Source organism: Pinus tabuliformis, chromosome 3_2, assembly GCF_031772625.1.
Source record: "Pinus tabuliformis cultivar Carrire ecotype Pingquan chromosome 3_2, CPIR1, whole genome shotgun sequence".
In the NCBI taxonomy this organism is placed as follows: domain Eukaryota; kingdom Viridiplantae; phylum Streptophyta; class Pinopsida; order Pinales; family Pinaceae; genus Pinus; species Pinus tabuliformis.
Window position 1 is genome coordinate 1,056,466,229 of NC_142302.1, and position 144,179 is coordinate 1,056,610,407.

Sequence of the window (144,179 nt, forward strand, 5' to 3'; positions counted from 1 at the left end):
TCTTGAATACCTTATGCACAATTCACAAACATCATTATATGATAGCTGAAAAACATCACCTTTTCCTATCAGATTTAAGAGTTCTAAAAATTCATCTTTGATCCCTTTAAGAAGGAGTGTTTTTAAGGTCTCTTTCTCCAAATGCTTATATTTTGATTTTTGAAGGTTGTATTGAAATAGATCTACATAGTCCTCCAAACTTTCATCTTCCCCTTGTATCATATAGAAAATATCTTCATTGGATTTGCAATAGTCTTGGTACTTCTTCAAGAATATGTTCTTCATGTCCTCCGATGATTGGATGCAATTCCCACCTAGGCTCATGAACCATCGGAGAGCTGCTCCTTTTAGAGTAAGAGGAAACACTTTCAATCTTTGATCATTAGTACAATAATCATATCCTCTACAAAGTATTTCGAGCTCAAATAAAAATGTATCTGGATCTTCATTTGCTAAACCATGAAAATTTGGTAAAGATGGAGGAATTATGTGCATTTGTGTCACTTCTCCTATATCTTTGATAGGAAATTCAAAAGTAAAAACGTGAGCCATTTCTTACCATAATATAAGATGTTCTTCATGTGTTTCTTCGAGGCTCCTTCTTCAAATGTTCCTGTCAATCGGTTAGTGAAATGGGTGGTGCTCACATCATCACTTGCGTGAGATCATGTGATTCATTTTTTAAAAATTTCTATCTTTTTCCTAATCATTCACACAAAAATTCAAACATCTATTTCTACTCTAGGTTCTTTAACAGTCCTGCTGGAAAGCGGATGTGGGAGACGTGGGAGCAGGGCTTTTACATGCTCCGTACACAGGTTCTTACCTTCCGTTTTTAAGATCCAACTCTTCCCTAGCAGGCACTCATCAAATTCACACTACTCTTTAGAAATGGCTACACTCTTCCCCGGCAACGGCGCCAAAATGTGGAGCGATAAAAAGGTGTCTTTTGAACTCCTAATTACCTTCACATTAATTATCAACCCAGGGACGACTTTGTATTTCAAGAGTGTACTCAGTCTGAGGCGGCTATTTACTCAAGAGTAATGTTTTGCAGTATAGTGCTTAAAACCCAAAAGTAAATGAATGCTTGAAAAAGAAATCTAATTGAAACAACAAGAAACTGAAATGTTCTAAACTAAATCATTCATTCAAACAACCATTAATCGAGGATACAGTAGCAATAACTCATTCCTCTAGAAATTGATGGAAAGGAAATTAGAGCATGGACCAAAGATCTGGGAGCTAAGCAGCGACTTGCTGACTCACTACAGCTTTAGACCTTCTCTCACACCAAAGCATCAATTACAAGTAAATGGAATGGCAGAAAGTGAAATGAAATAGCAAAAGGAAATAGAACAGCAGTAAATGAAACAGCAATTAAAAGAACTAAATCTCGCTAGTCAAAACCAGCTTACTCACACGCTGCTATGAAATAACACTCTTCACTCCTCAAGCAAACTGGATGGAATATACTTTATGGAACAACACTCATCGATCATATATGCACACCTCACACTAATATAGTAATCTGACAATTAAGGATAATACGGCTATGTTTCCAAATAGAATAACATTACTTTCGGATTCCCATAACCAGGATTTCAAATGAATCAAATGACAGTAATATTCAATACAGACGCTCTGTAACAGAAATAACTGGTTGAGACTAAAAGCATGCGATCAACTCTGAAAAGATTCAATTATACAATGCAGAGTCATTACACAGATTTCCTGAGAAAAACCATTAGTGCATTGATTATAACAGAGCATAACATAGCATATGAAAGATATATCAGATTACCGAGTAATAAAGATAAGCAAACCACGCATAAATCACAGTATAATGATACAGCAGCAATTGTAAAGATATGATACACAACAGCAGTAGCGTACTCCACCAGAGGCTGGGCCCTTAGCCACCAGCGGACGCTGCTGGGTTACTTCAGAAGGAAAAGAGTGAACAACAACGCCCAATTCATGTATTAATCATTAAATAGTGAAATTATTACAATAGTTGAAGCTTTGAGACTTACAACATAAAACAATCCTTCCTTCCTCCTATCCTATCATGAATCCTTGCTTCTGAATCTCTAATTCAAATCATCAATTCGCCATCATTCGAATCCCCAAAGTCATCCTGAAGTCTCCCCCTCTCTGATATTTGTTTTCATTTAAATAGAGAAAGATCAGAGAGCAGTTATGACATAGATAATTACAACATGATTTCTTTTACAAATTTGGGTTGATTCTAACCAGATGATCAACAAGAAAATATATTTCCTTTAATCTCTCAACAAAAGCAAGACGAATTTGGGTTTGCAGCTGAGATTTGGAGGATGGCCGCAACAGCAAATCTGAGAAAATCGTGCTCAAAGAACCCTACGTTTCTCTCTGTACAAGCCGAATTTGGGCAAACCGTTCTTTGGGAAAGTTAACTGGGCCCGTTTTGGAGAAAACCCATGTTCCGGATTTCTCAAATTCGTCTTCATTTGCTCAGAATCTCAACCGCAAAACTGTCACTCCTTAAACCAGCGAATTTCTGAGTTGGCGCTTTTAAAAATCAAATCTTCAATCTGAAAATTATCTTGGAGGCTAAAAATGGTAAATAATGTTATAACCAACTTATTAAATTATCATTGGTAAAATAATTCATAATCATGAATTTATTAGAAATAAAGGAGAATAGGTAATATTCATTCATAAGAGCATAAATCATTTATAAAATGGATTTAAATGATAAATTATAACAGATGATATAATAGAGAAGAGTAAAAATGGATGAAATAAGTGTTACAAAGTGGTCATATTCATGGCCCAACATCGGTTAAGCTGAATGTGGAGGGATTGCACGGAGTCTTAAAGTTTGTCCATCCTTTCATTGGCCATCGCTTGAGCTCTAGTTTCTACCATGCACCGACCCGATGTTTTTTTAAAATTGGGACCGCCTAAAAAGTTTTTCACTAAGAATTGAATGGTACCACCGTGCTCATCTCGTCGTCCTGATTCTGATGGGCTAGATCACCAATAAGCGCCCCAGGAGATCTTAGACTAATATGGATCAATGTGGCCAAAAGTCCTGCAAAAATTATACCCCGGTATGGGAACCCTTCACAACGACTCAGATCTGGTGGATCTGAGAGATCTGAATGGCAGATCGGATAGTTCTGGGCGGCGGAACAGACTGCTGCTTGTGGATCTGATGGATCTAATAGATCGGAGTGGCTGGTCTGCTAACTCAGAACTGCTGGACTGATGTCTGCTGCTGCTGCACCTCTTTGCGCGCTGATCTGGCAGATATGATGCGTGATCCCCAGATAGAAAAGGGAACTATGGTCTCGAGGAGTGTCAGGTGCTACAGATCACAATATACATAAGGGTCTGACAGTAGTACTCGGCCCAATGTTTCAGGGCTCTAACTAAAGAGGATCAACCATACCCTTAGCCTTACAACCCGACTACCCTATCGTACGGGCGAGTAATCTCTCCAAGTGTTGTTCTCGGTGTACTGTAGCAGCAAGACGGCCGAAGGTTTATCTATGGCAAGGTTGCAGAGGAGCTAAGCGGCTTCCGATATACCTAGAAGGTACTTGGAAGACAGTCCGTACGCGATTCTATCTAATGCGCTACTACTTTAAGGGATACCCACAGGGGTTACAAGGGAGTCCAACAAGCGTGACCACCTCTTGTATTTCCTGCGTGCATGCCTCCCCAAATCCGCAGGTTTATGCGCTCAATGACAGATCCCGTGGTTTAAAGACGCCGGAACACGTCTCTAGCCAAAAAAAAAAATTCTACGAAATGGAGATCCCACCGTCCCTGGAAAGTGCTCTGATACCACTTGTTATGCTCTTAACCTGCAAAAGATACCCAAATACAGAATATGCGAAGAAAGATACCCAGAACATAGAACAGTGAGAGACAACAGCAAATAATTTATTATTGAGAAAGCAATGTTCTCTGGCCTCTTCGAGGGGGCAACCTCTAATAGAGCAGAGCTCAATACAAAAATAAGACACGATGCTCCTCGTAGGGAGTCTCTCTCCTTTATATATGACTCATACATGAAATACCAAGGATCAATACCATGGGTTTTATTATTACCACCTATCTAATACAACGGCCCATTAGCAATTAACTGTGGTCCCGTCATTAATTTCGGGTTAACCACTTACAATTATTAATGTGGGATTTATTGACTCTTGACTATGACTCGATCCCATTACATAAATAAGGGGGTTAGGGTGGGACCCTAACAGTGGGTTTACAATAATTGTGTCGAGCATACGAAGATGGCAGAAGGTTGCACAAAACATCCAGACATATCGCTGCCAAGGTTGAAAATGGTAATCCGCAAGATTTTTGCTGAACTGTTCATTGAAGGCTATTAATAGATAATGGTTATATACTAGCTCCCAAAAAAAAAGTGAGAATGGAAGATGTTTATTTCCCATATGGAATCGGGATAGGTTCGATCATATCCGCGATTTGGGAAACATCTAGGAGAGTTTGACCTCATCAAATGAATCCGTAGGCATTTGATTCCAAAAGCTGATTTGCTGGGTTATGGATATATGGATGTTATCCACTGACATGTTGGGAAAAAAAATATAATTGAAAAAATCAAATGTATTAAGGATATGGACTATCTAAAAGGATAAGCCTTGCCAACGTGGAGTGACGACTTTCAATTGTATTTTTGGAAAAAAGTAAGGCAAGCCGCATGCTTCCTGGTCATGGAAACTAATTGAATTAAGGAAAAGGCTGGTGTAAAAGCTCACTTTTTAGTGTTTAGAAGCAGCTGAGTGTTTCATGTTTCTTTAAAGACATTACCACTCTTAAAAAGATCTAGATGGTTGTTTCTGAAAATTCAACGGTGGTTCCCTTCCACAAAACCACTCTTGTTCAGAACCCATGATCGGTGTATCATTATTTGTGTATGCATGAAGAGGAGTAGATGCGTCAGCGTTGCCTCCATAATTCTCTTGTCCCTAATTTTGCACTCCCGAGTTCATATATACAAATATGTTTCCCGTTGGAAGAGTTTACCGAGATGAGAAAAGGGATCCTAGAAGGTAGAGTGCAGATTGAATCGAACAGTATGGTGAGAATATGGGACTCGTAAGTCTCTCTTTGCCTCCACTTGTCATTTGTATTATGTTTGGTGTGCTCCCAATAAAAATCTAATTTTATTTATTGAAAGGAAAATTGTAGTGTGAAATGCCATAGAACTTTAAGCTTACTAAGCACCCCGAGCACTGTGGGTTTTGTAAAAGAAAAAATTGACTAGAGTAATCCATTTCAGACAAATGTTGCATGGGACCTTATGTGAGAGGTCCATCCATATTCCAAACTCTTAAAGAGCCATTGCGGTAAAAGAAATCCTGGTAATTTTTTGTTTAACTTTCAATTTACAAAATTAGAATCAACAACATGGGGAAAAATATATTGGACATACTGGAGGGAAATCATATGGGCTCTGTTGGTGAAGGATTCAATCCTCCTGTTCATGCCTTATCTATATAGTTAGCAATCTTCTGGGTTGCATTTTTATAGTCTATCTGCAAAATTGTTGAATTGGGATCTTATTCTTTGCAACGTTAAATTATTACATTTTTCCATCATGACAATTTTACTACCTCCAATTCAAACCTGGGTATATGATGTGGCTGGTTACTATATTAGCACTTGACCATGGAAATTGAGATCTCCATATTTGCTTGATTGCTTCACATTGACAACCATGCAATTATCCTAGCTCCGTGCGGGGCTTGCTGATCGTGAATCCTATGAGTCACGACTTCATTACCCATCTGCCCACTCATTTCTCTCTCACGTAAGAAGGAGGAGGTTCGTTGAATCATCCTTGACGAGGCAGAAAAATACATTTGAATAGTTGCGATATTCAACAAAATTTTGTGGATAATGACGATTCATGTTATTATAACTAGTGGAAAGAACCAGAGAAAAACTCTCATGTGGTGCGTTGAGCTCGGCCTTTTCCATGGTGGAGGCATAGTGAAGTTATCGGTGGTTTGACTATTGTCCAAATCTCCAATTTGGGCAGCAAAATTGGACAAATCTCTAAATAATTAAGGTAAGAAAGATAATATGCATTATAGACTCATATACTCTTTTATACTCGAAGTTAAATATATACTATGTTTGAATCATGTATATGATTACTAATAAGGTATATATATACCACTATATTTTCTACGGGACTGTTAATATGGTTAGGAGCATATTTCCTATATATATGATAGTGTGGCCGGTGAAAGAGGACCATTTCAATTATTCTCGCAATTTTAGCACAAACCCAATCTGGGATGTTGGAGAGGAGAAGAACATGAGCACATGTTGTGGGGGGTGTGTCTTTAGTAGCTCACTCATTTCTTAAATAAAAACAGATGATGGATTTGGGTTTCGCAGTGATGGTGAAACTAAAAGTGTTCTATGGTCCATGGAATCATCATATTACTATACTGAGAACGATATAGCTATTGCACGAGGGTGGATGTACTTGTAGGATATTTTTCATTGGCTGAATATGATATTATGGCACCTATTTAGCCAAAGACGGAAAAGGCCCTTGTAGCTGTTTTCATTTCCTCATGATCAACTTTTGACTTCTTTGCCTATTGACATATTTACCAGTATAGGCTAGATGTCGGCTCAATCAAGAAATCATTTTCCGAATTAGTTTACAGAGTTTTACAAAATCAGGTTTATTGCATGAACTATTTTGTAAATATGTTTTAAAATCATATTTTCAATGTTCTTAACTTGAATTTGGCAGTATCTTTTTAGATTATGCCACAGGTTGTAGGATTGTCTATAGTCAACTAGAAATCATGTTCAGTACCATATCTTGTAGTTTTTTGTTTAAGGGAAAGCACCATGTTATTTCTCCCATCTTCAGAAGTTTTAAATAGAGGAAGGTGTTAACCACTAGAGGTAAGAATTGTTGAGGACTCATTTAGATTGGAACCTACACCTGTTGTGAATATCTTCGGTATCTCTTGATAATTCTGATCTTCCCATGCTTTTCAAATTGCAGATTTGTAAATATTTTCAAATTTTTCCATGTCAAAGTTTATTGTGACTTATTACTTTGGGCCCTCAAAATTTTTGGAGGATGTTTTTCTCTAGATGGTGTTTTCCAGTCTCAGATTAATAGTAGCATAATTTTTTACTTCCATTCATTCTTTGAAGTCAATTCATTACTTTAGCCTTGAGGTTTCCAGTGTTCTTTAACACTCTCAGCACCGGGGTCAATTGCATGATGCTTATATACATTTTTTTTTTGTACCTGAATGGATCAAATCAAGCCATTGAATTGGTTATTTTAGAAAAATTAAGAATAAATTGATCAGGCTGACGGTGAAATAGATGGTTTCATCCAAATATTTGATCATTAATTTACAAACATTGAACTATGTTGGATTGGCACTGACCATATAGGCGAGGTCATATGCGGAGTTAAATTGTAACCATTTACATTGGACAGGTAAGAAATATATGGGAGGAGAGAGGTTTGTACCACCATTATGAGCCATTAAAACTAATTGTTTATGTTTAATGTCCCTTTCTTCTCACAATAAGAATAATGCTCAAGTATTAAGTCATGAAACTAGGGTTGACTCACCAGATAGTACAATGTATCACATTCTTTTTCTTATGACTGATATTAGTGATGTGGACTAACATGGGATAAATGGGTATCATATTTCCCGTCATTCTAGTGATATTCCTGATAGGAAATCAATGTGAGTCCTTAGTATGCGTGAATTGCAATCTGAGACTAATATGGTATCTCCGGATCCACTAAAAATGTGTAAAATTAAAATTGGGATTTGTATTAATAACCTTGCTTGCACAAATTGCTATGAAAAAATTAAGTTTTGAGTGGTGACGCTTACAAATATGGATATCATGTAAAGATTGACATTTTCATCCATGTATGGGATTTGAGTTGCTTGAACTATAATTGGGATTATATTCTTAGCATATATGCATGGGTTGTTATGTGCCAATGATAAGCACGAAAAGTATGCATGAACAAATTATGGTTATGTGTTAGAATTAACAGTTGGGATGGATAAGGAAACTGAAGGATATTAATCCTTATTGTCATGAGAAAAATCTTATAACAAGTTGTTATTACAGATGATGCACCATAATGAATAAGTGACTTAAAAATGATGATTACTTGAGTGACACACTTACATATGTTGCCTTCATGAATGAAAGAATCACAATTCTCATAAAACTAGACTATGATAAAACCAGAAAGGAAATTTACCATGCTTATTAGAGAATATGTGGTAATTGATTCCGATCAAAGATTAAACTATGGTCATCATGTTATAAAAACAAATTATAAATGGTATAATTTCTATGAAATGACATGGCTAAATAAAAATCCCACCTAATACTTGAGGGGATGATTATATAAAGAAGGAAATGTTAAACCTTAGTAAGGTAACTGGTTCATAAGTAAAAATCCAAAGGGAAATTATATACCTCATGAGAGGTTGGGGGTTAAATAAGTGGGTTCCACCCTAAGTATTATACCATGGTAAAGGTTTCCATGAAATAGTGTTAAGATTGTGAGAACATGTTATAGTATCAGACTATGTAATTGTACAAATTGTCTTTCAATTTAATCCTTTGATTAATGCATCGATATACAATGCACATGGAATGTGATTTGTTCTTCTATTGGAAGAAAGTGTGATTAAGGGGAACTTAACTTTAACAAATTATGAAATACCATGACATATGCATCTTTCATTGGATATGCATAGTGGGACCTATAAGTATCCTTGAGTACAACAATATAAAAACCATGGTAATTAATAAGAAATAAAAATTGTGTGTTATGAACCAATGGATCAATTAAATGGTACAAACTGATATCATACTAATTGAAATGAATATTTTGTACCAAGCAATTTTGGGAGGTTCTGTTGTTAGATTGCATTGATAATGTATCTAGGTTGAATAATACAAAATCAGAGATGTTACACAACCCATGCAGGAATTCATAAAATTGGTTACAAATGTTATTGGTTACATGTAAGTACCACGAGATCATAAGTACCTACAACAAAGAGGGTGCAGGATTGAAAGTAGTACAACATTCACGTATAACTCATGGAGGGGAAATGAGATTATATATACACTAAATTACACATGGCTAACAAGTTGTTGTGGCATAAAAAGGGTAATAGTAAATCACATGAGATTAATGATTTAAGAATGAAGTATTGATCTGCTGATTATTAAACTTCAAAAATCTACTAGTTAATAGTTTTGTTTAGAACATCTAGAAGAAGGTATTATTAAGATGAAAATATGCATGAATACAATACTATGTTATTGATATTGTGTTACAACCACATGAAATCAGAAAATGATTTGCACTTGACATAAAATTTTCTTTGGTTACAGAAATGAACCATGCTCATGAAAATTCCTTATAAACTAAGCATAGTTGTTCTATTTACCAAAAATAGATAAAGGAATTTTTGGCATGATACTAACATAGTGGAAAAACATGTGGATAAAGCTTATTTCATGCATGTGATTCCATGAGGATGGTATGATGGGCTGTAGCATAGATGGTACTATGTACAAGCAATAGACATGGTACCCGTATGACTACATGTGTTACATGATTAAAACACGATATGTATAATAGTGTGTATAATGCAACTTGTTTGCAGGTATGCATGAAGACATTGGGTAGGTGTATGGAACGGAAACCAATCTGAAGGTTGCATAGAAGAAGGAACTTAAGAAGCAATTCCAGGATAAGGAACATTGGGTTAATTGTAGTATGACATACATATGATTATGATGAGTATATGTGGTTATGGTTATATATAAAGTAACCTAATTATGATATGTTATGCAAATATGCCAGTTGATTTGTTGTATGAAGAGGAGATGTAGAAAGAAAGTGTTCCACAAGACGAGAAAGGCTTGGAAGAATGGAGGGAGAGAACATCCATTCTTTAGATAAAATGAATAATGAGCAATAGATTTTTTTAGTAGTATTGAGTAACAAACCATGATATTGATCGTAGTTAAATTACTGCATCTATAATTTCTCTCAATTGTTTGAAAACAATGTTACAGGAAGCCATGATTGGAGATATGCTGGGAGCACTCCTTGTAGCTGATATATATCGGAAGACATGCATCAGATGGCAAGGCCATGAGAGCTATGGATTCGGAAACCAACTACCTGTGAACAAGGACATGATGCAGTGCTACACAGAGGATGGTGTAAAGTTTAAGTGGGGGAGTATGTAACACCCCTCCCTTGTCTGTTAGAGTATGTAAACCTAAGTTGAGAAAAGCTAGGTGTGATATGTAATATTGGAAAACAAATATTTTATTAAATAAATTAATAAATAAATCACTTGGAAAAGTGAGACACCAAGAGATGAGATTCTTGCCAAATCCCATTGAGGAATGGGATAGAGATAAATATTTCATGATAAATCTTCTAGATGTGATTCTAGATAAGCTTGGATGGATTGGAGATAAATATCCATTAGATGGATTGGAGATAAACATCCATCAAGGAAAAAACATAAAAGCTTTGTGGGAGATAAAGGAAAGCTTTTATGAGGAAAATCCTCGTGGGAGATAAAGGCGAGCTTTTCCAGAAAAAGACCTAGGCAAATGGAAAAATCCATAAAAGCAGGACGCCGCTAATGGAAACTAAATCATTAAAGAGGATACTAAATACCCATTGCATAGATGAATTGGAGGTAGTTGATCCATGGAAAGAACCTCGGCTCGGGGGGAATTAGAGGTGATTCATTGTTGGGTGGCGGTGCTCCACTCTCCAAGTGATGTTTTAGTTGGTTGCATATGTGTGGAATGTGTTGTACGATGTTTTCTTCCCTCTCTGTTCCAAATTCATTTAGCTTATAAAATAAATTGCATGAATTTCTTAGCTATGAGAATGATTGTAGATTTACATGTGACTGATATACATGAGCAAAATTGTTTGTGTTATTGGCTTTTATGATATCTCTTATATGAACGCAGGTGATAGTATGGATCTTTATGGTAGTCTGAGATAAATTAGTAGAGGAACGTAAAATGTGAATGGATGCATTAATGTATATGCTGCCACTTATGTGCTATTTTGATAATGAATCACTATGCATGAGGAAGTATAGATAAATAATTATGTTCTAATGCTTGACACTTTATAGCCTAAGGTTCAGAATATATATATGCTATGTATTTACATTATGAAATGATTGCATGTCGGTATTCCTTTGACTATACTAAAGGAATTGGAAAATGATAACTACAGGGTGTTAGTGTTAAGGATTTCCATAAAGTCATTATTCTAAATTGGACATTTAATAATGATGAGATAGTTATTGAAACTAACATCTGGTGGTAACCTTGGTGCATGTGTAACAATTAGGATATAGTGCTTCTAGTTATGTAGTTATGATTCCAGGTATATACTCACGTGAACGCATCTTAAGAAATGTAACTAATGAGGCTAGTTTAGCCATCTCACCATGTTACATAAGAACTATGTAATTAATATCTTTTGGACTATACCTATAGCCTACCGGTAGCATGATCAGGCTAGTAGGAATGATACAAGATAACAAGTGCATTTAGACCATGAAGAAGTTGTGGGTTAAGCACGAGGACTGATCCAATGAGTTTGTGTAAAGGGTTCATTTCCTTCATGATGACTTTTAAGTTAAGATTGTGAGTATAGTCGTTGGGATGATCACCATGCAAGCAATAATTGGCTTAATGAACTGGAAAACCCTTGAAACTTATCTGAAAATGAAGAAATGTTAAAATTAGGGTGCCTATGGGCTAACATTCTAAAGGTAAGCTGAAGAGGTTTGTTACAATATTATACTATGTATTCCATATTAAATAGATTAACTAACAAAATATGTTATATCGATAAATCCATTAATAGATAGATTAGAATAAAAAATAAAAAGAACAATAGAGAAATTAGAATAATAGAGGGATAGAATAAAAGAAATATTAGATAAATAGAATGAACAAAATTAAATAGATTTAATAATAAAATATAGATTTATTCAATATCTTAAATTGAATAATAAATTCAATAGATTTTATTGAAATTAATTAGTCAAATTGATTTGATTAAAATGAATTAAATCTATTTAAATCAATAGAATATACTTAATTAAATAAAACAGAATACATTAAATAATGGAATAATAGAATGAATATCCTTTTTTCTATTCGACAGGAACCCAACTTACTTCACTAGCCTTTGGGTCTACGGTCTTCTCTCCTATTCTGTTAGTTTGTCACCCAGGGCGATTGATCAACCCGGGGGACATAGTAATAGAATAGATTAATTAGATAGATAAAATACTTTAAATAGGTTTAATAATAAAATAATAGAATAATAGATTAAATAGATTTAATTTAATTTCATTAATTTTATTAAATTGATTTAAATCTAATTAATTTATTTAATGTATTAAAATCAATAGAATAAAATTGATTAATAGAATAAAATAGAATAATAAACATAAAATTAATATAGGCAAGATTAGAACGAACTCTCATGAGCTCCTTAGTGAAATGGGTCGTTGGCCAGTTCCTAAAATTCCATGGATGGAAAGGTTCTATTATCTTTGTGAGAATACAAACATCGAGGATGAAAATCACTTCCTCTTAGAGTGCCCTATGTACAACCACATTAGATCTCAGTTTCAAAATCTTTGTTGTAATACTGGCCTCCCTAGCCTTTTACGTTGTCAAAATTACACTGAGCTCGAGAGACTTCTCTCCAAGCTTTTTGAGCACAGGAATAAAATCTTAAATCAAAGTAAATAATTCATTTCTTTAGATCTGGTAGACTAAAGTTTGGTCTTAGTAGACATTAACCATTATCATCATCATCAATAAATTTATTGAATATAATAAAATCGATTAGATAAATTAAATAATAGAATAAATTCGTGTTGGAAATAATACTGAGAGGGGGGGTGAATCAGTATTATCAGATCAGATAAAACTTTTCAATTTCATACTCAGAAACATATACGCGACTTCAGTTAAGTGAACCCGCGTGTATACGCGACTGTGTCTAATGCAACTAGCGTATATCCAGAGATCTTATGATTCAGTTAATCTTATCTTCAGTAAATGCATTATTAAGCATATTAACAGTAAACAGGTGCAGTATAACAGAACAGATCATCACACAAATGCCACACACATGAACACCATGATATAAGGTGGAAACCCAATGTGGGTGAAAACCACCTGCTGCAATTTGTCTCTTTCTTCTTTAATGAGAACTTCTTTTACAATGTACTGGTGCAGTCCTTTACCAGCACGCAGGCTACAACCTGCAGAGGGCTACAACCCTCTTAGCTCTTGTACTAGCCGATCCATTTACTAGTACGTAGGTGCCTACCTACAGAATGCTTCTTTACTCGTTTTCCAGCTGCTAGTGGAAGGGAGCTACAACCCCCTGGCTCTTGTACTGGCTGATATGTTTACCAGTACGTACGTGCCGGCCTACGATCTACCCGGGACCACGTTTCATACATTTTCATACTGGATACACTGAAGCACAACACATAATCTGTAAGGCCACTTTTCATCCAATTTTCATACTGGACCCATAACTATCATTGAAGCTCAAAACAATCATCAAACTCTGAATCACTGAAACCCTGTTAACAACAGTCACCAGAACACAGAGCAGACACAGAACTCTGTAATAACCATCAGATCCATCTGCAACTTCAAATATCAAGCTTTACAATGTATACGCTACTTCGATGAATCAAACCCGCGTGTATACGCGCTTTTATCAAAGACAACCCGCGTACAGATCTAAAAATAATTTCTCATAACTTGCAGCTGTACCAGACATCAGTCATACTCATAACACTTATAGAATAATACATGCGTCAATATGTAGATCTAGAATAAGCATCATAAAGATAGTTCATTTCAAACCATTTGATCCCGATCTCTCCTTAGATCTAGTTCTCCATCAACCGATGAGATCTCTCCTTAGCTCAGATTAAGCAATGCATCATCAACCCATAACCTGCATACTGGATCTCGTCCTTCTTCAGATATTCAAGACATTTCAGATGCACTTGCCTAATGATTTCCTTCCCTTTATATAGCCTTAGGCCTTGTTCAATACCAAGAGCCAAAACCATAGAAATCCAATACCATCAACTTCAAAACTAGGGATCAACACGTCCGCCGAGACGCCAAGGTCCAAAACCATAGGCACAACTTCCAAGGAATAACCGCCATGGACCAAAGGTACTTTTCCACATACACGCGCTTTTGCTGAAGCCAACCTGCGTGTACACGCGACTTGGGCTTAACGAACCTGCGTGTATGAACTTTCTCTTCTTCTTATAGTCTGATCATCAATTGCTTGCTGCTGACCTTCTGTCTGATCATCAATTCCTTGTTGCTGACCTTCTGTACTATGAGTTGTCATCAGTGAGGTTTGCCATTAAGGACAACACTTATCTCATAATGCCAACAATCTCCCCCTTTGGACTTGATGGCAAAGCTAACTTGTCACACTTAGAACTATCATCTGATTCCTTTGAGCTGTCCTCCATCAGTCACGTCTGATATCTCTTCTGAAGATTCATCATCTGATTCCTTTGAGCTGTCCTCCATCAGTCACATCTGATATCTCTTCTGAAGATTCACCCAGTTATACATAAGTGAGATATTCTTCTATGAGAGGGTTGCCATCAAGTACAACACATGCATCATAATGCCAACAATCTCCCCCTTTGGACTTGATGGCAACAACACCAAATCACTCTCCCCCTTTGACATCAAGGGCAAAGGGTGGACCAAGATATTCTCTTCCTTTGCTGAATCATTCCACTGTCCATACTCCCCCTGAGTACCTGCTGAAATCTCTGAATAATCTCCCCCTTTGTATATGCCAAGGTGTAACAATCTGTCAATGCTCCCCCTGAGTACATGCCAAGTCTCTGTACTGCTGAAGTGTGTTGTTCATGCTCTTCCTGACTGTAGGCAAGATCTGCATAAGATGTTCTTCAAGAAGAACATGACTCTATACATCATAAAAGACCTTCCTATCACCAAAGACTCATACATACATCCATCTCTCAACTAAGTGAGGATATACAAAAATTGACTCATGACAACCAATCATATTGCATCAATCATCCCAGGCATAGTGGGGAAACCAAAATAGGCCGTTACATGACCTTGACACCATAAATGAGATACATGACATAGCGACAATAGATCTAGACCAAGACTTATGAAAGTCACAAATAACTGATATCGCCAGCATCTTGTCAATCAGCATTCAGATCAGCAACCAAGAGATCCTTTTGTTCTTCCTCTGACTTTGATTCACCTGAAATCAACAACAACTTGTGAACTAGAACCAAAGGCTTCTAAGATAATGCCAACAATGCATCATTGGAAGATTATCTGCTCCCCCTGAACCTGTGCCAGATGATCTCTGTCAGACCTATATCAGACTTTCTGCAACCAACATCTGTCCCTGCTGATTTCCTTCAAATCTCCATATACGCGTTTGTATACACATAAACAAGCGTATATACGCAGATATACCTTACGCAACACGCGTACACCATATACGCGACTATCCCCTTGTAAAACTGCGTATGCACGCGGATATCCTTTAAACAATACGCGTACACAAATTTCCATATCATCAACCTGTAAATGTCCTGTAGAGAATAGGTCATCAACCTATAACAAGGTATGTCTGCATCAATTCATATGTAAGGATCAACCCATCATCATATAGATAAGAACTCATCACCATGTCTTCAATAAAGCAACTTTGAGTAGTCATCCATGTATCAGCACTAAGTATCTTGAGCTCAAATTCTTTTGACAAAGATTCTTGATATCATCATCAGCAACAATCCTTATCCGCATGAGTGCCTATATCATAACTGTATGATATTTATGCATATGACAACAGCAGTATATAAAGTGAGGAAGATGTGTATTCAAGCTTTGTACTTCTCCTTGTTCTTATGAAGATCACCATGTAAGCACCATATATGCATCATCAAAGAATCAACCATAAATCTGATCTGAACATCTTCTATGTAACTCCAAGAATCATATGAGAGTTTATCATAGACAACTCACAATAGCAAGATATATCATTTAGCCATATAAGAATCATCACCAAGGATTATTAACCATAATGCCAACATTGAATTGCTAAAGGCATATGCTCCCCCTCAACCTGTGCCATCTGTTAGATCTGATTATGTATATATATCAGCAATAAGCATCAAAACATCATCATCCTCAAGTTAGGATCAAAAACACTTCTAGACATCATACAAGTAACAAATCATTTCCACACATCCTCAGCAGACTGTAACCAATAGAGAAAATAATAGACTGAATCATATCAGATCCTTTTTCTGATCCTGTCCCCACTGCTTTTCCTCAGACTGACATATACGCGATTTTGCAGTGTCTAACTCGCGTATACACGCGACTTCCATTTAAGGAACTTGCGTATGAGATTCAGAACACTGAAGTTTTACACCTTCAGCTCCCCCTGAGTCTGACATGTCTGTGCTGTGCTGTGTCTCAGTACATTGTGCTGACTGTACTTCCTTCTTCCTCCATATCTTCAAGTGTGATGAGGTTTTCTTCTTTTGGTGTGATGTCCATCCTTTGTTCCTGCATTCCTTTGCTATATGTCCAGGCTTGTTACATGTATAACATCTTACATGTTTCATATTCCTCCTGTAGCAATCAGCAGCTTTGTGACCATACATATTGCACGCAAAGCAATATCCATTAAAGTACCTTGATTGAGATGACCTGTCCGCATAATGGTCTTGAACTCTTCTTCTTCTACATCTAGCTGCAACATGTCCAAGATTATGACATACATAACATTCAACATTATTCATAGGAGGAGTAAAAGATTTTCTTTGAGGAGTTTCTTTCCTTGATTGTTGATGGGGTTGACCTTTCATCTCCTTGTTGATCATCTTAGATTTCTCTTTAGAGTTCCTTGCCTCACCTTGTGAACTAGATTCACCTTCAACAGATTCTTGAAAACCAAGACCAGTCTTGATAGCAGGAGACCTTTGACTACTAAGAATATCATCCAAGACTTTAGAACTATCTTGAAATCGTAAAAGCTTATCCTTTTCTTCTATTTTACCTTTCAAGATATTTACCTCAACTTGAAGTTGTTCCTCCTTTTCTAGACATTGCTTCTTCATGTCTTCTTCATCTTTCCTTCCTTCTTCCAACTGATGCCTTAGTTTGAGAATCTCCTTTTCTTGTTCTTCATTCAGATCCTGCTGCATTTGACGAACTCGGAAGGCACATTCTAGTTGAGATTTTAAGCTGGTGACTTCGTTTCCTTGTTTTGCAATAGCTTGGAGTAGATCTGTATTCTGCTTCTTTGATTCTTCAAGATCTCCTTTTAGTGAGGGGATTGTAGCTTCAAGATTTTCATAGTAGCTGGATCTATCTTTGAGTTTCTTGATGGTTGTGCTTCTTTTGTTGACTTCTTTTCTTAATGATGTCACTTCATGCTGCAATTTTTGACATTGGTCTTCCTTGTCCTTGAGTAGCTTTCTTTCCTTGTTTCCTTCTTCTAGTTGGGCCTTTAGTTTGGTAACTTCTTCTTTGAAAGCACATTCCCTTTTGTTCAATAGATCTTGTTGATCTTTAACTTTGTCTGCAAGCCTTCTAAATACTGCCTCTATTTGACATTTTTCTTGCTCACCCATAAAAGCATGTTCAGTAGTTTCACTATCACTTCCATCACTTTCACAAGGAAATATAGCAGGAACATCAGAGGATAATACATTCATACCTGATAATGATTCTGAATCTAATTCTGAATCTGATTCTGAATCTGAAGAACTTCTTATACCTAATCCCCAATCGACTCTCCCACTGTCATAGATCTCTTGAGATGTCTTCTTCTTCTTATGAGCTTTCTTCTTAAGTTTCTTTCCCATTGATCCACGGATCTCCTTCAAGCGATCAAGCTTCTATCAAAGGACCTGCTCCGATACCAATTGTTGGAAATAATACTGAGAGGGGGGGTGAATCAGTATTATCAGATCAGATAAAACTTTTCAATTTCATACTCAGAAACATATACGCGACTTCAGTTAAGTGAACCCGCGTGTATACGCGACTGTGTCTAATGCAACTAGCGTATATCCAGAGATCTTATGATTCAGTTAATCTTATCTTCAGTAAATGCATTATTAAGCATATTAACAGTAAACAGGTGCAGTATAACAGAACATATCATCACACAAATGCCACACACATGAACACCATGATATAAGGTGGAAACCCAATGTGGGTGAAAACCACCTGCTGCAATTTGTCTCTTTCTTCTTTAATGAGAACTTCTTTTACAATGTACTGGTGCAGTCCTTTACCAGCACGCAGGCTACAACCTGCAGAGGGCTACAACCCTCTTAGCTCTTGTACTAGCCGATCCATTTACTAGTACGTAGGTGCCTACCTACAGAATGCTTCTTTACTCGTTTTCCAGCTGCTAGTGGAAGGGAGCTACAACCCCCTGGCTCTTGTACTGGCTGATATGTTTACCAGTACGTAGGTGCCGGCCTACGATCTACCCGGGACCACGTTTCATACATTTTCATACTGGATACACTGAAGCACAACACATAATCTGTAAGGCCACTTTTCATCCAATTTTCATACTGGACCCATAACTATCATTGAAGCTCAAAACAATCATCAAACTCTGAATCACTGAAACCCTGTTAACAACAGTCACAAGAACACAGAGCAGACACAGAACTCTGTAATAACCATCAGATCCATCTGCAACTTCAAATATCAAGCTTTACAATGTATACGCTACTTCGATGAATCAAACCCGCGTGTATACGCGCTTTTATCAAAGACAACCCGCGTACAGATCTAAAAATAATTTCTCATAACTTGCAGTTGTACCAGACATCAGTCATACTCATAACACTTATAGAATAATACATGCGTCAATATGTAGATCTAGAATAAGCATCATAAAGATAGTTCATTTCAAACCATTTGATCCCGATCTCTCCTTAGATCTAGTTCTCCATCAACCGATGAGATCTCTCCTTAGCTCAGATTAAGCAATGCATCATCAACCCATAACCTGCATACTGGATCTCGTCCTTCTTCAGATATTCAAGACATTTCAGATGCACTTGCCTAATGATTTCCTTCCCTTTATATAGCCTTAGGCCTTGTTCAATACCAAGAGCCAAAACCATAGAAATCCAATACCATAAACTTCAAAACTAGGGATCAACACGTCCGCCGAGACGCCAAGGTCCAAAACCATAGGCACAACTTCCAAGGAATAACCGCCATGGACCAAAGGTACTTTTCCACATACACGCGCTTTTGCTGAAGCCAACCTGCGTGTACACGCGACTTGGGCTTAACGAACCTACGTGTATGAACTTTCTCTTCTTCTTATAGTCTGATCATCAATTGCTTGCTGCTGACCTTCTGTCTGATCATCAATTCCTTGCTGCTGACCTTCTGTACTATGAGTTGTCATCAGTGAGGTTTGCCATCAAGGACAACACTTATCTCATAATGCCAACAATTCGATACATAAATAGAATAGTTTGAATAATAAAATAACAGATTTATTCAATAAATTAAATAGAATAGTATATTAAATTAATTAATTAATTGGATTTGATTTAATTTAAATGATTCTATTGTTTTTATTAATTTGAATTCAATTTATTTTATTCAACTAATTAAATAAATTCATTGGATTTTATTTAATTTATATTTAAATTAAATCTATTTAATGTATTAAAATTATTTAAATCAATAAAATACAATTTATAGAACAAAATAGAATAATAGAATAGATTTATTCAATAAAACAATAAAATAGAATTATTCAATAGAAATAGAATAAATTAAATGCAATTTATTCAATCATTTTATTTAATTTAATAATAAATTTAGTAGATTCAATAAAATAAAATAGATTTGTTCAATAAAATAAAATAAATTGAATACAATTTATTCAAAATTGAATAGATTTTAATAAATGGAATAGATTTAATAAATTAAATTGATTCAATGGATTTTATTCAATTTAATTGATTCTATTGATTTTATTAAAATAAATAAAATCTATTTGATGTATTAAATATATTGAATCTTTGTAAATCAAATGAATCTATTAAAGATTGAATTTTATAGATTCAATAGATTTTATTAAATAGATTAAGCAGATTATATTAATATTATTTAATTGATTTATAGATTCAATTGATTTTATTAAATAGATTAAGCAGATTAGATTGATATTATTTAATTGATTTATAGATTCAATTGATTTTATTTATTTGATTTTATTCAATTGATTTTATTCAATTGTATCGATTTAATAAATTAATGGATTTTATACATTTCAATTTGACAAACTTTTTTTCATTTATAAACGGTCTCATTCATTCGTTTTGCTTTGTAGGTTTTCAATTTAATGGATTTATAAATTTAATTGATCTTATTTGATTTAATTGTTTTTATCTCTTTTTGTAATTGATTTTGATTTTTTAATTTGTAGATTTAATATATTCAATAGTAATATTTTGTTTTAAATGAATTAAAACCAATTTTATATAAGTTTTATATAATAATTTTTAAATTGGTTTTATATAAGTTCTATGTAATAATTTTTAATTTGTAGATATGAATCATGATAATCAATGTCAATGATGGCTTATATTTTTTATTTATAAATTGTTTTTCAGTTTTATATATAAATTTTGATTTGTGAATGCAATAGGGAATCAATTCAATTAAAACTCAAATATAATATGGTTTCATTTTGATTTATAAATTGTAATTTTGATTTAAGAAATTTAATAGATTCAATAGATTTAAATTTTTAAATCTATTTTAATGTTAACATAAGAGAAATATACAATTCAAAAGATTTTATTATATTCGGGTTTAACAACGTTGGATTAAATATTAGGGTTTATAATGTTGGGTTTAATATTATGGTATAATATTGGGTTTAATTTTAGGGTTTAAAATATTGATTTTCTATTGCTAGGGTTTATAATATCTACTGTAATATTTGGATTTAAAGTTCTGAAGCTTAAATCATGTAGAAATCTATCCAATGTCACATTGTGACAAACATTGTCGCAATGTGACAACTAATATGACAATCATTATTCGAACCTTACATTGCATTGCAATGTTTTCAATGTCACATTGTGACATTGTAATAGGTATTTATATTATTACTTTGCATGGTGAAAAAAATCAATCCAACGTCGTATTGTGAGAAACATTGTCGAAAGATGAGAATAGATCTAATACTCATTGTCACAATGTTATATTTCATTTCAATTTATTCAATGTTGCCTCTCAACATTACAAAATTAAGGTTTATTAATATCTTGGGTTTATAGTATTAATCCCTTGGATTTATTAATTCCTTGTGTTTATAATATTAATCTATTGGGTTTATTAATCTGTTGCATTTATATTATTAATCGATTGGGTTTATAATATTAATAATATTTTCAGTTCATTAATCACTTGGGTTTATAATATTAATCCATTGTATTTGTTAATCCCTTAGATTTATTATATTAATACCTTTGGTTTATAATATTAATAATTCCTTAACTTTATTAATACCTTTGTAAAAATTCCTTGTAGATTCAAACTGCTAACTATAATTTACTAAAACAATAGACTTGAATCTACTCTACTCATTAGTGGAAAAAATTAAATGATCGCTAAATCAAAAAGCATACAAGAGAGATAATTCAATCAACACATTACACAATAATTCCCTGGGGAAAGCCACAACTAAAACCTATTTCTATTTGTATATTGCATTAGTCAGAAAATATGAGAAGATTGCAATGTTTTGCTCGAGCTTGAACAACCTCCGCACTATCTCTACCTATGTCACTCCTTCCTAGACAAGCCCAGGCCAATATTTAATCAAATTTTGGCTTGACCAAGACCCTATTTCCTTGCATTGTTTCCTTGGGATTATCCCCTATTAATTAGGGAAAGTCCTTGATAGGAATTGCACAATCCTCATAGGCCTTCCTTTGATTGCATGCACCACCTATACAATTTAGATGACTATACAATTGATAGTACACTATCCCTGAACTCCAATCTCAACTGGATAACTCCCATATATGACATGTATGAGTTATTATGAGTGAATCATCAGTTAATTGGTTGAACACATGAGGCAATACCCCATTATGTAACCTCCTACTAGTTCTTGCATTAGTAGGAACTAGTTTAACTAAATTTAACTCAGTTAAACTAAATTAATTAATTGCAACTCAAAATAAACTCAACGAGGCCTCCTATAAGGTAGGAGACACTACATGACTCTAGTTAGACCCTCAACTCAAATTAACTAAGCGAACTAAGTCAATTTAAGTTAGTTAACTTGTACAAGTTGTCTTCTGATGTGGAATTACAATTTTATTCCTAATTTTATTCAAGGACAAAATTAAATTAGGATTTTCTTGTTTCATTTTCAGCACTCCATATCAACAAGAAAGGTATTATTAGATACCCCAATCCTGCCTCTATGGAACTCGAATTTACCTCTTGACGATGGCTTAGTTAAGACATCTACATCCTTTTCCTCTGTAGGAATGTACTCCAGCAACATGATTCTCCTCTGCACACAATCTCTTAGATTGTGATACCATATGTCGATATGCTTGGACCGATCAAGAAAAACTGGATTCTCTGAGAGTTTGACACAACTATTTTTATCACAGTAAATCATTGTTAGATCCATGTGATGAAAAAATAACCCAACAAGGATCTTCCTGATCCATATAGCCTCACAAGCTTCTTGAATAACATCCATGTACTCTTCTTCTATCGAACTGAGTGCAACTAATATCTGCTTCCTGATGTATGAAGAAATTGTTGCTAACCCAATACTGAAGATTCCCCCTGATGTGATCTTCATTTCAGATGGAATCCCTACCTAATCTACATCAGTGATGCCTTGCAACTTCACTCCTTATGTCTATTTGTACCAAATACCAAACTGAGTGGTGCTCCTAAGGTATCTGAACACATGTTTAGCTACCTTCCAATAGATTTTGGTTGGCTTAACCATTGCTTAACTAAGTTGGCTAACCAAAAAATAGATGTCTGGTCATGTGTTCACCAAATACATAGTGAACCCACAAGCTGCCTGTAAATAGTAGCCTCCACTACTTCACCTGAAGTAGCATCTTCCTTCCTCTAATTCCATTTTAGAGGAGTCTCCATGGGTTTACTTATCTGCATGTGGAACTTCTTTAGTATCTCCTTGGAATACTTGCCTTGAGATACAAATAGTTCCTCATCTTCTTTCCATACTTATATACCAAGGAAATAATGCATGAGGCCTAGGTCCTTCATCTCGAATTCTCTTGTAGGATCCTCTTTGCAAGATTTTACCAACTTCTCATCACTTGTTAGAATTAAATTATCAACATATAATACTATAGTAAAAAATTTACCTTCAACCACAATATGGTAAAGGTTTCCATATTCTTCAATTTTGGTGAAGCCCAACCTCGTAAAATAACTGTCAATCCTAGTGTACCAAGCACGGGGTGCTTGTTTCAATCTGTACAATACTCAACTGAGTCTGCACACATGTAACTCTCTATTGAAGGTCTCAAATCATTCTGGATTCTCAATGTAGACCTCTTCCTTAATCACTCCATTGAGGAAGGATGTCTTCACAACCATCTTATGTATCTTCCATCCCATTTGCGCTAAAAGTGATAGAATAGATATTATTGAAGAGTACCTTGATACTAGAGAAAATGTCTCCTTGTAATCAATTTCCTCCACCTAAGAGAAACCTTTTACCACAAATATGGCCTTATGTTTCTCAACACTCCCATCTACCACTTTCTTTACCTTGTAAAGCCATTTGGAACTCACCACCAACTTGTCTACTAGTCATGGGACCACTTCCCAAACACTATTTATGATAATGGAGTCAAACTCCTTTACCATGGCGTCAACCCATACTAGTTGTTGCACTTCTTCCTCAAATGAGTATGGCTCAATATCTACACTCTCGCTCATCAGAGCCATGTAGCCATTCTACCGATTTGGTGACATCCTCTTCCTATTTTATGATGTGCATGCTCCCACATTCTCTCAAATATCATGCGTCAATCTGTCAGCCTCTCTGGTGCACTTCCTTCCATCTTTGGGAGTCTATGCATCAGAGGGTACTTCCACTTTCTTCTCCTATGCATGTGGTTACTCCACATCATCCCGAGGTTCTTACTTTGGAGTTAAAAACTCCTCATTTGCATGTAACTGAAGCTCCCTCTCAAGGGAATATCTCATGGCCTTCTGTTCATCGAACTTCACATCTCTACGAATCATTGCCATCCTATGAGATGGTAGGTACAGTTGATAGCTGTGAGGTGTATTAGTCTACCCCACAAATATTCCCAACTTAGCCATTGGCTCTAGATTTTTCCTTGCATCCTTGGTAACATGACAGTAAACTGTTGAACCAAAGATCCTGAAGTGTGCCACAGATGGTTTCTTACCTAAAAAATCTTTTTCTGGTGTACTCATCCCGCAAATTTGATGAGAACTCTTGTTATGCACATATACAACTTTGTTGCATGCTTCAACACACAAGTACATTGGTAGGCCCTGATCATGTAACATTTCCATTGAAGCTCCCAAAATACTTATGTTCTTCCTTTTAGCCACCCCATTCTGTTTTGGGTTATGGGGTTCTAATAATTCCTGTTGAACGCCTTATGATGCACATAATTTCATGAATTCATTAGACACATATTCTCCACCATTATCACTCCTGAGAGCCTTTAATTTCATGCCAGTTTCTTTCACAACAAGTTCTTTAAATTACAAAAATTTATAGAATGACTTACTATAACAGCCTTGGTGAAAATTCCATGTAATAAAAGCTAATAAAGGCAAAATAATATCCACGGTTGATGGGACACTTATTCCAAGATGAATGTTGAGTAAGACGTCCTAGTGTGGGTGTCCATTTGGTTATTAATGGTGAAGGAAATTGGCAAAGGCAATGACTAAGGCTTTGGAAAGGTAAAATGACATTTTTGGTAGATTTATTTATGAAAATAATGAAAATTAGGAGAAAAGGGAGGTGAAAGGTCACATGTTGCATGTGAGGAGGAAAATGAAGAAAATAGAGACCTCATTCATAAAAAGGCTTATGAGGATTAGTTGATAACCTTTTGTCAGTTCAGGGTTGGAGCTCTCTCATTATACTCTCTCTCACTCTCATACTCTTATATACCTAGATTTTTTCTTGAAGCACTCTTGGCAGGTGTGGCATACTTCAATTTTGGAGCAAGAAGGAAAAGGAAGAGTAGGAAAGTGCAAGAGGACACCAGGATCAACAACTACAACAAGATTTTCTTGCAGGTACTGAGTTGTATATATATTTTTTCCTCTCTAGTTTTGGCATGCATGGTATATGCATGTGGTTTATCAGTCATGATCTATCACTGGCATGGAGGATTGCCTATATTGATAGTGGATTTCCTAGCCTTTCCATTTCCTCGATAGCCATGGAGATTGTGTGTTTATTTCCTTGTTTTATTTTGGTTGGTTCTCATGTTTCCTTAGATTGAGTTGAGTTATTAGTTCCTAGAAGCCCTAGTTGGACAAACGCTTTAGAAGCCTATAAAAACTTGAGTTGAGTTACTAGTCCTCGAAGCCTTGGTTGGAAAAACACTCTGGAAACCCTTTATGGGTTGAGTTACTAGTCCTGGAAACATCAGTTAGACAAACGCTCTCGAAGCCCAAAATAGTTGTGAGTTGAATTTTTATTCCTGGAGTCCTTGATTGGAACAAATGATTTAGAAGCGTTGGAAGGCTTGGATGGAGACAAATCTTAAGATGGTTTTAGGATGTCCAACTGTGAGGTGGAATCACCATTTTATGGGTTGAGGTGGATGGCCTTTCGAAGCCCTAGATGGTTTTGGATTGATGTGTTCTATGATATCCCACATTCATGCTTGGAATATGGCATTGAAGTGAATGGTTGAAGAGAGATTTGGCTCACCCATTCTACCGACAGGTGGAGCATGGAAGTCCCATCCTGGGTTTGGATTTTGCATCATCAATATGAGGTTATTTCTCCTTATATTCATATTATTATTATAGTAGTTTATATGTGGATCATATGGTTGTGATTTTGTTGGTATTTTTGTTGCTATTATGTTGGTTATATATGTGTTTTATGATAGTAGCTATGTATGGATCTTAACATGTTTTTACTGGTAAATGAATGAAAAATGTATCTATGATCTAATGGATGAAATGGCAGTGGATGTGTTGAGGCATCAATGTTTTTTATCATTTTCAGCTAAGTATGAGACCCTATGCTCAGATATGTTATTTATAGTTATAGGTTACATATTCGTGATATGTTTGACGAAATTCCTGTCAGGGCTAGTAGGGGTCGAGTTGAGGTCTCATTCAAGTGATTGCATTTATACTGTCATTTTCTTGTTATTTTACTATTCTAAATATTCGATTCAATTCTTGGCAGTGACTTGGGCTCTGGGCTTGAAAAGGTGGCTCAAATCCTGGGGACGTTGGCACAACATTATGTGAAAACGTCCCTGGACATGAGCTTGCAGTCCTATGAGAGCATCCAGAGGTCTCTAGATACTGGCATGCCCATATCATGAGAGGGTCAAGAGGTCAAGTGGTCTAAAAGCTCAGTGGGACCTAAGGGTTGGTTAGTTGAAAGCTTCGATTGGTTCCTAAGGGTCCTAATGCTAATGTTGAATGTTTGTGTCGTGTGTTCCCACCGATTCCACTTCCTTAATGTGACTTGGAAGGTGAAATCATATCATAGTGGCCTCTCGTCGCATGTCTACCCAGACTAGTTGGTTTCTTCGGTAGATGTGGGAGGAGGGTGTTACAGAGCTGTGGTATCCGAGCATGGTTCACCCCTCGGACTAGATGGGTTGTGTGTTGGTCATGAATGTATGTCAGTTGTAGGTGTGTCTCTTACACTTGCATTCCACATGCTTGTTCCATTTGCATGATGTTAATCATGGTTGTCATGATGTCATTATTTGGAACTTGATGTTGTTATTGTGGAATGTAATGGCAGAAGTGTCCTCAGACACGTAATTTTATTAATCAAAAAAATAATAATTACATAATTTGATTTTGCAAGAGTTTACACCCGAACATTCAAACACTCTTGCAATGAGCTATCTATAAGCTCCATGTCCTAACTACCTCTAATTATGGACCACTTATTAAATAACAAGTGTCCATTTACAATAAATGCTATTCAAACCAACTAGCTAACAAATCTCCTAAAATAGAGCCTAAGATACGACACATTTGGAGAGTCATATCTAGTTACAAGAATATACTAATTCTAAATAATTAAACATTATAGAATAATAATTATTAGTTTAATATCTTAAATTAATAATTATTTTATTTTAATTTTATAACCTATGATAAAATTGTATTTTTGGATCATTTAACATTCCCCCCTATGATCCAAAGATACATTACAACAAATACCAAGTTCATCTCTGATCTTAGTAAACTTTATTATGCCAAGCGGTTTCGTGAAAATGTCGAAGATCTGATCTTCGAAAGGACAATAAACTGGCTTGAGGACATCTTTGGCAATGAGAGATCTGATATGATGATACTTGGTGTCCACATGGTTTGTCTTTGAATGAAAAATTGGGTTCTTGGTAAGTTTGATGGCTGACTGGCTGTCAATGAATAATGATGTAGCTTCTGCTTGAGAAATGCCCAAGTCTTGCAAAATTCGGCGCAACCAAACAATTTCACACGCTGCTTCCCATGCTGAAAGGTACTCTGCTTCTACGGAAGAAGTGGCCACTGTAGCTTGTTTCTTACAACTCCAAGATATTGCTGCTGACCCCATGTTCATTAAATAACCTGATGTTGATGCTCGACCATCAATACTCCCAGCAAACTTGGCATCGAAATATCCACCAAGTACAAAATTTTTAGTCTTTTTATAAAGAAGGCCAAAATATTTTGTTCCTTGGATATATCGAAGAACTCTTTTGGCTGCATTCCAGTGGCTGTCTTGTGGTTCCTGCATAAAATGTGAAATAATATTGATTGCATAAGATAGATCAGGACGAGTGTTTGTCAAATAAATCAAGCTGCCAATCAATTGTGTGTAAGTTGTACTGTCCACCTTCCCCCCCTTCAAATTTTGAAAGTTTCAAGTTTTTCTCCATGGGGGTGAGAACGGGCTTGCAATTCTGCATGCCAAATCGCTGAAGAACCTCTACTGCATACTTACTCTGAGAAATGAAAATATAATGTGGATGTTGGAAGACTTCAACTCTGCGATAGTAGTGAAGTAATCCCAAATCTGTCATCTTAAAACCGACATGTAACTAACAATGTAAACTTTGAAACGGGAACTATAAACTCAAAACGGGAACTCTGGCCAAAAAACCCCGAAAAAACATCAAAAACAGTGCTAAAAGTGAAAAGTGTTGATGCTGGAATAACACCTTTTCTTTTCTTGGGTAAATTTTCAACATGTTTTAAAAATGGCGGTGAAAACCAATTTTTTGCGCAAAAATTATCCAAAAAACACCCTCAAAATGAAAAGGGTTATTCTGGAAGAAGACTTTTTTTTTTCAAAAGTTAAATTTCAACATCTCGAAATAATGGCATGAAATATTTTATCATGGCCCCGAAAAAACATTAAATTTTAAAAAATAATGAAAACATAAAATTAAAAAAAAATAAAAATAAAAATTAAAACAATGAAAAAACACAAAAAAATAAAAAAATAAAAAAAACAAAAAAACAAAACATAGATTAAAATATCTATTAAAAGAAAAATATAAAAAAAAAAAAAAAAAAATGAAAAAAAAAAAATCAATCATAAAATGTAAAAAGAACGAAATTAATGATAAGAACTAAAAAACTAAAAAAAAAAAATTAAAATAAAATAAAATTATAAACAATTAAATAGTAAAAAAAAGTATTTTAAAAAAATGGGGAAAAAATGAGTAATCTTGTAAACCAAAAAAAATTGGCAAAATAAAATATATATGGGAAAAAAAAAATATTTAAAAGAAACAAAAAATTAAGTGGATGAAAATAGTAAAATTAAAAAAAATAAAAACAAAAAAACAAGAAAACAAAAAAATTAAAAATTAAAATTAAAAACAAACTAAATTAAAAAAAATAAAAAAAATAAAAAAATAAAATTAAAAGCTACTAAAATTAAGATTAAAATGTTGATTACTTAAAAAACAAATATAAAAATATATATAAAAGACAAAAATAAAAAAACAAAAAATGTTAAAAAAATTATCTCACAAACCATAAAAGAATTTGGAAGACAAAAAAAACAAAATTAAAGTATATATAGATATTAAGTAAAGATAGAGAAATTAAAAAAAAACATTATAAAAAACTGCGGAAAAAAATAAATAAAATTAAAAACAGACTAGTTTAAAAAAAAAAGATAGAAATTAATGAAAAAAATTTAAAAACTAATAAAATTAATATTAAAAAAAAAAAAAAACAATCAAATTATAAAAAAAAAAAACAAAAAAAAAGTGTATTTTTTATTAAAAAAAAATGTAATTAATTTTTATTAAACATAGATATTCTGTTTAAAAAAAAAACAATTTTTTTTTTTTTTTTTTAAAACGCTTTTTATTATTAAAAACAAATTTTACTTTTATTTCTATTTTTTATTTAAAAATAAAATTATTCAACAGATCCTTTATACTTAAAAAAAATAAACCTATATTTTATATTTAAAAGAAAAAATTACATTAATTTTTTTTTTAAAACAATGTTTAAAAAAAAAAATGAAAAATAATTTTTTTTTTAAACAATTTCTTTTTTTTTTTTTTTGTTATAATTAAGAATATTTTTTTTAAACCATTTTAATTTTTTTTTATTTAAAATTTTAAAAATTATGAAAAAAAAAATAAAAATTTTAAAAATGAAATCGGTTTTTTTTTTTTTTTTAAATTAAAAATTTAAAAAATTTAAAATTCTAAAAATTAAATAAAATTTTAAAAAATTAATATCGTTTTTTTTATTTTTTAAATTAAAAATTTTAAAATTAAAAATTTTAAAAATTAAATGTTTTTTTATTAATTAAAAAAAAAAAAATATTGGCGCCCCCCGGCCTCCCGTGGTGGCACCAATTTTTTTTTTTTTTTTTAATTAATAAAAAAAAACATTTAATTTTTAAAATTTTAAATTTTAAAACTTTAATTTAAAAAATAAAAAAAACGATATGAATTTTTTTAAATTTTAAATTTTTTAAATTTTAAATTTTTTAAATTTTATTTAATTTTTTAAATTTTTAATTTAAAAAAAAAAAAACGATTTCATTTTTTAAATTTTTTATTTTTTTTAATAATTTTTAAAATTTTAGATTAAAAAAAAATTAAAATGGTTTAAAAAAAAAAACTATTCTTAATTATAACAAAAAAAAATGGTTTAAAAAAAATAATTGTTAAAAAAAAAAATTAATTTTCATTTTTTTTTTTTTAAACATGTTTTAAAAAAAAAAGTTTAATGTAATTTTTTTTTTAAATATAAAATATAGGTTTATTTTTTTTTAAAATATAAAAGATCGGTTGGATAATTTTATTTTTAAATAAAAAATAGAAATAAAAATAAAATTTGTTTTCAATAATAAAAGAGATTATTTAAAAAAAAAAAAAAAAAATTTGATTTTTTTTTTAAACAAAATATCTATGTTTAATAAAAAATAATTACATTTTATTTTTTATTTTAATAAAAAATACACATTTTTTTTTGGTTTTTTTTTTATAATTTGAATTTTTTTTTTTTTGTTTTTAATATTAATTTTATTAGTTTTTAAATTTTTTTCATTAATTTCTATTTTTTTTTTAAACTAGTTTGTTTTTAATCTTTTTTTTTTTTCTCGTTTTTTTTTAATGGTTTTTTTTTTTTTCTCTATTTTTACTTACTATATATATATATATATATATATATATATATATATATTTTAATTTTGTGTTTTTTTTTAACATTTTTTTTTTAAATATTAATTTTACTATTTTTTCATTAATTTTTTTTTTTTTTTAATTAGTTTGTTTTTAATTTTTTTTCCCTAGTTTGTGCTCATGTTTTTTTTCCCTCAATTTTTACTAACTTATATATATCTATATTAATTTTGTTTTTTATTTATGAAAAATATCTACCTTCTTCTTTAAATATGTAAATCAATAAAAACCTCACTAAAAAAAAATAAAAATAAAAATAAAAACAAAAAACTATGAAGAGGAAGACCACTTCCAAAATTATTAAATTTACAAAATAATTATTTATATTTCATACATTAGAAAAGTTAAAGTCAAGAAAGCAGGCTTTTTAAAAAAAGGGTCTGATGCAGAATAACCACTTTTTTAAATCGGCATGAAAATCACTACCATTCTAAAACGCAATGTACATAACAAGAATTTAAAAAAATTAAAGTGCCAAAAACTATGCTCTAAAAAAAACATGTGTGTTCTGCATCACCCCTTTTCAAAAAATCGGGTCACTTTTTTGCTATCTCTACAAAACGGGTAACAGTATCAATTCCCGTTTCAAAGTTTACATTGTTAACTCCTTTTTCACATGTGCAATATGATCATCATGGTTGCCAGTAATGATTAAATCATCTACATACATAACAAGAATTACCAGATATTTTCCCTGTTGTTTCACATACAAAGTATCATCAGATTTACTTCGTTGAAAACCAATTCTCATAAGGTATTCATCCATCTTTGCATACCAAGCTCGAGGAGATTGTTTTAATCCATATAAAGCCTTGATCAATTTGCAGACTTTATGTTCTTGTCCTTCAATTTCAAAACTTGGTGGTTGGGTCATATACACTTCCTCCTGTAAATCTCCGTTGAGAAAAGCACTTTTCACATCCATTTTATGAACTTTCCATCCTTTCTGAGCAGCCAATGCAAGTGTTAATCGGATGGTGTTCCATTTAGCTATTGGAGAAAAAGTTTCTTCATAATCAATGCCTTCCTGCTGTGCAAAACCTTTTGTGACAAGTCGTGCTTTATACTTTTCAAGTTCTTCCTTTTGATTATACTTAATTCTGTAAACCCATTTGCATCCTATAGGTTTAACATTTCATGGACAATCAACAAGTTTCCAAGTGTTGTTATCAATGACTGCTTGATATTCTTCAACCATAGCCTATTGCCATTCTTTATGTTTTACTGCTTCTTTGTATGTGGAAGGTTCAGTAAAATCATTTGCTAACAAGGCAAAATTGCCTTCGCTTCTACGTGCCCTTCTGGTGCTTGTTTTATTCTTCTCATCAGGCTTTACATCTTTCAAAAGTTGAACTGCCCATTTAGGTAGTTGGTGCTCACTTGTTTGCGCTTCTGTAAAATCTCCATCAATATAAAGAGGATTAATATAAACTGATGTTCTTCGTTCAGGTGAAGAATATGGAGAATCACTGTTAGAAGAACTGTTGCTTCTTGGAGATGCGGATGAACTGTTAGAAGACCCAAATGATGTCGTTGATGTAGATGGACTGGATGACTCATCTTCAGAGGAAGGAAAATCAAGTTCATACCAATTTGGTGAAGTTGGTTGACTTTGCATTTTTCCATTTCTTTTACTTCCCTTAGTTTCTAACTTGTGAAGAAGATTTTCGATTTCTTCAGCACTTTTACTCACGGTTTCATAAAAAATGACATCCTTGCTCACAATGAATTTTCCATTCGTCAAAAGACAATACCCTTTCTTCTCATTAGAATAGCCAATCATTGTGCATTTTAAACTTCTTGAGTCAAGCTTAGTTCATTTTTCCTTCAGAACTAAGGCATAACATATTGATCCAAATACTCTAAGATGTTTAACTCGAGGTTTGAAACCAAACCAAGCTTCATAAGGTGTGATTCGATCTAAAGAAGCAGTTGGAGATCCGTTTCTTAAGTAGACAGGTGTATGTATTGCTTCTGCCCAATATGTTGGACTTAACCTCTTGAAAGTTAACATGGATCTTGCCATTCCGAACAAGGTGTGGTTCATTCTTTCAACTACTCCATTTTGTTGTGGAGTGTAAACATTAGTAAGATGTCATCTTATCCCATTTTCAATGCAATAAGTTTTGAATTCATTTGAAGTGAATTCTCCCCCATTATCTATCCTACGAGTACCTATCCTTTCTTTGACTTCATTTTCAACAAGTTGGCAAAAAATTTTAAACTTATCAAATGCTTCTGACTTGTTCTTCAAGAAGTAAACCCACGTCATTCTGCTAAAGCCATTAATGAATAGTAAGAAATATTTGCAACCACCAAATGAAGTTTGTAGTGGTCCACAAACATCACTGTGAACTAGTTGTCGCTGCCTATTTGCACGCCATGAACTTGTTGGAAAACTTTCTCGACTTTGTTTGCCATAAATGCAAGCTTCACATTTTGCATTTTCCCTTTTAAAAGTGGGAAGTCCTTTAACCTTTCCTTGTTTCTGTAATTGAGAAAGACTCTCAAAATTTAAATGACCATATCTTACATGCCATAGTCCTACAGGTGAAATACCTGTAGTCACTACCCCTGCAAAATCAGAATGCCTTGGAATAACTGTTCCTTTCATCCGTAATAGTTTTCCATCTTCATAACCTTTCATGACAGTTTTCAAGTTCTGTTTGACTGAATTAATCTTGACTAAACCATCTTCCATAATCACTTGATGTCCTGCTTGTTGAATCATGACTAAAGAGAGCAATTTTTTCTTAAAAGTTGGTACATACCATACATTGGAAATCATTTTTCTCCAATGCCAGGGAGAAAAACTTTAATTGCTCCTTTCCCATAAGGAGTATGTTTTGTATCATCAGCAAGAAAAATGGAACTAAGTTGGCAATCTTGAAAATTCCAGAAAAAATCACGTCGACAAGTCATGTGCTGAGTTTCCCCTGAATCCAAGATCCAGGCATCTTCATAATCACTTCTAAGATGGGATGAAAGCTGTGATACTAGTGAGGAAGTAAAAACATATTCCGAGTTATCATCATGTTGATCATTTGCAAATTGCGCTGAATGCTGCTAAAACTTGGGAATTTTATTAAGAGATGTTCGACAATCTTCAGCATAATGGCCAACTTTGTTACATCTTCGACACACAATTTTACTTAAGTCTCTCCCTCTTCTTGAAGATTGTCCTTTGCCTCTGCTTTTACTTCTATTTTGAGATTGTCCTCTGCCTTCATTATTATTTCCTTGAAAATTTCCTCTTCCTTGGTTGTTTCTTGTACCTTGAAAATTACTCCTTCCTGAACTGTTGCCTCTGTTAAAGTTGTTTCCTTTGCTTTGGCTTCGACCTCAACTTTGTGCTGCTTGATTCTGATTGCCTCTGCCTCTGCCTCGAGAACTATCTGTTGATGATTTACTAGTGCTAGCCTCTATGAGAAAAACATCTTCTCCAGCTTTCTTCTTCTTCCCAAAGGTTTTATCATGTTGAGTCAACATTTCACAAAGTTCATCAAACTTTAGTTTCTCTAATTTCCCAGTTAATTGTAGAGACTCCAAAAAATGCATGTAGTAAGAAGGAAGTCCAGTAATTACAATTGTGACCGTAAAGCTATCATCAATTGCTAGAAAACCAACATTGATGATTTCCTGCCTAATATTCTTAAGTCTTGAGATATACTCAAGTACATCACCTCCTTTAGTCAATTTTTGTTGTAACAATTTTAACTGTAGATCAACTTTCTTTGATTCAGGCTGAGTATCAAAGAGGTCTTTAAAAGTTTTCAAAGCATACCATGCATCTGTAGCATTTTCTATATGAACATACATTTCATCATTCACAGAAGATTTACTAAGAGCTAAGGCTTTGGCATTATTAACTTCCCATTTTTCTAGTGTAGCTGCATCTGTGGGTTTATTCAGCTTAATATCTCCATCACATATACCCTACCATAATTCACTATAAATGAGAGTGCTTTCAATGAGACGGTGCCATGTTTTATAAGATTTTGTGCCTTCAAGTTTGTCGGAATCAGAAAACAAATCAATCAACTTAGACATTGAGCATTGAATCTTCGCACCAGGAATCCGAATAGAAATGACAAGATGGAGAACACAACACACCACGCAAAAAAACATGATCTATCGGGGCCTGGACTTGACCCTCATATAGTCATTGAAGCAGGAGAAAAATGACTGAGCTTTGCACTTGGCTCTAGTCAATTTCTCAATTACAAGGTAACTTTCAAAATTTGACTTTTACAATGATGCTCTTGCAAAACTTGGTAAAAAAAAGTTACCCCCCCTCAAAGTAAAATTACTTTGAGTTACAATGCCACACTTATCTCTCTAGAAACAAATTACAAAGAAAAAAAAACTGCTTATTACTCCAAAAATTACAAACTTTAATTGCACCTTATTTCTCCACTAAAATACAAAATTTCAAAATATAATTACACCTTATCAGTCCATTAAAAAAACTCCACCTTATCACTTCATTAACTTTAATTTCTTTTAAATCCCATTTAAAAGAATTTCATCAAATCCCTATTTAACAAAGTGAATTTCAATCTACTTTTTGAAAGGCACACTTTAAACCATTCATAGAGCGCACATCATGTCAATGGACTGAGAAATATAATTCAATGAACTTTTTGCACCATTTACAAAATCGCTTGCGTATGGCTACCCGTGTGAAAACTGAAAGTGGCCATATCTTGGTCCCACGCGAAAATAAATAAAATGAAGAATGTTTATATTCTACTGGAAATTTGCAAACCGTCAAAGAACGTAGGCTGGCAACATTGGCTGGTTGGCAACGCTGGCTTTGCTGGCTGGCAGGCTGAAAATTGCACTGAACAAGCCTACGCATTCTAAAGTTGAACAGGTTTGCGGATCCTGAAGCTGTACAAGCCTGCAAACATAATTTAATTTAAGATGACAGTTATTGTACACACCAAACAGTGTTGCATTCAGAAATTTGGAAAATGTTCAGACTTGGAGGCCGCTTCAATACTGTTCAGACTTGGAGACATATTAGAGTCGCTGATAGATAAGATTGAAACGATACAAGGGAATGCTTTCAAATTTAAGGAAGCAGGCCCAGATCCTCCCAAATTTCTCCACGCTGGTCAGTCAAACAACACTAGGCTTACAGATCCACACTTTCCTTTGTTTAATTTGCGTTGTAACTATGTCCATGTACATTCATAATTTGATGGCAAACCTCCAATTTAGCTATAATTTCATGAAATTGTTTCCTTCTTCATAGACAACAACAACATTTTAACTATGTTTCTTCATACACGGAAACATCATTTTAACTATGTTTTAGTCTCAATGTTCTACGCATCAATACCCACCAACCATTTTCTAATCGTTCCAGAGCTCTCACCTACAGCTGGAATTCTATTGACAATGAGCTCTATGTAGCTTCAACGCAGTTTTCAGCACAAATAATTCAATGGAATTTGGCGATTAGGAATTGATATTAAGGTGTCTAGATTACTAATGCTTACAAAACATTGATTTGACACATCACAATTGAATGGAAGCTCCACAATAATACAAATTCAAGACACAACAATTTTGATAATAATTCACAAAATTTATTTTCAGATTTAAAAATCTAAAATCAATAAAATAATAAAATTTCTTCTCTTTTGAGCAAAAAATTTGACAAATTTCATACCAATCATTCGCTGAACAATTCAATGGAGTTTTCCAAAAACTTGTAGAGCTTGAATCTCCTCCTCAAATCAACTGCAGCATTACTGGAGCTCTGATACCACAATAATGGCAGAAGTGTCCTCAGACACATAATTTTATTAATCAGAGAAAAAAATAAAAATAAAAAATAAAATAAAATAAATAAATAAATAAATAAAATTACATAATTTGATTTTGCAAGAGTTTACACCCGAACATCCAAACACTCTTGCAATGAGCTATTTATAAGCTCCATGTCCTAACTACCTCTAATTATGGATCACTTATTAAATAACAAGTGTCCATTTACAATAAATGTTATTCAAACCAACTAGCTAACAAATCTCCTAAAATAGAGCCTAAGATACGACACATTTGGAGAGCCATATCTAGTTACAACAATATACTAACTCTAAATAATTAAACATTCTAGAATAATAATTATTAATTTAATATCTTAAATTAATAATTATTTTATTTTAATTTTATAACCTATGATAAACTTGTATTTTTGGATCGTCTAATAGAATGCATCGTCGTGAGTGTGTGACTAGTTACATGCCAATTATGTCGCTTACATGTATCATTATTATATGCTTGGTTACATCTTTTTATTTTTGGTTGTATTATTGTATGCTTGGTTGCATGTATCATTCTTGTAGGTTCAATTACAAGTGTTGTTCATTTATGCTTGATCATATGTGTTTATGCATGTGTGTGGTTGGTTATGCATTATTATTAAGGTCATGCATGGATGACTCGATCCTATCTAGAATGTTGGGTGCATGGTTATATGCTTATATGTTATGTTTCCATATGTTGTCATGATTATGTTATACATGTATCCCACTGATTTGTTGATATTGCAGAAAAGGTATCCTCCATGAGCTATACTAAGGTATGTTGGTTTATTGTGATTTGGTTTAGCTGGCATGATATACCTTGCAGGAATAAATATCAAATGGCTAGCAAGATGGTAGACTACAAAGACTCTCCTTGTGAATCAAATGGGAAATATGGTGTTGGGAATTCTTGCAATTGCGTAGATACATTTTGAAGATTAAATGAAGAAATAAGGAGTTGTAAGGAAGATAATCACAGAGTCATGTAGGCACAGGAGAAACAAGCAGAATTAAATGCGGTGACACTTTAGACTTTGTCATACTTGCAGCGACATGGACCACGTTGAATTAGTTATGAGCATGAGGACAAAACTAATGGTGCATATGGTAGTAGGTCGCATGGTGGTCACAGGTCAGATAGAGATGGCACAGTAGAGATGGAAGATTGTTGGACACTCTAGATAAGAGAAGGGATAGACATAAGTATTATTCCAGTTCTGATTCAGATAGGCACTATGATCATCATCATTGTCATCCTTACAGGAGGAGTGATAAGGAATACTTTCTAGATGAGTTTAAGAAAGAAAAGCCACCTAATTTTGATGGATAGATGAAGAAACTACAAGATGAAGAGGCATGGTTTCTTGGCATGAGGAAGTTCTTTAGCTTGCATGACTATTCAAAGAACATGAAAGCTAGAGTAACGACATTCAGTCTCAAAGGTAAAGCATAAATTTGGTGGGAAGATGTGAAGAATTCCATATGTATCCATTAGGAAGACTTGACATGGAGTGAGTTTGAGTGGTTATTCAAGAAGAAGCATCTATCGGAGAGATACTTTAACAACAAAGAAAAATAATTCTATGAGCTAAACATGGGATTGATTACAAATGAGGAGTACACTAGTAGTTTCTTGGAGCTACTAAGGTATGTGCCTTACCTCACGGAGGATAAGGCCAAGATTCAGAGGTTCATTAGTGGATTACCGGTTGCATTCAAATATTTAATTGAGTTCAATGAGCCTAGATCATTGGAGGAGGCCATCCAAAAGTTAAGGCATTGCTATGAAAAGTTAACGCACATATATGAGGCTAAGCTAGACTAGAAAGGTAACGCAAAGAAAAAAGGAAAATGGGACAGAAAGTGAGCAAGACCTTAGGTTACATGTAATAAATAGAATGAGACACCATCTAAGAAGTTCAATGCATCATACAAAGGATATGGAAATCGATATGAGGAGCATAATAAGGATGTAGGATGGAATCCTATAGAGTGTTGTACCTGTGGCAAAGATAATCGGAGGAGAGATTGTCCCCACAATCATAGTGGTATGCCTCAGATATATAGTGCACATGACGCACAAACTATTGGGGATGTTGGTTAGAGTGTTCCTTGTATATATGCAACATTACATAACAAACAGGAAGACCACCATGCATCTATAATTAAGATGGACGGTAAGATTTGTGATCAAGTTATTTTTATTTTGATGGACCTTGGATCTAAGTATATTTATGTTAATCCTGACTTGGTGGATAAGTGTGGTTTGAGTAAGGAATTACATGGAGAATCTTGGTCATTTTAATTGGCTACGGGTACAAAGAAGCAAGTTCACCATTGGGTAAGAGCTTGTGCATTTGATTTGAATGATATGCCTACCGCAACACATTTTAATGTATTACCATTGTGTTAGGAAATTATATATTACAATGCAATCGAACACATAAAATATTGCAAAAACACAAACACAGAAAATGCATAAAACAAGAGAGGCACAAATATACATGGTTCACCCAATTTGGGCTACGTCCACAGAAAAACAACCAGACCTTCCTTTTATATTATTCAACAAAATCAAGAGATACAACCTACAACAAATCCGTTGTAATTTCTTGTTCGCTATCACACAATCTCCTCTCTCTTTCTCACTAAGAATACACATATACTCAACCACAATACAATTGCCTCATATATAGTGAGGGTTTTCCTTCTAGGAAAAAGAAAACCCTAAATTGAACATAAATTCAATCGTTAGATCAACCGCATAATGAACAACTCATATTGACTACGAAATTAAAACATTTTACAAGGAAATTTTATATCTATTTTTTATCTTCCAGGGCACTTCCCCTGAATCCCCGTCGGGGGTTCGCTGGCTCCTCGACCTCCATGGCGGGGACAAGTCCCCCCCACCTGGAGGGGTCTACAGTCTTCCTAGGGTATACATCTGGATGAAGCAAATATCTCTGAATAAAGAAGAGAATCAGGCTCCACACCCAACATGTTGGGATGATACAATATGTTGTTGGGCATGGATTGGTTTTATCTTCATAGAACAAAGGTAGATTGTTATGACAAAGCTATTAATTTCTTGGATGACAATGGGGAGCCAAGAGTCTTGCAGGGTAAGAAGAAACCCACATTAGTTAGGATGGTGAAAACTATGCAAGAAAAACGTAGTCACAAAAAAGGGTGTTTTTTATTTGTAGTGCACATTTCTAGTGACAAGGGTAAGAAAATTGAGGATAAATATGTCTTGAGAGGGTACCCAGTTTTACAATAGTTCAAGGATGTATTTCCTGAGGACATTACAAAGTTTACACCTCATAGGGAGGTATACTTTCCTATTGAGTTAGTGCCAAGGGAAGCTCCATCATCAAAATCACCTTACACGATGAGCACACCTGAGTTGGTTGAGTTGAACCTACAGTTGAAGGAAATGTTGGAAAAGAGATACATTAGGCCAAGTGTATCGCCATGGGAACACTGTTATTGTTTGTTAAGAAGAAATATGGTACTGTTAGATTATGCATTGTCTACAGGTAGTTGTGTTATCGCTCTATGATTTTGACGATTGGCAACACAAACTCATAAAGGATACATCAACCCACTTAGGAGTCTAGGATCTAGCCCTCCTAGACTCAAAGAGGGCTCTCTCTATATATTTAAGATTTTAACTTTAGTTCTAGTGCTTCGAAGTGTTAGGATAGATATATTGGTGAAAGGGTTTTATCACTTGATTTCTTGGTTGATTGTTTGCTTGGTTGGGGCAGGTCAGATTTCAATATTTTCCATTGGTCTATGGAGTCAAAGGCTCGGTAGTAACATCAATTTTTCCATAGCATTTGCAAGGCAAGCTAACTATCTTTACTGGATCTAAAAGAAGAATGAATGAGATGACAGAGCAATGAAATCAATAATGATTAGAAAACAAATAAGTATTTCTTAACCATATATCAGAGGAAAACATTTAGATTGTAGACAAAGATAGAAGTAAGGTGCTTCGGTAACATATCTTAATCTAGAATTTATGTTTTACAATAAGATTTAATGATGCATAATGAATAAAACAAGAATATATTTGACACAGAAAGAAGACATTACTAGGTTAAAAACAACTCAAGTATCTTGCAAATAGTCTTTTATTATTGATGCTCCAACTCAAAAATTACAGTGTTCCAAAAGAAACATCGTTCAAATAACTCAGGTCCAATCCCTAATACTTCCAATGCATGAAGTATTTAACAAAAACCTACAACGATTTCCTTGTACACTTGGCAATTTTTTATTAATTACAATGAAACAAAATTTGACTAGTGTAACCACGAAGTGGCCACAATGAGATAACTTAGACATCTAGTCCCCATTTTTTGGGATGTTGTTGTTGAGTAATTAAATTTGTTATAGTGGCTCTGCTGGATTGGCTAGGTGGAGACTCAGCTTTGTGTTGTTCCTTCAATCATCTTTGTCATGTTCCTCTTGGTAATCGCACAAGTCACTCCATGCTTCTTCATCTAGAATCTTGACCTTGATTAACCTATGGTATATTTCATCAGCTTTAGTGTACCGTGCAAAAGTGGGTTTGATTGTAAAAAAGTGCTTCAGTTCATGCTCAATATAGATTAGATTGTTGATAGCTTCCAGCAATGTTTTTCTCATAGTTTTGCCTTTAATGTTGGGGAGATTCACAACATCCCAGGCTATGCCTTAGAGCCTCTTGACATAATATTCTCTGGCCATGAGTTTTTAATTAATGACAAATAGAGAAGGGATACCTTTTTGTGTTAAGGGCTCAATTTTGTTGAAAAACTTGTTCACTGTAAGCTCCAAATTTTGGAATTTTTCCTCAAGTTGTACGTTTAGGTTCTTCTTAGCCAATACCCTTTTCACCTGTAAAATAGTTTTTGTCCTGTCTACTACTCTCATCTCTTCTAGCTCATACCTATTCCTTGAATTGAGAAATTTAATAATTATGTTGGTTGTTGTTGGCATGTCTCCCAGCTCTAGATTAATAGATGAAATAGCTTCTTTATCTTTTCCACTAACTCCTTCTATTCAAATATAATTTGGATGTTGGGCCATATTTCATTCATGGCATTGATGATGTTGTGCTAGATGATCTCTTTCACCCTTCCGAGAGTGTTACTAATGGATGATTCCTTTTTAGATTTATGCAGCTTTTCGATTAAGTTCCATGCCCTTTGCATCTCCACTGAGTGTGTACTTTCAGCTCTTTTGATTTGGTCCTACAGAACACTGACTTGGGTTTCTAATCTCTTGATCTCCTAAATATGAAGATTCATGCTTTCCATGGACTTGGCTAGATGTTATGTATTGCTTCATGCCCTTGTAGAAGCTGTTGCTGGAGTGGCTCTAGGAATAGTTGCAAGAGGAAGATCCTGCATTGTGGTGCTAGCCTACTTTACTACCTTTTCCTTCTCGTGTACCATCTTCTCCATCTATGCCTCCATTTGTTTTATTTGGAGTGACTGCTCCATTATTAATGTCATCACTTCATACTTCTAATTTTTTGTTTCCTCTATCTCTTTGGTCAAGGGATCATGTGTTACAGGTATTTTGAGTTGCTTCTTCAAAGTTGTTATATCCATCTCCTTTTTCTTAATTATTCCTTTTCCTGCTTTTACATTTGAGGGATCATATCCAATTATCACTACTAAGTATTCCAAATACTTAATTCTGTTGTCCTTTGATTGGGATGAAATATTTTCCATCTTTAGCTGAGATTGGGCATTTGACAAGGCCACCTGCATTTTAAACAAATTCATGGAGGTAATGGTTAGAGTAGAGGAGATCATTTCACGTGTTTTCTTGTGCATTTCCAACTGATAAATAGGATGAACGTTCTTGGAATCAAACTCAAAAGAGGTATATTTATAATTAGGTGTAGTTTTAGGCTCTGCTATCTGTGCTTCAAAGAATGCCATATGCATTTTGCCTTTTTCTAAATCAAACACTGAGAGGATTCTACCTTGAGAAGTTGCACTTGTTTCTAGAATTGAGGAGAAGAACTCTTTTTCAACATCTCATTTTTTATCTTAATTTCCCTAAAAGTGTCAAATATGGTCTCCTCCTTTTCTCCAGTAACATTGGTAGATGTGGAAACTTGAAAAGATTGTTGCCTTTATGAGATTGGTGTGGCAAGAAGAGATTGACCTCCAGTTGGGGATGAATCAAGAATATCACTAAGATTAATGATTGTTTGCTGTGGTGATTCCTTTCCTATGTCCATGTGCATCCTGGCTCTTTTTCTAAATTTCAATTTGAATTCTTTCATAGAAGTATCAGTCCCTGGTGACTGATCTTCTCTTGGCATTTTCCCAGTTTCTCCCATTTTCTTGTTCCTTGCCCTTGTCTGATGTGTCTTATGTACTTTATCTTTCCTGCTGCCTAGGAGTCTATGCACTTGAAGAAGAAATTACTTGTTCCTCAGCCTCTTGTAGTGTGTCAGGCATCCACTCAATCTGGTTCATAAATTTCTCTATTTCAGGCCTTTGAGTGTGAATGTAGGGTATTGATTTGTTCTCTACCCTTTTCTTGGAGATGATGCCCATGGGTCATAGAACCATGTAAAACTCTGAGTGAACTTCATTTCCTTCAATTTCTTGTCTTCCTCTACACTTGCTGCCCTGTTGTTGCAAATGGAATGACCAATCTCGGATTTGATCCTAAATTGTGACTTTTTTTTTTTGCTGCTACAAAATGTATTTCATCTGCATTGATCATTTTCCTAATATATTCAAGTGCAAATATCCTCATGGGGAGGAACTTTGGTAGCTTTTAAGCAGACAACTCACATCCATATTCTATTAATTTTCTGTGTGTAATTTTGGTACAAGTACTAATCTCCTTTTCATGCTTAGTCTGTCAACTGCATGATCCTTTTAATTTCTTCATTGATTCTAGGTTTTGTAGTCATACTAAGGAGGCTCATAGTTGGGTGAACAAACATTTCTACAATTTTTTTGTAGATGAAGTCCTTTTGATCCTTCATCACTAAGGTTGTCCAGAAACTAACACATTGGGGTTCACCTTCTTCATTTTACTTGCTCATTGTAAACTGGAATCTATCTGCCTAAAAATAAACAAACATATATACAAGTCTTGAAGAGTACTGAAAAACTTCCTCTGTGAGGAAATTTACAAATTGCTCATGGATGGAATCTACTAGAAATTGATTGAAATTGAATAGGACAAAGGACTTTGATTCTACTGATAATATGGACAGGAAACCTGTAATAGCGTCATTAAGCCACTGATCTGAATAATAGCCTAGCAAATTTGAAAGTACGGTGATTAGATGTCTGGTCCTATTAGGGAAAGCAAAGGAGGAACAAGGAGGATTCTTGCGAGGAAGAGGGGTTTGCTCAGTCATGAAGAGTTTTAAGGTTTTAGCTCTTCTAATGAAGTATAGCCTATGATACATTTCACTGAGGATCTCATGGGAAAAGGGAGTGGTTCATTCAATGATAGGAGGCTACATCATCTGCATTATGGATTTGGCATCAATGGTAAATAGTATGTCTCGTGCTGGGGCTATCACTTCCCTTTGATGTGGGTTATAGCATGAGTGGCATTTTCTGATTAGTTCTGAGTAGCAATGGGTTTTTGGAAAGATATAGAAAGGAAAATTGGTGTCTGACAACCCTATGTCATCCACTTCGTCAACAAATTTGTCCTCCTACCAATAGTAGATGTCAAATAGATCAAATTCTGATAGTGTCTCATGTATTTTGAAGTCTCTATCTGATAGTGGTATGTGGTCGAAGTCGACTGGTGGGTGCACCATTGGATTCAATATCTCATTTTCTTTCCTCTTTGGTGGCATGGTTGTCTTCTACAAATTTTAAACCTGAATTATGTTGAACTTGTAGCTGAACTGCAACAAGAAGGGATTAGAATAAATGGGAACTCAAAGAGAGAAAAAGAAAGGCAATGAACAGTAAGTGGGATTCAAGATGTGGAATGTTTGGTCATTGTAGAAAAATGGAGCCTTATGCAATTGTGTTGTTTTTCAGTGTGCTCGTTCATTTCTCTGTGTATGCCTGAATGAGTCTTGACTTGCATATGTAAGTAGAGAGAGAATGCTAAAATTTGTAAATGGGTGGGAAATGATGCATTTGTAGCTTTAGGAGCATTTTCATTGGATTGGATTGAAGTGGAGTGGGTCCGTTGGCTAACGGTCTAGCCAATTGAATGCGCAATGACATAGTGCGGGAATGGAGGTGATAGGCGGATGGGACAGAGTGGCATCATGGGGTGGAGAGCTTGGTGAACAATCATAACAGAGGAAGGTGGTTTGATGAAATATGGAAATCACATTTTGGGTGGCCCTTGGACTAGATATCAAAATGAGAAGGGGGACCGAATTCCTGAGAGTGTGACACATAAGTGGTCTGAAACCACTGATTTTGGACCCCCCTCGCCCCCTTGGCTTTAACATTCGGAGGGTGGGGGGACTGGAAAATCATATGGCCCGTTGGATCGTATGAGAGGTGCGGAGATTACATGAGAGGTGAGGGGTGGGTAACATGTGATTTAACAGGTAGGTGAGTGGTGGGGTAGGAAAATTAATAGGGAAGCGAGGTATAGGAGTATAGGATAAAGTTAGGAATAATGATATGAGATCCACTTCCCTTTTTAATTTCTTTTTCCAATATTAGGAAAAAACATGAGCTATGTTAAAACACTTTAAAGACCTTTTCATGTATTTTTCCTTTGTAATTCTTTTCAACCTACCTACCCTTTATTTTCCTAATCTAACATTTATATTTTCCTTTTTGCATTGACAAGGTGCATTTGGATTCACAGACCCTTTTTCATTTTCTCTTTTTATTTCTAACCTAATCTATCACTTATCTCTTCCATTGGTCCAGATTGAACAATTGAACCAATTTCATTTTTACCTAGCTACTGATTTGCCAAGCTAAAACTATTTGGCATATCTTGATTTTCTACCCTATCAACAGAAATTGAAATTTGTTCAATCATGCTTAGACTATATGAATTGAACAACATTTGGGGTTTTCTTTTCTTCTCATTTTTTTTCTTTTTCTTTTATACCCTCTTTTCATTTCTTTTCTTTTGTCTTTTTTTTGTGAAATCAATTGAATATTGAAATCTGTGATCAATTTGAAATATGCAAACTGTGAAATACTCAATCACCTTGAGATCCTATAAATTATAGGACCCTAACAGTGGCTCCAGTTGGGGATGGCACTTCTCAGTTTGAAGTGTCAAGAACACATGACCAATAGCCTTGAGTCCTCCATATCTACATTATCTTCAATCTGATTTATTTTTGTCAAATGAATTATTCAACTAAAAACATAAAATACTATGATATTTACAATGGAGTGAGGAAATTTGTGTGCTCATGAAAAGTAATGCTTCAGCATCCTGCCATTGACAGGACCTCCTAGCAATTTTGTTCCATCCAATTCTTTGAGGAAAAATGCATTATTCCCTCTGAGAGCAGAAATAATATATGGACCCTTCCAAAGATTTTCAAATTTTCCATGCTTTCCTTTATCTTCTCTTCTTGAGTCCCATTTTAGCACTTTGTCTCCCAGGTTGAAATCATCAGCTTTGGTTCTTTTGTCAAAAATTTTCTTTATGTTTTCCTGGACAACCTGAGTTCTATTGTATACCTCTTCTCTGGACTGCTGCAATTGAATTTTCTGATTTATCCTTCTTTGTATATCATTTGGTTCAGTTTGTATCTCTTGAATGATCTTCATGACTGGCACTCCCATGGAAGAAGGGAAAATTGCATCTATTCCATAAACTAGTTGAAATGGGGACATGCCAATGGATTTCTTTGTAGTCAATCTGTCAGCCCATAATGCATAGATCAATTTGTTATGCCATGACTTCTTATTGTCCTCTAGTATCTTCTTAATGATGTTTACCAAACTTTTGTTTGAGGATTCAGCCAACCCATTACCTTGAGCGTAATAAGTTGATCAATGACCCAAAGAGATATGGTATTTGTGGAAAAAATCCACCATCTTATTTGATTTCAAAGTTGCAGCATTATCAGTGATCAATTTCCCAGGACAACCAAATCTGGAAAGGATATTGGTTTCAAGGAATTTTGTGATGACATAATTAGTGGCAGATCTTGAAGGGATGGCTTCTATCCATTTTGTAAAGTATTCTGTGGTAGTTAGGATCCATTTGCGTTGGGTAGAGGATGGAGGACGAATTTCACCAATGAAATCCAAGCCCCACTGTTGGAAAGGACTTTCAATAGAGATGGGTTTCAAGGGCAAGTGTAATAATTTTCTCTTTCCTTCAAAGATCTAGCATTTATGGCAAGTTACCATTTTATGGATGTCTAATAAAAGTGTAGGCTAATAGAAACCATCCCTAAGGATTTTGTTAGCAGTTTTTTTCCAATAAAGATGGCCTCCACAGTCACCTTCATGGAATTCTTGCATAACTTTGTCAGCATCATCCTTTAACAAACATCTAAGTAAGACACCTCCAACATCTTTCCAATATAATGTACTATCAATAATGCAAAAATTGGCTACTTTTACTTTTAGAAATATGGCCTTTGTTTTGGATAATCTAGGAGGAGTATTCAAATTGAACAGAATGTACAAAAGGTCTGCATATAAGGGGGAGTTTAGATATGCTTCGTCTATTGGTGGAGTTGCCAGTTCCTCAAGATCATCCAAAGCAAATACCATGTTGATGTCTAATGCATTGAAATTTGATTCAGTCATCAATTTGGCTAATCCATGTCCTTTGATAAACTTGGTGGGCTTGATTTCTATATCATATTCTAGGACCATAGCTATCCATTTGCCTCTCTTCCCATCAGGTCCATTTTGTGTGAGAATATCTTTGACAACTATATTAGGCACATAAGCAATAATATGAGAATGTAAAATGGAAACTCTGAAATCTTTTATTGTTTTGACTAGAGAAAATTCCTGCTTCTCCATGATATTGTACTTCAAAGAAGCATCTCTTAGAGATTTGCTAAAGAATGCTATTGGTTGTTCATATCCTTCTTTATTTTTTAGTAATAGCACAACAACAATATTACGTTCAAATGTAAAAGAAAAGATAATAATTTTTTTTGTGAAATCTGGGATGATCAAAATTGGAGCTTGTGTTAATGCATGTTTGAATCAATCAAAATATTGTTTGGCTTCAACATTCCATTTAATTTATGTGTCTTTTTTGAGCATATTTGTTATATTTCTGAGTAGTTCAGCAAGATTTGGTATAAATCTTCTCAAAAAATTGATTTTTCCAATAAAATATTGAAGTTCTTTCATGTTTGCTGGATGAATGATTTTAAGTATACCTTCAATCCTACTGGGGTCAATTCTAATTCCATCTTTGGAGATGATGTGGCCTAAATTTTTTCCTTCTTCAAGACCAAACAATGTTTTCTTGGGATTTAGTGAGATACCAAACTTTCTGCATTTTTCAAATACTCTTCTTATATGTGTTAGGTATTCTTCATGAGTCTTTGAAAAAATAGTGATGTCATCGAGATAAATCACAATGAAATGCCAAATTTCATGTAAAAAGGAAATGTTCATTACTCTCTAGAAAGTAGCACCAGCATTCATTAATCCAAAGGGCATTTTCACATACATGAAAGTTTCCCAAGGAGTAGTAAAAGAAGTTTTATCTTGATCATTAGGATGCACCAAAACTTGATTATACGCTAAAAACCCATCTAACAAGGAAATCATACTAGAACCCACTACCCTTTGCAGTATATGATCCACCTTTGGTAAGGGATAGTTGTCCTTAAGGGAAACCTTGTTTAAATTCCTAAAGTCAATGCACAATCTTATTTCACCAGTTTTCTTCCTTGTAGGCACAATATTTGATACCCATTTAGAATATCTAATTAGAACTATGATGTTCGCCTCATACATTTTCTTGATTTCCTTTTCAACCAAGGGCATTAGGACATGGTTTATCCTACACAGTTTTTGCTTAAATTGTTTTTGGTCTTATCTGATTGGAATTTTATGCTATATAATTCTAGTATCATAATCTTTTAAATCCTCATCGCTCCAAGAGAATACATCTATGAATTCTTTGAATAGAGCTATATACCTTTGTTTAGCTATGAGAGGCAGTGACTTTGACAATTTTATAATTTTTGGGTTTTTCCACTGCCTATGTTGCATTCCTCAATGTTTGTTTCTATTGGTTCCATTTTTGGCTTTTTAGCAACGTCATTAAAGTAAAACAACTCTTCCAAAGGGGCAAGCCCTCTAGGTAAAAAATTATCTTTGAGTTGAAGTACTTTGCATTATTCCTTTTTTGGATATTTATGTATTTATGTTTTATGTACAATTTTATTTACGCAAATGTTCCCATTAGAAACAACAGGTTGTTCTATACTGATATGTACATCAGTTTGACTGTCTAGTTCATCTTCCAGATCTATTTTTCTATCCTCAATTTCATCCTTTGATTTTAGAAATCTCTCAATTTGTTTATCATTTCCAAAAACTTGCCAGTATCTCAGGTTATTAGGCATTACAGGGCAGTGATTCACTTCAATTGTGTATTGTTTATTTGGATGAGGTGATTTGCAGGTATTGGCTGAAAAAGCTAATCCATTGGCCAGGGCATTCTGTAGCCTAGAGATAATAGCAAGGTCATACTCTTCAAATGTTTTGAGAAAATCAATCACAACATTTCGATATTCTCTCAATCTAGGATGTTTTGCAGAGTATTTTCCTTTAATTTGTTTTATGATCAGTTCCGAATCTCCTTCAACATAAATTCTTTTGGAACCTACTTTTCTAAGTAGTTTTAAGCCTAATAATAATGCCTCATATTTTTCAATGTTGTTTGTACACAAAAAGTTTAATTTGTAAGAATGACCTTTAGCCTGATTAGTTTTTGAATTGTACAACCAGGCTCTTGCTCCTGATCCTGCTTTACCACATGAGCCATCAAAAGTCATATTCCAGAGAGGTTTTGTTTCAGGGTCCTGTTGGATAATGGGTATTTGGGTGTTATGTCCTTTTTTAAGAGAACTTTCTTCTTGAGTGACCTGCGTATCTATGTCTCCATCATTGTACAATATGAAGGAATCAAGATCAGTATGGACATAGTAGAGGGGGTAGTTGTGTGAGTTTTCTTGGCTACTCACCATATATTTCATTAATGTTTCTCTATACAGTCTCCTTGGTTTGCCAAATATTGGTATTGTAGTATATGTCATATCCATTTGAAGTGTTCCTTGTAACTTAGCCTCCTAAGAGCATGAAAATAGCATACCATAATTAGGAGGAATGTCTTCTACTAAAAACTTTTTGCTAGTATCTAGGCTAATGTGACACGAAGGTCCTTGATAAGACCTAGACACCTAACCTTGCTGGAATCAAATGAGTATAGATCTTTGTATGGTCTAGTGATTTCAAGTCCAAGTTTTCCATAATAGTCTTTGGCATGAGATTATGTGATGCACCTGAATCCAACATGGCATTATGGAGGATCTTGTCATGAATATTCAGGCTTACATAAAATGGAGGAACATATCCTTCTTGAGGTTTGCCATCAACTTTTGTTCCAAACAAAAGTTCAGGCTAGTCATAATTCAAGTTCACTACATCAGTGTTTTATCCTATTTTGAGTACCTTTAAGACTTGAGACCTATGCACATCCTTATTTATCAATTCGGTGAGAGGGATAGAAATTTTGAGTTTAGTAAGTTCATTCTCATACTGAATGGTGTTTGAGTTTTAAGCAGATTTGAGAAATCAGCTCTTTTAGCCACTGCCTTGGTGACAGGTTCAATTTGTTGACTTGTACTTGGGATATTAGTTTGGAGAGTTTTAGTAGAAACATCACTGGTTTTCCTGGTGACATTCTCTATGTTCTTCTTTTCTGAACTGTTTAGATTCTTCTTAGAGCTTTCAACTATTTTCTTGAGATCAAGATCAACAATATTCTTTTTATTTGAGTTATCATTCTTTTTCTTACTTCTGAGATTATACTGTCTGTGGACTTCTAATATGGCATTCTCAAAACCATGTTTATAGTCATCAGACTCTTCAGATTCCAACTCTGTTTGAGCTAACAAGAATAGTTCCTATTCTTCTTGAGTAAGAAAAACAGAACTATCCTCATTTGTCCCCATTAAATTAATTTGATTTTCCTCTACTTCTTCAACCACACTTACATCTTCATCAACATAATTTTCTTGAAATGGAGGCCTAATTTGTTGATCTGGGCCTCTTTGATCTCTTTGTCTGATTTGTGGAGTGTTTCTTCTGGGATTTGGATTTCGGTTCTGTGGAACAGGTTGGTTTTCCCTAGGGACACTTCTCTCATTCAAACTTATCCTCTCCATCATTCTTTCCATGGTCCTTACTAAAGAATCAATCTTAGCATCTACTACAAAAGTTGAAGCTTCTTCTCTTATTGTCACCCTTCTTTCAATTTTCATCCTAGCTCTTTTTTCTTGTAAATTTGCTTCTACACTCACGACATCTCTTTGCATCACTTCTAATGTTGGAGAATTCCTTTCCCTAAGCTGGTAGGAAATATCTGTATCAAAGCCATCTGGGAACTTTATCAAGGCTAAATCCTGAGGTGGTTTAAGATTTACAAGTATTGCATTATAGGTATTGTTAAATCTGGCACAATAGTCCTGAACACTTTCACCTACTTCCCTTTTAATATTTTCATATTCTGATAGAATCTGTAGAGGGTTCTTTTTGACTTCCCATCTATTAAGAAAGGTTTGGTGGAATGCAGGGAGATCATTTATACTATTTGTAGGAAAATATTTAAACCATTTTCGAACTTCTCCTCCTAAACTTTGAGCAAACATTCTGAGCTTAACACTTTCTTCGTCTACCTCTTGCAGGTCAAAACAATCATTCATTTTATCCACATGTTGTTGGGCAGTTAAAGGACCTGTCCCATCAAATAGTGTGATTTTAGACTAATAGTCTTGTGGCATATTGGCCAATGGTGCTGGAAACACCAAAGGAGCATACCTGGCTGCCATGATTGGTGGTGGTGGAGGGCCACTTGAAGGAAGTTGAATAGTGGATGTGGTTGGACTAGTACTAGGTGGAAATGAGAGTGGAGGAATTTGACTAACCTTAGGTTGAAGGATAAAAGAATGGGTGTGAATTATGGAGGCAATAACACTCGGTGACTGAATATGTGCAAGTTGAGATGTGAGGGAAGAAGCTGCTATGTTTAAAGTGGTTAATTCTACTAAATGTTGAAGGTAAACATCATCAATTTTGGAGGTGAGATCTATCACTAGATCTATTAGAGTGTTAAAATGTTGTAAGAGCTGAAGATCTGATTCAGCTTGTGAAGAAAGTTGTCTCACTTGGCTCTTTGGTAAGATTGATGGATCAAAGATAATATGATCTTTCCAATTATCTAATTTAGTCTCGAATAAGCATTGTTAAAAGTGTAAATCAAATTGGATAGCGTGAAAGGTAACAACTTTTTTAGGGAGTGAGTTAGCTCTGTGAATAAATCTGTTGCTTTTCTGACTCTCAGTTCTAGGGCATTTCCTTAAGATCTTTTCAGGATTGTCCACTATGGTAGGAGGATTTGGATCTGGGTGAGATCTAGTAGAGATTTTTTCGGGAGCCAATGTTCATATCTAAAACACATGAAAACTGAATATACACAAGAGTAGAAAGGAAACCAATCTTAGGAATAATCTTATCATACAAAGCTTTTAACTGGGTACTCTAAATTCGAATGAAATGAAAAAATTTCAATAGGTTCCCTAGTATGGTCGCCACTATGTTATCACACTATTATTTTGAAGATTGGCAAGACAAACTCATAAAGGATACATCAAACCACGTAGGAGTCTAGGATCTAGCGCTCCTAGACTCAGAGAGGGCTCTCTCAGTATATTTAATATTTTAACTTTATTTCTAGTGTTTCAAAGTGTTAGGCTAGCTATAATGGTGAAAGGATTTTATCACTTGATTGCTTGGTTGTTTGTTTGTTTGGTTGGGGAAGGTTAGATTTCAATCTTTTCCATTGGGTTATGGAGTCAAAAGCTAGGTAGTAACATCAATTTTTCCAAAGAATTTGCAAGGAAAGCTAACTATCTTTACTCGATCTAAAAGCAGAATGAATGAGATGAAAAAACAATAAATCAATAATTATTAAAAAACAATTAAGTATTTCTTAACCATACATCAGAGGAAAAAATTTAAATTGTAAACACAAATAGAAGTAAGGTGCTCCAACAACATATCTTAATCTAGAATTTTTGTTTTACAATAAGATTTAATGATGCGTATTGAATAAAAACGGGAATATATTTGACACAGAAAGAAGACATCACCTGGTTAAAAACACCTCAAGTATCTTGCAAATAGTCTTTTATTATTGATGCTTCAACTCAAAAATTACAGTGCTCCAAAAGAAAGATCGTTCTAATAACTCGGGTCCAACCTTTAATACTTCCAATGCATGAAGTATTTAAAAAAACCTATAACGTTTGCCTTATACATTTGGTAATTTGTTATTAATTACGATGAAAGAAAATTTGACTAGTGTAACCATGAAGTGGCCATGAAGAGATAACTTGGACATTTGGTCCCCTTTTTTCTGGATGTTGTTGTTGAGTAATTAATTTTGTTGTAGTGGCTCTGCTGATTTGGTTGGGTGCTGACTCAGTTCTGCGTTGTTCCTTCGATCGTCTTTGTCATGTTCCTCTTGGTAATCACACAAGTCACTACATGCTTCTTCATCTGGAATCTTGACCTTGATTAACCTATAGTATATTTCATCAGCTTCAATGTACCGTGCAAAAGTGGGTTTGATTGTAAAAACGTTCTTCAGTTCATGCTTGATATAGATTAGATTGCTCATAGCTTCCAACAATGCTTTTCCTGTAATGTTACCTTTAATGTTGGAGAGATTCACAACATCCTGGCTATGCCTTGTAGCCTCTTGACATAATATTCTCTGGCCATGAGTTTGTCATTAATGACAAAAAAAGAAGGGAGAAATTTCTGTGTTAAAGGGTCAATTCTATTGAAAAACTTGTTCACTATAAGATCCAAATTTTGGCATTTTTCCTAAGGTTGTACATTCAAGTTCTTCTCAGTGAATACCTTTTTCACCTGTAGAATAGTTTCTATCCTGTCTACTACTCCTAGATCTTCTAGCTCATACCTATTCCTTGAATTGAGATCTTAGTACAGCATGCCAAGAAAGTTCATACACACAGGTTCGTTAAGCCCAAGTCGCGTGTACACGCAGGTTGGCTTCAGTAAAAGAGCGTGTATGTGGAAAACTTATCTTTGGTCCGTGGCGGTTATTCCTTGGAAGTTGTGCCTATGGTTTTGGACCATGGTGTCTCGACGGACGTGTTGATCCCTAGTTTTGAGGTTGATGGTTTTGGATTTCTATGGTTTTGGCCCTTGGTATTGAGCAAGGCCTAAGGCTATATAAGGAGAAAGATCATTAGGCCAATGGTAGAGTAAAGGTGTGTGAGTGATGAAGATCTGAGGAAGTGTGAGATCCAAGTGCTGATTATGGGTTGGTGATCTGAACCAAGGTTTCACTCATGTAGAGGATGATGAATGATGGAACGAGATCTCAAGGCTCGAATGATTATCTTCATATGGTTTTACCGTGGATAGACTAGATCTACTGACACATGTTTATTATTATGATCTGGGTATGTTTTGATGTCTGATATAGCTGTGGAGTTTTAAGCTTGAATTTGCAGATCTGTACGCAGGTTGGTTTTGGTAAAAGTGCGTATACACGCAGGTTGGGTTCATCCAAGTAGCGTATACAATGTGAACTATGATATTTGAAGATGGAATTGGATCTGGTTGTTGTTATGATGTTCTTGACAGGGTTTCAGTGATTCAGTATTAGGTGATTCAGAGATTGATGATGCAGGTTGTTCTACAATGGTGATCGTTTCATGGATCCAGTATGAAAATGTATGAAACGTGGTCCCGGGAAGATCGTAGGCCAGAACCTACGTATTGGTAAACATATCAGCCAGTAAAAGAGCCAAGGGGGTTGTAGCTCCCTTCCAGGAGCAGCTGGAAAATGAGTGAAGGTTGTAGCCTTCTGTAGGGTTGGCACCTACGTACTAGTAAATGGATTGGCTAGTACAAGAGCTATGAGGGTTGTAGCCCTCTGCAGGTTGCAGCCTGCGTGCTGGTAAAGGACTGCACCAGTACATTGTAAAAGAAGTTTCTTATTAAATATAGAAACAAATTGCAGCAGGTGGTTTTCACCCACATTGGGTTTCCACCTTATATCATGGTGTTCATGTGTGTGCCTTATGTGTGATGATCTGTTCTGTTATACTGCACCTGTTTACTGTTAATATGCTTAATAATGTTCTGATGCATTTACTGAAGATTAAGCTAACTGAATTATAAGATCTTTGGATATACGCTAGTTGCATTAGACACAGTAGTGTGTACACGCGGGTTCACTTAATTGAAGTATCGCATATGTTTCTGAGTATGAAATTGGAAAGGTTTATACTGATCTGATAATACTGATTCACCCCCCCCCCCCTCTCAGTATTATTTCCAACAATTGGTATCAGAGCAGGTCCTTCAGAGAAGCTTGATCGCTTGAAGGAGATTCGTAGAACAATGGGGAAGAAAGCACGTCAGAAGAAGAAGACAACTCAAAGGAACAATGACAACCTGCCATTGAGTGGAAGCAAGGATTCAAATCCTGAATCACCTCAGAATGAAGATGGACAAGCAAATGAAGCATCAGATCAAACCATAGATCAACAAGATCTACCTATCAAAAAGGAGAATGCCCTCAAAGAAGAAATCATCAGATTAGAAGATCAGTTGGAAGGTGCCTCCAGAATTCGACAAATGCTGCTAGCACTGAATAAAGAGCAAGAAAACGAGATCCTAAAACTAAGGCATCTGCTGGATAAAGAAAGGAAAACTGAAGAGACCTTGAAGAAGCAATGTCTTGAAAAAGAAGAACAACATCAAGTTGAGGTAAATATCTTGAAAAGTAAATTAGAAGAAAAAGATAAACTATTATGATTTCAAGATAGTACTAAGATCTTGGATGATATTCTTAGTAGTCAAAGGTCCCATGCTATCAAAACTGGTCTTGGTTTTCATGAGTCTATTGAAGGTGAATCTGGTTCACCAAGTAAGACGAAAATCTCTAATGCAAAATCTGAAAGGATCAACAAGGAGATGAAAGGACAACTCCATCAACAATCAAGGAAAGAGACTCCTCAAAGGAAATCTTTTACTCCTCCTATGAATAATGTTGAATGTTATGTATGTCATAATCTTGGACATGTTGCAGCCTTATGTAGAAGAAGAAGGTTTCAAGACCATCATGCAGAAAGATCATCACATTCAAGGTACTTTAATGGATATTGCTTTTCTTGCAATATGTTTGGCCACAAAGCTGCTGATTGCTATAGGAGGAATATGAAACATGTAAGATGCTATGCATGTAACAAGTTTGGACATAGAGCAAAGGATTGCAGGAACAAAGCTCATGATAAGAAGAAATCATCAACATGCCTGAAGATATGGAAGAAGAAGGAAGTTCAGTCAGAAAGATGTGGCACAACACAGGATACTCAGCACAACACAGACATAACAGACTCAGGGGGAGCTGAAGGCATAGAACTTCAGTGTTCTAATTCTCATAAGCAAGTTTAACGAAGAGAAGTCGCGTATATACGCGAGTTTCACACTACAAAATCGCGTATATGTTAGTCTGAAGAAATGCAGTGGGGATAGGCTCAGAAAAGGGGTCTGATATGATTCAGTCCAATATCTGCTCTCTTGGTTAATGATTACAGTCTGCTGAGGATGTTTGAAAAGGTTTTGATACTTGTTAGAAGTGTTTAATCCTAACTTGATGATGATGAGATCTTGATGCTTATTACTGATGTATGCATGATCAGATCCAACTACAGATGGCACAGGCTCAGGGGGAGCATATACTTCAAATAATGCATTGTTGGCATTATGGTTAGAAGTTGTTGATAAAGTATATGAAGCTAAATGATACATCTTGTTGTTTGATCAAAGGAATGGTATTGCAGGCTGATGGTACAATGATAGTCATGGTCTTGAATGAATTGCTGGGCTTAGAACTAGCATGTACTCAGGGGAAGCATGAATAGATCGGTACACTTTGGCATATACAAAGGGGGAGCATATTTGGAGATTTCAGCAAGTACTCAAGGGGAGTATGGACAGCAGAAGGTATACCAAAGAAGAGAATATCTTGGTCCGCCCTTTGCCCTTGATGTCAAAGGGGGAGTGTGACTTGGTGTGGTGGTTGCCATCAAGTCCAAAGGGGGAGATTGTTGGCATTATGATTCAAGTATTGTCCTTGATGGCAACTCACTCAGAGGTTGGTACAGGTGCTCAGAGGTTGGTACAGGTGATGGAAACTTAATCAGAGGACAGATCTTAGTACAGCATGCCAAGAAATTTCATACACGCAGGTTCGTTAAACCCAAGTCGCGTATACAAGCAGGTTCACTATATACCAAGTCGCGTATACGCAGGTTCACTATATACCAAGTCGCGTGTACACGCACGTTGGCTTCAGTAAAAGAGCGTGTATGTGGAAAACCTATCTTTGGTCTGTGGCGGTTATTCCTTGGAAGTTGTGCCTATGGTTTTGGACCATGGTGTCTCGACGGACGTGTTGATCCCTAGTTTTGAGGTTGATGGTTTTGGATTTCTATGGTTTTGGCCCTTGGTATTGAGCAAGGCCTAAGGCTATATAAGGAGAAAGATCATTAGGCCAATGGTAGAGTAAAGGTGTGTGAGTGATGAAGATCTGAGGAAGTGTGAGATCCAAGTGCTGATTATGGGTTGGTGATCTGAACCAAGGTTTCACTCATGTGGAGGATGATGAATGATGGAACGAGATCTCAAGGCTTGGAATGATTATCTTCATATGGTTTTACTGTGGATAGACTAGATCTACTGACGCATGTCTATTATTATGATCTGGGTATGTTTTGATGTCTGATATAGCTGCGGAGTTTTAAGCTTGAATTTGCAGATCTGTACGCAGGTTGGTTTTGGTAAAAGTGCGTATACACGCAGGTTGGGTTCATCCAAGTAGCGTATACAATGTGAACTATGATATTTGAAGATGGAATTGGATCTGGTTGTTGTTATGATGTTCTTGACAGGGTTTCAGTGATTCAGTATTGGGTGATTCAGAGATTGATGATGCAGGTTGTTCTACAATGGTGATTGTTTCATGGATCCAGTATGAAAATGTATGAAACGTGGTCCCGGGAAGATCGTAGGCCGGCACCTACGTACTGGTAAACATATCAGCCAGTACAAGAGCCAAGGGGGTTGTAGCTCCCTTCCAGGAGCAGCTGGAAAACGAGTGAAGGTTGTAGCCTTCTGTAGGGTTGGCACCTACGTACTAGTAAATGGATCGGCTAGTACAAGAGCTATGAGGGTTATAGCCCTCTGCAGGTTGCAGCCTGCGTGCTGGTAAAGGACTGCACCAGTGCATTGTAAAAGAATTTTCTTATTAAAGATAGAAACAAATTGCAGCAGGTGGTTTTCACCCACATTGGGTTTCCACCTTATATCATGGTGTTCATGTGTGTGCCTTATGTGTGATGATCTGTTTTGTTATACTGCACCTGTTTACTGTTAATATGCTTAATAATGTTCTGATGCATTTAATGAAGATTAAGCTAACTGAATTATAAGATCTTTGGATATACGCTAGTTGCATTAGACACAGTAGCGTGTACACGCGGGTTCACTTAATTGAAGTAGCGTATATGTTTCTGAGTATGAAATTGGAAAGGTTTTTACTGATTTGATAATATTGATTCACCCCCCCCCCCCCCCCCCCTCTCAGTATTATTTCCAACATTCTTCCATTTGTTTTATTTAGAGCTACTGCTCCATTATTAATTTCATCATTTCGGTCTTTTGACTTTCTTTTTCCTCTATCTCTTTGGTCAAGGGATCATGTGTTATAGGTATTTTGAGCTGCTTCTTCAAAGCTTCTATAACCATCTCCTTTTTCTTAATTATTTTTTCTACTGATTTCACATCTGAGGGATCATATCCAATTCTCACTACTATGTCTTCCAAATACTTAATTTTGTTGTCCTTTGATTGGGATGAAATGCTTTCCATCTTTAGCTAAGATTAGGCATTTAACAAGGCCACCTGCATTTTAAACAAATTCATGGAGGTACTAGCTAGAGTAGAGGAGATCATTTCACTTGTTTTCTTATGCATTTCCAACTGATCAATAGGATGAACATTTTTGAATAATGAGTCCATATCGGTGGAGTATATTGAAAGAGTGTGGAACGACATGTGAAGGAGTTTTTTACCCAACGTTTCGGACTTCAAAGTGAGTCCTTCATCATGGGGAACGCTTAATATCAATATTAAGCGTTCCCCATGATGAAGGACTCACTTTGCAGTCTGAAACGTTGGGTAAAAAACTCCTTCACGAGATGAACGTTCTTGGCATCAAACTCAAAGGAGGTATGTTTGTAATCAGCTAGAGTTTTAGGCTCTGCGATCTATGCTTCCAAGAATGACATATGCATTTTTCCTTTTTCTGAATCAAACGATGAGAGGAGTTTGCCTTGAGAAGTTGCACTTTGCTTCCAAAATTGAGCATAAGTACTCTTTTTCAACATCTCATTTCTGATCTTAATTTCCATGAATGTGTCAAAGATGGTCTCCTCCTTTTCTCTAGTTACATTGCTAGATGTGGAAGCTTGAAGAGACTATTTCCTTTCTAAGATTGGAGTGGAAAGAAGAGATTTACCTCTAGTTTGGGATGAATAAGGAATATCATGGAGATTAATGATTGTTTACTATGGTGATTCCTTGTCTATGTCCATGTGCATCCTGGCTCCTTTTCTAAATTTCAATTTGAATTATTTGATAGGAGTATTAGTCCCCGGTGACTGATCTTCTCTTGAAATTTTCCCAATTGATCCCTTTTCTTGGTCCTTGCCATTGTCTTATGTGTCTTATGCACTCTGTCTTTCCTGCTGCTTAGGAGTCTATGCACTTGAAGAAGAAATTACTTGTTCCTCAGCCTCTTGAAGTGTGTCAGGCATCCACTCAATCTGGTTCATAAATTTCTCTATATCAGGCCATTGAGTGTGAATGTAGGGTGTTGATTTGTCCTCTACCCTTTTCTTGGAGATGATTCCACGTGGGTCATAGGACCATGTAAAACTGTGAGTGAACTTCATTTCCTTCAATTTATTGTCTGCCTCTTCACCTACTGCCTTGCTGTTGTAAACGAAAGGACCAATTTGGGATTTTTTCCTAAATTGTGACTTTTTCTTTGCTTCTACAAAATGTATTTCATCTGTGTCAATCACCTGCCTCATATATTCAAGTGCAAATATCCTGATGGGGAGGAACTTTGGTAGCTTGTAAGGAGCCAACTCACATCCATATACTCTTAATTTTCTGTAATTTTGGTACAAGTACCAATCTCCTGTTCTTGCTTGGTCTGTCAACTGCATGATCCTTTTAATTTCTTCAATGATTTTGGGTTCTACAGTCCCACTAAGGAGGATCATAGCTGGGTGAACACACATTTCTACAAATGTTTTGTAGGTGAAGTCCTTTTGATCCTTCATCACTAAGGTTGTCGAGGAAATACCAGATCGGGGTCCACCTTCTTCATTTAACTTGCTCATTGTAGGCTAAAATCTATTTGCCTGAAAATAAACGAACATATATACAAGTATTGAAGAGTACTGAAAAACTTCCTCTTTGAGGAAATTTACAAATTTCTCATGGATGGCATCTGTGCGAAATTGGGTGAAATTGAATAGGACACAAGGCTTTGATTCTGCTGATAAGATGGGCAGGAAACCTATAATAGCCTCATCAAGCTACTGATTTGAATAATAAACTAGCAAATATGAAAGTACAATGATTATATGTCCGGTCCTATCAGGGAAAACATAGGAGGAATAAGGAGGATTCTTGCTATGCAGTGGGGTTTGCTCAGTCATGAAGAGTTCTAAGGTTTTAGATCTTTTGGTGAATTCCAGCCTCTGATACATTTCACTGAGGATCTCATGGGAAAATGGAGTGGTTCCTTCAATGGTAGGAGCATGCATCATCTGCATTATATATTTAGCATCAATGGTCAACATTATGTATCTTGTTGGGGCTATCACTGCCCTTTGCTATGGGTTATAGCATGGGTGGCATTTTATGATTAGTTTTGGGAAGCTATGGGTTTTTGGAAAGATATAGAAAGGAAAAATAGTGTCCTAGAGCCCTATGTCATCCACTTATCAACAAATTTGTCCTCCCACCAGTAGTAGATGTAAAATAGATCAAATTATGAGAGTGTGTCATGTATTTTTAAGTCTCTGTCTACTAGTGGTATGTGGTCCAAGTCCACTGGTGGGTGCACCATTGGATTAAACACCTCCTATTCTTTCCTCTTTAGTGGCATGGTTGTCTTCTACAAATTTTAAAGTTGAATTGTGTTGAATTTGCAGTCGAACTGCAACAGAAAGGGATGAGAAGAAACGAGAACTTAGAGAGGGAAAAAGAAAGGGAATGAACAGGAAGTGGGATTCAAGAAGGGGAATGTTTGATCAATGCAGAAAAATGGAGCCTTCTGCAATTGTGCTATTTTTCAATGTACTCATTTCTTTCTCTGTGTATGCCTGAATGAGTCTTGATTTACATCTGTAAGTAGAGAGAGCACATTAAAATTTGTAAATGGGTGGGAAATGGTGCATTTGTAGCTTTAGAAGCATTTCTATTGGATTGGATTGAAGTGGCGCGAGCTCATTGGTTAATGGTCTAGCCAATTGAATACGCAATGACATAGCTCGGGAATCGAGGTGATAGGTGGATGGGATAGAGTGGCGTTGGCGAGCTTGGTGAATGGTCATAATGGAGGAAGGTGGTTTGATGAAATGTGGAAACCACCTTTCGTGGGGCCCTTGGATTGGTAAGTGGAATTAGCAGGGCATGGGGAGGGGTGTGAAATCCCGAGACTGTGACACGTAAGTGGTCCGAAACCATTGATTTCAAACCCCCCAAGCTTTAACCTTCGGAGGGTGGGGGGGCCAGAAAATCATATGGTCTGTTGGATCATATGATGAGTGCGGAGATTAGATGAGAGGTGAGGGGTGGGTAACATTTGATGTGACGGGTAGGTGAGTGGTGGGGTAGGAAAATTAATAGGGGAGCGAGGTATAGGAGTATAGGATAAAGTTAGGAATAATGATATGAGACCCCTTTCCCTTTTTAATTTATTTTTCCAATATTAGGAAAAAACATGAGCTATGTCATAAAACTTTAAAAAGATTTTCATGTATTTTTCCTTTGTAATTCTTTCCAGCCTACATACCCTTTATTTTTCTAATCTAACATTTATTTTTTCCTTTTTCCAGTGGCAGGGTGAGTTTGGACTTGCAGACCCTTTTTCATTTTCTCTTTTTATTTCTAACCTACTCTATCACTTATCTCTTCCATTGGTCTAGATTGAACAGTTGAACCAATTTCATTTGTACCTAGCTACTGATTTGCCAAGATTAAACTGTTTGGAAAATCTTTATTTTCTACCCTATCAATAGAGATTGAAATTTGTTCAATCATGCTTAGACTGTATGATTTTTTTTTTATACCCTCTTTTCCTTTCTTTTCTTTTCTCTTTCATTTTTGTGAAATCAATTGAATATTGAAATATATGATCAATTTAAAATTTGCAAACTGTGAAATACTCAATCACCTTGAGATCCTATGAATTATAGGACCCTAACAAGTTGAACAAAGTGAGCATCGAGAACAAGTATCATTTATCAAAGATTGATGACTTGTTCGATCAGTTTAAGGGAGCAACAATGTTCTCAAAGATTGATTTGAGATCCAGTTCTCATCAGGTACACATCAAAGAGGAGGAAATTTACAAGACAACCTTCTAGACTAGGTATGGCCATTATGAGTTTTTTATAGTTCCATTCGGTTTGACTAATGCTCTAGCTACATTTATGCCCTTGATGAATAATGTGTTGTGTCTATATTTGGATAAGTTTTTTATTGTGTTCACATATGACATATGGGTATATTCTAAAAATGAGGAAGATCATGCCGAGAATTTAGCATCAGCGTTAAGGTTGTTGAGAGAGCATCAATTGTATGCTAAGCTCAGCAAGTGTAGTTTCTTTCATGCTGAGGTACATTACTTGGCGTATGTTGTCTCCAAGGAAGGCATTGCACTAGATCTAGAAAGGATAAGAGCCATCATGGAGTGGGTAGCTTCTATGAATGTAGATGAGGTGAGATATTTCATGGGGTTGGTAGGCTATTATAGGTGGTTCATCAGGAAATTCTCACAGATTTCTTATCCTATGCAATCACTAGAGAGGAAAGGTAAGATGTTTGAATGGACAGAAGAGTGTGAGGATAGTTTTGAGCAACTTAAGCAGTTGTTGACACATGCACTAGTGTTGAAGATTGTGGTTCTGGACAAAGAGTTTGTATTATGCACAAATGATTGGAAGAAAGGAATTGGTGGAGTCCTTACGCAAGATGGAAAAGTGGTATGCTATGAGTCTTGAAAACTAAATGAGAATAGGTAGAACTACCCCACACATGATATTTGTTGAAATTTCTAAGTATCACCCGTTAGAAATTTAATCTGTATTCTTCTGGTTTATTTCTTCTACTTGTTAATTTTGAACAAGTTATTTAAAACATATAAATAACAAAATAAACATAATACAGTCTCAACTTCTATAGATCATCAGATGAAAGAAAACAAACACATAAGTGACACCATTATTTTTTGGATAATTGTCCCTGGAAAAAACCAATGCAAGAAAACTGGTTGTAGCTATTCAGGGGGTTTATTACTATGTAGTATTTCCTTGAGTAAAATTGGGTGCCAAACTAGCTCACCGGATAGAGAAAAATAACTAATAGTAATAGCTATATATTTGGAAACAAGTATTCAGAAAACTTGTCCCACGAAACCCTCTCCAACAACTCTGAAGCACTGCGTCAGCCTCTTGCTACTCTGTATCAGCCTCAAAACCCTCTGCATCAGCCTCCAAGGCACTGCGCAGCCTCTAGGACCCTCTACATCATTGTTGTTGTCCTATGCATGGATGACACATGCCCTCTCGCCTCTACGCTGCCTCTGCTAGGCTCTGCGTGGCCTGCTCTGGCTGTTGCGTCTCGCTCTCTACCACTGTGCTAGTCTCTCGGCAATATCTCTACCTCTCTATCCAGTACTCATTGCCCCTCATTGCTCATCACTGATTCAAATTTTCTTAGCAACCCCACTCTAGCAAATTGAATGACTGATTACTCTGGTGTGTCTTCCAATTGACCCTCAAGCCTCCTCTTATACTTTTCCTGTTGATCCTTCAACGGCCAAGATTAAATCTCTAATCAACACCTAAGATTATATTTTTCTTGATCCATTACCTTTGGAATCTTCTAACCCAGTTTTATATTAATACCCATTAATATTTTATTTTTCCTAAGTTTAGACTTAAGAACTCCATAAATTATTTTAATATCTCCCAAACTGGGTACAATCTATCCAAACCATTTCGAGGTCTTGGAGATCTCATGTGCTTTAGCCTCTCCACAATTTTTCATGGCTAGAGCACATCTGATGCTACCCCAAATCAGAACTCCCTCTTAGCAAGGGTTGTGCTCTAGTAATACTCCTCACTGAGCATCACTCTTATTTTTTGGCACTGGTACCTGGGCTGATGCTAGGCCTCCCCACCTGACATCCTCTACATTGTTGCATCATATACTACTGCCCATGACCCTGCCACCACCACTGCTACATATGTATGACAGCTCCCTCTAAATCCATATTGTTGGTGGTCCTTTCTCCCAACACTACGTCTACACTGCAAGCCCCTCTCATCATGCTACTACTAACTGCTACTTCAATGCAACTCAGTTACTAAGAAGTAAGTAACTGATCCACCCAAATACTAACATCCCTATCAAGCTAGAAACACTCCCAATGTTGAAGCTTCGTCTGCCACTAACAAGTGCTCCCTCTACTGACCTCTACGCTGGTTCAACAACTCCCTGCATCTCGCACCATTGCACACCTCTCAGTTCCATCTTGTACTCGTGCAACACTCTTCATGCCTCTCGTACTATTGCAACCTGCTAGCCTTGCGCTGCCTGGGGACTTTTGCATTGTGGCACTCTCTATCACTTCATCCACATCTATCTCTACCGACATCCACCAGTCCTACTACTCTCTCTTCGGGGCTCCTGTAGCAAGGTATAATTCAAGAGGTTGGGTACCTTGAGGATCTTGCCCCTCATTTCCTGTAGTCCTCCTAAATACAGCTCGATGCATCCCCATCTCTTCTCTAGAGGTACATGAGCACTCATGGTACAATTGTCATCCTCCTCGACCTCCGCCTTTGCCTTCATTGGTGCTTCCTTAGAGTCAGACACTGCTTCCTTAGACTTCTTCTTTGGAAAATTGTTCGCATAATGACCCAGTTCCCCACAGTTGAAGCACTTGACCTTGGAGAGTTCTTTTTTCTTGCTCTCCTCCTGCTTTCCTGCATATGCCAGAGCTGCGTCCTCTTCCTCTTCCTTCCTGATCTGGACTCCTTTGCTGCTACTTTTCGTCTTTCTCAACCGCCTGATATCCTCTTCATGAAGAGCCACCCAAATTTCTTCTCAATCTAGAAGAACTGCCATGCGCATTATGATCTGGAAAAATGTCTCCCTCTCCTCGAAGACTGCATTAAGTGAAGTCCTCACCAACATCTCCTCTTCTGGCATGGCCCCTATGGAAGTTAGTTGATCTCGAATCTCCTTCAATCGACCGAGGAAGTGATTTATCTGCTCCCCCTTCTACATCTGGGATGACCATAAATAATTCTTAAGTAACACCTTCCTCTGCACAAAAGTATGCTAGTACAATTTCTTCAGGGCATCCCACATTTCCTTTGCCATCTCCTTCTCATAAATATGTTGGATCACATGATCCTTGACCCCATCAAGAATGATGCATTTCACCTTGGCCATTGCCTCCTCATACTTCTCATTATTAGTTGGGTCAACTGGGATCACCATTTTTCTCAAGGCGAAGGCCTTAATGCAATGTCTATCTAGAATGGACAGGATCCTCTCCCTCCAGACCAAAAAGTTGGACGCCTCGTCAAGCTTGTCCTGATCCTTTAGCCCATTCGTGGCCATCTCTCTACTCTTATGTCGACTCCTCCAAGTCTCTCTACTTCCCTCTGGAAGTTCTCCTTTTGATTCCTGTTGAATCTCTCTACTTCCCGCCTAGAATTTCTCTACTAGACTCCCTATGAGTCATGATTTCCCTTATAGATATCCTCTTGCCAATCATCAAGTTGCACCTCTACAATATTTTGTGCACCTGCAACACTGATCCATATTCCTTGGCTAGAAATCCACCTCGGTAGCAACTCACTCTACCTTGGTTTTTCCTTGTTACGTACTATTCTACCCATAGTACCCCACCAACTTCGCTCCTGCAAACTGCCCACAACTTCCTATGCCCTAGCAACTGAAGGAATGGGCCTCTAGGCTCTATGCAATCCTGAAACTGGAAAAAAATCTCCCTCAGCCAACTGAGTCAACCCTCCTGGTCTCTACATGAGCCTCTTTCTGCCCTCCTTAGCCTCTGCGCTCGCCTCTCTCTCGCCCAGAATGATGACGGAGTCCCTCTACATCAACCCTTCTTCTATCACTTTCTACAAGGATCAACTTCTGTCACTCGTGACAACTGATTCTACTGCAAATGCTCTGCTTAGATGATGCCTTCAGCTCTCCTATGATTTGCAACCACCCTCTGATACCATGTTGAAATTTCTAAGTATCACTAGTTAGAAATTTAATCTGTATTCTTCTCGTTTATTTCTTCTACTTGTTAATTATCAACAAGTTATTTAAAACATATAAATAACGAAATAAACACAGTACAATATCAACATCTATAGATCATGAGCTAAAAGAAAAGAAACACACAAGTGGCATCGTTATTTTTGGACAATTGTCCCTAGGAAAAACCAAAGTGGGAAAACCAATGCAACTATTTTGAGGGTTTATTATTATGAAATATTTCCTTGAGTAAAAATGGGTGCCAAACTGGCTCACCTGACAAAGAGAAACAACTGACAGTGATACCTCTCTATTCAAAAACAAGTATTCAGAAAAATTGCCCCACGAAACCCTCTCCAACAACTATGAAGCACTGCATCGGCCTCCTATTGCTCTGCATCAGCCTTAGAACACTCTACGTTAGCCCTCTGAGGCACTGCGTAGCCTCTGGGACCTTCTGTGTCACTCCGACTTCCCTCTATGTGGATGACACAGGCCCTCTGGCCTCTGCGCCGTCTCTTCGTGGCTTGCTCTAGCTGTTGCGTTTCACTCTCTACCTTTGTGCTGGTCTCTCAACATTATATCCGCCTCTCTATCTAGTACTCACTGCCCCTAACTGTTGATCGCTGATTCAAATTTTCTTACCAACCCTACTCTAGAAAATCGAATGGCTGATCACTCTGGTGTGTCTTCCAACTCACCCTCAAGCCTCATCTTATACTTTTCATGTTGGTCCTTCAATGGACAAGATTAAATCTCTAATCAATGGATAAGATTAGGTTTCGCTTGATCCATGTGTTTTGGAACCTTCTAACGTAGTTTTATATTAATACCCATTAATATTTTATTTTTCCTAAGTTTAGACTTAGGAACTCCATTAATCATTTTAATATCTCCCAAACCAGGTACAATGTGTCCAAACCATTTATGGGTCTTGGAGATCTGATGTTCTCTAGCTTCTCCACCATTTTTCTTGGCTATATCACATTAGATGCTACACCAAATCAACAATATTGTGTTGGTAATGATCATACATGCATTGAATATGTGGAGGCACTATCATCTGGGCATCAGATTTACATTGGTGAGTGATCACAGTGGTTTTCGGTATCTATTTTTGCAAGCGAATCCAAATGGTAGGAAGGATCATTGGTTGGCTGCGATTAATGAGTTTTATTTTGAGATTAGGTACATCAAAGGCAAAGAGAACAAAGTGGCATATGCTCTTAGCAGACAGATACAGGTAAATCACTTAGCAGCTATGAGCTCTTATGGGATAGACTTACATGATAGGATCTTGCAGGCAGGACAACAGGATGTCAAATATATGGAGATTATGCATAGGTTGCAGCAAAGTATTGGTATAGGTACATATGGTAGTAGAGGTATAGGTAAAGGTACATGTGATAGTGCAGGTACAGGTGCAAGTGCACAAGATGTGGATTATTGCCTTACAACAAACAGATTTGTCTGATTTAGATATAAGATATATGTGCCAGAAAATAGTGAGATTAAAAAGGTGACCTCGAGGGAGTTTCATGCAAAGACCGTTGGAAATAATACTCAGAGGGGAGGTGAATCAGTTTTATTAGTTCAGTAAAACCTTTCAAATTTCATACTTAGAAACATATACGCTACTTCAGTTAAGTGAACCCGCGTGTACACACTACTGTGTCTAAAGCAACTAGTGTATATCCACAAATCTTATGATTCAGTTATCTTATCTTCAGTAAATGCATCAGAACATTATTAACCATGTTAACAGTAAACAGGTGCAGTATAGCAGAAAAGATCATCACACAAAAGCCACACACATGAACACCATGATATAAGGTGGAAACCCAATGTGGGTGAAAACCACCTGCTGCAATTTGTTTCTATCTTCCTTTAATAAGAAACTTCTTCTACAATGTACTGGCGCAGTCCTTTACTAGCACGCAGGATACAACCTACAGAGGGCTACAACCCTCATAGCTCTTGTACTAGCCGATCCATTTACTAGTACGTAGGTGCCAACCCTACAGAAGGCTACAACCTTCACTCGTTTTCCAGCTGCTTCTGGAAGGGAGCTATAACCCCCTGGCTCTTGTACTGGCTGATATGTTTACCAGTACGTAGGTGCCGGCCTACGATCTTCCCGGGACCACGTTTCATACATTTTCATACTGGATCCATGAAACAATCACCATTGTAGAACAACCTGCATCATCAATCTCTGAATCACCTAATACTGAATCACTGAAACCCTGTCAAGAACACAGACAACATAACAACAACCAGATCCAACTCCATCTTCATACTTCAAATTGTATCTGCTACTTTGACAAACCCAACCTGCGTGTATACGCTCTTTTACCAAAGGCAACCCGCGTACAGATCTGTAAATTCAAACTTAAAACTCCGCAGCTATATCAGACATCAAAACACACCCAAATCATAACAATAAACATGCGTCAATAGATCTAGTCTATTCACAGTCAAACCATATGAAGATAATCATTCCAAGCCTTGAGATCTCGTTCCATCGTTCATCATCCTCTACATGAGTGAAACCTTGGTTCAGATCACCAACCCATAACCAACATTTGGATCTCACACTTCCTCAGATCTTCATCACTCACACACTACATATATCTTTGCCTAATGATCTTCTCCTTATATAGCCTTAGGCCCTTCACAATACCACGGGCCAAAACCATAGCAGCACAATACCATCAACCTCGAAACTAGGGATCAACACGTCCGTCGAGACACCAAGGTCCAAAACCATAGGCACAACTTCCAAGGAATAACCACCACGGACCAAAGATAAGTTTTCCACATACACGCTCTTTTACTGAAGCCAACCTGCGTGTACACGCGACTTGGGCTTAACGAACCTGTGTGTATGAACTTTCTTGGCATGCTGTACTAAGATCTATCCTCTGATTAAGTTGCCATCACCTGTACCAACCTCTGAGCACCTGTACCAACCTCTGAGTGAGTTGCCATCAAGGACAACACTTGAATCATAATGCCAACAATCTCCCCCTTTGGACTTGATGGCAACCACCACACCAAGTCACTCTCCCCCTTTGACATCAAGGGCAAAGGGCGGACCAAGATATTCTCTTCTTTGGTATACCTTCTGCTGTCCATACTCCCCCTGAGCACTTGCTGAGATCTCCAAATATGTACCGATCTGTCCATGCTTCCCCTGAGTACATGCTGAAGTTTCTGATTTGGCTCCTAGTTGTATCAATCCATCCATGCTCCCCCTGAGTAGATGCAAGTTCTAAGACCAGCAATTCATTGAAGACCATGACTATCATTGTACCATCAGCCTGCAATACCATTCCTTTGATCAAACAACAAGATGTATCATTTAGCTTCATAGAATTTATCAACAACTTCTAACCATAATGCCAACAATGCATTATTTGAAGTATATGCTCCCCCTGAGCCTGTGCCATCTGTAGATAGATCTGATCATGCATACATCAGTAATAAGCATCAAGATCTCATCATCATCAAGTTAGGATTAAACACTTCCAACAAGTATCAAAACATTTCCAAACATCCTCAGTAGACTGTAATCATTAACCAAGAGAGCAGATATTGGACTGAATCATATCAGACCCCTTTTCTGAGCCTATCCCCACTGCATTTCGTCAGACTGACATATACGCGATTTTTCAGTGTGAAACTCGCGTATATATGCGACTTATCTTCATTAAACTTGCGTATGAGAATTAGAACACTGAAGTTCTATGCCTTCAGCTCCCCCTGAGTCTGTTATGTCTGTGTTGTGCTGAGTACCCTGTCTTGTGCCACATCTTTCTGACTGAACTTCCTTCTTCTTCCATATCTTCAGGCATGTTGATGATTTCTTCTTATCATGAGCTTTGTTCCTGCAATCCTTTGCTCTATGTCCAAACTTGTTACATGCATAGCATCTTACATGTTTCATATTCCTCCTATAGCAATCAGCAGCTTTGTGGCCAAACATATTGCAAGAAAAGAAATATCCATTAAAGTACCTTGATTGTGATGATCTTTCTGCATGATGGTCTTGAAACCTTCTTCTTCTACATATGGCTGCAACATGTCCAAGGTTATGACATACATAACATTCAACATTATTCATGGGAGGAGTCCCTTTCCTTGATTGTTGATGGAGTTGTCCTTTCATCTCCTTGTTGAGCCTTTCAGATTTTGCATTAGAGATTCTTGTCTTACTTTGTGAACCAGATTCATCTTCAATAGACTCATGAAAACCAAGACCAGTTTTGATAGCAGGGGACCTTTGACTACTAAGAATATCATCCAAGATCTTAGTACTATCTTGAAATCGTAATAGTTTATCTTTTTCTTCTAATTTACTTTTCAAGATATTTACCTCAACTTGATGTTGTTCTTCTTTTTCAAGACATTGCTTCTTCAAGGTCTCTTCAGCTTTCCTTCCTTCATCCAGCAGATGCCTTAGTTTGAGGATCTCGTTTTCTTGCTCTTTATTCAGCGCTAGCAGCATTTGTCGAATTCTGGAGGCACCTTCCAACTGATCTTCTAATCTGATGATTTCTTCTTTGAGGGCACTCTCCTTTTTGCTAGGTAGATCTTGCTGATCTATGGTTTGATCTGATGCTTCATTTGCTTTTCTATCTTCATTCTGAGGTGATTCAGGATCTGAATTCTTGCTTCCACTCAACCGCAGGTTTTTATTATTCCTTTGAGTTGTCTTCTTTTTCTGACGCGCTTTCTTCCCCATTGTTCTACGAATCTCCTTCAAGCGATCAAGCTTCTCTGAAGGACCTGCTCTGATACCAATTGTTGGAAATAATACTGAGAGGGGGGGTGAATCAGTTTTATCAGTTTAGTAAAACCTTTCAAATTTCATACTTAGAAACATATACGCTACTTCGGTTAAGTGAACCCGCATGTACACGCTACTGTGTCTAAAGCAACTAGCGTATATCCACAAATCTTATGATTCAGTTATCTTATCTTCAGTAAATGCATCAGAACATTATTAACCATGTTAACAGTAAACAGGTGCAGTATAGCAGAAAAGACCATCACACAAAAGCCACACACATGAACACCATGATATAAGGTGGAAACCCAATGTAGGTGAAAACCACCTGCTGCAATTTGTTTCTATCTTCCTTTAATAAGAAACTTCTTTTACAATGTGCTGGTGCAGAGGGCTACAACCCTCATAGCTCTTGTACTAGCCGATCCATTTACTAGTACGTAGGTGCCAACCCTACAGAAGGCTACAACCTTCACTCGTTTTCCAGCTGCTCCTGGAAGGGAGTTATAACCCCCTGGCTCTTGTACTGGCTGATATGTTTACCAGTACATAGGTGCCGGCCTACGATCTTCCCGGGACCACGTTTCATACATTTTCATACTGGATCCATGAAACAATCACCATTGTAGAACAAACTGCATCATCAATCTCTGAATCACCCAATACCGAATCACTGAAACCCTGTCAAGAACATAGACAACATAACAACAACCAGATCCAACTCCATCTTCATACTTCACATTGTATACGCTACTTTGACAAACCCAACCTGCGTGTATACGCTCTTTTACCAAAGACAACCCGCGTACAGATCTGTAAATTCAAACTTAAAACTCCGCAGCTATATCAGACATCAAAACACACCCAGATCATAACAATAAACACGCGTCAATAGATCTAGTCTATTCACAGTCAAACCATATGAAGATAATCATTCCAAGCCTTGAGATCTCGTTCCATCGTTCATCATCCTCCACATGAGTGAAACCTTGGTTCAGATCACCAACCCATAACCAGCATTTGGATCTCACACTTCCTCAGATCTTCATCACTCACACACTACATATATCTTTGCCTAATGATCTTCTCCTTATATAGCCTTAGGCCCTTCACAATACCACGGGCCAAAACCATAGCAACACAATACCATCAACCTCGAAACTAGGGATCAACACGTCCGTCGAGACACCAAGGTCCAAAACCATAGGCACAACTTCCAAGGAATAACTGCCACGGACCAAAGATAAGTTTTCCACATACACGCTCTTTTACTGAAGTCAACCTGCGTGTACACGCGACTTGGGCTTAACGAACCTGCGTGTATGAACTTTCTTGGCATGCTGTACTAAGATCTGTCCTCTGATTAAGTTGCCATCACCTGTACCAACCTCTGAGCACCTGTACCAACCTCTGAGTGAGTTGCCATCAAGGACAACACTTGAATCATAATGCCAACAAAGACATATTTGGGTCACCCAAGTTATCAGAAGACATTGACTGTAGTGAAGATATTTTATTATTGGCTAAATCTAAGGAAGGATGTAACATAGTTTGTGGCTAGGTGTTTCGATTGTCAGTGTGTGAATGCATAGTGTAAGAATCTAGGTGGACTGCTATAGATGATTACGATTCCAAAATGGAAATGGGAGGTCATTTCCATGGAATTCATCATTGTTTTTTCGAGGATAGTGATACAACATGATTCCATCATGGTTATTATGGATAGGTTGACAAAGGTTGTGGACATGATTCTAGTGAAGTCTACATTGAGGTAGTGATGTAGTATAGGTATTCATTAGAGATGTGGTCAGATTGCATGATGTTTCAAAGAATATTGTGTCAAACATAGATCCGAAGTTCACTTCCAAGTTTTGTAAGGGATTATTTGCAGGTTTGGGCATAAAGTTTGCCTTCAGTAAATCTTATCATTCGTAGACATATGGATAGATAGAGAAGGTCAACAAGATATTGGAGGACATGTTGAGGATGCATGTGATGCATCAACAACGAAAGTGGGAATAATATCTTTCGATGGTATAGTTTGCTTACAATAATGCGTATACGGAATCTCTGAAGATGAGTCCATTTGAGGCATTGTATGAGCGGGGATGCAATACTCCCATCAGTTGGAGTGATCCAATTAATAGGGTTTTGATTGGACCAGACATGTTGGCAGACATGGAACAGGAAATAAAGGTAACTAAGAAGAATATATAGGAAGAACAAGATAGGAAGATTAGAACATTTTGTTCAAGGGGTTCTAGGTCAGGGAACATGTATACTTACACATCAAACCGAAGAAGAGATCCTTATGGATTGGATCATGTGCCAAGCTGGCACCACGATTTTGTGGACCCTTCAGTATTATCGAGAAGATTGGACCAGTAGCCTATCAACTTACACTACCTCCGACAGTGAAATTCCATGATGTTTTCTATGTGTCATTGTCAGGCGGAAAGAGTCGATAGTGCGGACACAACCAACCTCCCTAGGAGCCTAAGACTCTCTAGTGACAAACAAGACAAACAAGAGCAATCCTTCTCTAAACATGCATTTACTATATAAGAAATCAAGTGTTTAGATCCTACCTGTAATCCAACGCTGTTGTAGTAGTCCAGCCTCACTGATCCGGATGAGCTCCTCCTTCACTTTGAAACCTGCATCCACTAACAACGAAACGATTAAATAGCACTTGATAATCTCATAAAATAAAACATATTTAACACATAGACCAAGGAGTACATGAAACAACTCATAAATAACAAGTTATTGAGAAGAATGGACTCATTTGCATTAATAGAAAACAAAAGGAACAATTACAACCTGAGCCTTGGTGTTGTGCAAGTCCCTCCCAGGGTCCATCAAGAGTTCTCCTTTACTTTGACAAAGCTCACCCACTTCCAAATAGAACAAGCAAAGATGGCAATCTCTCCTCACAAGCTTCTAAATGGGAGTCCTAATTCTAGCAGCATCTACCCTTAGAAATGTTTAGCTTTCAACCTCTCCTCCTTCTAGCCCAATGCCTGTATTTATAGTGTTCTAGAGGAAGTTATTCAGGTCCACCATCAATGGGATAATCCCCTCTTTGGATGGGATAGCTCCCTTATTGATGGGATAAGTTCCTCTTTGGTAGGGGTACATGAACCATCTGGAGGCGCTCAATACACGTCGAACAACCTTCTAGAATGCTCTAGAAATGACCACAAGTAACTTTTTAAAGATGAAACTTGCGCATTTTGACCTTTACAAGGGGACGCACCTGCCCCTTTACATACAGAGCGTACAAGTACGCAGCTTTTGTGAACATTGGATGCGTACCCGCAGGTAAGGTTGAGAGAACCTGCGTACCCAGAGATAAATACATTTACAAAGATTTTCTCTCTTCTTGGAGTTTGTCATGGAGAGCAGAGGCATAAGACTTGCCTAAGAGGATAGCATGACTGTAGATAGAGCCATACTAACTGTAAATAGTCATGGTGACATTTTTTAATGTAACAGATTGCCCCCTAAAGTGCAAAGCCTGTAATAGATTAGGGTTTGTATTATCTAGGAAGGGTCAAGCGCTTTATCATTTCAAGGATTATCTCGTGGAGAGCCTGGTCAGAACCTGCAATTTTCAACACAAAATACATGTATAAGATTATATCATCACTGAGGTAGGCATTCCCATACTCAGATCAAAACTTTAACTAACAGACTAACAACTCTGATACAGGAATGATCTTGCAATACATCATAATCATAGACTTTTGTAGACACAGTATGGGCGCAGCCATCTGTTTATGATTAGTCTACTTAGATAATGAATACAAAACTCCTCGCAGCCTGGATGGTGGAAACTAGATCCAGGGTCTTCATTTCTACTTCCCGAATTGGTACGATTCTAACCATGCGAATAAATGAGTTGATGTCGAACATGGTAGAAACCACTTGATTACCAGTCGATGATGTAAACTGTTAACAAGTGTGAGAGAGACCACCAGTAATGTCAATGGTTCTCAAAGTACCTAGTACAATCCATGAGATGTGAATGAATGAGTTGATGTCGAACATTTCACGGAATCCTTTGATCAAAAGTCAATGATGTAAACTGACGTCAAAGGCGAGAAACCTGCCATTGATGCATGCAGACTTCAAGGTAATGACGATTTCTAAGTCATCTCTCTAGATAATGTGCTGATGTCGATAGAAAGCGACCCGTTGCAGGCAAGCCCACAACACGAAATCATTTGTTCAAGTTGAAGAAATGTTGCTGTGAGGACTGACTCAGGGATGGTCAAATGGATGACAATTATTTTGCAGATGAAAGTTTTGCTTGCAGACCTCTTGAACACATAATGACACGACAAATGGCTTGGTGATAAACGACTCAAAGTTAATCCCCGGAACCCGGCTGAAGACTTTCAATGTGGTTTGATCAATTGTGAGGTAAAGGATTTCCCAACCCAGGTGAATGAAAAGTGTCGTGTCCAAGAGTGGTAATAAAGTTTCTTCTGAGACAAAAGATAACAAATAGGCTCATTCTTCTCTCTTTTCCCCCACCATTTCTGGCAAGTACCTCTTTATTTTTAACAAGCTTGAGGAGGATAACATATGCTTGATTATAAGCTCATCCTTCAGATGAGTCCAACCTAGTTTTGATTCGAACCCTAGGAAGGAGTGGTTCGTTCCTGTTTGTAATTGAACAGGTCCTTTACTGTGAAATATTTAACGAGCCCAGTATAGGAGAAACTCGGTGTTTTTCAATTTTAGAGAGTCTGAAAAACTTAAGAAGACTCCAGGTTGAACTTTTTCGTAGATTTGTGTCCCTCAAGCCCGAAAAAGTATAAAATAATACCTGGGGGAACCGCTTGATCTTGCGACCAAGGAGTACTTTCATAATTAGTGTCACTGACCTGAAAAGTAAAAAGAGATCAAGGACACGTCGTTTTATTTCCAGTATCGAGTTTGAAACGACAAAAACCCGACAATCTTTTCCTGATTTTACGGTCAGAAAAGGGCTATAAGGGGACCGTCTTTTAATTCCGTTTTAACGAGTGTAAAAGAAACGCTCGACAATCTTTTCATATTTTAGGAGTCAGAAAAGGGCTTAAAAGATGACTCTGATATTTTGGTTCGTGAAAAATGACAATTTTCCCTCTAAATCCCTTTGTCCTGCACAAAAACGACACATTACTCATACCTGTTTAAGATAGGCAAAAATACATTGAAAAATATCCTTCCATGGTGAAAAATAAAAAAACCTAGCATTCATTCATCCAAAAAACCTATAAAAAGACTTTTTACCATGTCATTTTTACCATTTTACTGTTGAGGTTGAGAAAAGGGCTTTTGGCAAGAAACTTCCCGTGGTCATTGCGGAGAATCCAACCGTCAGAATCGAACGCCGTCTCTTCCAGGTATTTCACAACATCCTCCTCTTCAATTTCATCCGATTAAAATTTTGTTTTAGGTTTTAGTTTTGGTTTTTGGGGGGTTTTAGGTTTTAAAAACCGCTCTGCGGGGTACGCAGGTGCCCTAAGGGTGACCTGCGTCCCCCGACCTTTTCCTACACAGAAAAAAGGTCGGGGTACGCAGCCCACCTTTAGGCCAGCTGCGTACCGGCGCTCTGTGTCCTAAACGCAGGGTGCGTCCCCCGCGAAGGCGGAATTTGAAAACCTAAACCCCAAAAACAACCACTTAAATTTTCCCAAACTAATTCTAATCTTTATTTCTTGGTGTGTAGGGCACTCACCATGTTGGATTGGAGAGAAAGAGAGCACGAGGACATTGATTTAGCCGCAATTGGTCACCAACCTTCCGTTGATGCTCTAAAAGCATGCAGACTATATAAATACTGGGCCATACCTGGCATGAGGGCTCAGGTGAGATTCTTGGAGTGGCTGGTTGAGAGATGGAACATTCATGAGCAATGCTTTTACATCGGAGGGCACCAGCTCGAGATAGAGCCCTCTGACATATACTTTCTCACTGGCTTGCCGAATAGGGGCGAGCAACTCAATCTAGCCGGGACTAGGCCGGGTGGCCAATCCCTTGCTAGTCTCCGGGCAGATTGGTGCATACCCAATCAACACCATGCGAAATGCATAGAAATCAAATACATCTCTCGAGTGAACTCATGGTTATAGCTTTCACGGTTACCAGAATTTGTGGCGCAGCCGCTTTACATATTGCCACCGGGTCCCAAATGCGGATGGCGATTGACTGTTTCCAAGGCACCATCTTCAACTGGTGCGATGCTGTGTCGGCCAACCTGAAGGGCCAACTGACTAGGGCAAAGAACGGACAACTGAAGACCTTTGGATATGGGCCTCTAGTTGTGAGCTTTGCCTTAGAGAGAGTTTCGATGCTGATCCCTCAGCATCTCACTGTTGACATCTTGGGTCCTCGGGAGCCAAAGATGATACGATGGGTTACGGTGATGGCCCGGCATCCTGACGAGGGCGCGGCAGTTGTTCGATTCCCTGCTAGTTATTTTCACTGGTTAGAGGACCAGGTTTTTGCGATCCAGGACTTTCCGTATGCCGGAGTAGATTTTCGAGGTGATCCGGACATGGTTCTTCCACAGGGAGAACAATGGGACGACAGAGGTACTTCATTTTCCATGAGTTTTTAAATTATGTATATTTTTTTGTTTTTTATATCGCCTCAAAACTGACAGCACAAATTTTTAAAATGCAGATGTAGGTCCACGGCGTCCAGCCAACCTCCGGGCTTTTGAGAGGAGAGTACCAGCTGTACCAGCACCAGCCCCACAGGATGTGGCCGCAGAGACCTTAGCCGAGCTGGAACAGGATCTAGAGCGTCTGACGGCGGATATACCAGAGACTGCCATAGATGACATTCCCATTCGACTTCAGCGCTATGTGGTCGCAATCCCAGGACCTTTTAGGAGGTTCTTGTGTAGGGTAGCGCGGGCAGTGGTCTCGTATAGAGAGCACCACCAGTGATTGGCTAGTCACTTTTGTAGACACATATGACATTTTTGGCTTTTTGTACTTATCATTTTGCCGATCATAAGGTGTTTTTCAACCTATGATCGAAGACGATGTATATTTTTTGACACACTCCTATCTATATATATATCATTATTACCGGCTTATCTTGTTTAACATATGTGATGAAATGTTTTTTAAATTTACTTGTATGATTATCGCAAATGTCTGTCCAACATTCGAGAAGCAATTGCATCTGCTAATGTATTTAAAGACCTTGGAATATGTTGATATTCAATGTAATCAAATTCACGTTCCAAGAGACGCACTCTCAAAAACAACCTTAATAACACAGGATTTCTAATGGCATATACTCTATTAAGCTGTAATACAATGAGTTCAGAATCTAACCTCACTATCAAACGTCGAATTCCAAATGAAATAGATTCAGATAATAATTCAACCACTGCACTGTATTCTGCAATGTTGTTCGTTGTTTGACCGAGGCTTACCCCATGCATAGAAACTAACTCGTCAGAGGGCGAATAGATAACCCAAGCTGCGGAAGAGATATTCCGTGTACTACGACAAGCACCATCAGCAAATCCAATGTACGTTTGGAGAGGCGTCGACATCTGCAATATCAAGAGTAAAACCAAGATAAGCCAGAATAATGACGAAAAACACACTTTCTAAGCTAAGCACACTAACTAAACTAACAAACATACTAGCTAGAAAGAAAACCTAACCTAACTAAAAATTCTCCATACCCACCATTTAAGCATAATACCTCTTTAGGTAAAGTCCATTTCTGGGTTTACCCAAAGATTTCCCATCAAAATCTACCAGCTCATAGGCCCCTTTTGCTAGCTTTCGCTTTACAATGTAGGGTCCATGCCACATAGGAACGAATTTTCCAGCACCTAGCTTATCGTTAGCTTGATCATATAATAGCACTAGGTCTCCCTCTGAAAAACTTCGAGGGGTCACATTTCTATCATACTGAGCTTTCATTCGCTTCGCGTGAGTCTCGATTGCCAATGCAGCGTCACGTCGAGTCTCATCTAATTTAGCTAAGTATAATAAATGCTTCTCCTCTTCGGAAGTAGCTGGGAGTAATTCGACAGCCATTTGAAGTGATGGGATTTCGCATTCAATGGGTAACACAGCTTCCAAGCCATAAACTAGCTGGAAAGGAGTGAACCCTGTTGAAGTTTTCACTGAGGTTCGGTATGCCCATAGCGCTGAAAATAACATGTTGTGCCAATTCGACCGATGAATACCAATGGTTCGTCGGATCATGATAACCAGAACTTTGTTGATAGACTCAACCAAACCGTTGGCTTGCGGATAATAAGGAGTAGAGCTATCGTGGCGCAAACCAAGCTGGCTTGTAAGCTCAGTCATCATGATGTTTCGAAAATGGCTCCCATGGTCAGTAATGATTGCTTGTGGGACACCAAACCTAGTTATAATGTGATTGAATACGAAAACTGCAGCTGTTTTGCCGCTTGCGTCGAATGTAGGCATCGCCTCGGCCCATTTAGTAAAATAATCAACCGCGAGGATGATATACGCATGCCCCCCGGCCGAGTGAGGGTTACAAGTAATAAAATCGATACCCCATTTGGCGAATGGACCAACGGCAATTATTGGGTGGAGAGGAGCAGGTGGTGCGCGCATCTTGCGATCAAACACTTGACAGTTGTGGCATTTCCGGACTGCAATGATACAATCTTTAAACATGGACGGCCAGAAATAGCCAGCGCGCAACACCTTCTGAGCTGTGGCATACCCAGACATATGACCGCCACATGCTCCAGAGTGACAATCATTCAAAACCCTCTCAGCCTCTTCGTGAGTTAAACAACGTCGAAAAACTAAGTCTGCCCCCCGGCGATAAAGTGTATCTCCAATAATCTTGTATTGCTGGGATTGAAACCGAATTTTTCGACGTTCCGACTTTGAAGCTTCAGGCCGAAAGGTTTGGGTTTGGAGATAGATGATTATATCCCCATACCACGGATCTAAAGTACTGATAAGAAACAAAGATTCGTCCGCAATGGACTCCTCTGCCACAGTTTCTGTGTCAGCACACGGGAAATCACACATCAATTCCGCAAAAACTAAGGATTTCTTAGACTTGGACTTCTCAAACTCCAAGTCGAACTCTTGCAGGATAACGATCCATTTAGAGTACTTTCCCCCTAGCAGTTGTTTTGTCAAAATATAAATCATAGGGTTGCAATCCGAAATAACTGTAGTTTTACGGAGAAGAATGTAGTGACGAAAACGCTGGACAGCTTGAACGGCTGCCAGGGCCAATTTCTCCACATGCGAATATTTTAGCTCAGTGGGGTTTAATGTCCTACTAAGATAATATATCACATGTTCTGCTCCGAATTCATCTAACTAACACCATTCCAATGGTGGAATGGGAAGCTGCGAGGTATAAGAAGTAGTCCTGGTTGTAGTTGGGAGGATGCAACAACGGTGCATGGGTCAACGCGTGTTTAAGTGCATCAAAAGATTGTTGGGCAATCTCATCCCAAAAGAATTGAGCGTTCTGTTTCAACAACCGTGTAAAACCTTTAGTGACCTCGGCGTAGTTTGGAATGAATCGGCGTAAAAAGTTCGCTTTCCCTTGCAAACTTTGGAGTTGGCGCAAACTCGAAGGAGGAGGCAATTTGATGATAGCTTCGACCTTCGAGGGATCGACGCGAATGCCGGCTTTTGAAACAACAAATCCCAGCAATCGACCCGTCTCTATACAAAATACACACTTGTGGGGATTCAACCGAATTCGATAATGCCTACACCTCATAAAGATTGCTCGTAAGTGGACAAGGTGATCAGCTCGATGTAAAGAATGAGCAGGCAAATCATCGAGGTACGGTTGCACAATGTGCTTGATGTCATGAAATGCGTAAGACATCGCCCGTTGAAAAGTGGCTTCGGCATTCTTAAGCCCAAAAGGTAATTTGCAATAAGCAAATGTCCCCCATGGACAAATGAATGCCGTTTTTGGTTGGTCGGCAGGTAGAATATTGATTTGATTATAGCCCGAAAAACCATCCATAAAGGAAAACATTTCACTTCCGGCACAATCATCAATAATTTGATCGATATAAGGCGTTGGATAGTTGTCTTTTGGACAAGCTCGATTTATATCCCTATAGTCGATACAGATTCTTATTGTTCCTTGTTTCTTGTTAACCGGAACAATATTCGATACCCAATCCGTTAACGGGATTGGATAAATGAAACCTGCTTTCAACAGCTTTTCGACTTCTGCTTTAATCGCAGCCGCTTTCCGAGGGTGAATCTGACGCAACCGTTGCCGGACGGGTTTAGCGTCCGGGTAGGTCTTTATTTCATGAACAACAATGGCAGGGTCGATTCCTGGCATTTCCTCGTAAGACCAGGCAAACACATCGCGGAATTCTTGGAATAGGGCCTTGTAAGTTTGAATTTCATCTTCTGTACATGAGGCACCTATATGAATGTTTTCCTCAATTCCGGGCTTCACTGAAATATCAATGGGAATAGTGCGAGAAATATTCCCTAAATTCAACTCTGAATCAGAATGTTTCGTTGGATTCTGAGCGTCTTTGACATATTCAGCGGTAAAGATAGATGAAAAATCATTTTCAAAAGCATCATCCTTAGGTAAAAACGAAGATCTGTGATGGAGATCTTCCCATGGTAGATCGTCTACACTTAGGATTTCGCGAAGTTGTTCGTCAGATGACACGACTTCGGGAAACGCTATCCGTTCTAAGGTTGATGTGAAAAGTGATTCTTCACTGACCACATTCATTTGGTCGATTTGGGTTGAACGCGAGTCGGTAAAAGACATGACGGCTTCATAAGCAATTTCATATGGACTCAAAGGCATAGCATCACCGAATGAGTCTATCTCAGATTCAGATGGGACAATCCAAGGATCATCATAAATAATGTTTTCTGATGTAATCATATGAATTGATGCAAATGAAGGGTCTGCATTGATTGGAGGGAAAGGAAAAGTTCCCAGTAAACCGGAATCTTTAACTAAACCTACGCCAACGTCCCTATAAGGGATTGTCGTTTTACCGACATGCTGGATACTCTCTGAAGAGGCTGGGTCGGATGAAAAGTATGACAACTGATCAACGGTCACGATCTTACCATTATATGGAAACTTAATTACTCTGAAGACCGATGAAACGACCGCTGTCATAGCATATGACCAACTTCGACCCAAAAGAAGGTTGTAGTCTAGAGGGGCATCAACCACTTCCACATCCAGACTAACGGTTTTACCTTCTACCCCTATAGGCAATTCCTGTAGAATACCAAACGGACGGAACCCACGGCCATCAAAGGCCTTAAGGATGGTCGGGGATTGGTTCAATGAAGGAGAACCAAGTGATCTCCAACATTGAATCGACATAATACACGTAGAAGCTCCCTCATCAATCACAGTCCGATGAATAGGCCTGTTTTTGACTATCACTGGAATTTGGAAAGCCATTTGATGGGGTAGACGCGGTGTACTATTTTCTAGATCGAAGATTATCAGATTCGGGTCCTGAACATCAACAGCTCCGATAGCCGACAAAAGTAATTTTCGTTGTGCTGGGCATGATTGCAGCACTTCTAAAGCCGACATTGCTGAGGGTGAAACAGCTAAGTCCTCAACAATGTTGTAATTCTGGGCCGCTCTCGCATGTGGATTGAAAGCAGACCTTCGAAGTACACCCTTGGCGGGCGGTTTGATTACTAAGTCCGGGTTAGGTTTTTCGATCTGTAGTGGATCGGAACCAGGAGCTGAGGTTGATGGATTAGAATGAGAAGATTCTGCTTCTTTACCATCAACAGGATTCTTACTACCATAATCTTGCGATCGAGTCGCAATCCTCACATGAGACATCATCAAAATGGGTTCTTCACTGGCAGTCGAGGAAGAACCTATCATCTTACTCTCCTGCTTTGGAAATGGATCTTTTAACACAGCAGGAGTGGGAGAACCTTTGACTATTTTCACAACCTCGGCCCGATGAGGGCAATCTCTTGTAAAATGATCCTCTTCACAAATAAGACAAGGATATCGAGGTTTGCGCTTTTCGTCATTGGTTTCCGACTTTTCTGTTTTCTCCTTTGGAGCCTTGTCTGCTTTAGCCTTCTTCTTTCCTTTCTTCTTTCCACCGTTTTTTGATTTGGCCGTAGATGACTCTACAGCATGAATATCGGCGGAAAGTTCAGGAGAAGACTCTCCTGTCGGGGAATCAGGAAAAGTGATTATAGGAGTAGTAGAAGTCTTGGAAGATTTCTTCTTACTCTTTGTGTTCACGATGCCAATCATACCATCAGCGGCATGAGATCCCGAAGGAGCAGCAGCGATTTGATTCGATTTTGGAAGATCTGGAATCTTCTCGTGTAACGTACCCGACTGAGTATAAACTAAGTCAAGGTATTGCGCCTGAGCAATGACTTGCTCCTCAGTAACTACTCCGGCCTTAGCTACATCTTCAGTAATCTTCGGTAATAATGATTTAACAAACCATTCAGCTAAGATTTGGTCTGGAATAAAAACTTTCACTAGCCTTCTTCGACGTCTCCACTCATGAATGTGATCAGAAATATACGTGGACGTTGATTGTTTTAGTGAAGTTAATAATTCCGTGTCGTTATCGTATCTGACCGGCAACTGAAAGTGAGTTAAGAACGAGGTAGCTAACTGGCTAAAATTGTAAAAAGAGGCCCGTGGTAACTCAATGTACCACTTGGCCGCGAGACCAATGAGTGTACGCTGGAAAAGACGTAAGCGGATCGAATCATCCGAGATAGAATTTGAAGCACACCAGAGGTGGTAAGTCATCACATGATTGGACGGATCCTCTCCAGACTTACCTTCGAACTTGGGTATATCACTGGGCAACTTATTTGGCATTGGCGGCCAGAACTGAAGATATTGAATTGGATCATTCGTTAGGCGCGTCAAGTCTGGTAAATCCAAAGTTGCGATAAACGGTAATTGCCGGTTAGGATCTCTAAAACTCTGGGTCACAAGACCAGTCCCAGGAGGAGGATATCCAGGATAACTAGGAACAGGAATCGCATTAGGGATATTATATCCTCCTGGAAAACCAGGATTAACCGGACCGTACTGGGGTTGTTGAGGTTGTTGATAAGTGTACCCAGGATACGGTTGATACTGGTAAACCAGTTGTTGGACAGCTTGCCCACGTTGGTACTGTCCCTGGTACGGTTGTTGAACAAATTGAGGTTGAGTAGTGACAACCGTACTTATACCAGGCTGACCTGTAGGCATCTGGACCGTGGTTTGAATCGTAGATCCAGACAACGGTAAAGATGTCTGAGGAGTGGTTGCAGAGACAGTAGAAACCGGAGCTGTCGATACTCCAGAAGTAAGTGCGGCAGATGTGGCGGTAGTTGCAGCAGCCGTTTGAGATGGAGTACTAGGTGCAATTGGCGGCTGAGTAACTACCGAAGTTACAGAAGTTTGAACATTTGACTGGACAGGTTGCGGTTGCTGGGGTGGACCAGAAACTACGGGTTGTCCAGCTTGAGGTACCAACTGTAAACTTGGCTGCAACACCTGTTGACCCTGTGATGGATCCCACACTAACATTCCGGGGTATTGACCCGTAACAGGTTGAGGATACTGAGATCCATAACCGGATTGAGGATAGGATTGATAACTGAAAGGTACAGTTCCCATACCTTGAACATATGACTGACCTTGAGGTGGTTGATAACCTTGACTCGAGTATTGACCTTGAGGTTGATAACCTTGAGGTAAATACTGATACTGGGGTTGACCTTGACCTTGAGGTTGATACCCTTGGGGTTGATACCCTTGAGGTAAATATTGATACTGAGGTTGACCCTGGGGTACATATTGAGGCTGGGGTTGACCTTGAGGCATGTATTGCACCATAGGTACATACTGACCTTGAGGTTGCCCCCTAGACACGATTTGTGTACCTTGAGGTTGCCCCCCAGGCGTTAACTGAGGCTGCCCCCCAGGCGGTAATTGGCCACCTTGAGGTTGGGAAACGGGAACTGAACCTGACATCATGTAAATGTCTCCTACACCCAATGGTATATTACCATTGTTTCCAGCTAATAACCCATGATCAATGGGTTGAGGAGATGCCCCCGCAAAGGTACCAGAAAGTGATTGATACCTGGTGGGAACAGAAGGACCGCCGTGTAAGAAAGATTCAGGAGTTTGAGTAAACACGGACGACTGACCAGACATATTTACAGGAGTATAAATACCTCCAGGTGGAAAAGGAGTACGAGGTGTAGAAAAACCTAGCCCTGAGTTGTCTAAATAATTAGTTAACGAAAGGTACCAAGTAGTACTTCTAGGAGGACTGTAAAAGATAGATTCACGCTCCCTGAGTTCGATAGTAAGTTGATCTTCAAGGTTAGAGACGCCTATTTCTTCCTCTGGAGCAAGTTCTTCAATAGCAATCAAACCAGTAGGAAGATTTTCGGTGATAACTCGTTCTACTCTTGGTGAATCTGGAACACTAGAAGTTGGAGTAACAGGTTCAGATATTTCAGGTTCTTCGCCTATATCACTAGTAGACGAAAAACTACCAGCAAGCTCAGAAACTGTAACAGCTTCGGGATTATAACCTGTCTCTAGACTTTGGTAATCTGGATGGACTACCAAGGAAGATTCTCCTTCCTCAGGTGAACCTACTCTACTGCCACTAGGAGGAGTTACAAGGACCTTCAATCCTTCGTAATGACCCGGATTGTCTTCAGGAGGTCCACCCGCGTTCTACGGAGTTTCCTCAACAAATCAGTTCCGGTAACAATCTCAGGTGACTTGCCCCGAAGTCTACGGGACTGTCTCGGTAATTCCGCCACAGCTAAAAAAATTTTAACTACTACACACGAAAACAAAGTAAAATCTCAAATCAAACCACCTAAAGTCTCTAAAGAACCAAACAAATTTGAAGCACACGCCTAAAGAATCTAGGGCGTCAAACCAAGCACAAACAGTAGCCTTCCGGACCGAAAGCGTTAGTTGGTGATGAATTCCAACATCGTCGGATTCAGTACAGAAGTTTTGGGTGGAACAGTTACCCCGGCAACCTGCTTAATGAATAGACCGGCACAAGTTCCTCCACTTTAACCGTCTCGAGTGAAGTGAACCCCCCGGAAAATCCAAGTGAGTCTAGCCGACGTCTGCTCCAGGTACAGTGGGATCTTCCCTCCACCGTCACCTCGGTAGAATCCTAAAGATAATGGTCACTAAGGTTACCAATCGCAACAAATGCACCTGGGGGAACAGTCTACACTCCGACAGCACGCAAGGGCAGAGTATCAAGCTCAATCCCCTTGCCGGTTCCTTGACAATAATCCAAGGTTTACCGACAAGTGACCCTTGGCTCCTCGACAATGGTTAATCCGAGGTTTACCGTTTGTAATACGTGCGTGTCTGGCGTCGTTCCCAACGAGGGAGGATTGATCCCCTCACTGGTTCGGACACGAGCTCGTGCTTCTCCTTTAAGAGGAGCTTTCCCAGAGTACAAATGAGACAATTGGATTTATTCTATCACAAGATAAGCTACTTGTTTGGTTTTGTTGTCTTGGAGAGTTAATTACTCTCCTACTCCAAGACACTAGCCTGATCTAAATTGGTGTTTCAGAGCCCTAGTAAATAAAAGTTACTACGTTGATTTTACTTTAAGCGTTAATTTTATGGTTTTTCTTAAAGACAAAAGGTAGCGGAAGTGAAACCAATGGTGTGTAGACTCGACTCAAACCACTACAAAGATGCACCTAAGATGATTTATGCTACTTTTCTCTTTCAATGAAATTCCTAACTAAGAGAGTTGAGAAATGCAAATTTTATAGAAAACAACTTTCTTAGTAAAGACAATCAAAGAAACAATTCTCTTTATCTTTCCAAGCATACAAACATGACCACTCCTTACGTGCACGAAAAATTCTTTTGCTTTCAAAACTCTTCAAAGCTACTTTAAACAAAACTTTTCAAAGGAGATGTTTTTGTATTTTCTCTTATTTAATAAAGCATATAAATCTATTTTAACGAAAATCAATCTCAAAAGTTATAAAATCTATGAAAACTTGACTCACAAGAAAATCAAAAAGAAATTTACTCTAAGCAAACCTAACGAGGCAAAAGCCTACAAAGATGATTCTAGGTTGTTTTACTTGACCACAATCAAGTCAAGGACCAGCTAATGCAGAATCAAAAGACCAGTCAAAACAAAACTCAAATCTTTTTGTTCTTTTTGTAAAATGGAATTCAATACTTAATCAACAAGCACTTCGAAATTTGCCAAAGAGACCACTCAAAGGTAAGTTGCTCTCACAGGTAGACTTTATGACAGGTCTGACTTCTAAGAATGCTGACAAAACCAGAGAGATCTAAGGCTTGACAACTTCTACCGCCAAAGTCACTACAAGACCTACTCAAAAATCAAACCCTAGGGCTTAAACTTCTATGAAATCCACTAAAACACTCAATGCTATCGAAACAAGTTCAGGTGAAGATCTTTGACAAGAGACTAATGGATCTGGGCAGTAAAAACTAAGAAAAAACAAAATCTAAGAGAAAAAATGCAAAAAATGGAATTTTCTTAAATTTTAGCAGGGGACGCAAGCAACCCATTAAGACAGGTGCGGGCCCGCTCTGTGCACACAGCAACAGTGCGTACAGGTACGCACTGTGCAATACTCAGAGGGTGCATCCTACTGGAAAATTCAAGAAAAACTAAATCTAATTTAATCCTAAGCTAATCCACCCAAATACAAGTTCACACAGTCAAAAACCAGAAAAATAAACCAATTTTCTCAGAGCAAAGTTCATACAAAGGAAAAGACTTTTACATCAATGGATTCCCCAGCGGAGTCGCCATTTTGTTAGGCGGAAAGAGTCGATAGTGCGGACACAACCAACCTCCCTAGGAGCCTAAGACTCTCTAGTGACAAACAAGACAAACAAGAGCAATCCTTCTCTAAACATGCATTTACTATATAAGAAATCAAGTGTTTAGATCCTACCTGTAATCCAACACTGTTGTAGTAGTCCAGCCTCACTGATCCGGATGAGCTCCTCCTTCACTTTGAAACCTGCATCCACTAACAATCAAACGATTAAATAGCACTTGATAATCTCATAAAATAAAACATATTTAACACATAGACCAAGGAGTACATGAAACAACTCATAAATAACAAGTTATTGAGAAGAATGGACTCATTTGCATTAATAGAAAACAAAAGGAACAATTACAACCTGAGCCTTGTTGTTGTGCAAGTCCCTCCTAGGGTCCATCAAGAGTTCTCCTTTACTTTGACAAAGCTCACCCACTTCCAAATAGAACAAGCAAAGATGGCAATCTCTCCTCACAAGCTTCTAAATGGGAGTCCTAATTCCAGCAGCATCTACCCTTAGAAATGTTTAGCTTTCAACCTCTCCTCCTTCTGGCCCAATGCCTGTATTTATAGTATTCTAGAGGAAGTTATTCAGGTCCACCATCAATGGGATAATCCCCTCTTTGGATGGGATAGCTCCCTTATTGATGGGATAAGTTCCTCTTTGGTAGGGGTACATGAACCATCTGGAGGCGCTCAATACACGTCGAACAACCTTCTAGAATGCTCTAGAAATGACCACAAGTAACTTTTTAAAGATGAAACTTGTGCATTTTGACCTTTACAGGGGGACGCACCTACCCCTTTACATACAGAGCGTACAAGTACGCAGCTTTTGTGAACATTGGATGCGTACCCGCAGGTAAGGTTGAGAGAACCTGCGTACCCAGAGATAAATACATTTACAAATATTTTCTCTCTTCTTGGAGTTTGACATGGAGAGCAGAGGCATAAGACTTGCCTAAGAGGATAGCATGACTGTTGATAGAGCCATACTAACTGTAAATAGTCATGGTGACATTTTTTAGTGTAACAGTCATTTCTTAAGAAGTATGTTAAAGATGCTGATCATGTGAGTGACTAGTCTATATTGCAGGTGGAATGATATGGAGAATTCCAGCTGAAGCCTCAATGTATATTGCAGAAAAAAGATGCTCATGCTCCGGAACCAAGAAATCGAGCAAATTAAGGTGCAATGGAAGCACTTTGGGACCAATTAAGCTACATGGGAGATGGCAGATCATATGCGGGCTATGTATCCTTCCTTGTTTTCCTGTTGAGGCAAATCATTTTTTTTTCGTGTTTTGGTATATGTCTTGGTATATGTTTGGTATATGTTTTGGGTGATGTTTCTATATCTAGAGATGTATATGGATGTAAATATCACCATGAGCTATGTTATAAAGCTCCAATAACAGGTATGGGTGTCATGTCATTATGATGTTATTTTTGTTATGTTTTCACGTTGGTTTTCTTTCCAGCAGGTTGACCATTGTGAATACTGCATCAAGCTACGTTAAAAAGCTCCATCAAAAACATATTTTGATTAGATCAGTTTTGTGGTTATAGGTGTTTTTGAACATAGAGGACATTGTTCCCCCATGGGCCGGGGGGGGTTCTATAATAGCCCTAGTTAAAATTCCATGTAATAAAAGTTAATAAAGAGAAAATAATAACCATGGTTGATGGGACACTTATTCGAAGCTAAATGTTTGGAAAGAAATCCTAGTGTGGATGTTTATTTGGTTATTAATGGACAAGGAAAATGGAAAAGGAAATGGCTTAGGCTTTGGAGAGTCAAAATGGAATTTTTGGCACATTTATTCATGAAAATAATGGAAATTAGGAGAAACAGGAGGTGAAAGGTGATAGGTTGCATGTGAGGAGGAAAATGAAGGAAAATAATGGAAAATGAATAAAATAGAGGCCTCATTCATAAAAAAGATTTTGAGGATTAGGTGGTAATGTTTTGTCAGTTCAGGGTTGGAGCTTTCTCATTATTCTCTCTCTCTTTCATACTCTTGGATGCTTAGAGTTTTTCTAGGAGCACTCTTAGAGGGTGTGGCATAATTTGATTTTGGAGCAAGAATGAAAAGGAAGAGAAGGAAAGCACAAGAGGACATCGAGATCAACAACTACAGTGGGATTTGTTTGCAAGTACAGAGTTGAATGCATGATTTCATCACTAGTTTTGGAATGCATGGAATATGCATGTAGTTTATTGGTCATGATCTGTCACTGGCATGGAGGATTGTCTGGATTGATAGAGGATTTCCTAGCCCTGCCATTTTCTGGATAACCATGGATATTGTGGTTTTATTTCCTTGTTTTTTTTTGGTTGGTTCTCATGTTCCTTAGCTTGGGTTGAGTTATTAGTTCCTGGAAGCCCTGGTTAGACAAACACTCCGGAAGCCCTGTAACAATTTGGGTTGAGTTACTAGTCCTAGAAGCCTTGATTGGAACAAATGCTTTGGAAGCCATGGAAGGCTTGCATGGAGACCAATCTGATGATGGTTTTGTGATGTCAGACCACGAGGTGCAATCATTGTTTGATGGGTTGAGGTGGATGGCCTCTAGAAGCCTGGATGGTTTTGGATTGATTTTTTCTATGAGATCGCACATTCATGCTTGGAATATGGTGCATGGGTGAATGGATGAAGAGATATTCGTCTCAGCCATTCTACAGTCAATTGGAACATGGAAGTCCCATCCGGGGTTTGGATTTTGCATCATTAATGAGAGGTTATTGATGGTTATATATGTGTTTTATGATAGTATCTATGTATGGTTCCCATCATGTTTTTACTGGTAAATGGATGAACAATGTATATATGCCTAATGGATAAAATCTCAGTGGATGTGTTGAGGCATCAATGTTTCTTAGTATTTCTCAGCTAAGTATGACACCCCTATGCTCAGATATGTTATTTACACCTATAGATTGCATATTCGTGATATGTTTGATGAAATTCCTGTCATGGCTGGTAGGGGTCCAGTCAAGGTCTCATTTAAATGACTGCATTTACACTATCATTTCCTTGTTATTTTATTGCTCTAAATATGTGATTCAATTCTGGCAGTGACGTGGGCTTTGGGCCTGAAAAAGTGGCTTAAATCCCAGGGACGCTGGCACAAGACTATGAAAAAAGTCCCTAGATGCTGACTCACATGACTGTGAGAATGTATAGAGGTCCCTAAACATTGGAAAGCTCATAGCATGAGAGCATCCAGAGGTCAAGTGGTCCAAAATATTACTGGGACCTAGGGGCTAGTTGGAATAAAGGTTGGATTGGTTCCTAAGGGTCCTAATGCTGATGTTGAATGTTTGTATGGTGTGTTTCCGTTGGGTCCACTTCCTTAACGTGACTTAGGAGTTAAAATAATATCATAGTAGCCTCTCGACGCATGTTTACCGTGGCTAGTCGGTTTCTTCGGTATATGTGGGAGGAGGGTGTACACTGCTCATTCTTATGCATGAAGAAAATCAAAGACTTACATGATAAATCATCTACAAATGTTACATAACACATGTGCTTGGATATGGAGGCTATTGAGAATGATCCACACACATCTGAGTGAACTCTTTCAAGGATCACTTGCACTCGACTATCCTTATCATGAAAGGTGGATTTGGTGTACTTCCCCAATGTACACCCTTTTCATGTATCTCTCTGCTCTAGCGCACACTTGGGAAGTCCTCTAGAAATTTGGTGCATGATCTTCAAGGATCCATGGTACAAGTGGCCCAATCTCCTATGCCATAATTCACCAATGTCTCAGCTCTACATCTTCTCTTCTTTTGTGCTAAAAAAATACAATATTCTACATCCAAATTGTAGAGGCTCTTCACCCGAACCCTGATTCACTTCACTTTTCCTGAGGCTATGTGATGAAACAAACCCTTTCCTTTTCTAAATATCACATCATAGACATGGTCCTCCAACATAGCGACTAAAACCAAATTATTCTTCAAACATGGAACATACATGACATATTTTAATGTGAGAGGAGAACGAGACTCCTTTTGAAAAGTAATAGTACCTGCCATTATCTCCCATTTTGATATGCATCTAGAGTTCCTTATCCTCCAAGTCACTAAATAATTCTTTGGTATCGATCATATGGAATGAGGCTCCACTATCCATATACCACATACTACCCATCACTAATGTCATCATGCAAGTGATGAGGGAAAAATCCAACTCGAAATGTAAAGCAAGAGCTTCACCTGCTGCTCCTCCCGAGGGCCTCTTTCCAACCTTCTTGTGTGGCCACTTCGTGGCATAATATCCTAGCTCATGATAGTGAACAAATTTAATCTTTGACAAGTCATTCTTCTTTCTTGCGTGACTAGAATCTGATTTGGAATGGGATTACTTCCCTTTACATTTCTTTGCATGTATAGCCAAGGCGCAATTCTCCTCATCATCCTGGGGTGAGGATCCATCTCTAGTGTTCCACAGATTCTCTTCTTGCACCAAGCCAAACCACAGACGCTCTCACTATGGTAGATTCTCCCTCCCATTTACAAAATCGTGGTAGTTGTGCCGTCTCTTAGGAAGTCCTAGAAGCATTATGATGACTAGATCATCCTTAGAAACTGTAACACAAACACTTCCAAGCTCATCCTGACATTGGGTGAACTTTGTCAAGTAATTTGGTCTTATGCCGCCTTTCTCCATCTTGATTTTCCTTATCTTTTCCTTCAGTGCCAACTTCCTTTGGTCATTCCTATTCTCAAATATGTCTGTCAAGGCCTTCCACATTACATATGGAGTGTACTTCCTATGGAGGTTCAAGACAATATGATCTCGAACTCCTCCTAGTATGATCCTTCTCGCTTTTGCAATACATTTCCTTCACTCAACTAGATCTTGAGCATCAGTTGATGTAGGCTTAGGAATATCTTTGTCTATGAATTCCTTCAATCGCCGTCTTCCAACAATGACTCCATCTTTTCCTTCCAAGAAATATATTTCTAACTACCCTCAACGGCATATTCGAGTCTAAATCTGTAGAACAACATCCTGCTCACCTTGAAGAATGATACTGAAAATTCAATTTCACCTGGAAAATATAAACTCGTATTCTCCTCTTATAGAGTGATTTCTTCTCTGATACCATGTAGAAATTCCTTGTAGATTCAAATTGCTAATTGTAATTTAGTAAAAGAATAGACTTGAATCTACTCTACTCATGAGCGCAAAGAATTAAATGATAGCGAAATCAAAAAACATACATGAGAAAGAATCCAATTAACACATTACACAATGATTTCCTGCAGAAATCCATAACTAAAAACCACTGCTACCTATATATTTTATTAGTAAAAAAATATGAGAAGATTGCAATGCTTTTCTGAAGCATGAAAAACCTCTGCATTATCTGTATCTGTATCACTCCTTCCTAGACAAGGTGATGCGCACCAGTATTACAACAAGAATGTTACAACCCCTGGGGCTACCAACTTTACTTCATCAACCTGGGGTTCGTACAAACTAGGAGGTGACAGTGTTGTATACACAGTAGATACAATAGTCTACTCTTATCACTTTTCAACTAGGGCGATAGACCACTAGGGTTTTTCAAACCAATCTTCTATTGACTAGAAGGAGTTTGACTACCAGATGAAAAAGGGAAAATTATCCTTAATGAAAGAAAAGGAATCCTACCTACTCCAAGGAATGAAATATTGAAGTGGAAGATGCTATAAAGTGACATGAAATCATCTAGCTACACATTCACACATTTTTCTTGCAAAAGAAACCTAGCTTAACCTTGTTAATAACAAGTGATGATCTAGGCTAACTGAGCATGGAATCTAATCTAAGAAGTATCATGACTTCTGCATGCGTCAACTAATTCAGAAATTGCAGAAAGAGCCTTTTTTGATGTTTAGTTTTATGAATGCAAATGCTAATTTTCACTTGTTCTTTGGTAGGGGAGACAGGAATGGATGGAAAGGTATGGACTAGTCTCAAGGGTATTGAAGCCAAGTGCAAGCCTAATCTAAGCTTAGATGACAATTTTTGCTAATTTCAAGCTTAAAACAGGTTGCTATAGGGTTTCCTATAGTACTATAGGATGTCCTAGTTCTACTACAGGATGTCCTAGTTCTACTACACGATGCCCTGGTTTACTATAGGAAACAGGCTGAAAGCTTAGAATATGGTAGAAAAGGTATAGTGGAGTGTGGAAAAGGTGTCTGATGGGGAAATAAGGCATGGAGGACGTGAACACTATCTAAGGATCAATCATATGCTTCAATATGGTTGTATTTTCTCAAGGGAAATGACAAATTTTCCTACAAAACAAGAATTCATATTTAGGATTTAGTGTACTTTGGCAGCATGGGTGGATAGGACTTGGATGGGGCAATTGAGATGAGGTCTCCTTGCAAATTAGAAGCTCCTACAACAACATAAACTCTTGTCTTCATTTATGTACAAATTCATCTATACATGGAAAACATTTATTGAATGGAGGAAAATAGAGTTATTATTAGATAATAACTAATTTCATTAATGGAAATTCTTTGAAACCATAGAAAAACTCAAGAGATCAAATTGACAATTGAAAATAATCCTAATAAAGTTTAAATAAAATGATCTATTCACCAAGAAACCCTAGATTATGAAATAATCAAACAAGAAATATGTTTTTGGCTATGTGAATGGAACCCTCAAGTCATGATCCTATAAGGAAGATGAGGTGAAAGCCACTCTCACAAGATTTTCTGAGGTGTTTACTATCACTATGACACCACTGATCTAACTATCCACAAATGCAAGAAAACTAATTAATCACCCTAATACTTGCAAATTAACAAAACGAAAATCACTTCATTAGCTAACTATGAATGTAATCTAAGCATACATGTACAAAAATAGGAACGTCTACTGCTAGGGTCGAGCCCTAACCCAAGAGCTTCAGCCCTCTAAGTCAACTCAGTGATGGATCAAGTGAATTCTTCTCATTTTTAATAAAAAAATACATATGAGTCATCAGTCACAATGTCTTGGCTCAAAAGTGCCTCTTGGATACAACAAGAAAAGTCAAACCCTAATGAGTATCTATGCCTTCTTGTTTATACAACTAAAGCTACCAAAAACCTCCTTAAATTTAGGGAGGCTTGGCTCCCAACTCGAGATCAACTAGTCTTCAATAATCACTGGGTTGGCTTCTAATGACATTAATGGCTTAGCTACTTGTAACTCCGAGTTGGAGAGATATGGTGGAGGAATCTCTGAGTGACCGAGGAGTTAATGAGGGAGATCCAATCTCCTAAAATCCCTCTTGCTTGTATACTTTGAGTTCCTGCACTTTAATTAGCAAAAATTTGCTCCAAAACCTACAATCAATGCACATTAGACCACAAGACATGACATCTCGTATTTATCTTCTCAGTAAGAAAAATATAACAAAACATGTAAAGAAATGTGAGAAAAGTTGATTTTAATAAGCTGGAGAGTGGAATTATGGTCCATATCATTTACCCATTGATGAGTCTCATCATAACCCCCCTACTTAAAATGTTGCTTATCCTATGAGCAACTCAATCTATGTCCATGTCTCTCATTGCTCTGTTGGCCTCCCTGACATTCCAGGCTTCTGTTGTTGTATCCTCCTCTTGTGGATAAAATCATGCATGCTTCTCTATTTCGTCCCAATGCTTTCTTTATTCTTCTTCCTTTCTCCCTTCTAACATACTTGAGAGCAATGGTGGACTTAGTTTCAAGGCAATCCAATTGACTTTGAGTCTCTCGAGTGCCTTCTTATACGGTGGGGTCCTTTCTAGTGCATCCCTCATTCTTTCAGGGGAACAATACTAACTGATCTTTAGGATATAAGGTAAGGTGCTCCATATCATTTGGCATGCTTGCTAGATTTCATCCCCTAGAAATCTCAAAGCATCCTCAAAATGAATGACTACTTGCTCTTGTGTAGCTAGGTATCTTGGTGAAGTTGGGGATCACTGGCAATGAGGTTGCGGGTGCTAATGACATCCATAGAATTTCTCTTTTTTGATTTAATGTAAAGGGGTTTTGTTTCTTCTCTTTCCAATACCCTTTTTACTTCCTTAGCCCTTGCCTCCTCATGACTCATCTAAGATGCCAAGGCCATCAATTGTAAGTCCCATAGCTTTGGATTGGGGTCCCACACATTCAAGTCTATTAAGGCAAAGTTATGTAGGTAGAATTCAAATATCTTGGCCCTGTCCTCTAGGGTGCTTTGCTAAAAGAGCTCAATGAACTACCTATAGTCTTGGAAAGGCATAGTTCCTCGTTGTGCTAGGGTTTTTATCTAAACCTACAACCATTATTCTTTTCGGTATAAGGCATATGATTTTGATAGCATCATACACTAGAGTGTCTCCATGGAGAGACTTTCCATAGTTTCCAATTGGCTCTCTTTTTCCCGTACTTGCCTCCTCAACCATGTGTTCTCAACCTCTAGCTGAGATTTCATCACTCTTTCCATGTATCTTATCTCACTCAACTCTCTGCTCGTCTCTAGCAGCTTCTCTTCCATATGGCCCACATCCTCTACACTTTTGGATTTAGCAATTTGCATCTACAAATGTGACCTTGCTCTCTCCTTTTCAAGCTCAAAGAATAGAGGGATGGAATTTTTTTGTGGTATTACTCTACCTCCCTCAATGAATCTGTAATAAGAGCTGAGATTTGGCTATGGGCTAGGTTCCTACATCTCTTGGGGCTCTTCCTTTATTGTCTTTGAAGAAATTGTCTCCCCCTGTACTTGTGTTTCTACTTCCTTTCCTTCCCTTTGTCCCTATTGTCCTTCCTACTCCTGTTTCTTCATTTCTTGTAGTTTTGACATATTTTCTTGTAGGGTTGTTTGTGTTTCTTATAGAAGGCCTTTCCCTTTTGAAAGTGGGTGAAATGTTCTTTAATTTTCTTTGCTGAGGTTAACCTAGTGGCAGGTCTCCTAACATAGGTGATTGGTGACCTTAGGGAAGCCTGTTTTGATGTGCCCTCTTCACCTCTCATTCCTTGGGATACTAGATTTTCTTGTTCTCTTGGAGAGTCTTCAATTATTATAGGAGTCTTTGTTAAACACACATGGGAGCAAGAAAAATATGAATGATAAATCATGAGAGTAAAATTTTTATTAACAAGAGATATACATTTATAGTACATTATGTGACAGTTGGGTTTCACATCCCAAGGTCTCTTGGACTACTTAGTCTATTCAGCTTCCACACTAACCCATTTAGGATTAGGTGTCCAACATTCCCCCCCTTAATCCGAAGGGTTATGTATGAGTCCAAGAAGAGAGCTGTAATACAAAATGTGCAAAAATGCATGGCAACACAAGGCTGAATGTGCTCTCTGAAATGTTGGTATAAAGGGCGGTGGTTTAAGGATGACCACCAACACTGGAACGCTTAGTGAAGTTCCCGGAACTCTTCTAAAACTGGCAAGAAATTGAAGTTTTCTACTAGAGGAAGTGCTCTTATTGTTTTGAAGAGGGAAACCTTCAACCAATAAAGGGAGGTCTCACCCCGAATAAAAGGGAGAACTTCAACCTGAAAAGGGAAGTCTCAACCTGTGATGGTTTAAGGATGACCAACAACTCTGGAATGCTTAATGCAATTCCTGGAACTCTTCCAAAACTAGCAAGAAGCTGGAGTCCTCTGCTAGAGGAAGTGTTCTCAATTTTGTTCCTGGAATTCTTCCGACACTAGCAAGAAGTTGAAGTCTTCTGCTAGAGGAAGTGTCCCAGATTGCCAACTGAAGGCATGTTCAGGGGCATCTTTGCTTCTATCTACAACTTTGAATTTGGTATAGCAGGTTGTGGCTCAGGTTCACTTGATGTGACTTTGAAGCTTGTAGATGACCATCATTTCCCCCCCTGTCAAATACAAGGTGAGATGATGGAGAAAACTCAACTGCAAGACTGTTTAATACTCTGGAACAAGTTCTGACATGTGTTTGGATTATCTTCTTGGCTGTTGATGCCCATTGCCAAGAAGCGATCCATCCAAGATGAATCTTTGTTCTTGCAGGACGTTTATTTCTGAAGCATTTGTGTGAAGAATGACTGGTTTTATGGCAGTGCTTACATGGATGAAGATCAAAACAGTGATCTTTAAAATGGCCAACTCGGTCATAGTGTTGGCATTTTACAATCTGTTGTTGTTGTTGTTGTTGTTGTTGTTGTGGAAGAGGGGCAGCACCTGGAACAGCTGAAGCTGAACTGTCATGAGGAGCAGGTGAACTGTCATGAATGAATCCAGCACTTTGAAACTGAATGGGCTTTGAGTAGTCTGGAATATGAAAGGACAAGTCCTTTTCATATCCAAGACCAGTTCTATCCTTGTTGTGGACAAGCTCTTCCCAAGGTCTGATGATGGGCTTAGGAAGTGAAAGCTGAACCTCTGCATCTGCATGTAACCTTGCTGCTTTATCTGAATGAACTGTAACATTATTGACTTGCTGTTTATGGGAGTTTGTTTCATTGTTCTGAACAGAAACAGGTTCAGAATGATGATTCCTCTATTTTAATTCTTCTTGTTGTAGCTGAGATTCAAGCTGCAAAAAATCAATCTTTTCCTGTGCATTTTGTAGACATGTCTGAATTTTTGAGAGAGATCCTTTGCTAATTTGTAATGTGTCATCAATAGTAGATTGTATAAGAGTTTTCATGAACTCTAATATTTCACTGATTTTGGTCATTTTTCTTCAATGTCAGATTTACACCTTAAAAAACTAATCACAATTATTACTTAATGCAGAAAAGTAATATCCACTCACAGTACACAGCAATATCTTGTATAAATGTGCAACAAATGAGTTAGGGAATCAATGCATATATATGTAGACAAAAACTATAATGGGTTTTAAATACAATGCCACAATTGGGGCAGCAGCAATTGCAAACTTGCTTAGATCCTTCAAGTACTCCTTCACTTTCAAATCAAAAATGATGGCTATCAAAACTTCAATAATTATAACACCATGTCATGGGCATTGGAATGAATCTCTAGCACGCTGAAACAACAGTGATAGACCTCCTTACATGTCCAAATACTTAGCAAACTGTATAGTGCTGGTCCTCTGGCTTATATTAGTCAACAGTACAGTGTTTCATGGCGCCCACAATGTCAGAATAAACTCCACGCTGAAGGGTATCACAACTACGTTCAACAGAGGTGGTGCATTCCTTCTTGTTGGTTCATGTAAATATATAATATGCTGGACAAATACTTGTGGAGGAACTTCAAAATTTTAATTTATATCAACTTTAGAACCAGCGAGCATACATCATATTAATAATACCAACATATGTATGAAAGCAATAGTGTATTAAAACCATCCAAAAATGGAGCAGGAATAAAATTCAGCTACGCCATTCATATACCATAACTATGCTACCACTGTCATAAGAACTTCGTCATATATAACATTGTGTGTGGCGTGCATGCTTTATATTATAAGCCCATCATATATGTGAAACATTACCAACCATTCAAAAATATATCCTCCTTTTAAATCAATGATTGATAAAGTTCATTCAATATATAATAAGATCAACGCACATGCAAAATATATGCCTCCAACAATGCACTAAACAACATTCAATTCACCATATGAATGCATCATTCAAAGACTAGCATAAGACATCAAAGATAATATACTGAAAACAAGAGTGTATCAACTTCACTGTATGTCATTTAATCATCAACCAACTCACGGATTTCAAAATAGAGCAGCCCTTCAAATCTATTCAGCGACCTCCACGCAGAATTTCAGAAGTGCTTATCGGATCTTCAACACATTTTTTTTCAAAACTGCAAATTCTACACCAGGCTTTCTCTCCCTGTGCAATGGACACTGACGAACTTGTTCACATATCAATGTCTGGTCCAAACAAGTTTCCTTCAGTGGTCAAATTGATTTCATCTTGTCGAATAGAGTTTAGAAGCATTTGCACAGATTCTGGAGATGTTTCTTCTGCCTACGGAAGCTTGAACCACAATGATCCTTGCAGTGGCCACTTTCACCAAGTAGAATGTGTGCTTCATCAAGACCATCAAACCTCAACTGCACTTCCAAGTTTTCCTCTATAACAAATTTTGTGAGTCCTGCTTGCTGGACCTCTGTATCTGAGTGGAAGTTGCCCTTGTTGACTTCATGAACATCATCATTCATATATTTAAGATCGGCATAATCTATGAATGCATTCCAGTGCTTGACATTAGCCCTTGGAACAAGTCACTAACAAGCGATGCGAGACGAGAATACTTTCCTTCGCCAGCGAGAGTTCTCTACTTCTGAACAAGTGTGAATACAGAAACAGGCCACAACAGTAACATATGGTAAACCAACTGCATTCTGAAAGCTTCCAATTTTTTTCCGTTGAAGAGAAGAATGAACATGAATACAGGGAGGAGAAGGAAAGGTCCCCCGAAGAAAACAAGAATTGGGAAGACTTACGAGGAACTATCGATGTATGGGAGGCTTCGCAACATTTTTCGTTGTGGTCCCGTGTCAATGTTTCAACACGTTTGTCATAGATGGTGTGGCCAGAATTACTAGCAATCGGTGTGAAACAAGAAAATAACTGGAGAAGGTGTCAGTTCTGCCATGTCACAACAGCGAACGTTTATGGATAGAGAGCGTAGATAATGGCAGAGAATGAGAGCGCAGGATGATAACAGATATTGTGAAAGAGAAACGTGGCGGTTTATCTAACCGGTGGACAAAAACGGTGAAAGAACTCTGGCCGTTGTCCCTGTAATCGACGAGTTTACTAAAGGGCTTATGGATGATGTGAACGTAGGACTGGATTGTGTCTATGTTCACAAAAGCGTGGGAGATGAATCGTATGAAGAGGCCAGGCCAGGAAGAGAGAAGCCGAGCTATTTAGGTCACATTCTGCGCTAAATAAAATTGATAAATCGATGGTGGGTATTCCTGTTTTGGCTGCCAGACGCGTAATACGATGTCAGAGGTGTAATACCATGTTAGGCTGGGTGGACTGGTCTATGCGTAAAGTTTAGAGAGTGGACAGAGGGACAGAGAGCCCGGTAGTGAGCATATTGCATGAAACCATGTCATACCACCACAGCAGAGGCAGCGCTGGTGCACTCTGATACCACAATGCAAGTTTTAGACAAATTTTCCTCATCCATAGCTAATCATGGAAACTTAAGTAAAATCCTCCATATCAGATCCATTAACATAACAACGCATATCGTTCCTTTTCTGAGAGTGCAGGTAAGGAATATGGCAGACAGGGGTCAGAGATGTCAGTCAGCAGCGGATTTCAGGCAGAAAATTCTCAGGAGGTAGCGCATGCAGTGTCAGGAGAAGCTAATCATATGGAGGAGCAGAGACCAGCAGCAGTATTAACAGGTTGCAGCTAAAATTAAGCTGAATAAATATTCATGAGAAAATATTCATGAAGTTTATGGCAGAAATAAACTGCACAGAGAGGCCACAAAACAAATGGCTCAAATTAATTATGCAGGGCAGGAATACGCCTGCTCTGGTACCATGTTAAACAAAAATGGGAGCAAGAACAATATGAATGATAAATCATGAGAGTACAATTTTTATTATCAAGAGATATACATTTATAGTACATTATGTGACTGTTGGGTTTCACATCCCAAGGTCTCTTGGACTACTTAGTCTATTCAGCTTCCACACTAACCCATTTAGGATTAGGTGTCCAACAGTCTTGGTAGGTATTTGAGGTCTCCCTTGTTTTGTCTTGGTGCTCCTCCTTGTTCTGAAGTATAGGGGAGTCTGTCTCTATCTCTTTCCTATTGATTTTGTAGGTGTACATAGAGAAGTCAAGGTAGCAACTGCCTCCTTCTATGTGGTCTCAGGAGACACTCTTGGGGATTCCTCTCCTTCCTTTCTATGTATTTCAGGACTTGATTCATTCTTTTGTTCTTATTACAGATTGTCCTTTTCTTCCTCTGTTTGAATTATCTTTTCCTTCTTTTCTTCCTCTGGTTCTTCTTATTCTTCTTGATTCTCCTCTTCTTGAAGCTCCTGTTCCTCTTCTTCTTCTAGTTCTTCTTGCGCTTATTTTCTAGTTCTTCTTTCTATTCTTATTCTGGTTCTTCTTCCTCTTCCTCACCACTATAATTTGGGTCTATTTCATACTCAATGGCTTGAATTACATCTTCTTTGTTCATGTCTGTAGATGTTGGCCACATAGTATGGATTCTTAATTGGATTAGGGAATCTTCTAGTATGAGATTGATCAGTCAATGATGTGCCAACTGTTGATGCTTCCCTTCTTGTACCTTGATTCTCATGTATATCATTGATTGCAACAAAACGTAGGGCACACTAAGTCTTCTATGATGAGTTAACTCTTCTCCAAATCTCAACTCATGGAGGAGTCTAAATTGGTAACCATAAACTATACCGAGCCTTCCCTCACAAGAGATACATTTGATAATGTGATAGCTTACTTCATCCCAAGGATATTGAATGCCATCCCTTATAATCCCATTTTTTCCTTAATTGGTTCCTCATATTCTAAGAAAATGTTCATCTTGGTAAGAGTGCTGCTAGATTTATCCTCTTTTCTCCATTGTAAACCTAGAGGAAGTGTAGTAATTCTAGTAATGCTTTCATGGGTAATTGTTACTAATAATCCTCTCACTACAATAGTGGCATTGACTCTAGCTTGACATATTAGTGAAATTACAAATTCACTAGCTACATCATCATCATATCCCTTAAGTAGCCCAAAGAATCCCAACCATTGATGCCTTGTAAATATTTCTACCACAGGAGTATGTTGATGTATTCTAGTTGTTCTGGTGGTCTCCCTCCTATTGAATTCCCCTGTCATCTTCTCTCTCTGTCAATATGACTGTATGAATTTTTGTGGCTATTGATGAAGAGATTTCTGAGGTGGCTGCGGGTTCAGAGTTTAGGAGGGTGATGACTATAATTCTCCCTTTACTCTACACAATCCTCCACACAATTCTGTCGATCTATATACACACTGTAATTACTAAAAGAAATGAAAATTTATTTTCTTTTTCTCTCTACAAATGAAAGCACAGAGGATATGGCACCTACCTTTCACTGTAATTCCTTGGTTGAGGAGAATCCTTGAATAGTTGGGCCCTAGGCACCCCCTCGTAGCATTTTTGACAATTCTCATTGTTTCCTGTAGGTGCTCACTATAAGATGGGTGAGACTAGATTTATCCTTCTATGGCTCCTTCAGGTGGTCTCAACTCTTCAAAATATCAAAATGAATGATGTCTTGCGTGAAATTTAGGGAATATTTCTATTTATGGTTGATTCCATTCAGTGATGTGGTGGTTGTCTGAGTACATAATTTCTCCTTTTGGACTGTTGGCCCACTTAATTAGTTATAATGCAACCCTTTCTCATAATCATCACCCACTCCTGTACGACAAAACTTGACCATAGTTCCAATTTATTTCCTTTGATGTTACCTTGCTCCATGTTTAGTTGACTAGCACTTTAACTTTTTGTTATCGGGTTGAGGGTGGCCAAGTTAACTAGCCACATTCAGCTTATAAAACCAAAACATTCATATTCCTATAGTTCTAATCATATGCATACTTAGGAGAGAGTGTGGATGAGGTGAGATACCTATGGCTTCCATTTCTTTGTTGATGCATGCTAGAGGGTGGCTCTGCTATGCTCCTTATGGTTTGGGTACATCTTCTGTTCTACTCTCTTTTTGTTTATTTTATTATGTTGATAGGTTTTCTTCTTGTTGTGATGTGCAGGACTTGTTGGCTTCTTCTATTGCTGCTGAGCTTTGGAGAGGTTCCATAGTGCCTGTAGGTGTGATGCTACTCTTCCAATGCATGGGTGCTGAAGGATGAGCCTAGAGACTGTCGTTGTTTCAAAATAGGTGCTACAGGGTTTCCTATAGTACTACAACAAATACTGTAGCTACCTCTTTTTGAATTTATTTGGTATTTCTTTTGCTTAGAGGGTGAATAGATGTTGAAGCAGGAGTGGAAGGTGTTGCCATTGAGTGGTAGGTGAGGTAGGTTACTGGTGGTGTGGTCTTTTGATTTTTCCTTGTTTCCTCTCTTTTTTCTTTTCTTTTTTTTCTATTTTTTTATTCTTCTAAGTGGATTTATTGATGGACAGAAAGGTGACATCATCATGAAATGGTGTTGGTTGAGATGTAGTGAACTCAATGGCATTCGTTTTCAACCCAAAACATGTCTGCATCATGATTTTTCAATCGGAATTTCTTTTATGCAGATTTTTAGGACTTCCTTTAGTACTATAGGAAACTCCTGTATTAACTACAAAAAATCCTGTAGAAGTCACAGAATTTCCTGAAATTGGATTTTTGATGGTTGGAGATGACTATGGATGAATGAAATGTGGGGGTCATGGAGGAGATGAAATGAATGAAGGAAAAATGGGGTTTTGCATGGCTTTTTTCCCTCTGATATTTCTGTCCATTATTTTCTTGAAAACCTGCAAATAACCAGAATTGTTATGAGTGGCCAGGTTTGATGTCCCTGCCATTATTTTTGTGTTTTTTTTCTCCTTTTTTTTTTTTGAAAGACAAATAGGTTGCCTCAAAGGAGGTTGTCATCCTGGTTTCCTATCCTAGGCACCTCAAAGGAGGTTTTCACCTAGGGGTCTTTTATTTTTCTCCTTTTCCTATTTTTTATTTTTTTAACTCTTGGGCTACCTCAAGGAGGTTTTCAATCCAAAAGTGGGCCTCTTTTGCCTCATGCAGGTTTTCACCTAGGTCTCTTATTGCTTTTTCCTCTTTTTTTATTTTTTTCAAAGATTCAACAGTCTTCAAGAATTTGGTTAGGTGGAAGTCGAGACTCCTTTAATCACCACTACTGCTTTACTGATACTGCTATTGGTCTCCTCTTTGACAGAGGCTTTTTGTAGGATTTCAATCTATACCCATTGAAAAGCAATGGGATAACCTATTCACCAACGATTCTTATCTGAAAAACCCCATTGTCATGGCACGTTTCTATCACATATGGGCCCATTCATCTAGTCATCAACTTGCCTTTCAAATCCTTGAACCTAGAGTCATACAACAGAGCCCAATGACCTTCTTGAAATAGTTTGTCTCTCATATTTTTTTCATGCCAGACCTTTCTTTATACTTGAGTGACCTCTGTGTGTAGGAGGGCCTGCATCCTAAATTCATCTAACCCATTGAGCTAGAGCAATCTCTCTTGTTATGCACTTATAACATCTAGATCGAACTGTGCTGCCATCCTTAAAGTGTTGTACTAAAATTCAATGGATAACTGAGCCTTCTTCCCATAGACCAAATCATAAGGTGTGAAGCTAGTGGTTGTCTTCCAATTTGTATTGTAGTCCCAAGTGGCCTCCACTAGTCTGTCAACCCAGTCCTTCCTACTGCTACTCACCACCTTTATCAGAATGCTTTCAAATGATTTGTTGGTAACTTATACTCTTCCATTGGCCTGAGTGTGGTAAGGAGTGGACTTCCTATGCTTGATCATATGCTGGATTAACATATTATCAATCATGTGTGAGGTGAATTGAGTGCCATGATCAGTGACTAGCTCTCTAGGGTATCCAAACTTGTAAAACGCATTCTCCCTCAAGAAATGAACCACTTTCTCTTCTGTGGCTACCTTGACAGCTTTGGTTTTAGTCCACTTTGTTAAGTAGTCAATGTGCCATACAATGATGTAATGTTTTTGTCCTGATGGAGGATCAATGGGCCCAATGAAATCCATGCCCCACTTGTCAAATGACTAAAAATTCACTTGAGGTTGCAAAGGCATTTCATCCCCAGGAGTAGGTTTCCCCATCCTTTGGCACCGATCACATTGGCCAATATAGCTTCTTACATCTTGGTGGAGAGTGGGCTAATAATAACCAACTTGTAGTACTTTGAAGGCTCTCCTTTTGGCTCCAAACTGACCTCCACAAGGCCCATCATGACAGGCCAGAAGGATGACAAAAAATTCCTCCTCCCTGACACATCTTCGCATAATTTGATTTGGGCATAGATTGAAGAGATTTCCCCTAATCTAAGTGAATGGGGTGCTTTTCCTTATAATTCTTCTCTTTTCCTTGGAGGTTAGACTTGGAGGGAACTGTGCAGCTAATAAGTAGTTGGCTATGCTAGTAAACCACAAAGAGAGAACTAAAATGGTGAATAAATTCTCATCTGGTAGCTGGTCATCAACCATTCCTTCCTCACCTCCAGGAAAAGCCAGTCTGGACAAAAAATCAGCAACTTCTGCCAGGCTTATAAATGATAGTTAAATCAAACTGTTGTAACAAAATAAATCATGTAATAATTCAAGCGTTCACATAAGGTTTGTTCATCAAATATTTAACAACAACATGGTCAGTATGTACAGAGTTCTGGTAACCAGTAATGTAATGTATAAATTTATTCAAGGAATGGATGACAACTAGGAGCTCCTTTGCAGTCATAGTGTAGTTCAACTCAGATTTGGACCGATTTTTGTTGATGAAGTAAATGGTATAAGTTAGCTTGTTAATTATCTGGCCTAGAGCTGCTACTATATCTTTATCCAAGGCATCAAAATGGATGTAGAAAGGAAGAGCCCAATTTGGGACTCGGAGTATAGATTCAGTAATCAACTTGTCTTTTAGGGTTTCTAGGGCCTCTTTCCAGCTTTCTGACCATAAAAATTAGGAGTCATTGGCCAATAGTCCAAACAAAGGGGAGGCTACCTTGCTAAAGTATTGTATGAATATCCTATAGTATCCATCTAAGCGTAAGAAACTTAAGACATCCTCTTCTTCTGAGGAGTATGGACCCTCTTTATGATAACTATCTTATTTGGGTCTACTTGCAGTCCTTCCTGGGATATTAAGTGACCTAGAACAGTCACTGTAGTAATCAAGAACTCACACTTCTCAGGGCTAAGGGATACAATCATTTCAATGCATTTGGTTAATAATTTTACCACGTTAGAGAGAGTGTCCAAGAAATCAAACCCATAAGGGGTGAAATCATCCGTATAAATCTCCAAAGAGTCATGGACTAGCTTTGCAAAGATTCTCAGGACTACCCTTTGGAAAGTGGTAGGGGTATTGCATAACCCAAAAGGGAGAACCCTATAAGCAAAGGTACCCTAGGGATAGGTGAAGGTGGTTTTAACTTGGACCTTTGGGCTGATCTAGATCTAATTGTAACCACTGAATCCATCGAGAAAAGAGAAGAGCTTCTTTCTTGTCATACCATCTAATACTTGGTCAATCTAAGGTAGATGGAAATGGTCATTTTTTGTGGATTTCATTAGCTATCTGTAATCCACACAGATCCTCCACTTCCCATATTTATTTGGAACTAGAACCAAGGAGATACCCACTCACTATGAGAGATGGGGTCAATGAACCCTGCATCCAACAAATTTTGCAGTTCTTCTTTGACTATATCCTTGAGGTCTAGCTTCATTCTCCTCTGAGGTTGGTGCACTGGCTTGCAACGTTCCTTGATGTAAATGTGGTGAGTACACACTGAAGGGTGCACTCCCTTCATTTCCTTGTAACTCCAGGCAAAAGCATCCAAATGCTTTCTTATCATGTCAAATAATTCCTCTTCCTGATGTACAAAGAGAGAGGGGTTGATTTTTAATGCTTTTTTGGGTGAAATTCTATCATCTTGATATGAGTGGGGCTTGATTCAACTAGGCAGATATCAGTCTAAGGATTATCTTAAGCTTTCTTCACTAACTCCTCAAGAGACATGGTGTTGGGGGGTTGATTCTCGAGGATTTAATCAATCAGGTCATGTTCATCAAGTCCCCCCTTCCTATAGTAGCATCTAGAGTATAGATTGGGGAAGAGTATACTTCATCTTCTTCTTCCCCCTCTAACCATAAAGGTAAGACATGCTGAAGGGATGGTTGTGCAGGAGGGTACAAAACCAATTTTTTGGACAAATGCCCATTTTTAATGGTCATATTCCTAGCCCTGCAACTTATGTAAGCATCAGCAGTGGCTAACCATGGCCTCCCAAGGATGAGAGGATAGCCATTGAACTTGGTCTTAGGTTGGAGAACTAGGAAGTCAACTGGGTATTCCCAAAAATCAATGGAGACCATCACATCCTCAACAACTCCATCAGGAGTTATTATGGACCTGTCCACAAGTTGCAAGATTGTTGTGGTCTTTCTTAATGATCCATGGAGACTTCATTTAAGCATATTCTCCTTATTCATCACATTTATGGAAACCCCAAGATCGATCAAGGTATGGGGCGAAATATTCCATCGATTTGAACATCTACCAAAGGACTTCCAATATCTAGATACTTCCAACAAATCACCCATCCCAACATTAAGTCAGACAATTGTCCAATGACATTAATGGTAGCGGTGTACTTATTTCACCTCCCAAGATGTTTGAAACATTTCTCCTTAATTAACTTGTTGTAGATTGGAACATCCTTGATAGCTTGGAGAAGGGGGATTTTAACACACAGGTTTTTCAATTCACCTAGTAGTTCAGTCTCTTCTTGGGTGTGCTAGACAATATGGATTAATCTCTCAAGAAAAGGAGGTGGATTTGCTTGAGGGACACTCTCCTCCCTTTCCTCTTCATGCTCCTTAGGTGGATATGGAGGCTAATTATCCAGAAGCACTCTTCCATACCTGAGGTTAATTTATTGAATTTCCAGAGCATAGGAAGGGTAGGATGCTTCTCCACTATAGACCTCTTGTGTTTGTCGGTTGTTTGGGTTCATATTTTGTTGAGTAGGCATATGAGGTTGCTTAGGTGGAGCAGGGTGTAGGAGCTATGGATGAGATGGAGGTGGAGGCAGTAAAGTTGGATCTTGGTTGTATGGGGGACACCACCCCTAGGATGGTGCATTCCACTGAGGTTGTGGAGGAGCATATGGATGAAATGGTTGGTTGGCAGGTTGGGAATGATAATGAGGTGCAAAAAGACCAAGGAGAAGGTGTGGACCATAAAGGATGAGCAGGAAGGAACCAAAGGGTGATGTATGTATTCTGGTTAGGGTTGTAATATGAATAGGATGCTTATGGTGAAGTAAAATTATGAGTGCGGACACTAACAATTCCTCTAGCCTGATAATGGGTCTAGCCACAAATGATACATTCTTTGAAAGATTTCCTTAGGTTAGAACCAATTAAGAGGACCTACCTCTTAGCACACTTATCCCGTTTGATGATGTCCTTGCTTGGTCGCTCCAACTATCTCTTGCTTCCTTCTTAAAAAACCTGAAACAAGTAAACAATAGCAAAAAAAAATTGTGATAATAGATAAATTGTAGTTCAACCTACTTAACAAGTCAAGAAACATTAATCCATGAACATGTAAGATGAAACATCATGTAGGAAATCATTCAATAGTTGCATATATATTGAATCAAGAAGAGATTACAACCATTATCTTGATGTTGTCGTTCTCCTCCTACAAAACCAGGTTCCCACACACTTCTGCTAGCATTTCATGATGGCCTCAACAATAGGAGGTTTAAGGCTCTTCTCTTTAGGCTTCACACTAAAACAAATTCACACTTGTCCCTCACACAACTAGAGAGCTACAACTATGAATAGCTTGTTGTTTACTCCAAACTTAATTAGCACTAGCACACCAACATTAACACTAGCTTGTGCTTGGGAAAAGGGAGGTTTATATATGATGAATGGATGGGAGATGGATCCTCTTCTCATCGGATAAGGTCTTGTCTCTTGAGGTAGTTCCATCACTATAGGGGAAAGGAACCCAAGCTGACATCCTTGACCCCATCCGGCCAAACCATTTATGACACTTCCGATAGAAATCTTCTAGAGCTGGAAGCTTTGGCTCTTTATTTAAAAAACTTTCCATAAGAGGATTGGCGTGACTAGAACAAAGCTCAGTTGCTCTAGTCAGCGCTAGAGATATTTTTAATCACTACATATTGGCACAAGGAGGACAAGTTCCATTAGTGCCGGTCTTGTAAACTAGGAAAAACAGAAGATCTTGGGGAAATGGTGCGAAAGGGAATTGTTTTGCTCATGAAGAGGGACACAATGGGAGTTTCTTCATGAAGGGTAAGCATGTAGTGTTCACTATAGAGGTCCTCCAGGATCAAGGAATGGGGAGTACAGGGATAGTGACAAAATTCTATGTAATAGATGCCCCCTAAAGCGTGAAGGCCGAACTAGAGTGAGGGATGAAATGATTTATGAATCAGTGCGGGGAACTATAGTCTGCTGTCGGGAAACCTACAAGAAAGTAAAAATACATATACATAACTAAGAACTCTATCAAATAATACATGAATCATGGTATGAACATAGCCATCCAGAGAATGATCATGTGAATGGATCCAGGCATGGGTGTAGCCATCCATCAAATAGGATCATAATGAAACCAAGGTATGGTCGTAGCCATCCATCTAAGAGAGACATTTATATCAATATAATCATGTCACATCACTTTGCAACCTGGAATTTTTTTCTCTAAGCCCAGGGTCTTGCGCTCCAACATGACCCAATCAAAGTACAAATTCTAACATGTGAATAGGTGTGTTGACATCGAACATGCTAGAAAGTCGCTTGATTACTAGTTAATGATGTAAACTATTAACAAGTGCGAGAGAAACCACCAATGATGACAATGGTCCTCAAGGTACTATCAGCACAATCCATGGAATGTGAATAAAGGAACTAAATTTGAACACTCGTGAAATCACTCGATCGAAAGCCAATGATGTGAACTTGTCATCAAGTGCGAAGAAATTTCCTTTAGGGCATGCAAGCTCTAAGTTACTAGAAGGGAGTCTCTCGATTGACTTCCTGGATAATGAGTTGAAGATGACAGGAAGCGACCATGTTGAAGGAGGGCCATAATGTATCCCACATCATCGATGCGAGACAAAAGGATGCAAAATGATTTTGTATGATACAGAGAATCAGGGTAAATGTAACTGTGTCAACACTCATAATTTTACTTCACCACAAATTGGAGATCATATTGGGGAAGGTTTCATTAGGTTAGAACCAATTAAGAGGGACTACCTCTTAGTACATTTATCATGTTTGATGATGTCCTTGCTTGCTCACTCCAGCTATCTCTCGCTTCCTTCTTAAAACACCTGAAACAAGTAAACAACAACAAACAAAAACCATGATAATAGACAAATTGTAATTCAACCTACTTAACAAGTCACGAAACATTAAGCCATGGAAATGTAAGATGACACATCATGTAGGAAATCAATTGATAGTTTCATATACATTGAATCAAGAAGAGATTACAGCCATTGTCTTGACATTGTCATTCTCCTCTGACAAAACCAGGTTCCCATACACTTCTGCTAGCATTACATGATAGCCTCAACAATAGTAGTTTTAAGGCTCTTCCCTTTTGGCTTCAAACTAAACCAAATTCACATTTCTCACTCACACAACTAGAGAGCTACAACTATGAATATCTAGTTGTTTACTCAGAACTTAATTAGCACTAGCAGACCAACATTAACACTAGCTTGTGCTTGGGAAAAAGAGAGGTTTATATAGGATGAATGGATGGGAGATGGATCCTCTTCTCATGAGAGAAGGTCTTATCTCTTGAGGTAGTTCCATCATTATAGGGGAAAGGAGTGCAAACTATCATCCTTGACTGTTATGAAACCAGCTCAAGAAAAGATAGAAAAGATAGATCAACGCCTTAGAATTCAGCCTCTTCGAGGGGGCAACCTCCTTTACATTACATAAATGAAAAATTCTTGGATGATTCAAATGAAAAAACCTCCTCTCTATATATAGGAGTCTAAGGAGTCATAATATAATCCAACCGACCTAACAATAATAATATAAAGCCACAAAAATAAAAATACAGGGATTCTATGGGGCACAGTAATAACAATATGGGGGAAATAGCGGCACAACAATATTAATAAGGGGTATAACTACAATAGTAATGGGGTAATCACTAGTATTATGGGGACCCAACATGCCCCTCTCCTTCAAAAAAGTGTTGTCCTCAACTCTCGAGTAGTTCTGGATACTTCTGCATAAAATTCTCATCCTCCCATGTGGAATCTTCAGCGGATAAGTTCTTCCACTTGATAAGATACTCTGAAATTGATCGATTTCGTAGCTGTCGAGTTCTTGTTTCAGTGACTGCTTACGGTTCCAATATAATTTTTCCTTCCTCGTCAAGTTCTCTCAATATTGTTTGAACTGGGAGCTTGTTGCCTATAACCTTCTTTAAACATGAAACATGGAAAACTGGGTGCAATTGAGAAGTTGCAGGAAGCTCCAATTTGTATGCCATAGTACCAATCTTTTGCAACACCTTATACGGACCATAATACGTTGCTGATAATTTATTATGCTTCTTAGCTTGCTTGAGGGACATTTTCTTATATGGTTGTAGCTGTAGGAATACCCAATCACCTACATCAAAACTTCTTTCACTGCGATGTTGATCTGCCTGTTGTTTCATTCTATTCTATGCCAACACAAGGTTATCCTTTAAGAGTTGGAGGACTTGTTGTTGATGTTCAATGTGATGTTCCACTACCTGAACCTTAGAATTTTCTCTTAAATATGATGTGATGGATGGTGGTTGATACCCATAAAGTGCCATAAATGGGGTCATTTTTGTTGTTGTATGGAAGGAAGTGTTATACCACCATTCAGCCAGAGGCAACCATTTGACCCATTGTGTCTGTTTATCAGATACAAAGCAACGAAGACATCCTTCCAAACATTTTTTTACTATCTCAGTTTGCCCATCAGATTGAGGATGATAAGATGAGCTATGAGATAATTGAGTACGAAGACAAGAAAATAATTCTGTCCAAAAATTTCCAGTGAAAATGGGATCTCTGTCACTTACAATAATCTTTGGGTTTCCATGTAGCTTTTGAATTGTTTCCATAAATGCAGTAGAAACTGTACTGGCTTTAGATGGATGTGATAATGCACAAAATTGTGCATGCTTGGTAAGTCTATCAACTACCACTGTGATGACACTCTTTCCCTCAGACTTCGGTAAACCTGTGATAAAATCCATTGAAACCTCCTCCCAATGTTGGCTTGGAATGGATAAAGGTTGTAATAGACCCGGTCTCTTAATTGTTTCAACTTTATTTTGTTGGCAAACAAAACATTCCGCCACAAACTTTTGAATATTTGATTTAAGGCCATCCCTAAAAATTCCTTCTTAACCCTGTGGTAAGTTTTTAAAAATCCTGAGTGCCCTCCTAAGGGAGAAGTGTGCAATTCCATAAGAATCATGTGTTTTAGCTAGGAATTCTTACAGAGGTATAGGCGATCTTTGTACCATAATGAATCATTTTTCCAGCAAAATGTATCAGACGTACTGGAATCTTGTTGTAACTTTCGAATAAGTGCCCACACTTCTTCGTCATTCTTCCATTCCTCCCTTGCTTCATTTATCCAATCTAATTGGATAATAGAAATGGCGCACAACAATGCTTCCACATCCTCATCCTTTCTTGAGAGTGCATCTGCCACCACATTTTACTTCCCTTTTTTGTAGATGATTTCAAAGTCATAACCCAACATCTTTGTGACCAACTTTTTTTGCTCTTCAGAGCATAATCTTTGTTCTAAAAAGTATTTAAGGCTATCATGATCGGTTTTTACTTTGAAGTGTCTTCCCATTAGGTAGGGTCGCCATTTCTTAAGTGCATGGAGTATTGCCAACATTTCCTTCTCATAAATAGCTTTGCTTAAAAACTTTCCCTTGATTGGACGACTTTCAAAAGCAATGGGTCTTTCATCTTGCATTAGAACAACACCAATTCCATTTCCTGAAGCATCACATTCCACAATAAAGGTTTTTGTGAAGTCCGGTGTAGCTAAGACCGGTGCTTGGCACATTGCCTCTTTAATATGTTCAAAGACCTTTTTTGCTTCCGGAGTCCATGAAAATGCATCTTTCTTCAATAATGTTGTTAGAGGTGCTGCTATTCTCCCATAATTCTTAACAAACTTGCAATAATACCCTGTCAACCTGAGAAATCCTCGCAGATGCTTTATGGATGTGGGGATTTTCCATTCCTTAATGGCTTTAATTTTTCTAGGGTCTACCTTAACTCCTTCATGAGATACAATATGACCTGGATATTCCACCTCCTGGACTCCAAAGAAACATTTGGATCTTTTTGCATATAATTGTTTCTCCTCCAATAGTTGTAGCACCTTGTCAACATGTTCAACATGATCCTTCCAAGACTTGCTGTAGATTAGTATATCATCAAAAAATACTAACACAAATTTTCTAAGGAATGGTTTGAAAATTGAATTCATCAAACCTTGAAATGTTGAAGGTGCATTGGTAAGGCCAAAAGGCATGACCAAAATTCATAATGACCCTCATGAGTTCTAAATGTTGTTTTCAGAATGTCTTCAGTCTTCATTCTGATTTGATGATATCCTGAATGAAGATCCAACTTGGTGAAGTAAATTGATCCATGCAATTCATCCAGTAATTCATCAATGACAGGAATTGGGAACTTATCTTTAATAGTGAGCTTGTTGAGCTCCCTATAATCCGGACACATTTGCCATGATCCATCCTTCTTGTGCACCAATACTACTGGAGCAGAGAAAGAACTTTGACTCGGTTGAATTATACCAGCCTCTAGCATTTCTGCAACCATACGTTCAATTTCACTCTTTTGGACATAGGGATATCTGTACGGCCTGATGTTTGGAGGAACACTTCCTGGAATCAGATGAATAGCATGATCATGATCACGCATAGGTGGGAGACCTTTGGGAGTCTCAAATACCTTGGAATGATTGTCCAGGACTTTTTGGAGATCTGGAGAAATAGATGATTCTGATGTGGAAACATCTAGCGAACATAATTGTGCAATTACACCTCTTTGCTCCTTTTTTAGAAGCTTTGTCATACCATTAGAGCTGATTATCTTTCCTGGTTTCCCTGCAATACCCCTTAATTCAACTTCCTTTCCTTCTGTAGAAAATTTGATGAAAAGTTCTTGAAAATTAAAAGCTATTGTACCCAAGGATTGTAGCCATTGGACTCCTAGTACAACATCAGCACCTCCCATTGGAATGGAAAGCATTGGGCTAGTCAATACATATTCTCCCATGGATAGCTTGATATTATGGCACTTTCCAGAGAAATTTATTGTTCCTCCATTTGCAATCATCACTTGACACTCTGGTGCTGGATATAGAAAGCAATTCAATTCTTTTGCTACCTTACAATGAATAAAATTGTGGGTGCTTCCTGAATCAATCAACACTATTACCTTTTTCTTCTTGATTTGTCCTTCTATCTTGATGGTTTGAGGAGTGGTAATTCCCACCAATGCATTACAAGATATGGTCGAATTTATTTTTCTTCATCTAGGCTTTGTTCCTGGAGTATATCCTCTTCTTTTGACCTTTCTTGCTCCTTTTCTTCTTCCTCTTCACAATCTATGTAGAATAATTTCTTCTCAGCACACTTATGACCTTTAGTGTATTTGCTATCACAATTGTAACAAAGCCCTTTTGCTCTTTTTTCTTCCAATTGTTGTGGTGTCAACCTTATAGGTTGTGGAAGACTAGGGGCAACAACACTTCCATCTTTATAGTTGTGAGTGGTATGCTTCCTGGTTGCCATAATTTTTCTTTCCATTTTTCTTGCTAACCTGAATGCCTTCTCTAATGAATCAGGTTCCCAAAGGCGAACATCATGTGGGATATTATCCTTTAAAGACCCTATGAACACATCAATTCTATGCTCCTCTAGAATATCTTTTACTCTTATGTTCAATTTTTGGAACTCCTCAATGTGCTCCATTATTGAACCCTTTGTTTGAGACTTATCAATTGGCTAAAAAAAGTGTTGCTTTTTGTATCCTCATAATGTGCTATCAATTCTTCCGTAAAAATTTCCCAAGTGATAAATTTTTTACGAGAGCAAAGCCATTGATACCATACAAACTGATTTGGTTCCAAATATAAAGTTGCCATATGTACCTTTTGTGTGTTTTGCACATTATCGAGATCAGAGAATTGCTCCATCTGTAATATCCATGTTGCGGGATCCTTGCCATCAAACTTCCTCATATCAATTTTTGGAATATGGTGGGTCTTCAATCCAACATTACAGTCTATGGAATCATGATTAACATTTCTTTTTTTCTCATCATGAGTTTCCTTTACTACCCTTTCACCATTAGTGACCCTTTCTTGTAGCAACTTCTTCAATTCTTCCATGTCTGTCTTCAAATCTATCTTCAAATCATCCATCTTAGCTTCTACGCCTTTATTTAAACAATCCATATTAGCTTCTATGCCTTTCTTTAAACCATCCATCTTAGCTTCTACATCTTTATTTAAACCATCCATCTTAGATTCTGTTCCTTTTTGTGCAAGTGACACTTGTTGCACTTGGTCTTGTAATTTTGCTATATCATGTTGCATTTCTTCCTCTTCTTCATAAGTCATGCTAGAGCTTTAAGGTTTCTTACTAGGTGTTTGCATTTTCTTTCCTCGGGGCATCAATTACCGATAATAATGCTTTACTATGCCCTTTGAATTCCTTCAAACCAAGCTTACGCAAAAATTTAAAAAAAAACTACACACCTTTTTTCACTTTGTAAAAGCCTGATATTGAATCTGATGTATCTCTGTAATTTCGAAACATCCAGTTCTGAAACTATGACCTGTAGTAGCCTTCTGTGTCCTGTTTAAAATGCCACTAGTCTGATCCAAATTGGATTCTCCAAGGAAGAGTTATGCACAATCTCCCGCAGTGACCTGACTGTAGACTAGTTCAGTAGAGCGAACTTGTATGAAGTGCAACGTGTCACCATTTCGACCTTTGACTCTGAAAAATATATAAAAGAAAACTACAGTCCATCCTCTTTCTATACCTTCTTATGAAATTTCAATCCGATGCTCAGAAAGAAAGTTATGACGATTTTCGCTAGGTCACCTGTTTGGAATGTAATTCAAGAGTCTGCAAAAAGACCAACTTCCTCAGATCATATCTCCGCAAATATAGCGTGAAAAACTCTGAAATTCGGACCCGAGGTTCAGTGAGATTTCTTATCAAATGTGTTTTTTTTGCAACTTCTGAAACGTCACAAAAAAAAGGTTATAGCGAAAATTCCACGATGACCTGTTTGGAGCAGCGAAACCCTAGAATCCAAAGCTTTGATACCAAATGTTATGAAACCAGCTCAAGAAAAGATAGAAAAGATATATCAACACCTTAGAATTCAGCCTCTTTGAGGGGGTAACCTCCTTTACATTACATAAATGAACAATTATTGGATGATTCAAATGACAAAACCTCCTTTTTATATATAGGAGTCTAAGGAGTCACAATATAATCCAGCCGACTTAACAATAATAATATAAAGCCACAAAAATAACAATACAGGGATTCTATGGGGCATAGTAATAACAATATAGGGGCAATAGGGGCACAAAAATATTAATAAGGGGTATAACTACAATAGTAATGGGGTAATCACTAGTATTATGGGGACCCAACATTGACACCTTCCGGCCAAACCATTTACCAGACTTTCGTTACAAAGCTTCTAGAGCTAGAAGATTCGGTGCTTTATTTAAAAAAATTTCCATAGGAGGACCGACGCAACTAGAACAAAGCTCAGTCACTCCAGTCGGTGTTAGGCACAATGTTAATCCCCGCATATCAGCACGAGGAGGACAAGGGCCATTAGTGCCTGTCTTGTAAACTGGGAAAAATAGAGGATTTTGGGGAAATGGTGCAAAAGCGAATTGTTCTGCTCATGAAGAGGGACACAATGGGAGTTTCTTCATGAAGGGTAAGCATGTAGGGTTCACTCTAGAGATCCTCCAGGATCAAGGAATGGGAGTACAAGGATAGTGAAAAAAATTTGTGTAACAATTCCCCTTGCATGCCTTGCTGGTATGGTTGAGGTTCTTGAGGTCTACTTTGGGTTATATAGTAGAGCTATTCAGTCACCCCTTCAGTTCCCTGAAACACATCTTTTAGCCTAGGCATAGAAGGGCATTATCTATGGAGTGGTTTTCCTCATAGACCGAGAAGATTTCTATAATATTTAATGGACATTCATTCCTAGGGTGCCTCCTGGTGCATCTAGGGAAGAAGACAAATAAGGCTCTCTCTACTTCCTCCTCCTTCCTCTTGATCTGCATGGTGTCCATTTGCAGAGCAAGGGTATGCATCATTTCACTCTTAAAGTCCTGCAACATGTTCCCAATTTCACATTTTATGGATGTGTTGGAAGAGAATATGGATGAAATGGTTGGTTGGTAGGTTGGGAATGGTATTGAGGTGCAAAAGACCACGGAGAATGTGTGGACCATGAAGGATGAGCAGGACGGAACCAAGGGGTGATGGATGTATTCTAGTTAGTGTTGTAATATGAATGTGATGCCCATTGCATGCCTTTCTGGTATGGTTGAGGTCCTTGAGGCCTTCTTTGGATGATATAGAAGAGCTATTCAGTCACCCCTTCAGTTCCCTAATGCACATATTTTAGTCCAGACAGAGAAGGGCATTGTTTGTGGAGTGGTTTTCCTCACAGACCGAGCATATTTCTATAAGATTTAATGGACATTCGTTCCTAGGGTGCCTCTTGGTGCATCTAGGGAAGAAGAAAACTAAGGATCTCTCTACTTCCTCTTGATCTACATGGTGTCCATTTTTAGAGCAAGGGTATGCATCATTTCACTCTTAAAGTCTTGCAACATGTTCCCAATTTCACATTTTATGGATGTGTTGGAGGAGAATGAACTGGCCAAAGCTTGACTAGCCCTACCCTTCTTTCTAACTGCACTAGAATGATTTTTGAAAATTGTCCTGATATCATCATAGGGTAACTGATAGATGTCACCTTCTGACAACATGTTTATGGCTTCTAGGAGATCTTCCTTGATCCCTCTAAGAAGGAATCATTTAAGCAATTTAGGATCATGGGTGCACCTGGCCCTTTTGTAGATAAGTTGGAATCGTTCCTCATAATCTTCTAAAGATTCATCATGTCCCAAGGTCATTCTAAAACTTTCCTCTTTGCTATATTTGGACCTACAGTAGTCCCTATACTTATTGTTGAAGGCTTGTTGCATCTGAGCCTAGGTGGTGATGCTATCCCCAGGTAAACCCATGAACTAACACAAGGCTGCATCTTTGAGAGTGGATGGGAAAAATTTCAACCTCTTGTCATCAGAGGTGTAATCATAAGTTCTGCATATCACAACAAATTGAAACAAAAAGGTATCCAATTCCTCTGAGGTCATGCCATGAAAGTGAGGAAGGACAGAGGGGCTTATGTTTTTCATCCTAGCATCCCCATTAGTTTCTTTGATGGGAAAAGCACCCTCAACTCTATTCTCAACTCCTTATCTATCTTCAATCCCATTTCTATTTTCAGCAATGCTATAGGTTGGTGGAATGGTCTCTTCTTCTTCCCCAATAGGCTCTTCAAAAATATCTGGTTGTTTGCCTAATGGGTCCTCTAGCTCACAGCCATAGAAGAAGAGGGAAGGTTAGTTATTTTATGTGGTGGGGGTATTTCGAAAAACATTCCCTAAGTTTTCTCTACTCCTACGAGGTGTGAAAGGAGTTATTTATTTCTTGTTTAGGGTTTTTTTCAAAAGTACTTGCATAATGTAAAGAAAGAAAAACAAAATTGCAACTACTTGCTTAATGGAACTACTTACAGAATTGGAAATAAAGAAAAAAATTGCAACTATTTGTTGAATGGAACTATTTGTAGAATTAGAAGGAAAGAAAGAAAGCAGAAATCACATCTACTTAGACACCTACCTGAAAATGGCACCAAAAAGTGATGAGTACCAGTATTGTAGCAAGAATGCTACAACTCCTAGGGCTACCAAATTTATTTCATCAACACGGGGTCTGTACAAACTTGGAGGTGATAATGTTGTATACACAGTAGATACAATGGTCTACTCTTGTCACTTTTCAACTCAAGTGATAGACCACTAGGGTTTTTCAAACCAGTCTTTTGTTGACTAGAAGGAGTCTGACTACCAAATGGAAGAGGGAAAATTATCCTTAATGAAAGAAAAGGAATGTTGCCTACTCTAAGGAATGAAAGGCTAAATTGGAAGATGTTAAAAACTGACATGAAATCATCTAGCTACACATTTACACATTTTTCTTGCAAAATAAACCTAGGTTAACCGTGTTTATAACATGTGATGATCTAGACTAATTGAGCATGAAATATGATCTAAGATGTATTATGACTGCTGCATGCATGTGCTAATTTAGAAATTGCAGATTTTTTTTTTTTTTTTTGTTAATGAATGCAAATTCTAATTTTCAATTGCTCTTTAGCAGGGGAGACATGTATGGAGGAAAGGGATGGACTAGTCTCAAGGGTATGAAAGCCAAGTGGAGGCCTAATCTAATGTTAGATAACAATTTTTGCTAATTTTGGACTTACAACAAGATGCTACAGGATTTCCTATAGTACTACAGGATGTCCTAGCTCTATTATAGGATGCCCTATTTTACTACAGGAACAAGCTAGAAGCTTAGAGGATGGTAGGAAACGTAGAATGGAGTGTTGGAAAGGTTTCTAATGGAGAAATAAGGCATGGAGGAGGTGAACACTATCCAAGGCTCAGTCAAATGCTTCAAGATGGTTGGATTTGCTCGATCGAAATGAAAACTTTACTTACAAAACAAGAATTCAGATTTACGGTTTATTGGACTTTGGTAGCATGGGTGGATAGGACTTGGATGAGGCAAATGAGATGAGGTATCCCTGCAAATTAGAAGCTCCTGCAACAACATACACTCTTGTCTTCATTTATGTACAAATTTATCTATACATGGAAAAGATTTATTGAATGTAGGAAAACATAGTTATTGTTACATAATAACTAAGTTCATGAATGGAAATTCTTTGAAACCATAGAAAAACTCAAGAGATCAAAATGAAAATTGCAAATAATCTTAGTAAACTTCAAAGGAAATGATCTATTCGCCAAGAAACCCTATATTATGCAGTAATCAAACAAGAAATATGTTTTTGGGCTGTGTGAATGGAACCCTCAAGTCATGATCCTATAAGGAAAATGAGGTGAAAGCCACTCTCACAAGCTTTTTTGAGGTGTTTATTGTCACTATGACACCACTTATCTAACTATCCACAAATGGAAGCAAACTAATAAATCAACCAAATACTTGAAGATTAACAAAACAAAAATCACTTTAGTAGGTAACTATGAATGTAATTTAAGCATACATTTACAAAAAGAGTAACCATTGTTGGTATGGTTAGGCCCTAACCCAAGAGCTTCAACCCTTTGAGTCAACTCAGTGGTGGATCAAGGGAATGCTTCTCATTTTCATTAAAATATCAAAAATACATGAGGTCATCAATCAAAATGCCTTGGATCGAAAGTGCTTCCTGGCTACAAAAAAAAATTGAATCCTAATGAGGCTCTAGGACATCTCATTTTTACAACTGAACCTACCAACATTTTCCTTAAATTTAGGGATGCTTGGCTCCCAACTCAAAATCGACTGGCCTTCAAATATAACTAGCTTGGCTACCAATGACCTTAATAGTTCGACTGTTTGTAACTCTGAGCTAATGAGATATGGTGGAGGAATGTTTGAGTGAGTGACGACTTAAGCAGGGAGATCCAATCTCCTAAAATCCCTCTTGCTTGTCTACCTTGAATTCCTACACTTTAATTAGCCAAACATTTCTCCAAAACCTACAATCAATTCACATTAGACCACAAGGCATGACATCTTATCTTTACCCTTCTCAGTAAGAAAAATATAACAAAACATGTAAAGAAATGTGATAAAATTTAATTTTAATAAGTTGGAGAGTGGCACTAAGGTCCATATAATTTACCCATTGATCAGCCTCACTACAAGCCCAAGCCAATATTTAACCAAATTTTGGCTTGACTAAGTCTCTATTTCCTTGCATTGCTTCCTTTGAAATTAGTCTCGTATTAATTAGGGAAATTCCTTAATAGGAATTGTGCAATCCTCATAGGCCTTCCTCTTACTACATGCACCACTTGTACAATTCATATGATTATACAACTTATAGTACACTATCTGCGAACTCCAATGCCAACTGGGTAACTCTCATATCTAATATGCATGAGTTATTTATGAGTGAATCATTAGTTAACTCATTGAAAACATGAATCAACATCCCCTTTTCTGACCTCCTACTAGTTACTCTGTCATTTGGAATTAGTTTAACAAAGTTTAACTCATTTAAATTGAATTAATTAATTACAACTCAAAATAAACTCAACCATGGCTCCTATAATGTAGGAGTCACTCTATATGACTCTAGTTAGACCCTAAACTTGAATTAAATGATCCAACTAAGTAAATTTAACTTAGTTAACTCGTACACGTTGCCTTGTGATGTGGAATTGCAATTTTATTCGTAATTTAATTCAAGGAAAAAATTAAATTAAGATTTTCTTGTTGCATTTTCAACAACCTTTGGTTTGTAATATCGATACCTTGGGTTTATTAATCTTGTGGGTTTCTAATATTAATATTTTAGGGTTCTAATCCCTTGATTTTTTATTATGGATAATCCCTTGGGTTTATTGATCCATTTGGTTTATAATATAAATCCATTGGGTTCTCAATATTGACTCCTTTATGAAAAATATAAACATTTCTATTTATAATCTATTTGGTTTAATCCTTATGATTTATAATATTGATGTCTTAGGTTTATTAATCCCATGGGTTTAAAATATTAATCTCTTGTGTTATTAATCCTCAGGGTTTATAATATTGATCTCTTTAGTTTATAATGTCAATCCTCTAGGTTTACTAATTCCTCTAGCTTTTAATCTATAAGTTTTATAATATTGATGCCTTAGGTTTATATTATTAATCACTTCGGTTTATAAATCCATTGGGTTTATAATAATAATCCCTTGAGTTTATAATAATAATACTTCGATGGGTTTATAATATTAATGCGTTGGGTTTATTAATTCCTTGGGTTTACAATATGAATCCCTTTGGTTTATAATCCTTGGGGTTTAAAATATTAATCCATTTCGTATAATAATGCTTGTAGTTTATAATATTAACCTATGATTAACCCCTTGGGTTTTTGATACCAACGATTTATAATATTAACCCGCTGGGTTTATAATATTAATTATTGGTTGGGTACATTAACCTGTTGGGTTTATAATAATAACCACTTGGCTTTATGATAATATTACTTTGAGTTTTTAATCTGTGTGTTTATAAATTTAATCCGTTACGTTTATTAATCCATTGGGTTTGTTAATTTCTTGTGTTTTTAATCCTCGGGGTTATAATATTAATCCCTTTGCTTTATTTATTTCTTGGGTTTAAAATATTAATCCCCTAGCTTTTTAATCCCTAGGGCTTATAATATTGATCCCTTAGGTATATTAATCCTTTGGGATTAGAATAATAATCTCCTGTGTTTATTAATTCCTTGGTTTTATAATGTTAATCCCTTAGGGTTGTAACCCCTATAGTTTATAATATTAATCACTTGGGTTTATTAATTCCTTGGATTTATAATATTAATCCCTCGAGGTTATAATATTAATACCTTGGGTTTATAATATTAATGTTTTGGGTTTATTAATCACTTGGGTTTAAAATATTAATCCCTTGGGGTTTTAATCCCTATGGTTTATAATAGTAATCCCTTGAGTTTATTAATCAATTAGGGTTATAATATAAATCCCTTAGGTTTTTATTCCCTATGGTTTATAATATTAATGCCTCAGGTTTATTGATCTCTTCGGTTTATAATATAAATCCATTGATTTTATAATATTTATCCATTTATGAACAATATAATCGCTTGGGTTTATAATCCCTTGATTTTATATATCCATTGGATTTATAATATTGATCCATTTATGAACAATATAATTAGTTCAATTTATAATCCCTTAGGTTTATACATACCTTGGGTTTATAATATTGATAATCTATTTGGTTTATTAATCCATTTAGTTTATAATATTCAACTCCTAGGCTTATTAATAGTATTAATAAATTATGTGGATTTAGCAGACCATTCCAATTCTCCATATTAAGGTGTGGTGTAACTTATAGATGGATAACCATTTTCATCAGAATCCAACAATACAATTTTAAGCAAGAATGTGATTTTTTGTTACTTAAAACACATTTTTGAATGCATAAATGGATTCAACACCCTGAAAAGCCTTGAGGCACTCAAATTCTATAGATTAAACAACTTAAACTCAAATTTTAAAAATATCTGCTTGATTTTGATTAAAATTAACCAGAACAAATGACGTGAAAAATGTCATTTTGTCTATAAGTTAAACTACGTCATTTCTAATATTAATCCCTTACGTTTTTAATACTTGTGGTTTATAATAATGATGTATTGGTTTCAATAGTTCCTTAGGTTTAGAATATTAATCCCCTATGCTTTTAATCCTTAAGGTTTATAATGTTGATCCCTTGTTTATTAATCCCTTGGGTTTATAATATTAATCTCTTCACTTAAAATATCAATCCCTTGGATTTTCATTCGTTCGGTTTAAAATGTTAATCCCTAGGGTTTATAATCATTAGGGTTTCTAATATTGATCCCTTTAGTTTATAATATTATTCACTTGGGTTTATAAATCCCTTCGGTTTATAATAATAAACCCTTGGGTTTATAATATTGATAATTCCTTGGGTTTATTAATACCTTTGGTTTAATAATGTATTTGGCTTCTAATATTAATTCCTTTAGTTTCTAATACTAAGGGATTATATTATTAAATCCTTAGGTTTATGGGGCACAATAATAACAATATGGGGACAATACGGGCACAACAATATTAATAAGGGATACAACTACAATAGTAATGGGGTAATCACTAGTATTGTAGGGACCTAACATGCCCCTCTCCTTCAAAAAAGTGTTGTTCTCAATGTTTGAGTAGTTCTGGATGCTTCTGTATAAGATTCTCATCCTCCCATGTGGAATTTTCAGCAGATAAGTTCTTCCACATGATGAGATACTCCGAAATTGATCGATTTCGTAGTTGTCGAGTTCTTGTTTCTGTGACTGCTTCTGGTACCAATATAATTTTTCCTTCCTCGTCAAGTTCTGGCAATATTGTTGGAACTGGGAGCTTGTTGCCTATGACCGACTTTAAACACGAAACATGGAAAACTAGGTGCACTCGAGAAGCTGCAGGAAGCTCAAATTTGTATGCCATAGTACCAATCTTTTGCAACACCTTGTACAGACCATAATACTTTAGTGATAATTTATTATCCTTCTTAGCTTGCTTGAGGGACATTTGTTTATATGGTTGCAGTCATAGGAATACCCAATCACCTACATCAAAACTTCTTTCACTACGATGTTGATCTGCCTGTTGTTTCATTCTATTATGAGCCAACACGAAGTTATCCTTTAAGAGTTGGAGGAATTGTTGTTGATGCTCGATGTGATGTTCCACTGCTTTAACCTTAAAATTTTCTCTTAAATATGATGTGATGGATGGTGGCTGATATCCATAAAATGCCATAAATGGGGTCATTTTTGTTGCTATTTGGATGGAAGTGTTGTACCACCATTCAGCCAAAGGCAACCATTTGACCCATTGTGTCTGTTTATCATATACAACACAACAAAGATATCCTTCCAAAAATTTGTTTACTATCTCAGTTTTCCCATCAGATTGAGGATGATAAGATGAGCTATGAGCTAACTGAGTACCGAGACAAGAAAATAATTCTGTCCAAAAATTTCCAGTGAAAATGGGGTCTCTATCACTTACAATAATCTTTTGATTCCCATGTAGCTTTTGAATTGTTTCCATAAATGTAGTAGAAACTGTATTGGATTTAAATGGATTTGATAATGCACAAAAGTGTGCATACTTGGTAAGTCTATCAACTACCACCATGATGACACTCTTTCCCTCAGACTTGGGTAAACATGTGATAAAATCCATTGAAACCTCCTCTCAACGTTGGCTTGTAATGGATAAAGGTTTTAATAGACCTAGGGTCTTAATTGTTTCAACTTTATTTTGTTGGCAAACCAAACATTCTGCCACAAACTTTTGAATATCTGATTTAAGGCCATCCCAAAAAAATTCCTTCTTAACCCTGTGGTAATTTTTTAAAAATCCTGAGTTCCCTCCTAAGGGAGAAGTTTGCAATTCCATAAGAATCTTTTGTTTGAGTTGGGAATTCTTACAGAGGTATAAGCGATCTTTGTACCATAACAAATAATTTTGCCAGCTAAATGTATCAGATGTACTGGAATCTTGTTGTAACTTTCAAATAAGTGCCCACACTTCTTCATTATTCTTCCATTCCTCCCTTGCTTCATTTATCCAATTTGGTTGAATAATAGAAATGGCACACAACAATGCTTCCACATCCTCATCCTTTCTTGAGAGTGCATCTACCACCACATTTTGCTTCCCTTTTTTGTAGATGATTTCAAAGTCATAACCCAACATCTTTGTGACCCACTTTTGTTGCTCTTCAGAGGATAATCTTTGTTCTAAAAAGTATTTAAGGCTATCATGATCCGTGTTTACCTTGAAATGTCTTCCCATTAGGTAGGGTCGCCATTTCTTAAGTGCATGTAGTATTGCCAACATTTCCTTCTCATAAATAGCTTTGTGTAAAAACTTTCCCTTGATTGGATGACTTTCAAAAGCAATGGGTCTTTCATATTGCATTAAAACAGCACCAATTCCATTTCCTAAAGCATCAAACTTGACAATAAAGGTTTTTGTGAAGTCCGGTGTAGCTAAGACCGGTGCTTGGCACATTGCCTCTTTAAGATGTTCGAAGGCCTTTGTTGCTTCTAGAGTCCATGAAAATGCATCTTTCTTAAATAATGTTGTTAGAGGTGCTCCTATTCTCCCATAATTCTTAAAAAACTTGCGATAATGCCCTTTCAACCTAAGAAATCCTCGCAAGATTATTTATGGATGTGGGGATTTTCCATTCCTTAATGGCTTTAATTTTTCTAGGGTCTACCTTAACTCCTTCATGAGATACAATATGACCCAAATATTCCACCTCTTGTACTCCAAAGAAACATTTGGATCTTTTTGCATATAATTGTTTCTCCTCCAATAGTTGTAGCACCTTGTCAACATGTTCAACATGATCCTTCCAAGACTTGTTGTAGATTAGTATATCATCAAAAAATACTAACACAAATTTTCTAAGGAAGGGTTTGAAAATGGAATTCATCGAACCTTGAAATTTAGAAGGTGAACTGGTAAGGCCAAAAGGCATGACCAAAAATTCATAATGACCCTCATGAGTTCTAAATGCTGTTTTCAGAATGTCTTCAGTCTTCATTCTGATTTGATGATATCCCGAATGAAGATCGAAATTAGTGAAGTAAATTGATCCATTCAATTCATCTAGTAATTCATCAATGACAGGAATGGGAAACTTATCTTTAATAGTGAGCTTGTTGAGCTCCCTATAATTCAGACACATGCGCCATGATCCATCATTCTTGTGTACCGATACTATTGGAGCAGAGAAAGAACTTTGACTAGGTTGAATTATACCAGCCTCTAGCATTTCTGCAACCATATGTTCAATTTCACTCTTTTGGGCATAGGGATATCTGTATGACCTGATGTTTGGAGGAACACTTCCTGGAATCAGATGAATAGCATGATCATGATCACGAATAGGTGGGAGACCTTTGGGAGTTTCAAATACCTTGGAATGATTGTCTAAGACTTTTGGGAGATCTAGAGAAATAGATGATTTCAATGTGGAAACATCTAGTGAACATAATTGTGCCAATTACACCTCTTTGTTCCTTTCTTAGAATCTTTGTCATACCATTATAGTTGATTATCTTTCCCGGTTTCCCTGTAATACCCCTTATTCAACTTGATTTTTCCTTCTACATAAAATTTCATGAAAAGTTCTTGAAAATTAAAAGCTATTGTACCCAAGGATTGTAGCCATTGGACTCCTAGTACAACATCAGCACCTCCCATTGGAATGGAAAGCATTGGGCTAGTCAATACATATTCTCCCATGGATAGCTTGATATTATGGCACTTTCCAGAGCAATTTATTATTCCTCCATTTGCAACCATCACTTGACACTCTGGTGCTGGATATAGGAAGCAATTCAATTCTTTTGCTAGCTTATGATGAATAAAATTGTGGGTACTTCCTGAATCAATCAACACTATTACCTTTTTCTTCTTGATTTGTCCTTCTATCTTGATGTTTTGAAGAGTGGTAATTCCGGCCAATGCATTACAAGATATGGTCAGATTCATTTCTTCTTTATCTAGGCTTTGTTCTTGGAGTATATCCTCCTCTTTTGACCTTTCTTGCTCTTTTTCTTCTTCCTCTTCACAATCTATGTAGAATAATTTCTTCTCAGCACACTTATGACCTTTAGTGTATTTGCTATCACAACTGTAACAAAGCCCTTTTTCTCTTTTTTATTCCAATTGTTGTGGTGTCAACCTTATAGGTTGTGGAAGACTAGGGGCAACAACACTTCCATCTTTATAGTTGTGAGTGGTATGCTTCCTGGTTGCCATAATTTTGCTTTCCATTTTTCTTGCTAACCTGAATGCCTTCTCTAATGAATCAGGTTCCCAAAGGCGAACATCATGTTGGATATTATCCTTTAAAGTCCCTATGAACACATCAATCTTATGCTCCTCTGGAATATTTTTTACCCTTATGTTCAATTTTTGAAACTCCTCAATGTGCTCCATTATTGAACCCTTTTGTTTGAGACTTATCAATTGGCTAAAAAAAGTGTTGCTTTTTGTATTCTCATAATGTGCTGTCAATTCTTCCGTAAAAATTTCCCAAGTGATAATTTGTTTATGAGAGCAAAGCCATTGATACCATACAAACTGATTTGGTTCCAAATATAAAGTTGCAATACGTACCTTTTGTGTGTTTTGCACATTATTGAGATCGCAAAATTGCTCCATCTGTAATATCCATGTTGCGGGATCCTTGCCATCAAACTTCCTCATATCGATTTTTGGAATATGGTGGGTCTTCAATCCAACATTAGAGTCTACAAAATCATGATTAACATTTCTTTTGTTTGCATCATGATTTTCCTTTACTACCCTTTCACCATTAGTAAGTATTTCTTGTAGAAAATTTGTCAAATCTATCTTCAAATCGGCCATGTCTGTCTTCAAATCTGTCTTCAAATATTTCTTCAAATCTATCTTCAAATCATCCATCTTAGCTTCCACGCCATTCATCTTAGCTTCCACACCCTTTATCTTAGATTCCATGCCATTTATCTTAGCTTCTATCAACTTGTGTGAGAGTGACATTTGTTGCACCTGGTCTTGTAATTTTGATATATCATGTAGTATTTCTTCCTCTTCTTCATGAGTCATGCTAGAGCTTTCAGGTTGCTTACTAGGTGTTTAAATTTTCTTTCCTCATGGCATCAGTTACCGATAATAATGGTTTACTATGCCCTTTGAATTCCTTCAAAATAATTTTTCAAACCAAGCTTAAGCAAAAATTTAAAAAAAAATCTACACACCTTTTTCACTTTCTAGCAACTCGATTTTGCCTCTGATGTATCTCAGTAATTTCAGATCATCTAGTTCTAAAATTGTGACCTGCAGTAGCCCTCTATGTCCTCTTTCCAATGCCACCAGTCTGATCCAAATTGGATTCTCCAAGGAAGAGTTATACCAAATCTCCCACAATGACCTGATTATATACTAGTTCAGTAGAGCAAACTTGTATGACATGCCACGTATCCTTGTTTCGACCTTTGGCTCTGAAAAATATATACAAGAAACTAAAGTCGGTCCTCTTTCTATACCTTCTTACAAAATTTCAATCCAATGCTCAGAGAGAATGTTATGAGGATTTTCCCCAGGTCACCTGTTTGGAATGTAATATAGGAGTCTGCAAAAAGACCAACTTCCTCAGATCATATCTCCGCAAATATAGCACAAAAAGCTCTGAAATTCAGACCCGAGGTTCAGTGTGATTTCGTCTCAAATAGGTTTTCTTTTTTTCTACTTCTGAAACGTTGGAGAAAAAACGTTATAGCAAAAATTCTACGATGACCTATTTGGAGCAGCGAAACCCTAGAATCCAAAACTCTGATACCAAATGTTATCAAACCAACTCACAAAAAGATAGAAAAAATAGATCAACGCCTTAGAATTTAGCCTCTTTGAGGTGTAACCTCCTTTACATTACACAAATGAATGATTCCTTTGATGATTCAAATGACAAAACCTCCTTTCTATATATAGGAGTCTGAGGAGTCACAATATAACCCAGCCGACCTAACAATAATAATATAAAGGCACAAAAATAACAATAGAGGGATTCTATGGGGGACAATAATAACAATATGGGGACAATAGGGGCACAACAATATTAATAAGGGATACAACGACCATAGTAATGGGGTAGTCACTAGTACTGTAGTGACCTAACATATTATTGTTGTTGTTGTTGTTGCTTCCTGCGGTACTGCTTGCTACAGGGTAGCTTTCCATTCTATAGCCATGTTGTCTAGTTCGTTGAGATTGGAGGAGTTGTAATAGTACCTCCAAGGATCTTCCTCTGCCTAATGAAATTTCCCACGGATCCATGGATAATACACCTTTTGATAGTGGTTCTTACATATATAGTGGGGATCATACAAATTTTAATCCTTGGTGCCATACTCAAACTTTTCTAAGTCCTTGGCCTCATTGTCTACATCCTTGAAACTCCTGATCTCGTACAATCCAATCCACAAAGGAAGAGTAGGACATGGTGCCCTCTTCCTCCTGTGCAACCATGCTAATAACCCTGTGGAGATGTGATATGAAACCTCTTGCATGACCAACTTATCTATGGAAAACCTTGGTAGCACATGTGGAGGATTCTCTATGCCAAACATCCTGATGAAGGTGCCACCAGGTGAGGCATACAATTTTGCGATGTTAAGTATTGCCTCCATCACTTCTTGGGACATGCAAGGTGGATCCTTCTCAAAAATCAAATTATAAACTAGGATAATGAAATGGTCAGATAGCCTCGCCATGACTCCTCAGTAGATTCACTTAGAAATAAACTTGAAATAAATATACACGATATTCTATAATGGTGTCCATGTCCAACCCATGCCAGGAAACTAATTTTGGGCATAGATTGCATCATGTATGTATGTGGACATATAGAATCTCATTGCCTCATCCTTGGGAATATTTCAAGCGTTAATCACATGCACTTTCAAATGAAGAGCCAATACATCCAACCAATTGAATGGCCTTCCATCATTCACCAACTAGTCCAACACAACCACCTAGTTCTGCAGAAAGGTCTCTGTGCTCTCTTGACTATACAATCGACATGCAAAGATGATCAAGATTTGGTAGGCCAATCTCAGTGACTTGGTCTAGTAAACATGATTGGGTATCAATCTGAACTTCAACGACTCATTCACCTAGCCCTTTATGATGTATATAGTGTTCACATTGCTGTGGATGGCATAGAAAAGTGCATCCATGTGGTTCATTTTCTGTTGTAAGTGATACATCTGATTATATTTTTCTATCCTGAAGGTAGAAAGTTTTGTTCCACTGACACAACTCAATGTCATTCTCTCGGTATCGGTATTTGAGATAATCTAGTGAATGATTTCCGTACATGGGAAGGCAAGGTACTTGGATGCAGCCTTATATAAGATTAACGGGTGGATTTTGACATAGACCTTCCAATCTTCTAGATCTTCCTTGAAGCTCCCTAAAAAGATATCCTTGATTTCCTACCATGTTATCTTCATGTCCTTCTCTATGAACAATTGTGTTTGCATGGACTGACACGTTCATTGACACATATTCAACTACATCCCCAGTGCTTCTGTTGATAATATCCTTTGATGCAACTTTATTGGAAGCCATGTTTCATGTACTACTGAAGCACTGCTCAATAACTGTTGCACCTAGAGACAAAGAGGACACACATGGCATGCAAATGTTAGATTGAAATGAAAATAACTTCAAGAACAGACCAAGCAAAAGACTGGGCAACTACTGGGAAGGATTGCGAAATTCGGGGTCTAAGAGGTGAGTGACTGTCAGTTGGATCTGTGCATTACATAGTCCCAACTGCAAGTGGGGAAGTGATGTTGACTAGAAATCCGCAATGCAGAGTTCACTCTGGCCTAGGACTGCATATTGAACAATCCTAGTGGCCAAGGCTTCAGGACTAGCTCCTGGAACTACACAATGCATAGTTGGAGCTAGTCCTTGGCAACCTTTGTGCAATTCCTAGCCCCAGGTGAGAGCCTTGAGATCCTGAAATGTGCAGTGCATGTCGGGAAGAGCTAGATCCAAGCCAAGGAAGCCCAAATCTTCCTAAGGGCAACATGAAAGCAAAAGGATATGAAAGAGTAAGTGATGGTTGGTACATATTTGAGTGGTTTATGATGTATGCAATCAAAACAAGTGCAAAATTTGATAAAACTAAAGAACTATGAAGCTTATGTAGAGAGTCGACACAACGACGAATGTTAGTGCAAAAAAAGCGTAATGCATGTGGCACTTAGAAAAGGGAATGAACAATTTGAAACAACACTTCTATAAGAAAAAAAATCCAAATGCCAGTGGTCGTTGAATAAAATAGGTAAAACAATACTCTCACAAGCCAAGGGAACAAAAGTGATAGAAATAGCAGCAAAAGACTAGAAAAATAAGACTTACCTGAAAAAGTTGTGACAACTGTGAAAAAGATTCTTGGATCTCCTCGGAAATGCTAGAGCTCCAAGATCAAATCTGAAAATTAGCTCTTACGGCATCCATTAAATAGATTTGTTCAATTTAGATTTTATGACACAAAGACCAAAAATCTTGGAAAACCGACACATGGGGGTAGTTTCCAAAAATAGCTCAAGTGTAACTCCAATTGCTAAAAATAGATCCCTATCTTTTAGGGATTATTTTTTGACTTTTGATTTTTCCTTTTTTAGGAAAGGATTGCATGCATGCTTGGAGATTGCGTAGTTCCATGGGGAACTAGGCAACTCACTAACACATGCATTAGGTAGCTGCTAAGGGAATGGTTTTGCGCAATTCCTGGGCTGAGTGGCTCTGGATGCCTCTCATGCTTTACATAGTTTCCCAACTAAAGGCAGGCTTCTAGCTAGATCTGTGTAATTCTGAAGCTGGATCTCACTCTTGGCTTGAACTAAACATTTCGTGAGAGTAATTTTGGTTGCCCTCTAGGATTGCACAACTCACTAAGGCAAGGCTAGGACCGAATTGCAACCAAGTCAAGAGGTCAACTTTTGGTTATGCAACAAAGCAAGTAAGAAAACACACGCTATAAAAAAACATAAAACTCAATGAAAGTACAAGTACCTAGGTGAGTGTGAGATAAGCTGTTGGGATTTTAGTAGGTAGGCTCCAAAATGAAGTGTAGGAAAAATTTTGGAGGATGGTTGTAGCTGCTACAACATTGGTGACACACTAGTAGAACTCTAGCCCTGTGTAAGGGCCTTGTCTTGTGTAAATAAAGTCTAACTCTTTCGGAAGTATTGTTCGACTCTTTGATCATCATGCCTTCTTCACTAGTTTGAGTTAAAGATATAATCCCTACCATTCTCTTCTATCGACAAGACACATACCAAGCCAACTCAACTGAGTTGTTTCAATTGGTGATGAGGCGTATATTGATGTAAAAGTAATATAAATTGTTAGATTTTTAGTTCTATCTCTTGCGTTGCTCTGCTGCCATTAGGCCTGGACAGTACCCCAATGGAGTCACTTCAGGAACACAAGCATCACTCTGCTACCAATGAGCCTAGATAGTAACCCAATAGAGTTACTTGCTTCACCTCTCTACGTATGAATCCTTTCTCTTCTTTTTCCTTCTTTTATATTTTCATTTTTTTCATTTTCCAAAGAACTGTGCATAGGCACTTATTTATTTGATAAGGCGAAAGAGGGATCCCAAATTATTGAGAGAATAAGAGGTTGTCCATTCAGAGAAGGATGGTTATATATACCTTTGATATACTTGTTAAGGTTTTCCCCCGCATCTTGCTCTACTTGACTGAGTTGACAAGCATTAACCGAATATAGAAAACTGATTAGAGTAGGCGGTACTAGTTAAAAGTGCAAGCGTTGTGATTTCACCAAGACTCACTCTGAAAGGAATATATTTTCCATCAGGATATCATCGATTGAAAGAAACACAAGATCATCATAAAGAGAGGGAATAAATAGATAATCAAATGTTAATATTTGTACAAGCCCTCTTGTATTTCGCCCTACTTGTCTCAATAAGCCAAACACGGTTTCATGGGAAAGCTAATCCTACGGGTGAAAAAACAAAGAAACAAAAAAGGAAAGAAGTAGCATGAAATAAAAACAAAGTAAGAAAAAGAAAAACAAGTAAGCAAAATCAAACAATAAAGCAAACGCTACTCCTACTCCAAAGCTAAATAGTGCACGGGCCTACTCACGTGAAGTGATACTTCCATGGCATCCACCTGCATAATGGTTGGGCCATGTGGTTGATGGCATGGTTAACAAGAAAGATATTCAAGCAAACTAGAAAACAAGAAATATAAAGGAATGAAAACCAACATGTTCAAATCTTGACGTGTCCATAGAAAAGAAAACACTAAAAGCACATGAGAGGCACTCTGCAGATGTATCATGGTGGTGTATCACACTACACGTAGATGACAAGAATGTACACACTTTCAACCTTAACAAATGAGAAAACATGCAGAAAGAAGAAAATGTTCGTTTTGCAACATGGATTTCTACATATAACTCATCCAACACATGAGCGATAGGATCATGTGATTCTGGTGGAGGATGTAAATTGTTTAAATTAGATTGATTTTCAATGTGCATTAGAGAGTGATGAGGAGCCTGGGAAGATTCAACAAATTTCTAATCAGAAGTGAAACTATCCTCAGGGCTACGAGAACCTGAAATAACCATTAGATCGGGCTGAAGTGCCTCGACAACTTGAGGGGTTTCCAATTCATCAGAAGATGGATAATCGAAGACCAGTGGCTTAGAAAAATAAACAGTAAGTGAATCAGAATCACGATCAAATGAATGAGTAAAAAGATCACGAAAACCACGATTAGAACTTTCTATATATGGGTCAGCATCCTCATGACCTGACGAATGATATAGAGGGGTTGACAAGGAACAAAATTTTTCACCCTATGAATTTCCAGAAATGAGAGATAAGAGTTGAAGAGGATTCAGAAAGAAATATTTGTCCTCTCTGCAGTCAAATGCCAGACTAACATCCTGCATATTCTCTAAATGATCGGAGGTAGACAACTCTAGGGATAAATTTTCATAAGAAAAATTAGAAATGGAAAAATCGCAAAAGATGTCAGGATAAATTGGACGTTGTGTGGACAGAAGGAGGTCATGTTTCACCGCAACTTCTTCTTCACATTCCCACAAATACTCATAAAAAATGATAGTGCAATTTGACTGATCAATGCCAACTTTTTCCATAACTTGATCCTCATGAACATCACAGGTGGAATCTAGAACGAATGAAAACAACACACCAAAATGTGGAGGATGAAAGGAACCAGTGGAAGAAGGTCGAGGGGATGAGACTATGTGACAACCATTAGGCTTGCAGTCCAAATCTGCATAGGAATCCAAAGCAGGTAGGGAGGGAGGAGGTGATAGTTCAACTGGTTGGTTCACAACTTCTCCCATCTCATCCTTTAGAGCTAGAGTTTTTTAATGAGAAGAGGATGAAGAGTCACGTGTGACAACGACCTTGTCCATCTTAGATTTGGAAGCTTTAACACTAAGGTATGTTGGGAGGGGTTCGAATGATTCTAACTCACGTGGATTGTTAGATATGTGAAGAAGATATTGAAATCTTTCTCTCAAAAATTTCGAGTCAACTTCATCTTCCAGGAATTGAAAAGAAAGATTACTGAAGATTTGCCAAAATATCGCAACAAATTCATTAGGTGCTTTATGAAATTCCAAGATTTGTGATTGAGTGATTTATTATTAAAACAAAATAAAGCACAACCTAAATATTTTATGATGTGATTGAAAGAGTGAATAGAGGTTGCAGGCAATGTGAGACACCATTTCTTAACGCACCTTTCGAACATATAAGTGAACATCCCATAGGAAATGTCATGTGTGGGGACTTCATTCCTATCACAGAAAGATAAAAAGGAAACTGTGTGCCTTAACAAGGCTATTCAACCTTCACCATCATATTTAATTCATGAAAAGTCATCGATGTCATCCTCCGACACCTAGAAATCATGAGCATGAGAAAAACATGTCCAAGTTGAGATTGTAATCTAAGTCATGAATGATGTGTAGAGATTCAAAACATACTTTGAGGGCTTAGCTTGTCATATGGACCTCCATCTAGTGCCATAATCCTTGATGGTGTTGGGCCTACCAACCTTCAAGGGGATCTCCCTCGTATGAAGGCCCAACTATACCTGAGACCGTTTGGAGTAAGAGTCCTAGAAGTGGGTGGTAATCTAATACCTTAGCGATGGTAGCGCATAGAGGTAAGTATAATGACTTTTGTCAGGAGGAAATGTGTGACCTTGCATCGAGTCAAGTGAGATGCATGGGGGTTTTAACACATAGAGGGGAAGAGGAAGTGTGTCCCTTAGAAGCTTGTAATATTACGCACCCTGAAAGGAACACATGAGCGGAATGACATCACAAGATGGAAGAAGAATAGTCCACAAACCAAAGTGACAGGTTAATCCAACAACACACTTTCAACAAGATTCATACACTTGCATACAAAATAGTTCATAAGAAAATGAAAAAGTTAAACAACATACATTGCTAAAGAAACTAGAATAGTCGAACTACAATAACAACATATGCATGAAAACATGTTGGCTCAGTTTATAATTAAGTGAAAGTTCCATCCATACATACACCATTGACATCTACTAGCCCCACTAATGGAACATTATAGTCAACACCACCTTCTCCTCCAAAGAATTTTACTCGTTCTACATTGTGGAGAAGCCAAGGGTCATCACAATACTCCCAAGCCTTCTCTAAGCCTAAGCCTAGCCAAAATCTTGGCTCCCAAAATCCCATTCTATGAGTTATGAGGATCTATTTATAATAAAGGGTGGGGCCAAAGCAAGGGAGACTAGTCATAGTAAGCTAAGCGAATGAAGAATCTCATTAATGCGAGTGGTAAGGTAGGCGGGCAAGACAGAAGGGAAGGTAGACTTGAGAGGGAAGCAAGCCATAACTGAAAGCAACCTTTTCTAAGCTCTAAGCTAATTCATGCTAGTACTGATTCCATAGTCTTCTTGATGATAGCTAGTTGTCAGGCTGGCAAGAAAGGGATACCCGAAAGCAAGCAGGCAAGTGGTTCTTGAAGGCTAGTGGTTATGATAAAGTAAGCACTTCCATCCATAAGCAGTGGTCACGCGAATGCGACCCTTGACATTTCCCTTTGAATCTTTAACTACCCTCATGGCTCTTCAACTCCTTTACAAATAACTCTTTACATTACATAGTGACATTTCACATTCCAATAATGACACTTGGAATTTCACTTGAAATATCTTTACAAATAACGTACAATTTCCACATATACCCATGTGGGATAAAATAGGCTAGAGTCACTCTAACAAGACAAACACTATGACTCAGAAGCCTGGGAAAATACCAGCTCAGCAACATCCTCTTAATCATCTTCGGTGACGAACTGATACGAAGCTTGGTGCTATACTATGTTATCCCCATACTATTTGGTGATGTCTTTCCGAAAAAAGACTCTTTCCTCCATGGCATATGGGTATATGGTTCTGGAGCCTTTCTCCAACTCAACTTAAAGCATGAACAACATTGTCCTAAGTGTGGCTAGACCACCAATGTACTTCTACATGTTTTCACCTCTAAGTTGCATGTCATTATCAATGGCCTCTCGCATTAATCGCTCCATGTACCTGTTGACCTCCAACCAGACTTGGCTCTTCTTAATGGCTTGGGTTAGGGGATCGATTGAAGGGATCCTATATGTCCTCACCATGACATCTGGACTCTTGAAAAACCATGCATAGGAAGCCTCAATGCTACTGATGAGTGAAGGGACATGCTCATAGTTTCGGATCAATAGCCAAATCCATGGTTTGTCTAGCTCTGCTAGCAACTTCATTATCTTATGCAAGTAAAGCAGGGTTACCTTGTATCTCATTGTCCATTCATGTATGTGTGCAATAGCAGCATGTATGTCCTTGAGAGTTTGGGAAATCTTTATGCATCATTGTTGAAAACCATATATATGGACACCTGCCATGTGCACGGTGACAAATACATCATAAAATTTCCACATTGTGCTCTTAATAGTTGATACTTCACCAAATATCACTTTTCTCATCTCTAGCATAGTGGATCATTTGAATTGTTCTTCCCTCTATCTAGCCGCCTATGAGTCCCTTGCCACCTAATCATTCTTTGCTAAAAAGAACTTGACATTCGAACTCGTGGCTTCTGCATAAGCTTTAGTGACATCGACCATGGAAGCTGGATGCTTTCTAACATCTTACACTATCACCCTTTCCTTCATAGATGCAGGTGATGCGCGATCATTTGAGAAATTATTTCTCTACACTTATACAATCCTTTGTTGCAACCCATCAAAGGATATAGTGTACACATCCATCACTGGATCATCATCAATGAGAATAGCCTCTCCTTGCTCACTTCAAACTTGTTCTAATATTGGAGGTGGTGGAGACTGTGGGGCGACCTTGGATGCTCTTGGCATGAGGTCGGTATCTTGGTCCTACGACTTCTGTGCCAACTCTATGTCCATCTCTTTGACCATTTTCTCAACCTTCTAGGCAAGTTCCTGATCCTACAAATGCTCACCCTCTTCTTCATCTGTTGGATGTTCTGACTCTTCAACCTATATTGGCGCAATTTTCTCTATGATCGTGCCCTGCCCTTCTTCTTGTTCCTATTTATTCTTCTCTTCCCTCTCTCTCCTTCTTAGCTCCCACTCTTCTTACAACTTCTTCTTTGTTTCTTGCAACTTCCTTTCTGGTTCCTCCAACCTTTTCTTTTCTCTACTCTCTTTATGCATTTTTTCATCTGTGCCTCCATTCCCAAAGCTTCTTTCTCAATGAAAGGATATCCTCTGAACTTGTAGCTTTTCTGAGCCTCTGGTTTTTCGACAATCTTCCTCTTGCCTTTGTCCTACGCCAATTTCTTGCTTACTACTGTTATTGTCATTACCTCCTGTGGTGTTGATGCATGCGAAGCAGCTTTCCATTCTACAACCATGTTGATCTTGGAGGAGTTGTAATAGTACCTCCAAAAAGCTTCCTCTACCCCATGAAATGTCCCATGGATCCATGGATGCTACACCTTTGCACAATGCTTCTTGCATATACAGTGGGGATCATATAGATTGTAGTCCTTGGTGATGAACTCAAAATTTTCTAAGTCATTGGCCTCGGCCTATGCATCCTTCAAACTCTTGATCGCGTACAATCCAATCCACAAAGGAAGGGAAAACCATGGTGCTTTCTTCCTCCTATGCATCCCTGCTGATAACCCTATGGATATGTGATATGAAACCTCTTGCATGACCAAATTATCCATGAAAAACCTTGGTAGCACATGCAGATACATCTCTCCAACAAACATCTTGATGAAGGTGCCACTGACTGAGGCATACCAATCTGCAATGTTATGTATTGCCTCCATCACTTCTTGGGACATGCAAGGTGGATCCTGCTCAAAGATCAACTTGTAAACTGAGATGATGAAATGGTCAGATAGCCTCGCCATGGCACCTTGGTAGCTTCACTCAAAAAAAAATTGCAATAAATATTCACAGCAGTCTCGAATGGTGTCCATGTCCAACCCAAGCTAGGAAACTGGTGTTAGGCACAGATTGCATCAAGTAGGTACGATGACATATAGAATCTTGCTTGCTCATCCTTCGGCAGATTCCGGGAATTAGTCACATGCACTTTCAACTGAAAATCCAACAAATCTGACAAGTTGAATGGCCTTCCGTCATTTTCCAACTAGTCCAACACAACCAACCAATTCCGCGAAAAGGTCTCCGCGCTCTCTTGATTGTACAATTGTAATGCAAAGATGATCCAGAGTTCATAGGCCTTTCTAAGTGACTTAGTATTGTAAGCATGATTGGGTGTCAATTTGAACTTCGACAACTCTTTCACTTAGTGCTTTATGATGTCTCTCGTGTTCACATTGTTATGGGTGGCAAGTTGTTTTCACTGGAACTTCTCAATGTCATCGTCTTAGGATTGGCATGAGAGACAATCCAATGAATGATGTCCACACATGGGAAGGCGGGGCACCTTCATGCAACCTTATATAAGCTTGACCAGTGGATGTTGACATAGACCTCTTGATCTTCTAGATCTTCCTTGAAGCTCCCTGCAAAGATATCCTTGATTTCCTGCCATGTTACCTTCACGTCCTTCTCTATGAACAATTGTGTGTTTGCATAGACTGACGAATTCATTGACACTTGGTTAACTACATCGCCAGCTCTTGACAATATCCTTTGATGAATTTTTTTTGGAAGCCATGTTACCTATACTATTGAAGAGCAGCTCAACAATTGTTGCACCTAGAGATGGAGAGGACACTCGTGGCATGAAAATGTTAGCTTGAAACCAAAAGCACTTCAAGAATAGACCAAGCAACAAATTGGGCAACTACTAGGAAGGATTCCACAATTTCTGGGTCTTAGAGGTGAGTGACTATTAGGTAGATCTATGCATTGCGTTGTCCCGACTGTGAGTGGGAAGGTGACGCTGACTTGAACTTTTCAATGCACAGTTTAATCTAGCTTGTGCTGGCTGGGACTATGCATTGCACAATCCCAGTGGCCAATGCTTCGGGATTGGCTCATGGAACTGCACAGTGCCTAGTTTGATCCAATGCTTGGTAGCGTCTTTGTAATTCCTAGATCCAAGGTAGAGCTTTGAGATCCCAAAATGTGCAGTGCATGCTAGGAAGAGAAGATCTGAAAGTTTAAGTGATGGTTGGTGCATATCTGATTGGATGACGTTGCATGCAATCAAAACAAGTGCATGAATTGATAAAACTAAAGAACAATTAAGTTTATTGAGAGAGTCGCTCCAACAACGACTGTTAGTGAAAAAATTAGGTAATACATACGACACATAGGAAAGGCAATGAAAAAATTAAAACAACACTTCTATAAGCTAAAACAAATCAAAATTCTAGTGGTCATTCAAGAAAACGGGTAAAACAACACTCTCGGAAGCCAAGGGAAGTAAACAGATAGAAAAAGTTGCAAAATACTAGAAAAGCAAGACTTACCCGAAAAAATTGTGACGACTCTACCGAAGGTTCCTATATCTCCTCAGGAATTCTAGAGCTCCATGATTGAATGTGAAAATGAGCTCTCATGGTGTCCATTAAATATATTTGGTCGATTTAGGTTTTATGACGCGAAGGCAAAAAATCTAGGAAAAGAGACACATGACAACAGTTTCCAAAAATAGCTCAAGTGTAACTCCGACTGCTACAAATCCATCCCTATTTTTTATGGATTCTTTTTCTCTTTTATATTTTTCGAGAAAGGCTTCCATGCATGCTCGGAGACATTGCATAGTTCCATGGGGAACTAGGAAACTCACTGGCACATGCATCAGGTAGTTGCTGAGGGAATTCTTCTGCACAATTACTGGTTTGAGTGGCTCTTGCTACCTCTCATGCTCTGCATAGTTTCCTAGCTGAAGGTAGGCTTCCAGATGGGTTTGCGCGATCCTGGAACCGAAGCTCACTGTTAGCTTTAACTACGCATTTACTGAGAGAAAGGTTGGTTGCCCTGTAGGATTGCACAACTCACTAAGGCAAGGCTAGAACATGATTGCAACCAAGTCAAGAGGTCAGATTGTGGTTAGACAACAAAGCAAGTAAAAAAACACAATATATAAAAGCACAAGTAAGTGAGTTAGTGCGAGATACGTTGCTGGGATTTTAGTAGGGACGCTCCAAAATGAAGCGTAGGAAAATTTTGAGAGGGTGGTTGTAGCCATACAATACGGTTCTTCATCTTTGTCAATGTTATGATTATCATTATTTAATTTCTACATAAATACATAGAGATTAAGATAGAAACAAGAAAATTTTAGAGATGCATATAGTAGTTATTTGATATATGCATTTAAGTTAGATTTCTACGAAACTTCTCCTAAATGCCTCTAGTGACTTATATAATTGATTCTTATCAAAATATTTATTATTTGAAATCTATACCACTAAGAACCGAAAAGAAATAAGGCTTAGTATACGTACTAGATTATCTACATAGCACTGAACATGATAACTTCTATAGGAAGGAATTTGGAGACTCATAAACTAATATAATACGCTTTTATATGATGACGTATATGAACTGAATAAGAAGAAAACTGTATCCGACCTGAAACCACGGAATCCATAAGAAAATAAATTACTTTGAAATAAATATTAGAGATCACACTAATTAAAATAAGTTTTCTAACAAAATTAGGACCCAGATTACAACGATGTTGCTCAGTACTATAATCTAGTGTAAAATAATAGTATTATAAGAAAATAAGTTCCCTTACCGCGATTTATGAGGAGTTAGGCGCCAACTTAAGGGAAGTCAGCATGAAGAAAAAGGGTGCACTAATATTTTACATCAAATACATCGAGTTTAGCGAAATCAGTAGACTATGCGTACACCCAACAAGAGAAATTGAAAGTGAACAAGAAAGGAAGAATAGGGGTTTGATCTAGAATAAACAACTGGAGCTATGGGATTATCATTCTACTAGGTTGCAAAAGAAAAAGGAAAAAACGGTGATTAAAAGATGTGGTAGTAATATGTTTAAACACAATAGTAGTGGGAAGTTACTAGCTATACAAAGTATGAATAGGTTTCTTCTTCATAGTAACTACAATTCTTAAACACTCTCAAATCAGTTTGGACAAGCCTCTATTGTGAAAGTGTAGACTATAAAATACCAAAAATTCATTCGTAAAAGGATAGTTCCACTCTGGAGTATAAATCAGAACTAGCGAAGGGAAAAAAATTGGAAACCAAGGACTCAAGTACAGCTAAAATAAGATTTCCTATTTAAATAAAGAAAAAGAATATAATTTCGGATAGAAACCTTTGTTTTTATAGTAAATAAACAAATCCATGCAGTGGAGAGAAGCGTCACCTTTTCTTACGAAACTATGCAGGAATTTTAAATATTGGAAAACAAAATCCCCACCATAAACTATTTCTAGAAAATTGAATAATCCTTTATAAATTCGGAGTGAAAAAAGATAAATACATTATCCCAGAGGGTTTCTAATTCAAATAACATATGAATAACAAATCTACGCATAAAGAGCCTCACCTTTTCTTACGAAACTATACAGGAATTTTAAATATTGGAAGACAAAATCCCCACCATAAACTATTTCTAGAAAATTGAATAATCCTTTATAAATTCGCAGTGAAAAAAAAAATACAATAACCCAGAGGGTTTCTAATTCAAATAACATACGGATAACAAATCTACGCATAAAGAGCTTTGACAATTCCACCATAGACTTCAAACATCTGAGTCACGTCTAGCTCAACATACGTT